Source organism: Equus przewalskii, chromosome 2, assembly GCF_037783145.1.
Source record: "Equus przewalskii isolate Varuska chromosome 2, EquPr2, whole genome shotgun sequence".
Classification (NCBI taxonomy): domain Eukaryota; kingdom Metazoa; phylum Chordata; class Mammalia; order Perissodactyla; family Equidae; genus Equus; species Equus przewalskii.
Window position 1 is genome coordinate 69,793,948 of NC_091832.1, and position 144,179 is coordinate 69,938,126.

General features: G+C 38.9%; 2 protein-coding genes across 8 annotated transcripts in view; both read right to left on the reverse strand.

Moving 5' to 3' along the window:
- Window positions 1–4,748, reverse strand: part of MSMO1 (methylsterol monooxygenase 1) — a 15,394-nt gene extending 10,646 nt beyond the window's left edge. Inside the window, exon 1 of one of the 5 annotated variants that reach the window (XM_008544111.2) lies at window positions 4,431–4,748. The gene's annotated coding sequence lies outside the window, so the exon portion shown is untranslated. Of the gene's footprint in view, window positions 1–1,821; window positions 1,868–4,222 lie in introns of those variants that run through there. The other 4 variants (XM_008544184.2, XM_008544247.2, XM_070608343.1 and 1 more) reach the window with 4 other exon arrangements.
- Window positions 4,749–8,692: 3,944 nt separating this feature from the next.
- KLHL2 (kelch like family member 2) lies at window positions 8,693–116,074 on the reverse strand. 3 transcript variants are annotated; one of them, XM_070608357.1, is made up of 15 exons: window positions 115,934–116,074; window positions 103,490–103,615; window positions 93,384–93,490; window positions 84,700–84,821; window positions 62,063–62,225; window positions 32,682–32,791; window positions 28,735–28,851; window positions 27,117–27,266; window positions 21,935–22,052; window positions 16,980–17,177; window positions 16,443–16,544; window positions 14,738–14,866; window positions 13,932–14,072; window positions 10,926–11,069; window positions 8,693–9,809 (listed from the first exon to the last, which is right to left on the reverse strand). In XM_070608357.1, exons 1-15 carry the CDS (start codon window positions 115,957–115,959, stop codon window positions 9,781–9,783), a joined length of 1,782 nt encoding a protein of 593 aa, XP_070464458.1. In that variant the 5' UTR covers window positions 115,960–116,074; the 3' UTR covers window positions 8,693–9,780. The 3 variants fall into 3 exon arrangements, with proteins under 3 accessions (XP_070464458.1, XP_070464459.1, XP_070464464.1); XM_070608358.1 differs by lacking the exon at window positions 10,926–11,069; XM_070608363.1 differs by lacking the exon at window positions 93,384–93,490 and having other exon boundaries at window positions 115,934–116,044.
- Window positions 116,075–144,179: the final 28,105 nt, after the last annotated feature.

The window sequence follows — 144,179 nt, forward strand, 5'->3', positions numbered from 1 at the left end:
CCATGCACAAGTGGTTCACAGAAAAATTAATGTGAATACTAACTAAACAAACATGACTCAAATAAGGAAATGCACCCTAAAGAGAAAATCTTTTAAGTTTCATAGTGCCCGGTACCCAGGAATGATAAGGGGAACAATCTGCGGCAACAGGCATCACTGTACATTGTTGATGGGGAAATTAATATACCTTTGAGGAAAAAGTCAGTATCTATCACAATTCAAAATGAATACACCCTTTGACTCAGCAATTTTCTCACTCAAGTGTACAGACAGGCACACTAGGACAGAAGGATGCATTGCTAATAATCGCAAAAACAGAGAGGAAAAAGAAAAACAAAACATAAATAAGTCCATCAACAAGAAGTGAGTTAAATCAATTCTGTTAACTCCTTCCAGAGACAATTCTACAGCCACTTAAAGATCGAGGAAGATGTACACCCTACGTAGAAAGATGGCTAAGCTACAGTGTTAAGTGAAACAGCAAGTTGCAGAATAATATGGATAAGAGCCACACCTACATTTTTGTGAAAAGGTTATGCATTTTTTTTTCTTTAAAGATTGGCACCTGAGCTAACAACTGTCGCCAATCTGTTTTTTTTCTTTTCTGCTTTTTCTCCCCAAATTCCCCCAGTACATAGTTGCACATTCTAGTTGTGGGTTCTTCTAGCTGTGGCATGTGGGACGCCTGATGAATGGCGCCATGTCCGCGCCCAGGATCCGAGATCCTGGGCGGTGGAAGCGGAGTGCTCAAACTTAACCACTTGGCCACGGGGCCGGCCCCAAGGTACGCCTTTTATCCATGCACTTTCATGCATATGCACATACAGAGACACACAAAGAAAATGTACAGGAGACCCAGGGAATGATCTAGAGCAGTGCCCTTCAGGAAAAGTGACCAAGAGGAAGTAGGGAGTGTGTGCGTCCTCACGTGCACACACAGCCGGGGGTGCTACGGAGGAGAGGAGGAAAACTTTACTTTCCATTTAGTACCTTCTTACAATTTTAATTTTTTTCACGACCATGTTTTGCTTCTGTAATAAATAAGCTTAATAGGCCACCAAATCAAAAAATAGAGAAACTTATGAAGATTGTTACTTGCCTAAAAATGTTCAGTGCTGTTTCTAATTTATGAACGATGATGGACCACTCTAAAAACAAATACTTTAAGCCTCAGAAGTGCTCTCAATAGTGCTTAAAATGCTCCAGTCTGCTCCTCCACTCCCAAACTGACCTTATCCCATTCCTCTTAGAGGATGTCGGGAAGCTTAGCCAACTTCCACAGGTCTCTGAATTCATTTTGCATCCTTACTCTTTTGTCCTCATTCTCAAATGACTTACACCATGGAGACTATAGTGTGACATCCTGGGCCCTCCCAACCTCAAAATTTCCCTTTGTTTATTCACCCTCTCCTTTGAGACTGACCAGTCTTGTGTTCTTACCTACCTCATCAAGAACTTGTCCGTCACTTAACCCTTTCTCATCTTTTGAATTTCCCTCTTCACTGAGGTCATTCCCTCAAGTTTAAAAACATACTCAAGTCCTCCTTTCTTGAGAAAAGCTTTCCCAACCTTTATCGCCTCTCCCCCAAGCCACTGTCCCATTTCTTGCTTTGCGCTAACCAACGTCTCTCTCAAAGGAGGTCAACATAAAGCCTCCCACTGCTTGATTCTGACTCACACAACACACTCAACTACTTGTAATCTAGTTTCACACTCACATCAAGATGCCCTCAATGATATTCTAAATTGGAAAATAAAAGTTGTTGCAATCCTCATGAGGTTCATTGCCAAATTCAACAATGTTTAACCAGTACCACTTACTAGCTGTGTGACCTTGAGCAAGTCACATCACCTCTCTGATCATCTGCAAAACTGTAAAAAAACAACAACAGTAACTAGATAGTGAGAATCTTTTCACAATGTATACGTGCATCAAATCATCACAATGTACACTTTAAATATCCTACAATTTTGTCAATTATACCTCACTGAAGCTGAAAAAAAAGAATAACAATAGTTCTAATGAGTCCAAGAAATAATCTTGTGAAGTCCTTACCATAGGATCTGACAAATAGCAGCCACAAGAAGCTAACAATTACTGAGCACTTTCCATATGCCAGGAACTGAGTTGTAAGAGGGCTACAGGCTCTCTCTATTAGACTTTAATCCTTACCACACCCTCGGGAGGTAAGGACTTTTATTATCCCCATTTTATAAATGAAAAACCGAGGTTTAAAAAGATTAAGCAACTTTCCCAAATTATAAAAATGCTATGTGGGGGAGCCTGTGCTCTCATCCATTATGTTATGCTATCTAATTAATAAAGCACACAATAAATATTACAGCGAGAGGGGAATAATTCGTCCAGTTTACCCAAGCCTCCTGAAAGAGTGATCCATACAGGCTGTCTGTGTTCACGTTTCCCATTTACTCTCCAGCAGCTAGCCTGCTTTCTAGTCTCATCACCACACTGAATTTACTTGCTAAAATCACTAAGGGTCTCTCCTAACTGCCAAATCCAATGAGCCTTCTTTGGAGTTTATTTAACAATCAGGAAGATTTGACACTTCTCTCCTCAAAATACTCTCCTTCCTTGGTTCTTGGGATTCACATGTTACACTAAGATTTAATTTGTGCAGTGATGTGCAGCACTGTGCCAGCTGCTGCTCTCACCTCCGACTTCACAAAATGTAAAATCTAGGAAGGAACATGAAGAAGGCACCGGACTATCAGAAAGGTATGTGAGCAGAAACATCAAGACCTGGATTTACAGAATGCCATGAGCACAGAGGTCCAGGAAAGAGTTCCTACAGAAAGATATCATCGAAACTGAGATGCAGAGCACAAGGGGGAGGAGACCAAATTAAGAGAGTAAAGCAGGGTGGGGCAGGGGGATACAGAGATGGTTTGGGCGGAAGGAACATCAGATCCAAAGATTCAAGCAGGAGATGAGAAAGAAGACTCGAGAATTGAGGCTGGGAAGTTTCCCATGATGTTTTCCTTACTCCTTTCTGGCTAGTCTAGATTACCTTGGGTGATCTTAACTACTTCCTGTTTTTAAAATCTGCTGATATTATCCGCAAGCTCTATTTCTAGCCCTCTCCCCTAAACTCCAGATTCTGATGATCCCTAAGTGTACTCGCCATCTCGGATCAGACAGCTCAGAGGCAGGTCCAGTCCAACACCTCCCAAGATTCAGCAACTGCTCCCTGCACCCAAATACTTTCCCTCCGTTAATCCCTAGCTTGGGGAACTGCACCATCACCTACTTCGACATCTCAGACAGAAGAAGGTTCTAAGTCCCTCCCATCGCTACTGCCTGGGTGAAGTCTTCCAACTCTACTCAATTTAGAGACACTTGGATTAATTAATGTTCAGGAGTTTACTCTCCACACATAAGGGAGGAGAATGGATACATTGCCACCAACCGAACAAAAGCACAAAACAGGAATTAAAAAGCAGAGAGGAGGGGAAATAAAGAGCGATTTTTTTTCTCCTTTTCTCATCCTTAGGCAACTTGATTGACGGGAAGCCTGCTCTAGATAGAGCAGAAAGACGACATCCCCAGAAAAAAGAAATGTAGTTATTTATGGATTTTCTGAGAAATCCTAAAGTTCAGCTGTCTAAGTACTGTCAGCCAGTGTGGGCCCTTGGGCCCCTTACCTTAGTTAAGCCCGGATCACACTGGGTCCCTCATTTGCTGGAGATGCCAGGTCTCCAAGCGTGCCCTTCTTAAACCCTATCTCTACGACACAAGGCCAGAATCTATTTAAAAAGCAGAGTTAACTCTCCTCTTAAAAGCCCCGAAGTTCAGGGGCGTGCCTCCCCTACGGATAAAGACCAAGGCCTTCAGTGATGCACAACAGGCCCTGCCAGGCCTCTCCCTTCTTCCTCTCTCACATTCTCGCCATCCTACACTTCATATTCTTACAAAATCTGACCTCTCATTCCTCCTGCGGCTTCATTTCTCTCTGCCCACAGAAACAGCATTCCACAGCCAGCAATGTCCTATCCAACTCCTATTCATCCTTCAGTAACCTCCTCTAAGACGCCCTTCCCAACCTCACTACGTAGTCTCACCGCACATACACAACAGATCTTATGCCCCAGTTGTGCTTCTGTTTTTGTAAAACTTGCATCACTCTATCACACTTTGCTGTAACTGTCTTCTAACACGTCTTGTCTCCCGATGACAGTAAACTCTTAAAGGTAAGAAACATGCCTCAGCCCAGTTCCATCACTTAAGGATTGCACACGCTTTTCACCCGTTTCTCCCTCCACCGCCGCCCTCACATCGGGTACCGGGGCCCTCGTCCGGCTCTGAGCGCTCATCCACGCCCGACTCCACTCCCCTCAACCTTGCGGGGCATTGGTCCCGAGCCCTCCGCCGCCGCTTCCTCGCCCGCGAGGCTCCCTTCCGGCCCCCTCACCTGGACGATGGCGCCGGGACTGCGGGCAAAGGGATGCAGCCTCGGAACCTGCCTCTCCCAGGTCGTGGGTGGGGCCCAGGGAGCGAGGCTGCCTCCTCCTGCCGTTATTGGCTTGAGAGGGCTCCCCGCCCCGCCTCCTCGGCGCTGTGATTGGCCCTTGCGGTTGCCGGCATCGTGTGACTCGTGCGTACGAATCCCAGGCCGTGCCAACCATTGGCTCCGCGGATGGAGTGAGGATAGTGAGACCGCGGCTTCCAGCCAGTGGCCAGCGCCGCCGCGCTCCCGGAGGCGGGGAAGCGCGAGGGCGCGTGACGGCGTGTCGGCGTGACGGAGCTGCTCGGCCGGCCGCTACGTGCAGGAGCGACGAGTTGCCTTGGCAACTGGTGTGCCTGCGGACTTCAGCCTGCGCCGTCCGAGAGGGTACCAGGACACCGTCACCGCGACCTGGTTTAAGACGTGAAGTGTGTAGCAGCCATATTGCCAAAACCCGGGGAGAGACTAGTATAAATGAGTTTAAAACTCTGTTTAGACTGTTTTGTGTTTACAGATAGCCCCGCCTTCCTCTGGTCTACCCTGTATTTAGATCTTTCGTCCTTGTTTCCCCAGCCCAAGTATCCTTTAATAAACCTCTACATATGGAAGATGGAGCATTTCATACGCAGTGTAGCCCCTGCGACAATCCAGAGTTAGTTACCATTATCCCCATTTTGCAGATGCAAAAACTCAAGGCTCAGAAACGTTTAGAAAATCATTTGACATAATGGATGGCAGATGGCTACTCCCCAGGGGTGTTAAGGCCTTGGCTGAGAGAAGGCTCCGGTGTTGGAATCCTGGGCGACACAGTGAGCGCCAGGGCACGGGGACAGAGGGTTGACACGCTTGGCACTTTGTAACCCTTGTAACAGCTCTAGCCTTAGCCATGCCTCGACACTGAAATGCTGTGTGCCAGGGTGTCAAATTATGTACAGATGGTGTAATAACATACGAATGTAAGCTTTCACTTAAGTGCCTTGTAAAAATTTGCACAAGGGCACCATTTGGGTTGGCTAAAGGCACTTTCTATACAAGTTTGAGAACAGGATGCTGTTGTTTCTCTCGTGGGTGTGCTCAAACTGGCTCCTCTGCCGGAAATACTCAGCCGCCTTCTTTCCTACCCATCAGTTCAGATGCCTCTGCTTGAGGACGTCCCCTGTGAGGTCCAGTGACCGCTACTCACTCTCCTAGCTGTTCCATGTGTCTGACACCCACATTTTTTGTAAAGTATCATAACAGGTCACATCAAATGAGAAGAAATGGGATCTGTCCCTTTGGTGGTCAGAATCAGAGCCCTGTTTTTAGGAGGTCTCTGCAGGAAGGGGAGTGGTGTCCTGAAGAGCATGCTGTGGAGCACCGTCCGGGTCCTCTTCTTCAGGACTTACCCAGGCGTTCAGCTGCTGAGTGTTGGCGGAGAGAACCACCTCTCCTCAGGGCACACCCCCGTTTCCGTGGTGCAACCTGAATCCAGTGACTGGTTGATGCAGGAGTGTAAAGGACCAGCCCCTTGCTCCAACTTAGGACTTCTTTGCTTGGCCAGCCCAGCTCCAGAGCTCCCCCTCCAACTGGCTGAGGTTGTGGGTGTGACTGCACTGCAGCCCACTTTTCCCTCTGCCCAAACCCACTGCCCTCTGTCAAGTAGTGTTAAGAGCATGCACTGTGGGGTCAGACTTACCAGGCTTTGTCACTTATTAGCAGTGCGCTCTTGGATAAGTTACTTCTCAAAGTCTTATGCGGTACCTCTGTAAAACTGGTATTGTAATAATACCTGTATCTCAGAGTTTCTTATGATGATTAAATGAGGGTATCAAATGAGGAGATCATGTATGTAGGGCCCTTTGCACAACATCTAGAACACAGAAGTGCTCAGTAAATGTTATTATTTCTGACTTAGAAGCCTACTACAATAGATATATTTTCTAAATCACAGCAGCTATATGTATGTGGAGGGGTCAAATTATTATTTTAAGTCTTGGAGATTGAGAGCTGAAAGGAAACAGATATGGCAGCTCCTCACTTGTTTCCTACAGTGAAGAAACAGGAGGTTCAGAGAACGGCAACAAGAGCAGTAATTTACTGAGGGCCCTGTTTTTTGAAGCACATTAACATACATTATTTCTTTCAAACACCACAACAAACTTGTAAGTGACATAGGCACTACTGTTGCAATTTCAGAGAAGAAAAAGTAAGGGTCAGAGGTTAAGGACTGTGTTTAAAGTCAGAGCTAGCAACCGAGAAAGGGGAATGCAAACTCAGGGCTGTCTGATTCCGATGCCTATGGGCTTTCCAGTGTACATTACACTGCTTTTTTTGTTCGAGTGGTGAAGCCAGGGTTAGAACCCCAGAATCTTTGATTCAAAATGTGGTTCCACTCTCCCATGTAGACTCCTCTCCAAAATGAGACACTGGCAGCCATCCAAGTGAGTCCAAAGCGATTTGCTCAAGACCAAACTGACACAAGAGTCAGGCTTATTTAGCACATTGCTATGTAATGTTATGCTGCCCTTGTACCTAATAAAATGAAATCATAAATACCTGGGTCCTCATGCAATCTATAAGGCATGATAATAAATACCAAGAATCATACGCCAGAGTCCACAAGGAACGGGAAGGGAACTGAAGTCTTCAGGCAGTACACAGACCAGCTACCTTAACGCTAGTTGTCACTGCTTTCAGCCAAGCAGGCAGCAGACTTGCCTCACAATGCAGTCACGTGGATCTAGCCTTGAACTCTGCTCAAACCTGGTGCTTTTTCCTTAGCAGGATTTCTAAGACACCTCTCTGTCTTAACTTCTGACCTTTTTTGTACAGTAATAGAACAAGCTGGGAATGCTTTTATATGCCTTAAAAAGAGAATAAAACCCAGGATGTTTCAAACTGGAAAGATAAAGGCTGGCATGGGGAGGGGGGTTTATTCAAAGCCTCTGAAATCAGAGTTATGAATCCAGCTACTGACAAACCTTGGCAAACTATTTTATCATACAGCTATTAAGGCTTCAAAGAAAAAGTAAAGACAAAGAGGTATTTGACATGCTAAGTAGTTAAGATTTTGTTACCCTAATGGATTTTAAGAAAAGCTTAAAAAATCTTTAGATAAATTATTAACTGGTAGATTCACGGAGAGTTTCATGGAACATTAGTGTTTGAAAGTGCTCAGGAAAGATAATGACACACATTTTTCTTGGTGTCACTGTCAGAAACAGCTGGCAGTGCTCCAAGTTCATTAGACCTTCAACATGATTGTTGACAATGGATGTGTCTGGAGCCCACTAATGCAGAAATTCATCTTTTCATAAGGTGAGCATAGGCTTTTTTTCTGATTAAATTCTTTATATTTCCACTTATAATAGAAAGTTCAACTAAGTATTAAAGATGGCTCTCTGTTTAAATGTGAATACTATTAACTAAATAGAAATTCTATCATAGGTATATTCTTTCCTCTTGATTATTGACTGTTCTGGCAACAGTTCATACTAACCTTTTAAATTCTTCTCCTGAGGAATAGCAACCATAACCTGCCACCTCCTGCACTTCCCTCTTTCCTGTCTAGCACCTCAGCTGTCCACCCCAGCCCTCCATTTCCATTTCCTCAACTCATTTTATTTGGTATCAAAAGCACAATTTATTTCTCAGATGCTTTAGAGTAGATATTTTTTCTTTGACTTTCTTTTTTGTTTTATCTTGATCTTGTGTCCTGCCCATATTAGGGACAGAGGAATATAAAAACGTTAAATTTCTGGGCGGGCCCAGTGGCACAGCGGTTAAGCTCGCACGTTCCGATTCGGCAGCCCGGGGTTTCTCGGTTCGGATCCCAGGTGAGGACATGGCACCGCTTGGCAATAAGCCATGCTGTGGTAGGCATCCCACATATAAAGTAGAGGAAGATGGGCACGGATGTCAGCTCAGGGCCGGTCTTCCTCAGCAAAAAGAGGAGGATTGGCAGCAGATGTTAGCTCAGGGCTAATCTTTCTCAAAAAAAAAGTTAAATTTCACCACTCCTTGGCAGATTTCCTTGACGGCTGAGCTAACTTCTTCTTGGAGAACAATTTCCAGTGACTTCAGTTATTGACTGAACAGACTTGCCTTATAGGTTACTTTGGCAACAAATTAAAAACATTGATTTGTGAAGTTAGAAAAAGCAAATTTTGCAAGAGAACAGAAAAACTGAATAGGCAACTTTCTTAATATCAAATTAAATATATAAAAAATCAAGGACAAGGTGAAACAAATAATATACAAACTTTTATTCAAAGATAATTCAAGAAAGACATGTTTTGGTCATTTTTAAAGTAAGATTAATTGAAGATCTCAGAAAAACTGTATCTGATCAACGCACATAGCTACCCACAGAAAATTCTCTCTTCTGTTAATAGCAGCTAAATTTATACACACAGAAAAAATTCTTAAGACCATGCAAATTCAGTTGAATTCCATACATTCATTATAATTCATCAAAACCTGCATTAATATTCATGCCAAAGTGTTACTTTAAGAAAAAAATTAAAAATACACACCAAAACATGACCAAGATTAAACCAAAGGAAATAATAAATAAGCATAATTTATATTTTATTTAAAAAAGTTTGGCATCACACATATTCAAGTGTGTTACACCATGTTCATTCCTCAGAAGTGGCATTTTAAAGTGTTAAGCATTGTTAAATATCAAAAAATACAACTCTGTTTTACAATGTAGTACTGGCATAATTCAAAGTACTGTGCCAATTATAAATAGTATAATCAAGTTTCAAACATCTTTTCAAACATATTTAAAGGAAAGCATATAGACACACATTTATATGCACACAATTTATTATACTCATGTAATCAAAGATATTTTATAAAAGCAAACAGTTTTAACCCTCAACTAGTTTGAATACTTACATAGATTTTAATACCTGTTCAAAGATTTTCAGTTCATGTGTATACAGATTTTCAGAAGGAATAAAGATAAAACTGAATTTTACAAGAACACATATTACTTTATCCTCCTTCACAAAATAATCCAGTCATTCAAGGTTGATAAGAACTAGTCTTTATGAAAACAACCGTTGGCTAAAGACTACAGAGTCAGTACTGCAGTCCAGGCTTCTTATTAAAATTCAGTCAGCTGCTGCTCATTGCAGAGAAAGCCTACACAGTGCTTCTACCAAAAAATAATCTTCAGTATCTGAGGCCAAAAAGGCAGACGATCGTATCTTCTGCTGAGACGTAAAGTGCAGCTACAAGTGGAGAAGTGCTAGGTTCTCAGTCACTTCAGAAATACTTGTGGAAGCCTGTTTCTCATGTATAAACACGTCGGAAACGTCCTTCAGGCTCATAACGGTTTATCAATAACTGTGACCCCTGAGCAAAGAAATGAAGAAATAAAACAGACGTCACAGGCAGCATTCTGAAAATACTGAATTCTTTCTTACTCAAGCAACAGGGGCTGAACCACATCATGATTTATGACGTTTCAAAATCTCTCTCTCAAACTTTAGCACTACTATCATTTTAATGTAAATGATAGGGAAATCTCTGTTTAGTTATGGACCAAAACTACATCAGACTACATAATGCAGACTAGTCTTTTGCTCTTTGTAGTTACAATTAAGGGAAAATAATTTTTCTCAGGAAATACCAAAATCCACTTAATATTCAAAAAGACACAAAGAAACTTTTGAGAGTGATGGATATATTCATTATTTGGTGAGTGTACACTTTAAATATATGCTATTTATTCTATGTCAGTTATATCTCAATGAAGCTGTTAAAAAAATTCACCTAATTTTGAGTCATGTTTTTCTGGGATCCTACTGTATATAATTCTTCTATTAGGAGTTGTTTAGGATAATACATAAACAACAGTGATGGCTAACTAGTATAAACTTTTTTCTCCACTATTGGATCAATACTAGAATGTTAATGAAAATTCTAATATTTAAAACAATATAAATATCATCAGAATAATTAACATACAACATAGATTTGAAGACTCATTATATTTATTAAAGAGTATTACCATTTCTTTTACTAAGAGAATGGACCAACAGTGATTATTTTAGAATTCAACCAGTGCTATGCTTCAGTAAGAAGAACTGCTCCACGGCCTCACTGGAACGCTATCGCATGCAGCCGTGCCAGGGCAGACGTGGAGGGGTCCGAGTTCTTGGTATCTGAGTAATTAAAGCCTTGCCACTTGGTGAACTTCACTCCACTGCATACAAATTTTGACCATATTAAATTTTATTATACAATTCTGCATTGGAAAGATTTGGGATTCTGAATACAAATGACTATAGAATGATCAAAGAATACTAGTGCTTTATTTCAGAATGTACATGTTCAATATTAATTATTTTAAGAATAAGAAAACATACTTTGAGAAAAGACTTTCTTCTCATAACAGAACATTCTTAATATAAAAATCATAATGACGTAATCTTTTTTTATTATAATAGAAAATTAGACAATTATTACCTGCATAACTTCTCCCTGTGCTCATACAAGATGACACAACTGTCCATTTATCAGTTGTTGGGTTATAATATTCTACTGATGCCAAGTTACAGGAACCATCATCCCCTCCAACTACATATAACAGACCATTAACTGCACAAACTCCTTAAAAAAAGTTGGCAGAAAGAAAACAATTATTTAAAAACTTTGGATGAATATGAATATCCCTATCCAGAGATGCTTATTTCCTTGAAAGGAAGCAAAAAGAAAAGATGGTAAACACGGAAAGAATTCCTTTTATATGTGAGAGTCTAATAGCACTTCTAAGCTCCTACTCACATCATTTATGCAGTAGTTGCTTTATAGATGCATGATTTCATTTAATCTTCATAGTAACCTTTCTTTATAGATTGGAAACTATTTTAATCCTCATTTTACTTAAAAAAAAAGAAAAAGAAAAAAGAAAAAGGTCAAAGAAGTTAGTAACTTTCCCAAAGTCAGTTTCTTAGGCAATCCTAAGGAAAAATATATATTAGTAGAAGGTAAAAATGATTCTGAATTTTAATTATTATACAGAATAGTTACTTCTTTTTTGTCCTTTAAAAGAGGAGAACATGAGCCAGCCCTGATAGCCTAGTGGTTAAAGTTTGGTGCTCTCGGCACTTTGGTGGCCCGGGTTTGGTTCCCAGTCACGGAATGACACCACTCATCAGTCAGTTGCCACGTTATGGCGGGGGCTCACAGAGAAGACCTAGAAGGACTCAGAACTATGATATACAACTATGCACTGGGGCTTTGGGGAGGAAAAAAACAAGAAAGACTGGCAACAGATGTTAGCTCAGGGTGAATCTTTCCCAGCAAAAAAGAAAAAATGAGGGGGAGAACAATATTATTTATTTCATTGTTAGAAAAACTCATGTTTTCTTGCAAAAATTCAAAACATCTAGAAAAAAACAAAGAAAAAAGATCACCTCTAATCCTCTATCACTGAGAATAATGACAATTAAAATTCTGATCTCGGAGCCAGCCCAGCGGCATAGCGGTTAAGTTCGCACAGTCTGCTTGGCAGCCCAGGATTCACCGGTTTGGATCCCGGGTGTGGACCTAAAGCACCGCTCATCAAGCCACGCTGTGGGAGGTGTCCCACATAAAAAATAGTGAAAGATGGGCACAGATGTTAGCTCAGGGCCAATCTTCCTCAGGCAAAAGAGGAAAATTGGCAATGGATGTTAGCTCTGGGCTAATCTTCCTCATCCTCACACACAAAAAAATTCTGATCTCTACTCTTGCTGACTTTTTTCTATGCATACATACTCAGACACTTCTTTTTTCAACCCTGAAGTAGCTTGTACTACACATGCTACATGATAACTCACCCACTCCCACCAAACAATATACCCGGGACATTTCCCCAAGTTAATAAACATAGATCCACATGATTCTTAACGGCTGAATAGTATTCCATGTATGATAATACCATAATTTGTCTTTTACTGATGGATATTTATTTTCAGTTCTTTTGCTCTTATCAATGATGTTGAAATGAACGAGGATCCCCCTTGCATACTTTTTCACATACTTTTGCAAATATTTTAATATAAATTTTTAGAAATAAAATTGCTGAGTTAAAAGGTAAATATGTCTTAAAAGCTCTTTATTTCAGCTTAAGTTTTTAAGGCATATTTATTTCAGGGCTATTATAAATTGGTACCAGAGAGCATCAAAGAATCCAGAAGGATACAGCCCACACAGTGATTTCTGCAGTTTTGTAGATAGTTTTACTAACATAATTAACAGATGCTTGCACATTTTTAACATAACAAAATAATGAGCCCAAATTTCTATATAGCACTCAAAAGTGCACTAGGCAAGAGTATCTTCTGTGCAAACGGAGTGGATCTTCTCTACTTACATTCAACTGTGTCACTATTCTAGCCTCTTCAAGGAAGGAAACTCACACTTTTTACAGCAGTTCAAATACTTGAAAAGCAAAAGCCAAATATAGCTGCCACACAAGCTCCCCAAAGCTGCTGCTGGTATAAGTATGCAGATCTCAATTCTAGTCCATTGACAGATGCCAAAAGACTGTATGGAGACAGAATGCCCCCCAGCTGCCCGCAATGACTCTGCTATCACGGAAGGGATAAGTAAGGGGCTTATGTTTTCCTAAAAAGCTTTTTCAGGTCTCCTAGGGGTTCACAGATTAGAGGGCATCCCACTGCAGAGAAGGAGGCCAGTCCCCATATCCATTTGATATATATTAGATATACATTCAAAAGACTTCAACTCTATTAATCCACTGATCCACTTAAAATTCCTGTAAGGCAGGTGGGAGCCAAATCACTTTGCCAAAAGGACAAATTCGCCTGCAGTGTTTCATGATTCTAGTCCATTCAGTTTAATTCATCACAATCAGACACATATTGAGAACCTATTACAGATATGCTACGTATTATACGACTGCTCATAATCTAATTCAGATTTACTCCATTTTTCCTCCACTCTTGATATCACTTATTATAAGTTATAATATAACTTATCATACTTATGAAAAATTTTGAAATCTGACATTTAAGTTGCTTGCTATTTCAACTTTATATGGATCCTGCCTCTCTTCATTTAAAATTAAACAAATATCCTCCTCTCCTGGCCAGTATAATCCTTTCTTCTCAATTTAGGTGCCTGGATGACATCTTAGGAATATAAAAAATGTTTGTGGTAAGCATAAATGAATTCAAGCATCAAATAAAGAGGGCTCTTCCCCTAATTTAGTCTCTACATTCATCACCAAAAAGGTAGCCACTAGTAGAAATTATAACTTAACTGAAGTGTCACGATAATCTGCTATGTTCCACACACTATGGTAAGCACTGACTATATAGGATTATTACCTAAGTTTCTGCCTTTAAAGAGTTAGTCTATTAGGTAACCCAGATCGGTAAAAGAACAATGGAAATACACAGTGATACCAGTAATACTTTAAGGACAATTCAATATAAATTTCATAATCATAAACTAGACAGATACCTGCATTTCTTCTGCACATGTTCATATCTGCAACCTGTCTCCATGCATTGGTGGTGGGGTCATACACTTCAACACTTTTTCGTACTAAAGGGCCATCATGACCCCCTACAGCATACAATAAGTTGTTTAACACACCAACACCTAGAAAACACAAAGACCAAACTATAGTAGAGTAAAAGGGACGAGAAATTTATAACATACTAAGGTTTTATTCAAATGACTTGTAACAAATAATTGTTTCAAAAGTAGGGTCAATATTAAAGCATACAACCTAAGAAATGGAAATGAATAGAAAGAACTATTATTCTAAAAAAAGAGGCATGTGTTATATTTCAAATATATTCAACTTAAAAAAAGAGAGGTCAAATAGGAAAAAAGTAACATGTAGTTGAAACACAGAGAGGGAAGTCTTTTAACATAATCCTTTTGAAAATAACTTTCATGATAAAAGCAAATCAGTATTAAAGCACAAAATTTCTAAGAAACGGACATGAAGAGATTTCATTATTAAGCAAGTTTTCCAATTAGCACTAAAAACAAAAAATTAAATGAATGTCAAATACTATAAATAATTAAATGAAAGAGAGAAGCAGCCTTTAATATGGCACTTAGCAATTAAATTTTTCAAAATGAAATTTAAGTGCAGCCAACTACCACTACATGCATAATTCAAAAGATATGTGTCATTAAAATCAGTGTATAACATATTTTCTGATAATTTAAAGAGATGCCAATGAGTCATTTCACTTGTTTAATTCTTTTGCATTGTTTTCATGCTTCAATTGCTAAATGAGGTTCCTATTCACCTGCTCCACTCCGTCTGGTGCTCATTTCTGCTATATAGGTCCACTCGTTTGCTGTAGCATTATAGCACTCTACTGTGCTAAGACACTGACGTGAAGCTCCATCATAACCTCCTACAGCATAGAGCAGACCTAAACACAAATCACAAAGAAAGCCAAATTCAACAAAAGCTATTTTTTTAAGTCAGAAAATTTTATATTTTCTTCTATGGTAGCAGAGTTTCCCTTTCAAGTGTTATTGATTTTTATGAACTGTTAAGATCTTGCCTAATGGTGACAGATGGTGTTATCAAATCACATTAGAAGATCTGAAGGGCGTATACAATGATATTAAGTTAACATTTACATCAAGAACCTGACTGATAGAACAGAAAATACACTCTTTATATGTTTGGGTAACACTGTTTGGCAAGTGAACAATATCCTGGAAAACAGAATTAAATATCAAGTTATGTTAGTAAATTGAAAAAGAAAAGTTAAATCAAGAATTAGTACCAACACACAATGGAATATTATTTGGCAATAAAAAGAAATGAAATACTAGTAAATGCTACAGCATGGATGAACCTTGAAAATATTATGCTAAGTCAAAGAAGCCAATCACAAAGGACCACATACTGGATGATTTCATTAATAGGAAATGCCCAGAGGTGGAAAATTTAAATAGACACACAAAGTAGAGTAGTGGTTGCTGAGGGCTAGGGAGGATGGGGTGACAGCTAAAAGGGAATAGGGCTGCTCCTTGGGGTAATAAAAATGTTCTAAAGTGAATTGTGGTGATGGATGTTCATTGAACTGTACACTTCAAATGGATGAAATGTATGTTATATGAATTATATCTCAATAAAGCTGTTTAAAAAAAAGTTAGTGCAGAGAATTATATGCACAGTGGTGGAGGGGTGGGAACTCCCCCAATTTTCCCAAACAAATAAAAAAAAAAAAATCACACCAAAAAATAAAACTTATAGCTTTTCTTAGGCTCTGTTGGGGGACGAAGTAGGATAAAAATAAGTAACTGTGGCAACTCATCTCTTAAATGTTAAACAGCCCTTCTCCAGATATAAAATCTTGCATATATGCCATGTGATTTGTTCCTGAAACAACTGTATTAAGATCAGATAACAGTTTTATACAGGTTACAGAGAGAGAGAGAGAGAGAGAAAGGAGGAAAGGACAGAGGGGAAAAAAGGAGGGGGAGGGGGAGAGGGACAGGGTGGGAGAGCAAGGGCCTTATATAGGTTACTTTATACAGACAAGCTAATTTTAAAAAGAGGATAATTAAAATTTCACAGTAACTACTACTTCCCCTTTTTAAATAATCATTTGCTTGTCTATTTAGCAAACTGGGGGCCGGGCCCGTGACTGAGTGGTTAAGTTTGTGCGCTGCACTTCCAAACCGCTTCGGTTTGCCGATTCAGATCCCCGGCGTGGACATGGCACTGCACATCAGGCCACGCTGAGGCGGCGTCCCACATGCCACAACTAGAAAGACCTACAACTAAAATATACAACTATGTACTGGGGGGACTTGGGAAGAAAAAGCAGGAAAAAAAAAAGACTGGCAACAGTTGTTAGCTCAGGTGCCAATCTTTATTAAAAAACAAAACAAAACAAACCTGGTGTCTAGATTACTGGAATAACCGCTCCTAACAATCAAGAAGCTGTAGGTACCTGGAAACGTTGACCTGAAAGAACTGTCAGCACCTACCTCCAACAACGCCGACACCCACACTGCTCCTCCTCGTGTTCATTGGAGCCACGTGAAACCACTCATTAGACTTTATGTTATATGCTTCCACAGATGATAAACCTGTAATAAAACACAATGCTCTTCATTTCTCCCTCCAGAAAAAATTTAGGTAACTGTTCTTTTATATATATATTATTAGGGAAAAATACTTCAGGTATGTTAAATTGGGCTAAAATTAAGAGGAAATGATGGAATGTAAACATATCAATTACATGATAAACAGAAATAGGTTCTTTGCCAGAGGGCTCCTGCCCAAGCTACTGACATTTATTAGCTTTTTAAACTTGGTAAGATGTCTGATACTGATGCATAAGAAAGAAATGTACTTAGCACTCTTACATAATATAAAGGAATTCTTGATGGAATTTTTTAACTTATCTTTATAATTCCTGTTAAAACACTCAAATATTTCCTCATTTTGCCACAATTTGCTCCATAAATGTCACTGCTATGTTAATTCTAACAGCAATGTAGAAAAGACGAAAGGGAAATTACCTGTACTCCCATCAAAGCCTCCTACAGCATATAACAATCCGTTTAATACAGCAGCCCCCAAAGTGCTTCTCCGGTCTCGCATGTTAGCAACACTGGTCCACTGATCCTTCACGGGGTCATAGGAATCTACCGTGCGGACTCTTAAGGAGCCATTAAAGCCACCAACAGCAAAAACAAGCCCAGCCATGTAGACCATTCCTGCAAAAAATAAAGCAGGTGATGAATATGCGACCAAACTACCACCATCTAAAGACTGCTTTCCTATATGTCTATAGCTGTTGTCAGAATATGTTACTCTTAGGAGAATCCTGACTGAATAGGTCCTAAGAAATGCTATGCATTAGCAAGAATATATAACAACTACATTGTCCTCCTTTCTAAGATTATTAAAAAATGCAACAGAGGCTGGCCTGGAGGCATAGTGGTTAAGTTCACATGCTCTGCTTTGGTGGCCCAGGGTTCACAGGTTCAGATGCCAGGTGTGGACCTACACAGTGCTCATCAAGCCATGCTGTGGCAGCATCCCACATAGAGGATGACTGGCACAGATGTTAGCTCAGGGACAATCTTCCTCAAGCAAAAAGAGGAATATTGGCAACAGATGTTAGCTCAGGGCCAATCTTCCTCACCAAAATAAAAATGCAAGGGCATAGGCTGAGGTACTACTTTGACTCTTGGTTTTTTCAAACACTTATTTACAGACTTGAATAATAAGCCAATATTTTTTAACTACTTGAACCTGTATACATCTCCTGTGGCTTTCAATTTTGGATCTTCTACTCCATAGGTTTATACTTAATTTGCATAATGTGCTCCCAGTTGATCATGTTAGTGGGCTAACCCAGGGGTTGGTAAATTATAGCCGGCAAGCTATTTGTATAGAATCCATGAGCTAAGAATGGTCTTTACATTTTTAAACGGTTGAAAAACAATCAAAAGGAAAAGAATATTTCGTGACACATAAAAAAATTACATGAAATTCAAATTTCAGCATCCATAAATAAAGTTTTGTTGGAACAGGGGCCCCCCCATTCATTTATGTAGTGTCCATGGCTGCTTTCGCACCATAGTGGCACTTGAGTAGTTATGACAGAGACCATATGACCCACAAGGCTTAAAATACTTACTCTCTTGCCCTTTAAGAAAAAGTGTGCTGACCCCAAGAGATATGTTAGGGAATCCCTGGACAGAGAAACTGGATTGCTAGACTCTGGGTTTCAAACACCTTTCCACTTTTCTCAGCTTTTTGACGCTGTTGTCCTGATCTGAGAAGCTCCTCTCGCCATCCACTCTGCTTTCTTCAAGCCTCAAGCCCCAGTGAGAGTTGCACACTCTCTAGGAGGTGCTCCCTGAACAGCTTCAGCCCGAGGGGATTACCTCCAGATCCTGAACCCCTGTAGTAAATAACATCTATTTTAAGGTTCATAAATCTCACGTAGTCTAGTCTGCAATATCATTGCTTTAAACTGTTCAAATTCTTGGTTGTTCTTAAATTCTGTAATGTTTATGTCACTGCCCCAGCTTGAGGGCAAGGCACTGTGCCTCTCAGTTCGCTGAATCCCAGGAGGGAGAACAGCAACCCCCAGCTCAAGTGTTTGACTAGTGCAGCGTTTCACATGACGTCACCAGGCGAGGAGTGCACCACTACCCTCTCTATTGTCTCACCCTCTGATGCCTTATTCCCTCAGCCCCCAAAATATATATAGCTGTGCAGTCCTTCATATGGCATCAAGACTCTTTACAGTTCCAGTGAAGCTGCCCGTGCTGGCAGCTCCCCGTTAGGGAAAGGAATGACTTTTCAGTCCCTGGTTCAATCAGGAAAGGAATACTCAAGCTACGAGCTAGTAAATCCAGCGTGCCTGAGGACAGCCAAGAGCAATGGACAATTTAAGGAGGCAGAGAACTAGCAAATGATTAAGGGTAACCATTAGATTTCCTGAGCACCCCTGACAGCAGGAAATGTGGTAGATTTCTTGGTAGGGCCTGGGGGCCAGTGAGCAGTGACAGAGTAGGAAGCATATTTCAGCATGAAAATGTCCTGTATCCAAAATCATAAGTAACACTGGGGAATGCTCACTGGGAATTTGGGTCATTACAATGTTCATTTTCTTTTCTTTACAAACAAAACAAAAATCCATTATCTTGTAATCTTGTAGTGACAGTATATTATGCTTACCAAGTATTAGGGTATTTCAGGAGACAAGGAAGAAAAAAAAAAATGAATCAATCTATGATCAATGATCAGTCTATGAGGTGAGTTTGCCCCACTCTGGGTGGAGATGGGGTTGAACTAAAAGAACTGATAAGTTACAGGGAAGTTATCAGTAACTGATAAGTTACAGGGAACCAAAGCACCCGGAAGTCTGAGTAGTTTGCCTAAGATTACACAGTTAAAGGGCATCAGCTCCAATCTGAAGGGGGTGGGGGATGAGGGCACAATGCAGGTAAAATTTACTCACGAACAGTATACTCTGGAATGGACCCAGTCTAGTGACTTATGGTGCAATGTAAAGGAAACTACTAGGAATCAGATACGAACTAAAAAACCAGCTATAAATATCATGGAAGATTTCATTTCTAACAATAACAATAAAGATAAAATACCTAAGAATAAACTTGCCAAGACACATACAGAACCATACAAAGAAAATGTTAAAAATCTACCGAAGGACAGAAAATAAGACATGAGTCCCACCTCTAGTCCTATAACTAGTCCCATCACGTATGAAAACATATTATAAGCGCAGTAATTAAAACTGTTCTGTTTTGATGCATGAGGCAAGACAAATCAATGGAACAGAAAACAAAACTTGAATAAAACCAGGTGAACACAGAAACTTAGTATATGATAAAGGCAGCATTTCAAATGAGTGGAGACAGGTAGATTTAGTTGATAAAAGATGTTGGGACAACTGGCTGGTCATTAAAAAAACAAAACCCACGTTTTACTTCTCATATCAAAAGAAAGTCCAAATGTTTTTGATACGAATATAAAAAATAAAACTGTACAAGGACTAGAAAAATTCATATTTTTAAAACGCAATTTTGTTATAAGGGTGAGACCTGGCAGACTCCACCCTAATCAAGTGATCAAGGTTAACATAACCAGAAATAATCATAATAGCCTCAATCTAATCATAAGAAAACACCAAACCTCAAATTCAGAAACATTCTTCAAAATACCTGACCAAGTACTCTTCAAAAGAATCAAGGGCATGAAAGACAAGGAAAGACAAAGGAACTGTCACAGATCAGAAGAGGCTAACAAAATATGACAACGAAATGCAGTGTGAGACCCTGAAACAGAATAAAGACATTAACGGAAAAACTGGTAAAATATGCATGAAATCTGTAATTTAGTTAATGGTAATACACTAATTCTAATTTTCTTTTCCTTTTTTCTCCCAAAGCCCCCCAGGTACATAGTTGTGTATTTTTAGTTGTGGGTCCTTCTAGTTGTGGCATGTGGGACACCACCTCAGCATGGCTTGATGAGCGGTGCCATGTCCATGCCCAGGATCCGAACTGGCGAAACCCTGGGCCACCGAAGCAGAGCACGCAAACTTAACCACTCGGCCCGCCGGCCCCAAATTTCTTAGTTTTGATAATTGTAGCACAGTTATGTAGGATGTTAATCTTAGGGAAAGAATATATCAGAACTCGTACTATCTTTGCAACTCTTCTGTAAGTGTAACATTATTTCAACATAAAAACTTTTTAAAAAACATACGTATGTGCATACACACATACAAATAATTTTGGAGTAAGGCTTTTCTACATAAGAAACAAATTCTTAAGTCAAAAAATAAAATTCTGATATACAGAACTTCATAAAAAGGTAAAATTTTCACATGGCAAAAATAACACAAGTAAAATCAAAAGATAAAAGATTAATACAAATAAATATTCACACCACATTATGACAGACAAAAAGACTACTTTCCTTAACATATATCTATCAAATCAATAAAACACTGTAATAAAAAATGGCAAAAATCATGAAGCAACAATTCACAAAGATGTCTGACTTTCTTCATAATAAAAGAAGTACAAAAGTAAGATGAGATAACACTTTTCACCTACCAGACTGGCAAAACCCAATCTGGTTACAAAGTGCTGTCGGGAATGTACGGAAACTGGTACCTTCATATTTTACTGTTAGTGAAAGTAATAACAGGTGTATCCCCTTAGGATACCCTTTGAATCAATAATTCTAGTTCCAGACTTTCATCTCACTAAAATATATTAGTATATATATCTGTACACAATGGTGTATGTACAAGAAATTCATTGTAGCATTGTTTAAAACATAATATTAAAAACTAGTTAAAATTATACTACATTCAGACCTCCCCCAAAAATATCAGACAGCTCTTAAAAAATGAAGTAACTCTATGCTGATATGTAACAATCTCCAAGATGTATTGTTACGGCACTACTGTGATAGAAATGTTCCATTGCACGTAGAACTCATTTTGCTAAGGGAGCTATGAATTATGGATTCAAGTTTGAGTCCCAGGCAGAATCCTCAGAGTCTGCACCTGCCTTTTCTGATTGCAAATAAGGTCTGTTTCAACAAATGTTTGTAAAACGGATGCCTGGAAGAACGCAACTTCAGCTTATAGCTAAGTCAGGACTCTCCTAGAAGTAAAGGTCCCAACTTAAAGAGTTCTTTCTCAACACTTCTGCAAAGGTAACAAAGAAAATATCCAGCAAATCGCTAGCTACTCCACCTTCTACTAGAGAATCCGAAAGATACCTAAAGATGAAGACAGAGTAGGTAGCCCCATCAATGTCTTGTGAGTTTATGAGATTCCTGAATCATTATTTAACCACATAGCTATTTTAATCAAAGCTTTTCCAATAAAGATTCTTCTAACTAATAAAATAAGACCTGAGAGAGAAGCTCCCAATGATCCAGCAACAAGCAACTGACAATACAGCATCATGCTTACCTGCTCTGCATCTCCTGGAAGGCAATTCTGCTACTTGGTGCCAACGCTCCTCTTTAAAGTCATAGCATTCCACACTTCGGATAGCCTTCGGTGCCTGGCCTCCAACCACCACCATCAACTGGAAGGGCAGAAATGTAAGCAGTTGAACAAACAACTATTGCAGTCAGGGATTTAAAATGTCTTACAAAGACATTGATGTGAAGAGTGTTAGGATGAAGATGGGAGGGTGAATTGGGGAAACAACCACCTAATCAACATTTAATAAACATCAACAAAGGGGGCACACGTTAGAACTACAATTCTATTATCTAGCACATTTAGTCCAAAATAAGGATTTCAGAAACTAAAATAAGTTTCTGATCCTTCAAGCAAAAGCAGTATTTAAGCCAAAAAACAGCAGGCAGTCAGCACTGGCAAGGCTGCAGTATGTCAAGGGCTTGCTATAAACTGGATCCTGGCTCTGTAATGACCAGGGACTGGATCTCCACAATCTAGGAGAGCAGACAGAAGTGAAATTTATGTTAGTGGGGAGGTGAGGTGAAAAGGACAGAAAGGTATTAAAAGAACGATGGAAGAAGAGGAAAAAAAATCCTATTGAAAAAGGAGGAGTAATTGAATTGCTGTTCACAAGAAAGCACAGATTCCTGGATCTCAAGTAAAGAGACCTCCCTTGATGCCCCACAAATAAAACAACCTAATAGGACAGATAATGGAGATACTAGAAATCATAATGAATAAATGCACAATAGTCTAGTGCGGAGAATAAATGAGGTCTACAAATTTCTTCAACTCAACTCAATCTGACAATTATTTACTAAGTGTCTATCATCTGTATTTATCCAGAACTGTGCTAGGTGTTACACATAAGAAATATAAGACAAGGTCTCTACCCCCCAAGAGCTTATAGATCTCACTAAAGAGAAAAGACTCGTGAAGTAATTCAAGAACAATACACAATTACATATGACCAAAAAGCTATATGATTAGTGTAGACATTAACTGCTACTGCTGATCAGAAAATGGAACATTGCCATAATTTAGTGAAAGCTCCCTGGAGGGGGTGGAACCTTGAGAGAGAGATGGAATTTAGCAGTCAATGTGTTTATCTTTTCCTGAGTACAAACAGGCAGTCTTTAGCGACAGTGAAAACACACCCATCAATCAGAAGAACATAAAAGTTAACAATGTCATGTATGGAAAATGGTAAAGAATGGCAAGGTCCTTGGGGAAAACATGAGATGATGATAGAATAACAGGTGTTCAAAGGAAAGAAAAAATCAAAACAGAAGATGGAATGACTCACAAACAGAAAAACGGGAGGTTTGCAACCTTGACTGAGTAACGACCTACCTGTACTTGGAACTATCGAAAGATGAGTACACACAAAGAAAGCATGATTGTGAATCAGAGCAAACCAAGTTTCCAACAAGAAGTCTATTTTAGTAATTTATTAACTGGAGAGTAGAAGTAACTTTAAAGGTCGTAAAAAGAAGACTGAACATAGACCGTTGATGATTTTATTTCAGATCTGCTATTCTTCTAGTGTTAAACGCAAATAAAGAAAAGGAAGAACAAACAAAGAAAATATGCAATACCCTCCTCTCCTATCACCAAAGGAAAACAAAGGGGCTGGGGGCAAGGTTGTAAAACCACAGAGGTGGAATAGACAGTAAGATCAACCCTGTATTTAGGGATTTATATAGGATCTATCTGTGTTTAAACTTCTAAACTCTGCTTGGCAGTTAGACAACACTTGAAAGGGCTTGCTTGGTTAACATCTCTGATGAAGATCAATTAAAAAAAAACAACTCTGAAGGGAATACTTTTCAAAAAATCGTCAAGAAACAAGACTGGTTTATTAGATTTCATGATTTCCATGCAATAGTTCACTTTTGCACATCAAAATGAGGATGGAGGGAAAACATGCCACTGAGCACAGAGAATGGTAGGAATAGCTGTCCTTTACTCACCCAAGAGAAGTAAAACAGGGTGAGGATTTGGGACTCCAGGAATCAGAGATAACGAGGACAAGAAAGAATGTTTGATGGGAAGACAAGGGATATTTGGATGAGATCGAGAGACTGTGCTACTATCGTGAAAAGAGGTGCTCTTGACTCTCACACCCCAGTTATTTGTAAAAGACACCTGACCTCATTTGAGAAACATCATTCTAATTATTATCATTCTAATGGAAAGGAACAGAAAACTGGGAAGACCTTTTGAATGGAAAAGTTAAATGTGACACATTTAAGGAAGGCAAAGGGTAGGAGTTAAACTAATTCAAGTGACCATCCTGAAATGTAGGTCAACTAAACTTTGTTCTTTCATTTTCTTCACTTTTAAAATATTAGTTAAAAAACTGCCTCCTGAAAAGTCAAGTTTTATAATTTTCCAATTGGAAATCTCAATAGATAGCCTGGGTAAAATATAGAAAAATATATACACAGAAATAATATGACAGCACTTGTAAAAATACAGATTCCAAAGAGAAAAAGAAGCTAACAATAGAGTACAGGAGCAAAATATACATAGCATTATGATGTCCAAATCCAAAAGCGCCTTGCACAATCCCAACTGTTTACTGAAGATGCAAAACTAATGTTTGAGTTATAAAAAGAATCATACATGCAAATTGGTATGAGTCCACAGAATCAGAGCCTGATATAAAAAGTACTAAGTCACTGTCTTGGTAGAAATGTTATCAAAACCTTACAGTACTCTCCTCAGCACTACTACCACATTTTGTCTGATTTGACTTATCATTCCTTTGAAAAAACACATCATTACCATGAAATATGTAAGCATGAAAAATTTATCTTTGCCTCATTCTTGCCTACAGACCTAGAATTAATCTTGACTATAACCACTCTAAAATGACAAATAGTGCTGTTGAAAGAGCATCCAACACAAGCACCTTTTCAAAAATATGTGCAGATAGATAAACTTTGAGAAAGGATCATGCAAACACAAAGTCAAAGCAACAGTGTGGCTCACTGCGGTCTGCCATGTGTGCTGCCTCTCCTCCCTAGCCTCCTAGATAGAGCAGAAGAAAGAACCTTCATGGATCAGCATGCACATCACAAAAGAAAGGCTAAAGAATTTAGAAATCCAAAACTATAAGAAAGTTGGAAGGGCCATTCCAAAGCCACAATCAGAGAAGCCCAGAAACAATGTCAACTGAACAGATGATCACAACTCTACAAAAGAAAATAAAATACTTGACAGGATTTTACCAATAACTCCAAAGAAGGTTTTCAAAAGTGACACGTTTATTCCAGAAATTAGAAGAGAATTCGTTTTCACTCTAAAGGTCTCTGCAACAGAGCTAAAGATGCCAGAAGAGGGAATACACAGGTTAAGAAGAGATCTTTTACAAAGATGAAATGTCTAAAAAGTATTAAAGATAAAACTATCTAGAAGGAAGTTAGAAAGACTAGCATAAAAGAAATGCAGTTTAAATGAGCTAAGACTATGAACCCTTTTTATAAATCTATTTTTTTGTAAGAACAAAAACCGACACCAAATAATATGGACAAATATGAAGTAATGAAGACTTATAAAGATGGCTACTTATAAAAGCAGGTAAAAGGGTATTTGGAAAATGTAAACATTTATAAAATCAGCAGACCCAGATGGCATGCATACTAAGGTGTTAAGGGAACTAGCTAATGTACTTACTGAGCCACTTACAATTATTTTTGAAAAATCTTGGAGAACTGAGGAGAGATCAGAAAATTTAAAAAAGGCAAATACCAATTTTCAAAACAGGATAGGAAGTGAATGCCTTGTAAATATCTTTTAAGTGATAATAATTCTCAATAAAAATTTAGAATATTTTGAGAAAAGCATTCGAACTTCTAGAAGCCAACAAAATGATGAGTAACACGCAGAGAGATGTTAAAAAAAATCATGCCAAATTTGAATCTGTCTGATCCTGAATCTCATTGGACATTATATGCCAAATTACTTATTTTTGGCTTAGATAATAAGCATAATCATATGGACTGAAATTTTCTACTAATGGATAATGTCAGTGAGTGGGTATTTCTTATGAAGTGTCACCAGGAAGAGTGTTGAGGTCCATTCTAAATTAAAATATTTACTAATGATCTAGAAAAACAGGAGTAAATAGCACACTGGCAAAATCCACAGTTAGTTCTAAATTGAGAACTGTTGTTAACACTGGGCAAAACGGAAAAACAATACCAATATAGATTTGAAGCAATTAAAAATGTAGATTCCAAAAATAAAACTTGAAAAGACACTAAGTAAAAGCATTAAAATGAAAAAATTGAAAAGACATAATTTAACGGAAAGGATAGAGTAATAACTAAAGACGACATAAGAGAACAATGGATAACAGATTAATTCTTATTTCTTAATCCATCATTGCCCCAAACACACACAAGAGCTAAAAATAAATGAGCAAATAAAGGCATTTTATTATGGATCATTCTGATCAGACCATACACAAAATGGTGCTTAAAGTGTTGGTCTTTTAATACCATAAAGAAGCAAATGGAGCAGAAAGGCACTACAAACAGAGGGACAGAAATGAGGGGTTATTCCATAAGAAAAATTAAAATAAGTAAAACATGAATGGCTTCAACTAAAAAGTCAAAGATAGAAAATGAACTTTCACACAGGAAAATATGAACACTGGAGATCTGGGAAGACATATGGGAAATCTACACTGAAATGGCTACAGACGATGTGTGGGTGAACCACCAAATAGTGTTCAACAGGGCAGAGGGAGGAAATGAACTGAACAAGCTCTTTACCATCCTTAGTTCTAATATGTAATTCTGTGAAACTACTCAGTTTTCAGTTATTATCTAAACACGTAGCTCACACAGAAATCTTTCCACCTAGTCTGACTTTCTTTTCTACCATAACTAGAGCTAATAAAGCTCAGAAGGGACAAAAACCAGTTGCCTTCTGTTTCAGAAGAGTGACATCATGCAGTTTATAAAGATTAAACGAACCAAACGATCCCCACCCTCCAGAGACAAAATCAATACAGAAGCTAAATTACATACACTACAATGAATTCCTAGGCACATTTTCTGTTGCAGGGAAACTAAAACAATAAAGCACGGAAATTCATATGAGTAAAAATATTAACGGCCTCACTAAAGGCCTTTCAGATGAGGTAATAACAAGTATGAACAATAGATCCTACTTTGGGAAGGTTCATTGGTGTCCTCAGTCGGGTCCGGACACTCTTCATTAATACACGCTGCTCTGTTGGCAGCAAATGATACTTCATAGCTTCAATGAGGTAATCTTTGCAAGCACTGCTGTTCTTGACCAATGCTTCCTCTTCAACCCTCTGGAAGAAGAAACCAGACACACCCCATGAGGGGACAACTATTTCATTATAAAACTGACAAAGAAACAGAAGTAAAGAAGAGGCAAAAAAAACAGTAACTATCCTCTTTCCGTCTGAAAGTTACAGAGGAAAGTTTGTAAATATCACTAAGAGAAAAACAAATGAAATCAAAAAATGCTCAAGTATCTGGTCTGCAGAGAAAAACATACAGAAGTAATAAAGAGAACTGCAATGAAAATTACATATGTCAATGTCAGCAATAGAATAATCCTTAGGCAATATTATATTCACCTATTTCTTATCTTTAAACATCAAGCCAAATAGTAAGAAAACCAAGAAAAAAATTTTAGATGATGAGTCCTTCAGGTGGGGCAGGCAATACTGATAAATTAAAGATCTTTTTCAAACACAAGGCGGCAAATATCCAGAAAAGGGACTCCAAATACCTTGTAAAATGTGCCTACAGCACAAATAAGTCTTGTCCATGCTATCCCTGACCTCAAATGCAGGACAAGATTTTTCTGTTCATTTTCTTAACAGAAGAGTACCAAATATTACACAGATCACAACAAATAATGAGGCTTTGAAAAATCCTAAAATGCTCAAATCTAATCTCTTAATAAAGAAATGTTTCCTTAGATGGTTTCAATTATAAAAATGTTGAAATGGGGGTTGGCCTGGTGGCATAGTGGTTACGTTTGCGTGCTCCACTTCAACAGCCCAGGGTTTGTGGGTTCAGATCCCTGGTGCAGACCTACACACTGCTCATCAAGTCATGCTGTGGCAGCATCTCGTGTCCAAAACAGAGGAAGACTGGCACAGGCGTTAGCTCAGGGACAATCTTCCTCAAGGAAAAAGAGGAAGATTGGCAAGAGATACTCAGGGCCAACCTTCCTCAACATAAATAAATAAATACATTGAAATGTTCCTAGTAGGATGCTAATAATAAAAAAAGTAAATTTAAAATTGTTCAGAGACTACTAAAGATCAATTAGTTCCTATTTATTTCAAATAACCTGGTTTCCATGAGCTTAGAAATAAAGATAGAAACCAAATGCATGCCACTGTGAAATTATGAAATAAAATGAAACAGTGTTTAGATGGGATGTCGAAATTCCATTTCTGCAGGGCAATCCAAAGAGTCTATGAAAATGAAAGCAAAGATGCAGAGCAGTGACGCAGAGCCCCAGGTGCATTTACTCACATGGACTTACATGACCACAAGTACCGCCTCAATAAGCTCTAGTACCTACCTACCCAAATCAGAAAGAGGAGGAAGCAAATTTCTAAGAATGGGGAGTGGACTGAGAGAGAGCAGCTGCCAAGGACTGTAGGTGCGTCTACCGCCCTCTGTCCTGCACCCCATGGATCTGTGTTTTGTAGCTCTCATCACTTCGTACTGATCCACATGCCTCCAGCCTAGTGACACAGTGCTCCATGCACTCATGTGTTCTGCATGTGCTCTTACCTGAACTAAATATTCCCGAGGAAGCAAAGGTAACCGGACATGTTCCATTAGCCGAGCCATAAATTCTTGCCTTATATCCTTGTCATGGTTCACCCAAGCTATTACTGCTTCAAATACCTTACAGGAAATATGGGGAAATGAAAAATAAGGAATGAGTTATGTACCAAGGGATCTAAATAAAATATGATAAGACTATATTTCATACACCACTCTTGCTAAGACACCTAAGTTTAACCCATGGCTCAAAGTTTTTCAAAATCTTGACTTGCGATGTACTTAAAAAGCCCTTCATGCTATTTTTTTTTTCTTTTTTCCCATCTGGTATTTGGTAAGTACTTTTCTCCCAGCTTTACTGAGATACAATTGACAGATAACATTGTGTAAGTTTAAGGTGTTGATTTGATATATTTACATATTGCAAAATGATTACCATCGTTATCTTTGGCTACCACCTCCATCAGGTCACATAATTACCCTTTCTTTTTTGTGGTGAGAACATTTAGGATATACTCTCTTAGCTACTTTCAAGTACACAATACAGTATTGTTAACTTGTTGTACATGATCCCCAGAACTTACTTGTCTCACAACTGCAAGTTTGCACACTTTGACCAACATACCCCATTTCCCCCACCCCCCCAACCCCTTGTAACTACCACTCCACTCTGTTATTGTGAGTTTGGCTTATTTAGATTCCATATATAATTGATATTATACAGTATTTATCTTTCTTTGTCTGACATTTCACTTAGCATAATGTCCTTAAGCTCCATCTATGTTGTCACAAAGGGCAGTATTTCCTTCTTTTTCATGGTTGAGTAATATTCCATTGTATAAATATACCACATCTTTATCCATTCATTCATCCACTGACAGCCACTAGGTTGTTTCCAAATCTTGGCTGTTATGACTAATGCTGCAATGAACATGGGAGTACAGATATCTCTATGAGATCCTGTTTTCATTTCTTTAGATATATACCCAGAAGTGGGATTGCTGGATCATATGGTAGTTCTACTTTTAATTTCATAAGTACTTTTCATTTGGTATTTATTAAACATTTTACCAAGTACATTATCTAATCTTTTTGAACTTGAGTGGTAGCTGTGACAATCTGATGATATATGATCTAATTTACTCTTGATAACCTTTCCAAATCAAACTTGGTTCTACTTACCTAGATTTAAGTATCAAGTCCATTTGGAATAAAGCACCCAAAATAATAAAACAAAGTGATATTCTGGGATGAAAATCATGTACCCTTACAAACAATTCATTCTTGGCTTTTTCTTTTGGTTTACAAGCAAATGCTGGATCATATGTTTCTAAATCAAGGGTCCATAGAATAAATTAACTCTCTTTTTTCACAATAGTAGAATATATTAAAATGTAATATTTTGAATTTTTTAAAAAACGAAATAATAAGGGCATTACAACTTACAATATGTACATACCTATCAGAAAGCTAATGTGAAGACTGTATTTGACTACATAATATCCTTCCAGACTCATGAATACATAACCCAATAATTTTTAAAGAGTTTGCAGAAAACGTTTGATGATATGTAAATACATTATTGGAAGCAAAAAGTAGGTTATTCTGATGCAGGAATAGAGCAAGAAACTAAAAATAATCTACATTATAATTAACACGTCTCTTTAATTCATTCTGTCAACCAGTATTTACCAAGTACCTCTATGTGCCAGGTGCTAGAGATAAAAAGGATCCTTATTGACAGATCAATTCTATCTAATATTTTTCAGCTCTATCTTCTCTTGTCCCCTGCATCTACCATCTTACATCAGCTCCTGTTGCTCACTGGGTGACTTCAACATCCTCCTATCTGACCCTCATCACACTTTCGTCCATGCTACATACCACCGTGACTGCCAGTCTCCAAAGATGGTCCCCTAATTAACCACATCTCCCAGTATGCACACCTTCTGAAGTAACCTCCCACAGGGAATCTAAGCTGGCCCTGTGTAACCAACAGAATGTGGTGGATGTAGTGCTGTGTGACTTCTGAAGCTGGGTCATACAAAGCCTTTCAGCTTTCACTCTGGTCTCTTAAAATGTTCATTTGAGGGAAGCCAGATGTCATGTAAGAAGTCTTATTACTTGAGATCACCATGCTATGAGAAACCCAAGCTAGCCACAGAGAGGAAGAGGAAAGGAGGATGGGGAAGAGGGAAGAGGAAGAAAGAGATACGAACCAAGACCCAGCCCAGGGGCCAGACAAGAGAGTGAGTGAGCCATCTTGGATATTCCAGACACAGAAGATGCCATGTCCAGAAGGACTGAAGCATCAGATACGTGGCTCCAGCAGAACCATACCAGCTATCTCCAGCCACTCCAGCTACCCTAGCTGAAGCCCCAAAGATTGTAGAGCAGAGACAAGCTGTCCCTATATGGCCTGCAAGAATTCTGCCCCCAGAACTGTGAGCACAATAAAATGGTTATTATTTTATGTCACTACATTTTGGGGTGGCCTGTTAGGCAGGAGAAAACCAGAGTAGCCTTCATGACATTTCTAAAATGCAGATATTATCATGGCATTCTTCCACCATTTAAAATTCTTTAGAGGCTCTTTTATCACTAGGACAAAGTGAATTTTCTGTAATATAGCTGAGATATTTTATTATGTCATCTTCCTATCTTATCCCCTACCACTCAGCCAAACATATTCTAAACTCTAATCATACTGAACGAACTGAATGCTATTATTTTTTCACTGCTCTTTACATTTGTGTATTCTGTCCCTCTACCTGGAATGCCCTTCCCATTCCCACTCACCACTATTTCCCTGGCAAACTTCATACTCATTTTTAAAAACTTGGGTCACATATCTGAGCTGAGCTGAACTGAACTCCCATCCCCATCCCATCCCAGGAAAGATTAAACGCTCCTACAGTACCCTTAATAGCTTTCTGTCTTCATTTATTACAATCCCGCTGGTTGTCCTGCTAGTATATGAGTAAAGAATTCTATTTTGTTAATCTTCTCATATCTAGGACTCCACGGCAGTGTCTGGTACATGGTAGGCACTCAATACATGTCTATTAAACACGAATAGTAATGCCTTCCTCTCTATATTTCAAGAGTGCTACGATTGTATATCTCACAGCCACTTTTCATGTATTTTTTCATATGGTAGATATTAGTGTAAATGTGTCTTTTTACTCTTAGGTGGAATGAATATCCTTGGGGAATAGACTGGGAGTTTAAACAACTTTAAATGCAAAGCACACAAAGGAAAAACTCAAGTTTTACTTCCTCAAAATGCAGCGTGTTCACGAGCTTTTGTGCCCTGATTCCCATGAGCTACAAAACCTACCCAAAGGAAAACACACTAAGAGAAGATTCTCCCTCCAACTACATGAAAAGGGTAGGTGGCTGACAAGGGCAACCCAAGATGTGGAGAGACAGAAGGCTACAACCAGCTGCAGCACTCACAGTGCGCTGGGAGGGAGGGAGGAAGCATTGGCAGGGGTGGGGTGTAAGCAGCAGGGGACCAACCTAAAAGAAGAGGACAATCAAGGATGTTCAGTCTGGAACCAGCTACACGTTGCCACCCTGGCTGACTTCTTTCAATTCACACGATGATGAAAATACTTTGGTTTGAAAAATATTGCATTGAGATTACAATTCTTATAGGCATCTAGCTGTGGCAAGAAACCCAGTTCCCAAAGGCACTTGTTTCAGACAGTTTAATGTGTATAAGCTCTTGCTGTGGGGATTAAGTACAAAACTCTAATGTCTAACAATTTAGGGGACCTCCTAAGGAGTGAAAAAACAGTAAGTTACATAAACAATCAATAAGTCAATAAAACAATCAAAGATCACTGCTTATCACTACACATATGGGGTCACAAAGTTACAAACCAAAGTGAAATAAAAAAGGAAAAATACAACATCACTATACACTGGGAAAAGAAAAATACACTTACCTTCTCTTCTGAGGAAATGGTAAGTTTGTCGCTTGAGATTAAGCTGCACACTTGTTCAATGCCGAGGTTGAGAAATTCTTCACTAAGTACGACATCTGCAAAATGTTGCTCTGTTTGGAGGTTAAAAAGAAAATCCATTAATACCAACTGCTGCCGAGACCAGCTAGGCAGCCAGCTGACGGGGCGGACGGAATGAATATACAGAACACGTCTATATAATAGACACAACACCCTCTATATTATTTAATGGCACAAGGGACCATCAGCCTCTAGGACTGAGGTGACATCCCTCTGATCGCCACGTATTTATTTGCAAGCCAAGAAGTACAAGCATAGCAGGAATTCATGCCAGCAGGAATATGCAAGTCAAAGCTCAGCAGTTCTAGTCTTCTCCCCTTCAATGTACCCTGGTCCTACACAAGGCCATTCTCTGAGGGAGTATCCTGGGAACAATCTGGCAAGTTATGTAGACGGCGTTCCGTTCCTGCAAGGGCCCAGCGTTTTTAAGCCCCTTGCCTTCATGTTTGATAAGATACTACCTTCCGGCCTTTGATTCCAAAGCACAAACAATCGAACACAGTAATTTATGAGAATCAGCAAGTTGCATATTTCTCAGTCACCCATTTTGTAATTTGTTCTTGCTAAGCTTAAAGTCTTGCAATAATGTTGCTATGCTCTCCTGCAACAACCAACATTCCATTATCATAGTTTCAAACTGCTTAAAAAAGAAGGGGTTTTTTGGAAGCTAACCTAAGAATGAGAAAACCAACTGTACTTCTCAAGGCAAGAACTAACAAGACAAACCCAAACAAACTCACCTGGGGAAGAGGTCTGCACCTGAGTGCAAAGCACAAACACAGGCTGCCTCACTGTACATTCAGTTGAATCCCGTCTGTTTTACGTGGTGGTATTTTAGAGTTAAGCATCTATTCTTTACATGGTGATAAGACTACTGGCATTTAAATTTGTAAAACCTTTTGATTACATAAATCAGATAAATTACACGGTGTTATATAGTCACACACTTGAATGTATTATGTAAAACATGACAGGGCTCCAGAACATAATGGAGTAAGGAGGGAGACTCGCTTTATTTGAAAATGAAAGACTAAACTAAATAAACAGATCTTAAAGGCTGGTCAGTCTGAATATACGACTATCATTAAAAAAAACACAATTGGTTTATGATATAGATAGTTCTGAATTCTATGTAAGAAGTTTATTTGAGGATCAAATTACACAATTTTATGAGCTTAATCCCCCCTTCCAGAAACTAGTAAAATTAGTAATTCTTAAAATGCTAAAAAAAATTTTTGATTTCACAAATATACTCACTCCATCAAAGGGGGGAAAAGCTATTAGTATAATCAATGACTTTAGAACTTAAAAAAAAATTTAATCATTTACAAAGTAATCTTTCCTACAAATCCAGCTCTTGTTTATAAAGTGTGAGCTCACAAGGAAATACGGTGCTTTGGGCTCTGGAGTCAGACATACTGGGCTTTGTCATGTGCTAGCCTGTAAAACCTTGGGGAAGTTATGTAATTTCTCTAAGCCTTGGTCTCCTCATCTGTAAAAGGCGAATAATAAAAACACTTCACCTAATAAACTGTTTGTGAGGATTAAATAAACTAATGGTTTATAAAGCACCTAGAACTGTGTGTGGTAGAGAGTAAGGAGTAAATAATTTAGCTTTTACTGTATTGTGATCCCTAAGTTCTAAAGTAAAAATTTGCCAGGAAATCTAGGCATTTCCTAGGTCTTTAACCATATGTATATAGTTAAATTAAATTAACCACATATATATGTTTGTGTGTGTGAGGAAGATTACATCTGTGCCAGTCTTCCTCTATTTTGTATGTGGGATGCCTCCACAGCATGAGTGATGAGTGGAGTAGGTCTGCACCCCAGATCCGAACCTGCAAACCTAGGCCACCAAAGCAGAGTGCACAGAACTTTAACCGTTCAGCCATGGGGCCGGCCCCTACAATTAATCACATTTTAGCAGCATTTTTTTTTAAAGGTTTTCCTAAGGTGAAATAAAGGATTCATTTCAAATATGTTTCAACATAACATACAAAAGAATAGTTGGCTTGCCTTTCACAAATACTTGAAAAATAAAATCTGCATTTACATAAGCCCTAAGAATAACTATTCACTTCACAAAAGGTTCATCACAAGATGACTTTAAAAATAATAAGCAGCTCTAGGATAATTATAAATGATTAGATTTACAAAAATCCCACTGACACACAATTTTTTGAAACTCAAAGTGTTGGTCAAGGAATGTATTACACTGAAATAAATATGAAAATGAGGATAAAAATGAAAAATAATTAAAAGGACAAAAAAATCAATGGAACATAACAGAGAGCCCCAAAATAGACCCACACAAACAGAGTCAACTGATCTCTAACAAAGGAACAAAGACAACTCAATAGAGAAAGGATAGCCTTTTCCATAAACGGTGTTGGAACAACTGAACACCCACGTGCAAAAAGTGAATCTAGACACACACCTTATACCCTTCACAGAAATTAACTCAAAATGTACCATAGACTTAAATGTAAAATGCAAAACTCCTAAAAGACAACATAGGAGAAAAATCTAGGTGACCTTAGGGTTGGTGAAGACTAAGACAGAACACCAAAAGCATGATCCACGAAAGAAAAAACTGATAAATTGGACTTCATTAAAATTACAAAGTTCTGCTCTGGAGAAGACCCTTTTAAGAAATGAAAAGATAAGCCACAGAGTAGGAGAAAATCTTTGCAAAACACATCTAATAAAGGACTGGTAGCCAAAAAAGTTCAACAATAAGAAAATAAACAACCCACTCTAAAAATGGGCAAAAGCTCTGAACAGCCACCTCACCAAAGAAGATATATAGATGGCAAACAAGCATATGAAAAGATGCTCGACAACATACATCATTAGGGAACCACATATTAAAACATCAATGAGATACCACTACATACATATTAGAATGGCTAAAATCCAAAACAATGACAACATCAAATGCTAACAAGGATGTAGAGCAACAGGAATGCTTATTCATTACTGGTGGGAAGACAGCTGGGTAGTTTCTTCCACAACTAAACATACTCTTACCATATGATTCACCAATCACTCTCTTTGGTATTTATGCAAATTTCTATGTCCACATAAAAACCTGCACATGACTATTAAAATAACATGCTAAAGTATTTAATAATGTGTAAAATGCTTATATTATAATGTTCAGTAAATAAAAAAGCAAGATAAAAATTGTGCATGTAATTTGGCTTCAGCTGTGTAAAAAATGAATTGGAAGAAACTGGAAAGGTATATTTCAAAATGTTAACAGTGATTATCTGTAATCTGCAACATTTTCATCTTCGTAATTTTAGTATTCTCCAAATTTTCTATACTGATCTTGAATTAACTTTAGAATCAGAAAAAAGAGGAGGGTTCCAGGTCATATTGCCTACAGAATAAACTCCAGTCTTCACAGAATGGCTTCCAAGGCTTTGCCAAAATGTGGCCCGCAATGCAGTCTTGTTCTTCACTACAGCTCCCAAACATTCTCCGTTCCGCTCCACTACCTAGCCACCATGTTCTCAACACTGTCCACTTTTATGGTTCTGTGCTCCTGTTTATCAAGTCTGTTCTCTCCTATCCCAAAGCAGGACATTATGACGCTGAAGAGCTAGGTTCCTTAAACGGTAATACAGAGATAGAGGCGAATGCTCAAAATTCTCTCTTAAGATTAGCTAAGAAAGAAAAATTCTACGTGTCTTTCCAATCCATAGTGAATATTATTGGTAGCAATAATAAACACAGAACTGGCTAAAATAACTCACTGGCTAAAATGATACACGATAAAGATTGCTCTTGACTACAAATTGCCACAAAAATTAAGAATTCTTAACAGAATTTGGATATGCAAAATCTGATCCTGAAAAATTGGACTTTATAAAAATAATAGCTACTATACAGATTATGGCAGATTAATACAAATTAGGATATATATTATAATCTTTACACTTGTTTTATAACTCACGTTCATTGTAAAACATGCACAGAAGAGAATAAACACCAAGGAAAAAAATTTGTAAAATAAAAATTGAAGTGAAAAATAATAGAAATAGTTCAATTGCCTGAAATAATGCCTGGCACATAGCAGACGCTCAACAGATATTCGTTAAATGAAAGAACGAACTCTTCTCTATAGAAAATTCTCCAGGGAATTAATTAGATTAGCTTAGTGGAGTTTTCTCAGAAAATGTTTTTTTTAACAGCTTTATTATTCATATACTATACAATTCACCCATTTAAAATGTACAATTTGGGGCTGGCCCCATGGCCGAGCGGTTAAGTTCGCATGCTCCGCTGCAGGCGGCCCAGTGTTTCGTTGGTTCGAATCCTGGGCGCGGACATGGCACTGCTTGTCAAGCCACGCTGAGGCAGTATCCCACATGCCACAACTAGAAGGACCCACAACGAAGAATATACAACTATGTACTGGGGGGCTTTGGGAGAAAAAGGAAAAAAAATAAAAAATCTTTTAAAAAAATGTACAATTCAATGGCTTTTAGTATATTCAGAATATGAAACCACCACCACAATCACTCTTGGGACATTTTCACCACCTCCAAAAGAAAGCTCATACTCCATTAGTAGTCATTCCCCATTTCCCACCACGCCCCCAGCCCTAGGCAACCAGTAATCTACTTTCTGTCTCTATAGATTTTGCCTATTCTGGACATGTCTTTCACATAAAATGAATCATACAATGTGTGGTCTCTTGTGACTGCCATCTTTTACTTAGCATGATGTTTTCAAGTTTCATTATGTTGTAGCATACTTCATTTCTTTTTATCGCCTAATAATATTCCACTGTACAGATATCCTACATTTTACTTATCCATCCATCAGCTGACAGATATTGGCTTGTTTCTACTCCTTGACTATTATGAATAATGCTGCTATGAAAATTCAGGTACAAATTTTTGTGTTGACATGTTTTCATTGCTTTTGGGTATATCAGTGAACTGCCAGATCATGTGGTAACTGTTTAACATCTGAGGACTTGCCAGTCTGATTTTCAAAGTGGTTACACTAGAAAATGCTTTCTTGATGAAGATACGGTATTAACATATTACTTTTTTAAATGGTTTTTAATAATAAACACAAGGCAAAATGTTTAAAAAAAAAACACCCCTGAACATATGGGGCCAGCCTGGTGGCGCAGTGGTTAAGTTTGCATGCTTTGCTTCATTGGCCCAGGGTTTCACCAGTTCGAATCCCAGGCGCAGACATGGCACTGCTTGTCAAGCCACGCTGAGGCAGCATCCCACATGCCACAACTAGAAGAACCCACAACTAAAAATACACAGCTATGTACTGGGGAGCTTTGGGAGAAAAAGGAAAAAATAAAATCTTTTTTAAAAAAAAAACCCTGCACATAAATATTTAAAGCAGTTTTATTTATAACCGCCAAAACTTTGAAGCAACTAAGATGTCCTTCAACAGGTGAAAGGATAAACAAACTGTGCTACAACATTCAATGGAACAGTACTCAGTAATAAAAAGAAATGAGCTATCAAGCCATGAAAAGACATGAAGGAATCTTAAATACATATTATTACGTGAAAGATGACAATCTGAAAAGCATACATACTGCAGAATTCCAACTATACAACATTCTGGAAAAGGTAAAACTAGAGACAGTTGAATGATTAGTAGTTACCAGGGGTTTGCTGGGGGAAGGGAGATGAGAAAGATGAATAGGTACTACACAGGGGATTTTTAGGGCAGTGAAACTATTTTGCAAATAGTAAATATAGACTTTGGGTTTCTGGCTGCGCAAGTAAGGAGCTTGGAAGTCACCACTCTGTTCTAACAAATAAAAAGTTGAATACACTGAAAAATCAACAGCTCTTTTAGAATCCATAAGAGAGGTAAGGACACAGGGCAAACCACTGCCCTCAAGACTGGGGACACCAATAGGCGAATACAGGGAGTAGTGGCTTACCGGAACAGGGACTCAGGAGCAGAAACTACAGGGAGAACCAGTGCTGGGGTAGAAAAACCTGAACTGTAATTGGCAAGTTGCTGGAGGCTTAGTGTAGACAACTCTTGAGAGTTAAAAACTCCGGTGGGGGCTGGCCCTGTGGCCTAGTGGTTAAGTTCGGCACACTCTGCTTTGACAGCCCAGGTTCAAGGGTTCAGATCCCAGGCACGGACCTACACCACTCTTCAGGGGGGATGCTGTGGTGGTGACCCACATACAAAATAGAGGAAGGTTGGTACAGATATTAGCTCCAGGAGAACCTTCCTCAAGCAAAAAGAGGAAGATTGACAACAGATGTTAGCTCAGAGCAAATCTTCCTCAGAAAACAAACAAAACTCCAGGGGGACCCCCACAATATTTCAGAATTTACCTTCAGGAGCTAGTTCTACCAGGTTTCCACAGTAAATATCGGAGAAAATTCCCCTTGGGCTTTTGGAGGGGAAATGGAACAACTGAAATACCCAGAGTACTCTGTTCTTAACAAGGCCTGCCCTCAGGAGAAACTAGTTAACCAGAGCCTAACCTGCTGGGGTATTATCAGAGCCTAACTTACCCGAGGAAGGGAAATAACCAACTCCAGCCCACTTTTGCCATCCTGCCCCACCTAAGGAAGGAGAAAAACCTGGGAACTACTCACGAAGTTCTCAGTCCAGAGGCACAGACTCACTAATAAAGTAAAACCTAATCGTAGGACTAGAGAATGCTTCCCCTCCCATCACATCTCTCTACCACATTACTAAAAGCCTATTTACAACAGTTCCTTTCACTGGGTACATCATGTCCGGCTATCAAGAAAAAATTACACGGTATTCCAAAAGGCAAAAAACACAATTTGAAGTGACAGAGCAAGCATCAGAAGCAGACACGGCAGAGATGCTAGAATTACCAGACTAGGAATTTAAAACACAATTTAAACAACTATGATTAATATGTTAAGGACTCTAATGAATAGAGGTGACAGCATGCAAGAACAGATGAGCAATGTGAGCAGAGAGATGGAAATCCTAAGAAAGAACCAAAAAAAATAAATAAATAAAATGCTAGGATCAAAAACACTGTAACAGAATGAAGAATGTCTTTGATAAGCTTATTAGTAAACAGGACACGGCTGAGGAAAGAATCTTTGCACTTAAGGATAACGGTGAATACGTGTCATTATATGTTTGCCAAAACCCACAGAAAGTACAACACAGAGCGAACCTGAAAATACACTATGGACTTTTTAGTCAACAATGTATCAATATTGGCTTGTTTACCGTAACACATGAACCACACTAATGCAAAATGTTAATAACAGGGGAAACAGAGAGGAGGTTGAATTTGTACTTCCTGCTCAATTTTTCTAAAATACCTACAATTGCTCTAACAAAGTTTATTAGTTAAGAAAGAATGCATTAACAAAGAAGAACATGAATGACAAATTTGTAATGAAATATGTCACTGATCAAAAGTCAAACTGGCAATTGAAAAAATACAAACTAAAGATTAAACTTAAACATGCACTTTTAAGGAATATCTAGTCCTTATGGTACAATATTACTTCACAATACAACTTCAAAATCTAGTACGAATTTTTTAATAGGGTTAAGATTTTAAGAAACCATCATGATTAATTACAAAAGTCCTCTCTGTATCTGAAATATGATCCGACTATTTCCTGACCTCACAAGCAGTTTACACAAAAAAGTTATTTCAAAAATTTTTTATACATAAGGAAAAACTTTTTGTCAGTGGTTGGGATTTGCTTTTTAAAGAGTGGACATAAGAAAAGCATAAAGAGATTCTTTACATAAAAGTTCCAAAATATTGAGAAATAAATTCATTTTAATGAAAATTTTGCAAACAGCTTATAAATTTTAAAATATGTATGTGTAGCAACTTGGAAATTCAAATAGGAAATATACAGTAACTACTGAACAAAAGAGAAGCTAATATAAACCTCTTTTTTCTAGTCATAAAAAAATTTCACCTCCAAATATATGTCTATAACGATTTTACACTAAGCTTCTGTGAATTTTAAATCTGAATCAAAGTAAGAGACTGCTGGCCTTCTTCTTCTTATACTTTTCATTTAGGGGAAAACCTCTCCAGTGGGAACCAACATAACGCAGAGAACATAAATTTTCTATGTTGTGACTACACAAATTATTCTAGCCTCTGCTTCAGAGTTCAAAGAAACGGACTTGCAAAAAAAAACAAAAAAAAACCAGTGATTTTTTTAATATCAGAAATTACATAAACTTAGACTAAGGGCATTAGTAAACTCTGTCCAAAGACAAGTCTGGAATCTCAATTCACTGTGCACTCTTTACTAGTGTATCAAAGGAGGTTAAGAGGACATGGAAAATAGTCGGCTCTTACAACTGTATTGCTAAAACCAGCACAGCCGGTACTCAAACAAATGAACCCCAGCCCCCGCACCAAGTACAAAAAAAACTGGTCAAAGGAAAAGTAAAGAAAGAAGAAATGGTCAAAAAAACTTTCCTTGTCGACCTACACATATTTTTAAATAGTTCCAACTCTCACATACGCTCTACTTGCTACGAGGACACCTCTCCTCCTTAGTAAAATCTTTCAGTCTCTAACGTTTACACCTTCATATTCAGGTTTCTTTGGGAAGGGCGTGGGGAATATGTGACGCATCACTACATATGCAGGGCAGTATTTGGCAACACCGGGAGTAAATCAGTTTACTTTGGGGCCTGCCTTTCCTCTATTTATACTAACTGCCTGATTCTTCAAAAGTTCTGCTGTACCTCTAGGCAATCTAACAGGATTGTTGCCTGTAACACACTCCCCACAGGGAAACAGATGCACCAGATGACTGGCTGAGTCACTGTAAGGCACTCTAAGGCACACGATATTTTGAACTTCTTTGGCTACACAAGTTTGTCTTATGAATAATATTTGACTTAACATCACCTAACAGGAGCATTTATCAATCTGTCCACTCAAACTGAAGATTCTACACACTTACCTACAAGAACTCACACAATTTGTAAGGCTTGATTCCATCCCACAAACCAGCACGGCTCATGGATATTAGGGCCACCATTCCTGGCCCAACTCTCACTCACTGTTTCCAGAACGGCTTGTAACCTGATGCGCCAACCACTTTCTGATGCCAGTGTTTGCAGTTCCCTTTGTTTCTGAGCAACCTTTGCTTGCTCTGCATGATTCTATCAACCTTAACACTTTAACCAACTCACTTGGTATCAAACTAAAAATGCTAAAAATAGTATCCAAACCTATTACAGTATTTTAAAGCAGCATCTATTATTTCTTTTCTTGTAACCCTTGTGCTATAAGGAAAAAAAAAAGACTTAGGGAAAACGGTTGGGTGATTTAAGCTTCTGGTAAACATTACTGGGAATAGGGAAGTGAGCTAATTATTACCAGTTAATGAAATTTGTTGGTTTTTTTTTTTTGAGGAAGATTAGCCCTGAACTAACATCTGCCACCAATCTTCCTCTTTTTTGCCAAGGAAGACTGGCCCTGAGCTAACATCCATGCCCATCTTCCTCTACTTTATATGTGGGATGCCTGCCACAGCATGGCTCGACAAGCAGCACCTGGGATTCAAACTGGCAAACCCTGGGCCACCAAAGCAGAATGTGCGAACTTAACCACTGCACCACCGAGCCGGCCCAATGAAATATTTTTAATGAATGGCCAAGAGAAAAATACATCACATCTACATAATATATGAATAAACCCTTCTCTAAATGACATTATAGTATACTTTAATCTACTACCTTCACAATGGTCATTCTCAAACTTTATGCTGAATATGACAGTTCCACTGTTGCCATCAAACCATCCTGATTTTGATTTGGGGCTAGAATGGAACCACTGTGAGAAATACAGAGTAATGTTCCAAAATGGATAAGATTCATTATCAAAAGGAGTAATTACACATTTGTGTACATGTACACACCCACATGCACAGACACACGCATACAGTCATCCCTCAGCATCCACAGGGGGATTACTTCCAGGACCCTCCTATTCCCAAATCCACAGATGCTCAAGTCCCTTATAAAAAAATGGCATATTTGCATATAACCTAGGCACATCCTCCCATATACTTTAAATCATCTCTAGATTACTTACGATACCCAAGACAATATAAATGCTATGTAGATAGTTGTTATGCTATATTGTTTAGGGAATAATGACAAGAAAAAAGTCTCTACATGTTCAGAAGAGGGACAACCACCATAGGCCTTTCCCTCTGCGGCTGGTGGAACCTATGGATGTGGAACCTACAGTTAGTGGAACCTGAAGATGCGGGTGGCCGACTGTATCTAAATGAGTCCATGGCCACACATTACCTCCATCTAGTTTTACGCCTCAGAATGCTCTGGGGTAAGAAGAACGGAAAGTGCTTTGCTTTAAAGCACCTATAACTAATTCTCTTACACTAAAATAAAGAAGATCTTGTCATCTGAATGGGAAAAAGCTTAATTCTGTATTTGGTGGCAGAAAAAAATTATGTAAGGACAAAAGGAGCTTTACAAAGTTGTTATGGGAACATATAAAATCCAAACCATATATATAAAAGAAATTTCTTGGCCATCTCAGAAGGAACAGCTTTGGGTGAGAGGAGATCACAAGTTTTAGTCAATTTATGTGAGACACTTACCATCAGGCAAACCACTTCTCCAATACATTTAAAAAATACATGCCATGGCCTCCTAACAATGCTTTTATGTGAATCAATCAGTGAGTAAAATCTTGGGTCTGTTTTCAAAAACATTAAAATAACATGAACCTGGCATGACGAAGAGTAGCAATTCTCAATTTTAAGATTCCTATACACATCCTCAAATTTCTAGGTACCCAAAAGCAACTGAAAACACGTTTGTATAGAAACTGGTTCATAGGAATTCTGTAGAAAGAAAGACAAGAAGGTTAGTGCTGCCCATCTGTTATTTCATATGTTCTTGATACAAATCACTATTTGTCTCTCTGATGCTTAGTTCCTGCTGTTAAATGTTCTAATAACACTACTACTACTAATAAAAATTATATGATATAGGGGCTGGCCCCGTGGCCGAGTGGTTGGGTTCACGTGCTCCGCTGCAGGCGGCCCAGTGTTTTGTTGGTTCGAATCCTGGGCGCGGACATGGCACCGCTCATCAAGCCACGCTGAGGCAGCGTCCCACATACCACAACTAGAAGGACCCACAACGAAGAATATACAACTATGTACTGGGGGGTTTTGGGGAGAAAAAGGAAAAAATAAAATCTTTAAAAAAAAAAAAATTATATGATATAAACATTTCTTCCCTGCCTCAAGCCACAAAACAATGAAGACCAAAGTTGAACACAAAACAAAACAAAATCCTACTATAACATGGTGTACTATTTCATCCTGCTGGTAAGAGTAAAAATTAGTACAGAGAGCAATATTGAAATCTCATCCTATAAATACACTTGACCACTTATGAAATGGCACATTTCATGCAGCATTGTTTTTAATAACTGCAAAAGAGAGTTTAACAGCAGGCATTGGTTAAAAATGGTACAACCACACAATGGAATATTCTGCAGCTGTGGAAAAAAAAAAAAAAAAAAGAATGAAGAAGCTCATGATATGAAAAGAGCTTCAGGAAATATTGCAAATTTAAGGAACAAAAGGCAAAGAACAGAGAGTATAAAGCATGCTGGCTACCTTTTGTGTAAGAAAGGAAAGATAAGACTACAGATTCATGTATACTGGAAAGCTACAGAAGGAACCACAGTCACACATTGCTTAACGATGGGAATACAGTCTGGGAAATGCATTGTTAGGTGATTCTACCGTTGTAGGAACATCACAGAGCATACTTATACTAACCTAAATTATATAACCTACACACATAGGCTATATGGTACTAATCTTATGGAATCACTGTCATATATGCAGTCCACCATTGACTGAAACGTCGTTATATAGCACATGACACAATAAAAACAGTTACCTATAGAGGGCATTAAAGGGAAGTAGGACAGACGTGGAAACAAACTTTTTCAATGGACAGCTTTGTACATTGTTTGTTACATAAACCATGTGAATAGATTAGCCTCCCTCACCAAAAAAACACAACACAAAAAACAAAACCCAGAAACTAATAGCAGTGATTACTTTTAGGGAGGGCAGAAATGAGGGACAAGAGTGAAGGAGAGATTTTTTTCAATGTATACCTTTCAAACAGTTTTAAACCTTTGTGTATATGATCAAACGATCTTGCACAAGGATGCTAAGACCAGTCGAAAGGGAAACGACAGTCTCTTCAAAAATTAGTGTTGGGAAAACTGGAAGAATGAAGGTAGGCTCTAATCTTACACAATATAAAAAAATTAATTCAAAACGCATTAAAGACCTAAACCTAAGAACCAAAACTATAAAACTCCTAGAAGAACACATAGGGGAAAAGCTTCATGACATTGGTTTTGGCAATTTTTTCTTAGATATGACACCAAAAGGACAGGCAACAAAAGCAAAAGTAGACAAACGGGACTACATCCAACAAAAAATTTTGTACATCAAAGGACACAATCAACAGAATGAAAAGGCAATTTATGTAATAGGAGAAAATATTTGCAAATCATGTATCTGATAAGGGGGTAATATCAAGAATATAAAAGTAAGTCCTAGAACTCAATAGCAAAAAACCCAAACAATCCAATTAAAAAATAGGCAGAGGAGAGAAAGACGAACTCTGTATGACTCCACTCATAGGTGGAAGTTAACATATAGACAAGGAGAACTGATCGGTGGTTACCAGGGGAAAGGGGGGTGGGGGAGGGCACAAAGGGTGAAGTGGTGTGCCCACAACATGACTAACAATAATGCACAATTGAAATTTCACAAGGTTGTAAACTATCATAATCTTAATTAAAAAAAAATGGGGAGAGGAACTGAACAGACATTTTTCCAAAGAAGACAAACATATGGCCACCAAGCATATGAAAAGATACTCAACACTGCTCATTATCAGAGAAATTCAAATGAAAACCACAGTGAGATATCACCTGACATCCACTAGAATGGCTATTACCACAAAGGCAAGAGATCCTTGCTGGCAAGGAAGTAGAGAAAAGGCAACTCTTGTGCACTGTTGGTAGGAATGTAAATCCACCATATAGCCACTATGGAAAACAGCATGAAGTTCCCCCCAAAATTATAAATAGAACTACTATATGATCCAGCAACCCCACTTTTGGGTATACCTCTGAAGGCAATGAAATCACTATCTTGAAGAGATCTCTGCACTCCTGAGTTCACTGAAGCATTATTCACAAAAGCCAAGATATGGAAACAATCTAAGTACCCATCATCGGATGAACAGATAAAGATGATGTGGAAAAATATATAGTAAATATGTACACACACTCAATGGAATATTATCTAGCAATGCGAAGGAAATCTTGCCATTTGTGACAACACAGATGCACCATGAGGGCATTATGCTAAGTGAAATAAGCAAGACAGAGGAAGACGAATACTATGCAATATAACTTATAGGTGGAATCTAAAAGAGCTGAACTCACAGAAACAGAGTAGAGTGGTGGTTACCAGGGCTTAGGGGGTGAGGGAAATGGGATATGTTGGTCAAAGGGTACAAACTTTCTGGGGATCTAATGTACAGCATGTACATGGGGATTATCATTAACCATACTGTATTTATAGTTGAAAGTTGCTAAGAGGGTAGATCTTAAATATTCTCACTGGTGATAAGGAAGTAATGGTAATTATGTTTTGCTATTGAATTGTATAAATTATATATTTTGAATATTAACCCCTTATTAGAAATACAATTTGCAAATGTTTTCTCCCATTTCATAGGATGCCTTTTCATTTCGTTGACAGCTTCTTTTGTTGCGTACGAGCTTTTTAGTTTTATGTAGTTCCACTTATTAATTTTTGCTTCCGTTGCTTTTGCTTTTGGGATCATATCTGAAAAACCACTACCAAGATCAATGTCAAGGAGCTTGCCATCTATGTTTTCTTTCAGGAGTTTTACAGTTCAGGGTCTTATGTTTAAGTCTTTAATCCATTCGAGTTAATTTTTGTGAGTGTTGTGAGAAACGGGTCCAATTTCATTCTTCTGCATGTGGTTATCCAGTTTTTCCAACAACATTTACTGAAGAGACTATACCTTTCCATACTGAATATTCTTGGCTCCCTTGTCAAATATTAGTTAACCATATTCGCAGGGGGTTATTTCTGGGCTCTCAATTCTGTTTCATTTGTTTATATGTCTATTTTTATGTCTGTACCATCCTGTTTTCCTTACTAGAGCTTTCTAGTATAGTTTGAAATCAGAAAGTGTGATGCCTACAGCTTTGTTCTTTCTCAGGATTACTTTGGCTATTTGGGGTCTTTTGTGGTTCCACACAAATTTTAGGATTTTAAAATTTGTGTGAAAAATACCATTGGAATTTTGATAGGAATTGTATTGACTATATAGATGGCTTTGGGTAGTATGGACATTTTAACAATATTACTTGTGGTTTTTTCCATTTGTGTTTTTTTTCAATTTCATCGAAGTCATAGTTTTCAGCGTACACGTCTTTTATCTCCTTGGTTAAATTTTTTCCTAAGTATCTTACCATTTTTCATGCTATTGTGAATGGGAGTGCTTTATTTCTTTTTCAGATAATTCACTGCTGATGTATAGAAACTCAACTGATCTGTGTTGATTTTGTATCCCCTTTACAGAATTTGCTGATCAGTTCTAATAGTTTTTTTGGTGGAGTCTTTAGATTTTCTATACGTAAGATCATACCATCACAAGCAAAGATAATTTTACTTCTTCTTTCCCAATTGGATGCCTTTTATTTCTTTCTCGACTGACTGCTCTGGCTAAGACATCCAGTACTATGTTGAATAGGAGTGCTGAGAGTGGGCACCCTTGTCTTGTTTCTGATTTTAGAGGAAAAGCTTAGACATTTCCCTGCTGAATATGATGTTAACTGTGGGCTTGTCATATACGGCCTTTATTACATTAAGGTATGTTCCTTCTATACCCAATTTGTTGAGAATTTTTATCATGAAAGGATGCTGTATTTTGTCAAATGCTTTTTTGCATCTATTGAGATATGACTTTTATCTTTCATTCTACTAATGTGGTGTACCACATTTATTGATTTGCAGATGTTGAACCATCCTTGAATCCTACAGATAAATCTCACTTGATCATGGTGTATCATCCTTTTAATGTGCTGTTGAATTTAGTTTGCCAATATTTTGTTGAGAACGTTTGCATCTATATTCATCAGAGATTTCAGCCTTAGTTTTCTTTTCTTGTAATGTTCCTATCTGGCTTTGGTATGAGGGTAATGCTGGCCTCACAAAATGAGTTTGGGAGTATTCCCTCCTCTTCTATTTTTTGGAAGAGTTTGAGAAGGATTAGTGTTAATTCTTTAAATGTTCGACAGAATTCACAAGTGAAGCCCTACGGTCCTTTGTCTTTGTTGGAAGGTTTTTTATTACTGATTTAATCTCCTTATTTATTATTAGTCTGTCCAGATTTTATATTTCTTCATGATTCAGTCTTGGTAGGTTTGTATGTTTCTAGAAATTTATCCATTTCATCTAGGTTATGTTGGCATACAAGTGTTCATGGTAGGCTGTTATGGTCCCTTGTATTTCTGTGGTATGAAGTGCAATGCCTCCTCTTTCATTACTGATTTTATTTACCAGAATATTCTTTTTTTCTTAGTCTAGCTAAAGGTTTGCCAATTTTCTCTTTAGAAAAAAAAAACAGCTCTTAGTTTCATTGACTTTTTCTAGTGTTTTTCTGGTTTCCATTTCATTTACTTTTGCTCTGATCTTTGTTACTTCCTTCGTTCAGGTAACTAGGCTTAGTTTGTTCTTTTTCTATATCCTTGAGGTGTAAAGTTAGGTTGTTTGTTTGAGATCTTTTTCTTAATGTATGCATTTATCACTGTAAACGTCACTCTTAGAACTGCTTTTGCAGCATTCCATAGATTGTGGTATGGTATGTTTCTGTTTTCATTTGTTGCAAGATATTTTATTTCCTTTTTGATTTCTTCTTTGACTCATTGGTTATTCAGGTGTACTGTTTCATTTCCACTGGAATTTTGTGAATTTTCCAGTTTCCTCCCATTAGTGATTTCTAGTTTCATAGCATTGGGGTCAGAAACGGTACTTGGTATGATTTCAATCTTCTTAAATTTTCTAAAAATTGTTTTATGACCTATTATTTGATCTATCCTGAAGGATGTTCCATGTGCACTTAAAAAGAATGTGTATTCTGCTGCTGTTGGATAGAATGTTCTATATATGTCTGTTAAGTCCATTTGGTCTAAAGTATAGTTCAAGTCCAACGTTTCCTTGCTGATTTTCTGTCTGGAAAATTGCCGAAGGTGGGTTACTGAAGTCCCCTACTACTGTTTTATTGTTGTCTATTTCTCCCTCTAGATCTGTCAGTATTTCTTAACATATTTAGGTGCTCCAATGTTGGGTGCATATATATTTATGATTGTTATATCTTCTTGATGAATTGGTCTCTTTCTCATTACATAATGACCTTCTTTATCTTTAATTACATTTTTGGCTAACATTTATTTTGTCTGATATAAGTATAGACACCCCTGCTCTTTTTTGATTTGCACTTGCAAGGAATATTTTTCTCCATTCCTTCACTTTGAGGGTATGTGTATCCTTAAAGCTGAAGTGAGTCTCTTGTAGGCAGCATGGAGCCGAACTGATCATATAGCACTCTAGTTTTTTTAATCCATCCAGCTACCCTACACCTTTTTATTGGAAAACTCAATCCATTTACATTTAGAGTATTAATGATAGGTAAGAACTTACTAATGCCATCTTATTCATTGTCTTCTGGCTGTTCTGTAGTTCCCTTGTTCCTCTCTTGCTGCCTTCCTTTGTGAATTGCTGATTTTCCATAATGGTATACTTTAATTCCCCTCTCATTTTTCTTTTGTGAATCTACTGTAGGTTTTTATCTTGTGGTTACCATGAAGTTTACATAAAACATCTTAATAGATATAACGGTCTATTTCATGCTGATAACCTAACTTCAATTGCACAGAAAAACTTCACCCTTTCACTCTCGCCACATTTGATGGTTTTTGATGTCACAATTTACCTCTTTTTATACTGTGAATTCACTAACAAATTATTGTAGCTATATTTTTAATATTCTTGTCCTTTAATCTTATACTAGAGTTAACACACCACCCTATTACAGTATTAGAGTATTCTTAAGTTAATTATATACTCACCTTTACCAGTGTCTTGTATTATTTTCATCTCTTTTCATGTTACTAATTAGCATCCTTTCATTTCAGCATTTCTTATAAGGCAGGTCTAGTAATAATGATTTCTTCGGTTTTTGTTTGTCTGGGAAAGTCTTTATCTCTTCTTCATTTCTGAAGGACAGCTTTCCCAGGTAAAGTATTCTTGGTTGACAGTATTTTTCTTTCAGCATTTTGAATATATCACCCCACTCTCTCCTGGCCTAGAAAGTTTCTGCTGAGAAATATGCTGACAGTTTTATGCGGCTTCCCTTACAAGCTTTTGTTCTTGCTGCTTTTAAGATGATCTATTTGGAGGCCAGCCCCGTGGCCGAGTGGTTAAGTTTGCATGCTCTCCTTCAGCAGCCCAGGGTTCGGATCCTGGGCACGGACATGGCACTGCTCACTAGGTTATGTTGAGGCGGTGTCACACATGCCACAACTAGAAGGACCCAGAAGTAAAATATACAACTATGTACTGGGGGGATTTGGGGAGAAAAAAAAAAAGCAGGGGAAAAAAAAGAAGATTGGCAACAGTTGTTAGCTCAGGTGTCAATCTTTATTAAAAAAAAAGATCTATTTGTCTTTGATTATTGACTTTTATTATAATGCATCTTGGAGAGGATTTAAGCTGATTTTGTTTGGTGACCTATAAAGCTTCATGAACGTGAATATGCAAATCTTTCCCTAGATTTGGGTAGTTCTCAGCCGTTATTTCTTTAAACAAGCTCTCTGCCTCCCTTCTCCTTCTTGAAGTCCAATGATTCACACATTGGTTCTTCTGATGGTATCTCTGAGATTACATAGTCTTTCTTCACTCTTTTTCATTCCTTTTCCTTGTTCTCTGACTAGATAGTTTCAAAGTTCCTGTATTCAGTCTCACTGATTCTTTCTTCTGCTTGATCAAGTCTGATATTGATGATCTCTATTGCATTTTTCATTTCATTCACTGAACTCTTCAGCTCCAGAATTTCTGTTTGGTTCTTGTTTATGATTTCTCTTTGTTAAACTTCTTATTTTACTCATGTATTGTTTTCCTGATTTCACTGAATTGTCTTTCTCTGTTTTCTTGTAGTTCATCAAGTTTCCTTAAAACAGCTACTTGGAATTCTTTGTCAGGTAAATCATAGATCTCTGTCTTTGGGTTCAGTTACTGGAAGATTATGGTGACCTTTTGGTGGCGTCATGTTACTTTGATTTTTCATGTTTCTTCGAGCTGTGTGTTGCTGTCTTCACATCTGAAGTAGTAGTCACCTCCTCCAGTTTTTACTGCCCTTTGAGGCTTTTTCAGACCTTCTATGGATACACTTGCTCCATGATTTTCTTCCCTTTTGTGGCAGAATTCTTAAGCTTGTATGCCTTCTCTCAATCCTGCAATGCACCAAACTGAGTGCTGACAGCCTCTCTTTTGTTTTCTGACAGGTGGTGCTACCAGTGAAGTTTGTGGTCTCTACCTGACCCACAGATTCAAGCCTGCTTTCTGCACGTGCTCATTTGCCATCTTTCAAAGCTCACTCTCACTGCTTCCTCCGGAAGCACACACACACAGAGCTAGCCAGAGTTGGGGTAGGGTAGGCATGGAAGGACTTGGGGTGCCCATGGGTTAGTTGAGGGCATCCACAGGTGGGGCTTTCCCAGTGACTTGTGGGCAAGCTTCTTGATGGAATTCACTATGCAGTTAGTAAGATCTGTGTCCCTTTAAGGTCCTCTGAGAGTTCTACATGCTGCTTTCCCAGACTCTTCCTGCCCCCAAGACATGGAGCTCTTGATTTAGTACTCTGGATGGGGCCAGAGAGAAATGAGTCTCTTTGGCAGCATCCACACAGCTGGGGAAGCTGGTTGCTCACTCACATGCTCTCTCTTTCCCCTGTAAGAGGAATCACAGGCTGAGGAAGATCTCTCTGGGCCCTATGCTATGCCGCCTTTGGGGAGAGGCAATGCAGGTAAAGTCTAACTGTTCCTCTTACCCACTCCAACATGGCCAAACTCGTATTTTTTTTCCTCTAATGAAGTATTGGATCTTATCCTCTAGAAACCTGGACTTTCACAAAGGATCTCTCTTCCAAGCATGATTGTCTAGGTCAGTGTTCTCCAGAGTCTCCCAGACTGCAGTGAAGAGGGGCTGGAACTGGCTCATGGGTCACTTCAAGGTTCAAAGCTGGGACTGAGGTCAGTCTGCCTACTAGCCAATGCATGGATGGCCAAAGTTCCTTCTGGGTCCCTTGGCCTATGGTGCTGGATCCCACAGCTCTCACAAAGGCATTGTTGTTCACAGACGGATGTGGAATATTTATTGGTGGCAGAGAGGGGACAAAAATGAGGGATATCTTATGTCACCATGATCAAAAACAATGTTTTTAACCATGTGAAAACATTAGTGGTTAAAATTTTTAAAACAAAGAAAAAATAAAATATCTGCCAAACTGGGCCAACCAGTTTCCTTCACCAATGAGAAAGAAAAATGTTGCTATAGAAAGTCAATGCAGGGGCCGGCTCCGTGGCCGAGTGGTTAAGTTCGCGCACTCCACTGCGGCAGCCCAGGGTTCACGTTGAGGCGGCATCCCACATCCCACAACTAGAAGGACCTGCAACTAACATATACAACTATGTGCAGGGGGGGTGTGGGGAGATAAAGCAGGAAAAAAAAAAAAAAGATTGGCAACAGTTGTTAGCCCAGGTGCCAATCTTTAAAAAAAAAAAAAGAAAGTCAATGCATTTTATTGTCTTGACTTCAGTGGACAAATATCTGCTATTTTAAAAAAGAAAAGACCAACAGTTTACCCACCTCCATCCCTCCACCTCCCCATCGTGGGCCACTGCTTTACTTGCTGGCCTTTACACCAAACTTCTTCAGGGTAGATCTTAATATTGAAGCTTCTGCATTCAATGCACACTCACATCTTTGTCTGTTATAACATTGCCTCTAGCTCACCTTTCCCCTGAAATTGTTCTTTGGAAGTCCTTTTCTTAGGATTAGTATTTCTCAATCCCTGGACAGTGTTTAACTCTGATGACACACCCTCCTAGACTGGATTCTATAATACATTTTTCTATCTTTCTGACCACTAAGTTTGTCTCCTTCAGCTCCCTAAAACTAGGGATTACCTATGGTCCTGCCTGTCCTGAGCCTCCTTTTCTTCTTCTGCTTGTTTTCCCTTAACAATCTCATCCACATTCATGTGTCCTCAGTTATCTTCAACTATGACCCCAGTGTGGTTGTTCCTAAAGCCAACCTCTCTCCCAAACCCCAATATTTGAATCTCCAGCTGTCTATCAGTCTCCCTACGACCTGTTTAACAGTCATGGCTTTTTTGAACAGACAGATCCACCCCACACCAAGCAGCCAACAACACATACAAGCAGTCCTGTACAACCCTCACATTGTTCACTGTCTTAGGCCACTTACCTTGGCCTGTTTTGAGCTCTATGGTCTGATTTTGTTCATCATTGTGCATCTTTCCATTGATGGCTTTGCTTCACTCCTTGGGTTGATGCTTGACAAAGATTCTCTGGCTGTGTCTGCTGATTATCTCCTTAAAATAAATCAAGCTCTTCCTCTGGCCAAGCTATATTTGGCTATTGTTAATCATCTTGTCCAGTATGAGAATCCCTAAATTGATACTGCACTTCACTGCTGGTTCTCCCCTGAGCAATCAAGACTAAGACCAATCTACACTTCAAACAGTGTCAGTGCTTTCCTCCAGACACCTGCTTGACCTCCTGTGTTCCTTTTGTGTCTTAATGGCTCTACTATCCATACTGATTTCAAGGCTACATGAAGTCTGAGTAACAGCTGATTCTTCACTCTTTCCCTCTTTTTTTATTGTGGTAAAAACATACAACACAAAATTCACCATCTTAACTATTTTTAAATATACTGTTCAGGAGTGTTAAGTATACTTCATTGTTGGGACATAGAGCTCCAGAACTTTTTCATCTTGCAAATGTGAAACTCTAGATACATTAAATAACTCCCCCCCTTTTTTTTTTAATTTCCTCCATCCCTTCCTCTCTTTAATAACTTCCTAAAATAAACTGTTTCACAAATCCCATTGATTCCTTCTCAGTAATTCCATAGGAAATCATAAGATTTAGTGATATAAGGGATTTGAAAGGTCACCGGACACAACTTTATCATATGTAAGAGTAACCTCTAAAATATTCATATCCAGTAGATATCTGGCTGCAGTTGCACACATCAACAGACAGCAAGGCAGTCCCATCATTCTTGAACACTTACTATAAGTGGAAGTTCCTCTTTATGTCACACTAAAATCTCTCTCCCTCTTATTTTGCAACATTGATGCTACTTCTGCCCACCACAGAACAAGATTAATCTCTCTCTCTCTCATGATCCTTCAACCATCTACAGAGGGCATTATGTTCTCCCAAGTTTTCCTACTACAGTGTAGAAACTAAGTCTTTCAACCACTCCTTGTACAACGTGTTTTGAGGTTTTCATCATTATCATGGCTCTGAATTCAGGGCTTCAGTTCATCAGACTCTCTCAAAGCATGTAACCTGAAAAAGAACTCAATTTCATAGATATGGTCTGACCAGGGCAGAACAGAATGAGATAATCACCTTACAACTTTCTAGACACAATTACATTATTGATTGCTATTAAATACACTATAAACTAAAACCATACATCTTTGGATTGGTTTGGCTAATAAGAGCCTAATATTTGTCATAAAGCCAAGATGAGAAATTCTTCCTTCTCACTAAATGTTTATTCAGCTTACTGTACCTCATTAAGGTATAGTAAAAATTAGCAGCTATGGCACCCTGGCAATATATATGCACACACTAAAACGTACCACCTGTAGGGGAGGAAGACAATTCCTCTACCCACTCTAGGTCCTTCTGGCTGGTCTATGATTAAACTGACATGAGACAGAAGAACAAGAGAAAATCAAATAAAACTTTATAACATGTATACATGGGAGAAACCCAGGAAAACTGAGCAACTCACCAGAATGGCTGAGGTTATCACCTTAAATGACACCTTCACTTAAAGACAAAGGAGAATGTTGGGGGTGGAGGGAGTCAGTTATGGGAGATTACCAGAAAAAGCTCAGTAAACTGAGAGCAAGGTTATTACACAAATTTAAGGCCTTGCCTTCTGTAGTGATAAGAGTTTCTAAAGATAATGTGATCCCCCTCTTCCTGGTACAGAGACAGAGACACCTTTACAAATGGAGATTTCCCTTACAAATGTAAATGTCTCTTTCAAAGGGTAACTTCTACTTGGCTTTCAGAGTTTCTCCCGTGTGCAATTTCTTAAAAGTAACCAGCCCAAAATAATCCGCATGCAAAGAGACACATCTTGAGGTGGCCAATTCTGATCCCCCACACTACTAAGCATTTACCTAGAATGTAATGCTAAAGGGCAGAGCATCTCAGAGTTTAGTCTCTTTCCTCTACTCATATCCAGGGTCAGTTCCCATATCCACAATCTTGCTTCAGTCACCTCCTCTCTCTCTCTATTTCTCTAATTCTCACTCTGCTACCAACCTCAACTACTCTTTCCAATCCTTTCACTCACATACTGACAGATTATTCTGTTTATAGCACAGAGCTTTCATTGTGACACTAGTAATTTGCCTTTACTAGTTTACCACTGCCACTGAGTGAAGCCAGTCTAGTTACACTGACATTCAATAATCAGTTCCTTCTCTCTGAATAAATCCCATAACTGCAATAGGGGATAATTCCTGTTATCAGAGACTATGCCATGAATATGCAATATACATTAAACACATATATTTTACACACATAATATACAGACACATTCTTGCTTATATATAAAGATTCTCTTCACTCTCCAGAGTAGTTGAACTTTCCTGTTTGCTTCCTTCCTGCAAATAAAATAATCTTATCAAGGAATGAAAGACAATCCCTAGAATTTGTCACACCAGGTCAATAGGGTTTATCAGCTCAGGTCCTCATCCCAAATTAAGTCCAATGAAATCAATAAGAGACGTCCAAAGTTTTGTTTGTTCTGCTTTGAACACTATGATAAGGTACAAAGTACCCTCTACATTTGATTTCTAAACACCAAGCACCTTTGTGATCACAACTGAATGCTAGGAAGGGTTTCTGTAATTCTTCTATATTCTATCTAGTGCAGAATCCCGTCTGAGAAGTGAGTGTAAGTACATGAGTAACAACAGTATTTTAGATCCATGAACAGCTCCTCCATGAGAGACAAAGTGTTTTTGGGAAAATCAAAATATCTCTAGTCTTCATTTTTCTAATTAATAAAATGAAAGAGTTAGACTAGATACTGCTAAGGTTCCCTGCAAGTGCTAACACTCTACAATTCTTTGATTTTGAATACTATTAGTCTATAGGAAAAAATAAATTCACATCTATATCTCTAGCAGTTCCATTAACATAGACAGTTTTGGTGAAACCTGAAAACAGCTAACTCATCTCAGCTAGAAAAACTGTCAACAAAGCAGAACAGAGATTGCATTTAGTTTACTAGGGCATAAATGAGGACCATAATGAGTGCAAGAATATAAAAATGATTAATTCTTTTAAGAAGTGTCATTTATGGTGGCATGAATTCAATCAGGAAGTGCTATACATAAATGCTTTCACAGTTCTCCAAAGGAAGATTCTTCTGTATCTGTAAATTAACATTGCAATAGACCCTTAAATAATCAGCATCCATTCTTTAGTAGGCATATCACACAGTCAAGGCTAGTAATACCATTATTAAAACCACTCTCTCAACACAAGTTTCTTTCAAGAGGACAGCTTTCAAAATCATGGGCTTGTTTTAACAGATGTTTACCCCAAGCAGTGATTCCTAGCCTAAATTATAGAAGGGTGGGCAAATGATTGAAGTAAATTGATTGCAGAAGAAAATGTTACGGAAACTGCTTTTATAGAGAATAAACCATAATCTGGATATAGGAAATTTGGGTATGAGTTGACTATTATTGCCTATAAACTCCTTGTAAGCAGGGGTTAAATTGTATCGAGCCTTTTATCACCTTCAGCAGTTTGGGCAATGCCAGGTACATAAAGAGAGTAGCTTTGAAATGACTGACCACTGAGTCTAAGCTAAGTAGCCAACAGATGGCTAGGAGAACCAGGACCAGACAGTACAGATTTATGAAGAAATACAAGAGCACAAAGGTTGAGACCTTAGAGTTCCAAATACCAACAAGGTCCAACATGCACTAGAATTGTGTTCTAAGGTAGCAAGTAGGTTTATGGAAGAAAGATGGTGGTCACTACAAACAGAATCTCAAGGGGAGCCAAGAGTTACAGATTTTGAAATTGCTGATGGCAGAAGAAACAAAGTATAGATGGAAAAGACAATCTAGGCATCCAAGACAGAAGTATGCATGGAGGCCAAGACAGAAAATGGGCTGCAGAGAGAATGCTGCAGACCGAGAGCCAGCCTATGCAGAACTGAGGATGGCAACAGTGACAGAAAAATAGTCTAGAAGTGGTACCTTTCTATCCATGTTTCCAGCGAGTCAGGGGGAGTGGCCCCTTAAAAAAGTTTTCCCCCAAGGGGTCTGGCCCCGTGGCCGAGTGGTTAAGTTCGCGCGCTCCGCTGCAGGCGGCCCAGTGTTTCCTTGGTTCGAATCCTGGGCGCGGACATGGCACTGCTCATCAAACCACGCTGAGGCAGCGTCCCACATGCCACAACTAGAAGGACCCACAACGAAGAATATACAAGTATGTACCGGGAGGCTTTGGGGAGAAAAAGGAAAAAATAAAATCTTTAAAAAAAGAAAAAAAAGTTTTCCCCCAAGATGAGGTTTTGGGGAAATGTAAAGTTTCATGTAAGTCAAACGGAGAGAGGATACACACGAAAACAGCTGGGCATATAAAAAAGTTTGACCACCGTACAAGCATAGTGGATGGGCTAAAAGCAGGGTAGTGTGGGCAGCCTGGATAGGTCTAGGATGTACTGACAGATAACAGGGTCAAGAGCAAGAAGAGAACAGGAAATAGACTGAAAGCATGTCAGTGTCTGGAGAGGAGGACCCCTTCACAGGTAGTCCTGTTACTGAGGAATGCTGAGTATATACCAACCCCACAATTTCAGCAAACGCTGGCTTCCAACGATACTGGAAATTTCCCCAAAACTTAGAACTGATATTAAGAATCTTCTCAATTTTTAGTGTGGTGAGTGGTAAGATGCAGGAATGACTAAGAAACTGAGACTATTGTTTCCCTTAAATTTGTTTGAAATTCTTGCAATTTAACCACTGGTAACTCTTGGTTTTCAACAAGGAAGACTAAATAAAATTCATATTTCAAGTTGTAATTAAAATCTAACTTCGAAAAGAATCCTTTGCCAGCAGTATTAAAATGCATTTAAACTGATAAGTTCAAGTTTTTATCTATATATTTTTAGCCTGGTGAAAATGCTGAAAACAAAGGTCTTAATGATTTGGGAAAAGGTTAAAATATAGACAATACTCAAAACATGAGAAGTAAGAGTCCAAAAACTAGCATTCTCCAAACAAGTTCGTACACTTGGAGTTACGTGTGAAAAATTTCACTTTCAGGTATGAAGCAAAAAATAGTTTCATAGAACTTTGTAGCTAAGAAAATAATCATTCAAGAGCATAATAAAGACTGACTACACTCCAGAACACCATGCCTCAACACTCAAGTCATTTAACCCAGCTGGTCTGGTCCCCCTCAGTTGTCACTGATTTGAAGCTGTTCACTACATGCCCTGGAGAAGCAGCGGGGGCCAGTATGGCAGGCTGTGACTGCCAGCACCATGCTGCTGTAGCCACAAGAACACATCAGGATGAGCAGCATGGATTCCACGTGCCCCCTTGCTCAGACGTTCTACCCTCCCCACTTGGTTTCTCACAACTTTACTTTCTCTAAAGATGTTGATATTATGAAAAATAAGCATGAGTTCACAGAAGAGATTTCCATGGAATACCTTAATTCTCTCATTATACCTATACAATTTAATTATAATGAATAGTAGAGAGCTCATTTCCAACCTGCGAGAGAAAGGAATGAAGCAGATCTTATGTCTAGACTCTCTGGTGAGTTTTCAAAGGATAAGGAGTGCTCTAGTCTCTTAAGTGCAGTCGTACCTTGGATCAGAAAGCAGCCTGAGGTTATGCAAGCCTGCTTTCCTTTCCCATCCTTTCTCTCCCTCAGCTCCTTTCTCCTCCCTTTTTCCCATGTATGTATGTATGCATACATGTGTGTATTAACTCTTCTATTACTATTTATTTCTTCCTTTCCTTCTTTCTTGTCTAGATAGGCCTGTCACAGGCCCCACATAGCCCACTGCCCATGTCAGGGAAAAGAAAAAGTAAGATATTAATTCTCTCTATTGCCACTGTCCCCCTTTACTCTCCCAGATCTTTTCAGATGCTGTATAATTTAAACTTGAAAGTAATTTAGGAGTTTGGGTAGATTTTTCTGGACACATAAAGTGCTTGAATTATAAAAAGAGAGAAAGAAGGGAGGGAGGGAGGAAGGGAGGGAAAGAGGGACTAGAATGCAATTATTTGTTTTATGGCAGAAAAAGAAAGCTATAGATGTCTTCCCGCATAGACTCCTCACCTCTCGACCTCCTATTTGCTTAAGATAAAAACAATCAGATATTTTCACTATGACGAACAATTTTTTTTTAGTATCACACTGGATTATTTATCTAAGAAAGCTTCTGCAACTAGTTATCAATACACCAAAGATATGGAAATACCTTCATTATATGAGGTTGGTCACTGTAATTTTACTGGTTCAAAATTATAAGGGTGAAACATAGATAAAGTACTATGACAGAACTGCTTCAAAATATTACAAGAGGATACAAAACTTCATCAAGCTGTAAATTTATGATTTGTGCACTCTTCTATGTATATAAATTTCATTAAAAAATTTACATATAAAAAATAATAAAGAGGAGGGAGAAGTCAAGAGGGTCTAGTTGAAACAAGATTATCCATGAGCTGACGACTCAAAGTTGGATGATGAGCATTATTCTATTTTTGTATGTGTTCAATTTTTCATAATAAAAGATGTAAAATGTTACTTAAAAACTTAAGAAACTCAAGTAAATAAAAGATTGCATCGTACAAAAGCAGTACATCCTTTAAAGACTAGATTTTGATTTTAAAATACAGTAAATTAAAAATGAAGAACTAATTTTTCTTTAAAATTTTGCTGAAAGTAACAGTAATTTTTCCATGAAAAATTCTTGGCATAATTATGAAAACAGACTCTACAAACTAAGATACAGAGGTGTTCTAATTCTGGTGAAAAACTGTCCATATTTTGTAGTATACTACAATAAATTTAAGATTTTAAGAGGAAAAAATAATAAAATCTAATTACTTCCTAAAAACACAGTAAATGAGTTGGTTCTGATATGAATAAAGCTAAGAGTTCTAGTATCTCATGTGAACTACGCATGAACAACTTTTGCATTAAGCCTGCCTTATTCATTCTCTTTCCAGCCCCTCTCCCTATCTCTTAAGAGTCAGTAACATTTGTCAAGTACTATGGAGACAACTAGTGACCCAAGAAAGATTTGTTAAATAGTGATTGTATCATGAAGAAAAAACTATCAGAAAATATACAAGCCTCCTTAGTTTTCCTAATATAAATCACTTATAACAGGCACATCATGGCTAGCAGTTAATGGATCTTATAGATTTGGAAGGAATATCTTCTATTTAGCTGAAGAACAGAATTCGTTGCACTGGAACACATCAATGAGTCCAAATTTGTCTTTGGTTTTTCCTAAAATGCCTCACCTTCCTCAAAAGGACTATGTAAATATCATTACATATTGTAGGCATTCCCCAACTTACAGAAAGCTTGTGTTCTACAAGTTCATCCATAAATAAGCTTTCTGGAACTCAGATCACATTTTCCCACTGAAACAATTTTATAAAGGATAGTTAGGCCAATCAGGCCACCCCACAGAAATCTATGAAGCTGAAATTTACTGGACCTATTATGTTTTACTGCAGCGTTGTGGGTTGTTTTTTTTTCAACCAGCCACCTTGTACCATTATTTCTTTGATAAATTCCATAGAGATTCTAGGAGCACTTTTCCTCCTTAATGCTCACACACACACACACACCCCCCTTACCCAGGTCTATGAGCCACAATGTCCCTTACTCATCATCGTAAGCACAGTGGAGCAGAGTTTAGATGAAGGGCTCTTGCATTTGAAGGCTGGAGGAAAATGGGGTTCTAGAGCTTATTAAGGGGCAGTGCTTATGGCAGGTTCTACAGTAACTGTTCCTATTGGGTCTCACAGATATAGGGCAGAAACAGTGCATTATAACTTCCACCAGGTTTATCTTCCAGAAAGATAGTATAAAAAAATTAGAAACTTCCTAATAGTCACTTTTAATCTGTATTTTTCAAATGTTTATAATCTCAGAGCAAAATAAATTATAGGTTACTTTTGTGTACTTTACCTACATCCAACGCTATAACAAGAAACTCTCCTCCCCAGGGTCCTAAACAGCAACCAAAGCGATGGCTTCCTTGACAACATTAACAGGCCCTCCCTGCTCCACAGGGAGAGAATGCCAGCAGAAGGTGCTAAAACCATTGTCTCAGGAAAGGGCTGCCTAAATTTGGGATCTACTTTTCTACTCCACCCAAAGGCATCTAAATTTCATTGCTTTGAAGATTTTTAAGCCAGAAGATTGTTTTCACTGACGAAAGAATAGAATATAAAAAGCCACAAAGATAAAATGACTTAATTTCATATGCAAACACTTTCTCATATACCAATTAACTGGACAATTTGAAAGAAAAATACATAGGAATCCAATACTTGCATAAAATTAGCTATTCTGTTATTTAGACCCAATATCAATTTATAGTTGTTTTAAGTTTAGTATTTTATAAGCATGCTTTAATCACGCAGTGCTACCATTATAAGATTGTAAACATATCTTTAATAAAGTCCAGATTCAGAAACATGACATGATTTTCCAGAAATCACTACAGAATCACAGCAGAACTCAAGAGTTCCAGATTCCTCCCTGTTCAAACTCAGCTGAGGTCTATTCCACTCACCTGCATAGATGTTGGCCTTGTTTAGGAGGTCGGTGCATGCGTGCATATCAGCGAAAGCCCGAATTCCTAAGCAGTTGACAGGGTGAAGCTGAGATTCCAAAAATTCACAGCAAGTCTTCTTCACATCCTGTAACTGTAAGAGACCAGCTGCTGGGAGAAGTACCTGCAATACACAAATAGGCAGGTTAGGCAACTGGCTGGAAAAAAACACTGTTACTACTGACTGGCCTACATAGAGCACAAGAGGTCCAGCCACAGCTTACGATCCTTATCCAGACCCAAACATTCCACAGAAAAGTAATATAAGAATTATTTGCAAAAAGGGTAACGCCTCCTCATATTCTCCATAATCTCTATAGAATCTTTCAAAGGTCTCTTCTTGATCACGAGAATGCAAGAGATATTAGATCATATTAGATTAATGTTCTTTTTAAAAGCATAAATAAAAAGTTCCCTTGAATTTTAAGAACAAAAGTTATTAGGATGCTAGGGGGTGCTATGGTTCAGTGAAAATGGTTTTATTCCTTTAGTTCAAGCAATCATGAGCTTCGATGATTTGTGGGGAAGGGTGAGCACAGAGTAATATGTACCACAACAAAGCCTCATTTTGTTCTTCCACTGTCTCAATAACACAACAAACTGCTTTCCTTAGGGGGTAGAACAATTTTAAATTCAGCAGTCTGTGGCTATAAGCAGTTTCTCTAAAATGTAATATACATGCTAAAAAGAAAAACAAAAGGTAATTGCCTAATAACCTCTAATAACTTTTTAGGTAATATTTTTATTTTAATAACTCCAAGAGATTTTGCATTAATTATAGGTTATTCTATGGAATTTGACCAGTATCTTCACCATAAATACCACATACAACACAACTGCTTTTCAAATCGGTAAATAATGGAAACATTTTTCCTTGTACGTGCATTAGTACAATGATATGTTAAGGACCATATTTCAAATTAAGGAGGAAAACTTGATTAAAAAAGGTCTCAAACATCTGCTGTTCTTTTATAAAAGCCAAAAAAAAACCCCTCAACTATTAGAACAATGGTCAATTTTAGAAAAGATCACATTAGCATTAAAAAAATAAATAAAACCTAAGTTCCTTCAGGAATTAACTTTCATATATGCCAAGCTGAAGCCCAAAGAGAAAAAAAAAAGAAAGAGTAATTTTAAGTCTCTTTTACAGTTTTCTCAAATATCTGTAATAAGCCCTAAATGTGAAAGAGAAGGAACATTCATGTCTTTGTGTAACACAAGCTACTCTATTTTCTTAAAGGAACCACAGAATCTGTAACTCTCAGATGTAAAGGTTGTGTGTGTGCGTGCTCGCATGTACATAATCAAATGGTCACAAATGAAGGACCAAGAGGATAACTTTTTGTGTTTTAGTTCAACTCCACCAACTAATATTAGTTTTCTCTGAAAACATGGAAATGGTATCTAGAAATAATGCCTTTTCCTTCTGAATTTAAGAAAAATAAGCTGCAAATAATGCTGTTTGTAGCCACACCTTTTGTATAATATGGATAGTGTTTCATTACGTTAAGAGAATGAACCTCCATGGAAGGCTTTAGTTGTTGATAATTTGCAAATTGGAGGTTTTTCTACATTGCCATAATTGTGCTCTAAAGTAACGTAAAATACATTCCAAGATGCTTAACAGTGCAGCCATTTAATTCAGCAAATATACATAATTAAGAAAGTGGTCTTCAGTGTAAGATTCAATCTCTGTGAAATCTGCACAAAGAGTAATGATCACCCACCTAATCAACATTTTTCCAGAGACAACATAGTATAGTACAGTAGTATTCAAATTGGTAAAAGAGAAAGATAGGGATCCTTGGGGGGAAAACGTGGCTGAGCAGAAACAGGCTCACTCATGTCCTGGTGCTGGGAGTGTATACTGGTTCAACTCCACGAAGAGCAATCTATTTCAACCAAAATTACAAATGCACATACCCTCTGACCCAGCAATTTAACCTACAGATACACTAACATGCACAAAATCTCACATGTAAAAGACTAGAGCATTACTGTGGGTAACAACAGAAGCTAGAAAAAAAGCCTAAATGTTTAACATAAGGAGATTGGTTAAATATTTATAAGCATCCATTCAATGGAATACTCTACAGTCATTCAAAACAATGAAGGAATTATAGGAACGGGACAATTTCTAAGATATATTCTTAATAGAAAAAATCAGTGACTGGGTCATACTATGCTAACATAAACATATACACCCACACTGGTGTACACATCCATCTAAAAAACCAACTACAGCAGGCTTTTTAAAATTTTATTTTTCCTTCATTGATTTCAACTTCATCACTACCAAGTCCAGACCTATCTTGTCAGGAGATTGAAATTCATAAAATTGTAGAATCTCAGATTTGGAAAGCACATAACAAGTCATGCAGGCCAGGGATATAAGAGTTATTTCAATTGTAGGCCACGTGGCCAGAAATTCACATATAATTTTTTATTGATGGAATGATGAGTCAAGTGGTTCCAAGCTTGGCAAACATATATTAAATACAGCTTAAATGTGAGTCAAATGTATAAAACGAATTTATTCATATTTTCCTTTTGTCAGTAAATCCTTGAAAAATGCCTCGGTTTTACAATTTTACTAGGACTAAACTTCAATAGCTTGTAATTATGTAATTAACTACATACAGCTTCAAAAACAACTAATAATTGGCCCAGGTTTACTGACATGACTGGGGACCATCAGTCATTCATGGTGAAAACCCGAAAGCAGATAGGGCCACACCAATCTGCTAGATTCTTTTGCATATTAGTTAGATAGTCAGTTAAAACAAAACAAAATAAAAAATGCTCAAATTTCAGATGAACCATATCCCACAATCAGAACCACTCAAACAGCCAGCAGCCTATGAGCTGGATGGCTTGGGATCAAATCAAATCAAACTTCCTAATTTGTCTGATGAAGAAACCAAATTCTAGAAAGGCCAAAAGACTTGACACCAAGTCAGACAGCTGGTCAGTGGAAAGCTAGGGACATAATCGAATTCACCAACTCTTCGGTCTATTGTTCTTTCTACTACCTTAAGCCCCATCTCTAAGTGCAGAATGGGGTGTTTGTCTAATTTCTAAAACTCCAACACTGTTCTTTTCAACAGGAGTAAGAAAGACAACAATCACTTCAACAGTGCATTCCTGTAGTTGATGTCATTTATTGAGTAATTACCATGTCAGGCACTGTGCTAAGCTCCTGGCAGGCAATGATATCTCATTATCCTTTTTATACACAAGCGAATACAGGGGCTAGAGGAGATGAGTAACTTGCTCAAGGTCACACACCTGGCATGGGACAGGTCGAGTTTGCTATGAACACAACTCTAACCAAAGTGGGTATAATGCTTTTAAATAGCACACAGATAAACATTCTCATGTTAATAGTTAGGAATATGTTTTTAACGTTAACCTCTATTTATTTCAATAATACAAAATCTTTAAGTAGATTTATTTAAGCAAAAATTGAGTCAATGTAGAGAAAAACATGAAATATTTCATAGAATCAGCAGTACAGAATATAGCAAAGTCATAAAGGTGGCTCATAAATTACTGAACTTCAGAAAACCCTGATTTGGGAGATCAGATTTAGTATTCTAATCTTTCAATATCTAATCAATCAGATATCATTCTGATTCCTGTGGTTTTTACAGATCACTGAAAAGGAAGAATGTGCTTTAATCTGGCGCTATCACAATCTCATGGCTTATTGTCTACGAAGTGGATAAACTATTGGTAACAAATGTGGGAAACACCTAGCAATGTAAAGAGACAGTTTCTTAATTCGTCATTTAGGTCACAAAAATATCTTGGGCATTGTAATTAAGAAGTCTGAAGAATAAATTTATGTCTTTAAAATTAATTTTTCTAAGTTCTCTAGAGCAGCTGAATGGTGCTGCTTCTTATATGAAGTGGAATTATGTTGACACAATAAACCCCCAGCCACATTTCCATTTGCTTCATTTTCCACATGCTTCACCAGTAGTATCCCTGCGATTGATGAAAATAACCCCAAGGCACTCTAAGATCCCGAAGCGTGTTCCAAAACATCAAAGAAAAAGCAATTATATTTGCTACATATTCTGAATGTTAATGATATATTCTAAGAATCCAAAAGTGATTAATTCCTATATAGTGAGGGAGGGCCACATTCCAAAAGCTAAAACATCTCTCCCGGGCATTTCTAGAAAGCCCTAAGAAAAAACGTAAAGGAGGCAATCTGTCTCGAGGTCTCACCTCTCCTTTCTGCAGCCTCCTCCCTCCTGTTTCTCCTTTAGCTCTACTCCATCAACCCCGAGCTTCTCCACTTGGACCCTGGTGTTCTCAGCATGGTCTCCGTCCCTTTCAGGCCACTACTACCAGCATCACTTCATTTCATTTGTTCATCACACAGTTAGAACTGATTTTACGGATCTGCTCCCATGTTTACTATCTCTCTCCCCACAGAAGAATATTGGCTCCATGACAGTAGGGTCACATCTGTTTTACCCCGTTGTATCCTCAGGTACTAGAAGAATATCTAGGGGCCTAATAAATGAATCAACCTGAATGTAAATTAATTTGTTACTCTCGTGGGTATATATATTTTAAAAGAGATACAATTTTTAATGAATTTTGACCCAGAAATACAAACTCTTTTTTTAGAATGTATCTGCACGGAATACTTGTGGTTCTACTGCAAACCACTCAGCCCCACCTCTTGCTCAAGCCGCCACGGCAGCATCTAGGTCCAAGCTGGCTTTGGTCACTTTTGTGAAACTGTAACTTAACAGTGCCTAGCCCCAACCCCTACCATACCTCTCTCTGGCTTCCTACCCTGGAAACGCACTCACACCTGCACAATCTGGAAGTGCAGGGGAAATGACACTTGTGGGGCCACCCCTGACCAATGGAGAATGGTCCAAAGGAAGATGATGGATAAATACTTCACCATTTTGTTCCCTAAACAGATAGCTCTAAGACACATTTCATAAGGCTCCTCAAAAGGTCCTGGTGAGAATTACCATGTCATATTTAGCTGTGGCCAGACGTATACCACATTTTGAATTGGTTTTCCCTCCTTGCCAGTTCATTCCCCATTCACTCATTGTTGCCCCCTTGGATCACTTTCCAAATAAACTAACTGCACAAAAGCCTTGCTTTCAGGGGAACCACAGGCTATTTTATTACACATGGGACAAACTATGAATGTGAATATACTTAGTTATAAGAATATCAATTATAGTGCTGCTTATAATATCAAAAATTGAAAAGAACTTAAATGTCCAATAACAAGAGACAGATGCAGTAAATTCTATATTATCAACAAAATTAAGTACTTTGTAAGTATCAAAAGAGATATAATAGACAAATATTTAAGGACTCAGACAAGTGTTCCTAATATATTTAGTATAAAATGCTAATTTCTAGTTGGGAAAACTGGACAGCCACATGCAAAAGAATGAAGGTAGACCATCATCTCATGCCATACACAATGGATCAAAGACTTGAAGCTAAGTCCTGAAACCATAAACCTCCTGGAAGATAACATACGTAGTACACTCTTTGACATTGAACTTAAAAGATCTTTTCGAATACCATGTCTTCTCAGACAAGGGAAACAGAAGAAAAACAAGTGGGAGTTCATCAGACTAAAGAGCTTCTGCAAGGCAAAAGAAACCAGGATCAAAACAAAAAGATAACCCACCAATTGGGAGAAAATTTTTGCAAATCATATATCCTATAAGGGATTTAATCTCCATAATATATAAGGAACTCACACAACTGAACAACAAAAAAACAAACAACCCAATCAAAAAATGGGCAGAGGAGATGAACAGACATTTTTCCAAAGAAGATAAACAGATGGCCAATAAACACATGAAAAGATGTTTAACATCACTAATCATCAGGGAAATGCAATCAAAACTACACTAAGACACCACCTTACACCTGTTAAAGTGGCTATAATTACTAAGACTAAAAATAACAAATGTTGGAGAGGGTGTGGAGAAAAGAGAACCCTTATACACTGCTGGTGGGAATCAAACTGGTGCAGCCACTATGGAAAACAGTATGGAGATTCCTGAAAAAACTAAAACTAGAACTACCATATGACCCAGCTATCCCACTACTGGTATCTACCCAACAACTTGAAATCAACAACCCAAAATAACATATGCACCCCTATGTTCATCGCAGCACTATTTACAATAGCCAAGACATGGAAACGATCCAAGTGCCCATCAACTGACGACTGGATAAAGATGTGTGTGTGTGTGTGTGTGTGTGTGTGTGTGTGTGTGTAGAATGGAGTACTACTCAGCCATAAAAAAGACAAAATAATCCCATTTGCAACAACATGGATGGACCTGGAGGGAATTATGCTAAGTGAAATAAGCCAGACTGAGAAAGACAAACACCAGATGATTTCACTCATATATGGAATACGAACAAACACATGGACAAAGAAAACAGTTCAGTGGTTACCAGGGGAAGAGGGGTGGGAGGTGGGCACAGGGGGTGAAGGGGAGCACTCATGTAGTGACAGACAAGAAATAATGTACAACTGAAATTTCACAATGATGTAAGCTATTATGAACTCAAATTAAAAAAAGCTAATTCGAAATATATACTACAATCCCCTTTTTCGTAAACACATACACATAAAAAGAGACAGTACTAGAGGAGTGTACTACAATTGTTAACAGGGATTATTTCTGGTTAGTGGTAGTATGAAGGTTTTCTATTTACTTCTTTTTATTTGTATTTTCTAAATTTTCAATAATGACTATGCAGCATTTAAATAGTCACATATTGTTTAAAATAAAGTCAGGGAGAAGCAAGTAAAGGAATCCCTTTCTGGATCTCTAGAATTCCAGCCAAGATAGCAATGGGTAAGGGAAGCTATTTACTTAGTGACTATCACCCACCACTCACCAGAGACCACCTCAGTTTGGCCTGTCCTCTGAGTACCACGAATCTTAAAGGCCTCTGATAATCAAGCTAGCGTTTTGTAGAACATTAAGTAGGCTCTACGTGTTACTCTTGTTCACGTGAATAGCAGTATCTTGAAATGTTTGGAGAAATACCAAGTAAAAGAACATGGCCAGCTGATTAAACAAACTTAACTTCAAATGCTATCATTTTGTTAAATAGAAAAAAAATACTTCCATCTAGATATGCTGATTTCCAACATATGGAAACACATAAAAGCGTAAATATACTGTGGAGACGTTTTCTGCTATGAACAAAGAAGTTGGGGGAAAGCTACCACTGACTAGCGAAGACAAGGAGAACACTAGACATGGAAGATGCCCGAGCCAAACAATTAGCACCCATATGACACTCTTACACCAGCTGCACATTTTAAAGTAAGATGGTTTCATCCTACTGCACGTTGTTTGACAAGCCAAATTACACATAAGACATTTTGCTTAGACAAGTACACTCCTTCTGCTTGGGTATTAGGATCTGTAGTTTATTTTCAGCTTGGGCATTTACTCCACAGGAGGAAATAATTTATGTAGTAAGTCTTTTAAATGCCAAGCCACTAGCAGTGTGGAGTTTACTGGGTTTTTTTAGTGAGGAAGACCGGCCCTGAGCTAACATCTGAGCCAATCTTCCTCTATCTTTTCTACGTGGGATGCTGCCACAGCATGGCTTGATGAGCAGTGTGTAGGTCTACGGCCCAGGATCCGAATACACAAACCCCAGGCCGCCAAAGCAGAGTGCACAAAACTTAACCACTACACCACTGGGCCAGCCCCTAACAGTATGTTTATTAGAAGAAACTACCAAGGGGTCTGATTACTCCATATATAAGATTTCCAGATGTCTATGAAAGCACGCAAACATAAAACTCCAACCTCAGTCACTTACTTTACAGTAAGTGCACTGCTAAAAAGCAGATTTGTATTCATTTCTCAGCCATTTTATATTCAAAGCAGAAGCACTTGTTTATTTAAAATGCAAGGGCCTTGTGTGCCAGGAATGACATGAAACAAACAAGCAAACAACTGTTCAAAGGGCATGGGCAGAAGGAAGAAATTATCCCCAAACTTAAAGAAGCTGTACGCTGTTGGACTAAAGAAAGTCTCATTATGAAATATAACCTATAAATTTCATTAACATATATCTTCCAAAATCTGTATTTAGTGCCCAATGTATAAATAAGTCATGTTCCACAAGTTTATTTTATTCAATTGATTGCTTGATACTCTGCACATTTACGCAAACACTATTAAATTATGCTATTATTAAATTATTACACATAATATTACTACTTGACTGCCATGAACTGAGGAGGTACTGGGTACAGGAAAGGAGGAAGAAGAAAGCTTCCTTCCTCTTTCTGGGATGTAGACCTGGTCCAGTGCAGAGTTTTGAAATAGGAAATATCTGTCCTTGGCAGCCTGCCACCTCATTCACACTTCTCCATCTCAAAGCCCTGGGCCTCGGCCACCGGGAGCCAGCCCTGTGCTCTGTGGACCCAGCTATGATTTTCCACCCAGGTCTGCCTTTCCTGATTGCTAAGTGTTTCATCCTCTAAATACACCTATTCGACCTCCCTCCTCCCAACACACCCCTACCCAAGCTCCATCCTCAGGACAGCTACTGCAGCAGGGTCAAAAGGAAAGCCATCTTATTATTAATTCACATTAATGGTTAATAACGCAAGACCTTCCAAGACAGATCCTTCCAGAGGTATTTAAAGTTTTAAGAGACACTGACTCTTAAGCAGAATTTATCTGTAATTGATGTCATTTCCAGTGGTATAATAAACCAAGTGAAAAAGCAAAGGTACTATGGAAGAAAAAATCTGGGGCCAATGTGGCTGTCTGAGGCAGGCTGAAAGCCACCTCTCCTATAATATTGTCCCTGTTACAGCTATTTCTTCCATTATTTTTAACCCAAGGTTTCCCTAAAGTCTCCAACTTATTCAAGAGTGGCTCAAGTGTATAATGAAGAAGCATCTACCTTGTAGAGTTGTTGAAAAAATTAAGTAAGTTGGTCAACCATTCAACATAGTGCCTGGCACATGACCAGACTAGTACATTAGCTCTAATTCAACACTTTTTTTCTTGGATTGAACTGAACATTCAACCCCATGACAACGGAATGCCAGGATTTCCTCTCTCCCTCACAAGATGACGTTCTATGCTGGATCCTTCACAATAAGCATAAGGTTGCTTCCTTTTTCAATCAAATATTCCAAAAGTAACAGATATAATCAGGGGCAATTTGGGAAAGAACAAACACCACATACAAAAATGGGAAATATATTTGATACTTCACTTGTTGCCAAATATAAATTAATGAGAGCACACTTTATGACTATTGATATAATTTTTTTTTTAACAACATTCAGCTCAAGGTATAGTAAGCCTTGGCCCCTAACATATATTTGCTGTCACTGTAAACTAGGCAACTCTCTTAGAAAGCAAATAGGCAGCATTCATCAAAAGCTACCAAAAAACATAAATTTTAAAGCCTTTGACTCTGGAAGTATGTTTCTCGGAATCTACCCTGAGAAAACGGTTTAAAAAGTGGAATAGGCTACATGAATTTTACTTTACTATTACTTATAAGAGTAGGGAAAAAACAGAAACCACTAAAGATTGAACAATATGGCAACAATTAAGTAAATTATGTTAAGCCCACATGATGAAAAATTATAATCAATGACAATGAAGACTAATAATGGTTTTTTAAAAAATTAATATTTCTAAAATATTTGCAATAACATACAATCGTACTATAAAATTAAATGGACACACAGCTTTAACCTATAATCATATTAGAAAAACTTAACAGACATCAAGTTCCTTTTATCTCAAAAAACTCTGAAAGTAAGATAATACTGACAGAGACAGAAAGAACAAACAACTGAACATTTCCACATGATTTATTTTTTCTAACACATAGTGGACATAAAGAAAGAAAGTGGTCCACTGGTCTTCTTAATGACAGCTTGGCTCCCTGCCCTTGCATCCATCAGTTCCTAGCTGGCAGCACTGGATGTGGATCTAATCCTGTCTTTAATCAGAGAGAATGTCTGGGCCTTAACTAAGCAGCTCAATCCAGTTGACCCTACGCCAATGCTGATATGACCTTGGGCAGTGTGATCCTCTGTTCCCCAGACCCAGTTCCAGTCCACTCTCCCTTTGCTGCCACTAACTAAGGCCCTTCTCCTAGCGAGCATAAGTAACCTGGCCCTACTTTGCTGTGTACTGATCAGTTCTCCCAGAGGCTGAAATCCTACCCCTGGTCCCTGCCCAGAAGATGTAGAGTGCTTGTTCCCTTGCTCCTCTCCTCCTGTCCCACTCCTGCCAGGATCTCCTGCCTGGCAGGATCAGCTTCATCAAACAGGGCCTGCCTATCCTATGAGTGTTCCTTTATTATTCACTTAACAAATATTTACTGAGCATCTAATGACTACCAATCACCAGTCTAGGTTCTAGGGATAGGGAATGAACAAAATGGACAAATACACCAGTGACCCTAGAGCCTAGCTTCTAAGAGGCAGCACTCCTATTTAGGAGGTTCATGTACAGTTCCCATCATCCCAGCACTCCTGCCCTTCCAAGTGGTCTTTGGATCTCAAAGTCTAAAGTCCACAGGCACTGAAGGACTCAGGAGCTATAGATATTAATCCCCAATCTGTCACCAAGTTCCTACAAAGCCTCAGGGGGCAGAACAGAGTTAGTATGAAAAAACTGGAGAGTGGAAACCATACCAGAGGTTCTAGAGTCAGAAAATTCTGGCCTTGAATCCTGGATATGCTCCATGCTAGCTGTGTGACCCTAGAAAATCACTTAGCCTCTTTCATAAAAAACAACCCTCTGTCCAGGATGTTATGAAAACTAAATGAGGTCAGCACTTAGCAAAGTGACTGAAACACGGAAGGTAGGCAGGCCTTTCTTCCCAAATGAATATTTTATTCTATTTCTACTATCATTTATCAGACCTAATCCACCCTAATCTCTTCTCGTTTAGTCCTCCCTCTTGAAAGGCACCACGATCAAAAAACATGACTGCTGGTCTCTCGACTAACTGAACATGCATTTTACTCCTATAGATCAAAACTGCCTTCTGCATCTCCTTTAGATCCTCCAGGATTCTTCCTTTCCACAACCTCAGAATTTCATAAATAACTAAAGAACAGACTAACAGACTATCACTGACCCTGCATCCACCTTCCAAAAACAGAATTTAAACTAGTTCCATCAGGCTGGTGAGATTGAGGCATCAACCTACTGTCTAAAGAAGAAAACTGGGACGAACAAGTACCTTCGTAGGCCTCAAAAATATTTTTTTTAAATTAAAATATAAGCAAGCAAGTTTAAGGTGCCAAGATTATCAGTTAACTCAAACAACAGAGCTAAGATGTGAGTCTCTTAATATAAGGGACTAATGACAGTGCTGGCTTTGCAAAGGTGCTGCATGGATATATTCACAACTGTGGATGATAATCACCAAATCAACTGATACATACAATTGTCAAAATAATTTATCTTCATTGTCTCCTTTTTGTAGCAGTCATTCCCTAGACCAGGGGAAGTCATCCAAACAGCTCCCCAGGGACTGCATTACTTTATTACATACAACTCCCTCCTCTTCCTCTCCTCTCTCCTGTTCTTCTATGCCACCTCCTTCTTCATCTTCTTTCTAAATTGGGGTATATTATTCAGAGGCCCCCATAGACTACCAAGTTTATTTCAGTGGAGTTTTTTCAAAGCTGAACAGGCTCCAAACAATTTTTTTAAGATTTTTTTTGTTTTCTTAAAAATAATGCTAAATCAAAACACACAGACAGACATACACACACACATACATAGATTCTCACACATGTAACACCCTCTTATTGCTTGGACAAATAGCTCTTTTCCAGTTGCATGTTATTTTTCACCAAAAATTATTCTATATTCTCTACACCCAACTCTGTCTGTAATATGCATACACTATCTCCCAACTTTGTTTCTCAAAGTCTAGGCTTGACATGTGAAAGAAAGATTATAAAATCAAATTATTGATGGAAAATAAAAAGTGAGAAAATACATGATAGGAAAGCACAGGTTAAACAAAATAATAATAAAATAAAATCACATTTAATAGGCAATAAGTAACTTCATCCATCTTACTCATAGCCTCTCCCTGATCCCAATTAGAGCTTAATTACAGAATATGTGCTGTTCTCAATGATCCTTATCAAAGTGCTTTAAAGTCTTACTCATAACAGCCAAAAACTTTAAACACGTGGCCATCAACATGCTGAACTGCAGTAAATCTACACAATGGAGTACGCAGCAATAAAGTCTATTGATGTGAAGTTCAACAACAGGCAAAACTCACCTATTTAACAGAAATCGTTATCAGTTGTTGCCTGGAGTAAGGGGTGAGGGATTTATTAGGAAGAGGCTTGAAGTTATAAATGCTCGATTTCTCGCTTTGGGTGTGGGTTCATGGGTGTATGCACTTGTTACAACTCAGCAAATAGAACAATTAACATCTATGGTATGTAAATTATACTCCATCAGGAAAAAAACAATGAGTGCTTTAAGCCTACACTAAGAGATTAACCAGAGGTCAGTGGAAGGCATTTATAAATTATCAAACAAATTTTTTAAATGGAAAATAATCCTATTTGATAGAATCCAAAATAAGAAAGTAACCCCCCCAAAAATCAAATCTATTTACATGACCAAATTTCTACAGTAGTATTCAAAAAGTTAAAATAGCAGCTTGTGAATACATGTCAGTGATATAGCTATACTCAATTTCCACTAGAAATAAAGTTTTCATAAATTGTATATCCTGCGGAAAGGCACAAGCACACTTAAACCAGACGATCAGAAGCACATAAATTTTACTAAACCGACAATGGGATTAAGACATCAAGGTCCAGCTTATCTCAAACCAAATATGCCAGAACCACAGGTAATTTAACAACTCTATACTCTCATCACCTGAACTGGTTTGGAGAGAGAGACCCTTAACACTAGCAACAAGCCTGATGCAAACGTGCTACCCCCCAACACAGGCTCCAGACCTCAACAACAGGAGGCAAAGATGGAAGATCACGAAAAAAATCCACCTAATACGAACTTTGATTTATATCCGACTTCTCTCATCCCTGCTTAAATCACCACAACCTTGCTTATAAGATGCTAAGTCATAAGAGGACAATGTTATTTTCTATTCATTGAGATAAATGCCTTTTATGTACCACATGAAGCTACTTAAAACATGAATCACGGGGCTGGCCCCGTGGCCGAGTGCTTAAGTTGGCGCATTCCGCTGCAGGCGGCCCAGTGTTCCGTTGGTTCGAAACCTGGGCGCAGACATGGCACTGCTCATCAAACCACGCTGAGGCAGCGTCCCACATGCCACAACTAGAAAGACCCACAACGAAGAATATACAACTATGCAGCTTTGGGGAGAAAAAGGAAAAAAATAAAATCTTAAAAAAAAAAGAACATGAATCGCAAAATGACAACCATGTGGACATCTTCGAAGATCATATATTTTAATAATATAAAGCCACAACAAGCAACATAATTACCAATGCTTCTGGAGTACCTACCTTTTCTCCAAACAGGAACTTAAAAAACCACTTCAAGTGTGATGTTCATCTAGTTTTATAAGACGTCCTTATAATAAAGCTTCTAGATTTTCTCAAACTAGCTGACTTCACCGGCTGCTTCCATACTAAATTTTAAATAAACTTTTCATCTGTTCTACGCTTTTAACTTATATAGAGTAAAACATAATTTAACTGGCATGATTGGAAAATGGATGTTCTAGTTGATCAAATATTTTGATTAAAATTATGAGGCTTACCAAGTTCAAGCTTAAAATATAAAATACAATCAACATAAAAACTCAATTGCAATCAATTTAAAATTTTATAGTAATTATTAATATAAAGGAAATTCATCATTTTGTGCCTCTGGATAATGATAAACTAAAATTATCACTATTCTGGTAAAGTGATAAAATACTAGGGTTAAGAGATTTCTAGATTTTAGAATGTCAGATAAATTCACTCCAATGATAGGATTTCCCATTGCTATACCACAAACACCACTAATCCAAAAGGTTTGAGTCAAGGCATTTTAATGTATTTTTTTAAGTTTTAACCTGCATTTTCCAAGCACATCACATGCCAAACCCTTTTAGTCAGAAGGGACTTACTCTCTGCCTCATAAGAGAAATAGAACATGAATGGAAAAACAATAAGCCTTCCACAGACTCTGCTGGGACAAATATCACTTTCCCTCCAGCCACCACGTGTCAAACCAGTGGAAAAGGACGATTATAAATCAAAGATATAAAACAGTACTGTAATCACCCAAGAGTGCAATCTCCACACCAACCCAAACACACAAGACTTGTTGGTTGTTGGGTGGAGAGAAATCTATAGCAAATTAAGAATTTTTGTTTTTGGTCACAAATATATATCCTGATTCATAATATAAAGAGTGAGGGCAAAGTTCCATGAACCACTTTTTACCCAGGGATCACAAACAATCTCAATGAGGTCATCGTCGTCTTCCTCACACCTCAAGTCTTCCTATACGGCCCCATTTCCTATTTCTGCCTAATACTCATAGGGCACTTTAATACTTTTACGAGCTTTACCTGGTATATTTTACAGCATTTCTATGAGGTGTCAAAGCATTATTAGCCTCAATTAATAGCTGGAAAACAGACAGCAAGGTTAATGTCTTCTCAAGGCCATTCTTCAAGTCAATTCAAGATTTGAGCTCCGAATTCTAGTATGATAATTAGCCAGAGTCTACTGGGCCATGAGGTTTTCTAGCAGAGGGCCAATCTCAGGGCTCATTATTTTCTGAGATGCTCAACAGTAATTTAAATATGCAGCGTTATACTCAAATAATTTTATTCTAAAATGCTGCTAAAAACGTTTACAAAACTGCTCAGTAGATGTTTTTGTTCACCTTGAAGAAGAGCCTTCTACTCAACTTCTTTGGTACTTGGGCGATTTCTAAATGTATGGTTGAGAATGGAAAATGGTCGTTCCATCAAGATAACTAAAAGGCAGATCTGGAACATGACCGTAACTAAGCTTAAAACATAATCAAGTATATAGTTATAGTCTTTGACAGAGAAATTTCTTTTTATTTTTAAAGATTAGCACCTGAGCTAACATCTGTTGCCAATCTTCTTGGTTTTTTCTCCTTCTCCCCAAGGCCCCCCAGTACATAGTTATATATTCTAGTTGTAGGTCCTCCTGGCTCTGCTTTGTGGGATGCCACCTCAGCATGGTTTGATGAGTGGTGCTAGGTCCGCGCCCAGGATCCGAACCAGCGAAACCCTGGGTGGCCAAAGCGGAGTGCAGCAACTTAACCACTCAGCCACGGGGCTGGCACCCAGAGGAATTACTTTTAATATAAGGTGCAAAATGGTCCCATGCTATTTCATTTCTATATGGAGATAGATGAGAATTCAAAATACTCAGGCCCCCTGTCCTCTAGTTGAGAGGCCTGGCCTCAGTGAGCCACTGCGGCTCATAGAGTTTGTCACATCCTCAACTGCTTGAAGGCAGAAAAAGACAACTACCAGATTATAAGATGTTCAGAAATGGGTTATCTGAAGAGCAATTATTTGTCAGAGTTTTTCTGGGTACCACACAGGATAGAGACATTGGATCTGATGGCACTCAACCAATATTCTGGTCACTAGAATATTATGTTTTGTAGTAGGATGATAGTTCATTAGGGGCCTCCCTTATCCACTTGAAGTAAACCCCCTTCTCCGTAATTCCATGCTCACCAAACGATCCTGATTACTAATTCTACCACATAGGTACCTTGATCCTGGGAATGATGCACACTGGATAATGTACACACATATAGAGTCACTAGAAACACCTATTACCCTGTAAAGGTAATAGGCTGTGAAGGCACTGAGGACAGAGGCTTTGCCCGTCTTGCTTAATATTGCATTGTCAATGGCTGTAACATTGCCTGGCATATAATAGATGCTCCATAAATTTTTAATGAACTATTATTGAAAATTGGAATTCATCAGGATCAATACTAGCAGTGGAAAAACGAGAAAGCTCAATACCTTAGAAGTAGGAAGGGGAAAGAGGAAGCCACGTATAAAAAGCAATAAAATGGTTATTAATCCTTACCTGACCTAGCTTGGTCCAGCTGCAGATCTCAAAAGCTGCAGATCTTCAAGTTCAGTCCAATTCAGTCCTACACTAATCCTGACCAAGACTGCAAAGTTCATTAGCAGTTTAATCAGTCTTTATGTGCTGTCATTAATCTTGCTGCCCTAAATGTGGTGTGTTCCCTGAAGTATCCTCATGAGTACCAAGCCACAGGTGAGCCCTAAAGCCCCACGGATTGGGCGTGGCCCCAGATCCTGGATTTGCTGTCCAGTCCCTAATGGGAATATGGACTCTGCATGATCCCACACTTACTTGGCTGTGGCCATTACAACTGCCTAGACCTTACCAAGTCTCTTCCCAGACAAGCTAAAACATAGGAGCTGTAGACTTGAATCACTGTTCACTCAAACAAGCTCTTCCTAGACCAAAGACACTGGTCATCAATCTAAGAGCAGGCACCATCACCACCATCACGATCACCACCACCACCACACGAGACTCCTGCTGCCATGCCCCCTCCAGCACCTCATTCAGACCTGAAGTTGCCACTCATCCCTGAACATTTAAATTTGGACTACCAGCTACCCTCAGTTTTAAAAATATTTACTGAGTGCTTGCTCTCCCAGATCAGTGCCCCTATTCCTGGCCCCACTGATTTATGGCTCAAGCCTCAATTCCAACCTGGCTTTCAGTGAAGTCCCAGCATGTCTCACTTCCACATAAACCAGTTATCTACTGCCTCATGTTCCACCAGCTGTTATATAAGAAGAACTACCCCATGTTACACACAAGAAAATGAGACTCAGAGAAGTTAAGAGATTTGGACAAGGTCACATGGTATTTAAATAGCAAAGCCAAGATTCAAATCCAGTCTAAGTCTATACTCTATTGCGCTTTGTTCCTTGTTCATTTTTTGTAGCATCAGACCTACCCCAGGACCGAGAACTTAGCAGATACTCCATCAATGTCTGTTGAACTAACAGAGTGTCTTCAATATCCACTTAAAAAATAAATATCCATCTAATGGGAATCTTATTTCAATGTTTATCTACACAACGCAGAAATATACACAGCAAAAGCACTCGGTACCAACTCCTGCTTAACCTACTCACCTAATTAACCAACTCTACTTATGCCCAACCTCTGTAAAGTGTACCATCTAATATCCTTGCACACTTCTGCCCTGCCAGCTGAGTTAAATTTTATCAACTCATACATGTTGAATTTGCTCCCAAATCTGTTTATGACACTTGCATATGTTACTGAAATTACATAATTTAAATAAATATGTGTACTCCAATGAAATGTGAGTATAAAAAGAGAGCTGTCTCTATGAAAACTAAGTTGATTGCTTTAGATTGACTTGATCAATGCGTTACTGCAAAAAGAAATTTTTTTATCACATTAGACGTGGGAGGAATGAAAGAGAAATTGTATAATTTGAAGATGACTTTGCATTGAGATTTCTCTTCAAGTGTCTCAGTTCTTGCTGCACTTCAAAAACAACTGGAAAATTAGAATTGATGCATCGTTATGGTGTGGTACGTGCAAGAAAGAGTACGTGGCTTTCCGAGTAGCTGACCATACTTAGTTTTACAACAAAAGATTGGCATACAATTGCATAGTTATATGTTTTAGGTTAAAATAAAATATTTAGGGTATACATGTACTCTTTTTTAATGGTTTCTCCATTTTAATAGCTTTTTTTTTTTTTTTTTAAGGAAGATTAGCCCTGAGCTAACTGCTGCCAATCCTCCTCTTTTTGATGAGGAAGCCTGGCCCTAAGCTTATATCCGTGCCCATCTTCCCCTACTTTATATGTGGGATGCCTACCACAGCATGGCTTGCGAAGCGGTGCCATGTCCACACCCAGGATCGAACCAGTGAACCCCGGGGCCGCCAAAGCGGAATGTGTGCACTTAACCGCTGCACCACCGGGCCGGCCCCATAATAGCATTTTTTTTGACTAAGTGGTCAACCATATCAAATAGGCCTCCCACCGTGGAAGCCCGTCCCTATGATGCACTCCTTTTAGGAAGGCCTCATGGGTAAAATGCTACACAACAGTATACTGCTAGTACTTCACGTCTAAAATAAACAAAAACAACCCGCCCTACACCATCAATAAAATGGACACACTATACTGAATTTTCTATTGTACTGAGATTGCATTAAACACTCTGTTGTGTTTATTACCAAGAATTAATTTTAAATGTCTCTTGAAAAACTCTCATTTAAATTCTGTTCCTTTTCTAAAAGGACGAGATTTTCTCTCTCAAATAACTTCAATTTACGCAACATGTAAGTTTCATGAACTATTTAAAACCCATCCACTCAAAATTATCAGACGCTTCTTAAATTCTCCCCAAATAGTAAAAGTCCTAATGTAGACAGAATCTGTGGATGATATTAACTTGGGAATAAGAGCATTTACTTATACTGGCACTGTCTATTAACATGCTTATCTTTGTTTTTCATACTTACATCGAGTGAAAAACTCTTACCTACTTTTAGTTAGCCAAAACAAATACCAAAAGCTAAGAAGTCAAAATGTACGTAACAAAACCACAAATCTAGCAATGAGTGAACGTTCTGAAATATTCAAGATCCTTTAGGATTCTCCAAAAACGTTAATCAACCCATCAAATGAAGAGGAGTACACTTTCAATAATTTTTGGATAATGAAAAAAATACTTTTTGGTTATAAAGATAATTTTACTTTCAAATTTATAAACTCTCTTTTTAAGTAACACTAGTTAATGACAAATTAATAGTTGTTGTGTGATGTTTGCTTACTTAACCTTCCTGAGCTTTCTCATTTGCAAAATGGAGTAACACCTATCTAATATGGTGGTGAGTATCAAATGAGACATGTAAAATGCCTAGCACATAGCTGAAAATAAACCCATGTGAAAACTCTACATATATACATAAAGCCAAGTATTCTTAATTGTGAGGGAGAGATAAAGTACATGAATTCTCTGAAAGTGTATGAAAAACATGCATACATGCTTATATGTACTTTAGTTGGGAAAGGTTCTACAGTTTTTCATCAGATTCTCAAAGGAGACCACGACCCCAGAAAAGTTTAAAGACATACTTTATGGTAGCTTTTGGCCTTATTTTCTGTTTCCAGATTTATAAAGTTTATAAAATTTGATTTGAAACTCTAAACACAAGTCAAATTTAACTTACTCAACAGGAACAACAAAAAAGTTCAATTAAAAGCACGGTGAAGGTAAGATATGTATTCTCCTTTTATTTCTCTTTAAAAAATATATATAAATTGATAAGGCTCAAATTATTCCCCAACCTTGCTACAAATAAAAACAAATATCCAAACTCACAACTAAAGTTTAAAAACTTAAACAAAAAAAAAACACTAAAAAAATAAATCAATAAATCAGGGAAACCTTCCACAGCCAAAAATTAAAGCCCTATTACTTGTGTAATACAGTAGCAACTGCTCCTCCTTCGGAGTTAATTTTTCAAATTACCTCATTCCCTCATTCTGATCCAAAGTTAACAACCTTCCCTTCAAATAGCTATTACATATTTCTTAAATTTATGTATTAAGAAGACTGCATGGTATCACAGAAGGGACCCTAAACTAGGAATCAAGGAAACCAGGCTTATGGTCCTGTTCTTTCACCATCTGACTCTAAGACAGCTGGACCTCAACCTTCTATGGCACTATGATTCTACATAAAAACATGCAATCCCAAAGAAAAGACTAAGACGCCTGCTATCCTAAAATTGTACTTTATTACTAAAACAGAAACTGACAAAAGGGAGGTGCACCTGACAAGAGATTTGACTTGATTTGATTTCTAGATCTAATAAGAAAATATACCTACAACATTTGAATTACAGAAAGTTCTGTCCCCAGAGTCAGCACTCTCAATGCAGACAGACTCAGAGCAGGGCTTCCAGTTGGGACCATTTAAAACTTCAGTTTAGGGGCCGGCCCGGTGGTGCAGCAGTTAAGTTAGCACATTCCGCTTCTCAGCGGCCTGGGGTTCGCTGGTTCAGAACCCGCGAGCAGGCATGGCACCGCTTGGCAATAAGCCATGCTGTGGTAGGCATCCCACACATAAAGTAGAGGAAGATGGGCATGGATGTTAGCTCAGGGCCAGTCTTCCTCAGCAAAAAGAGAAGGATTGGGAGTAGTTAGCTCAGGGTTAATCTTCCTCAAAAAAAAAAAAAAACTTTAGCTTAACATTAATAAGAAGACTACATACCTCTACCATACTGTTCCTTTCCTTAAGGTAAACAGCACTTACAAGAAAGATTTAACAAAGAATAGGCAGACAAAAATACACAAAATAGAGGAAAGGGCAGTTTGGTGTATCTTGATAGATAAATCCTTATTTTGTATTTCATTGAAAAATACTTGTATGGAAAAGGTAGCTTATTTCAATCGATTTTATTTCCAAATCACCTTTTCTAAAACAAGGATTTTTCAATGGAACATAAAATAAGGCTTTACATACCAAGATATTCCTTTATTAAAGAGACATCCCTCTTCCAAAAACACTATACCAAAGTTAAGCATTTAATAAGTCTGCCAAACACAACTCTTTGAATGCATTCCTCTAAGAGCTGAGCAAAATACACAAAAGGCAAATGAGCATGGCAAGAGGTTTTATGAAAGGCTGTAATGACTAATATTTCAGGACTGGAACGTGATCGTTATTAAAGGAAATATGAGAGGCATTCTCTCAGTTCCTCATAGGCGAATGTGTCCACCACAAGAACCAGTGCAAACAACACTCAGTGCTGAATTCACACAGTCTGGTCTCTTAGGCCTAAATCATCTTTTGCAATTTTCCCCATCTGACACATGGCGTGTATCAAAGAAAACAATCAGTAATTCACTTGCTGAAGATCAGATATAGGGCAAAATGAGGCCCATTTGCCTCAAATGAATAAAACAAAGGAGCAAAAAGAAACCCAAGATACAGTCTTGTTGAAAACAATGCCCCAGAATCCAGCAAATAGCCCGACTGCACAGAAAAGACCAGAGTGAGATGACATGTCAGTACTGTTATCTCATGACATGTACCAAACACTGTCTTCCATGTTAAAAAAAATGTTCACCTAGCATCTGATTCACACCTTTATACACAATTTCCATATCAACTAAGGTTTTTCAAACGCCTTATCTCATAAACGGGACTTCCAAGCAAAGATTACTGAGGCCATCTGGGAAAGATCGCCAGGAGGCCTTATCACTGCCAATATTTCAGATTTAATAATGGCATGTCTTAAGTTAAAATGCAAAGACTTCAGTCTCCAAATTCAAATATTTTGTATCATATTTCAAGTAATTACCAGGGACAAAAGATTGAACCCATAATTTCCTACTTGGGTGCAAGCAGAATTTAGATACTATTTCTTAAGAAGTTAATCCTAACTCTTTCTGTTGTCCTCAAAACACAGTTTACCTTTTGGAAGGAGTACAAATAAATACAAACTTTTAGATGGCAATTTGGCATATCTATCAAAAATTAAAACATGCATGTATCCTTTGATCCACAAAGGACATTTTAAAGAATCTACCCCATAAAATTTTTGGATGCAAATATAAAAATGCTCGTTCACTGCAACACTTTTGTAAAGGTGAAAAATCACATGTGCTGACTAACGTAAGAGATACCACACAAAAGAATGAGCTGGATCCATATGCACTGACATGTAAAGAACTTCAAGACACCTTGTTCAGTGAGAAAAGCAAATTGCAGAACAACAGGTATAGTAAAAATATATTACGTCATGAAAACTGTGTGTGTGTGTGTGTGTGTGTGTGTGTGTGTGCGCGTGTGTGTAACTGCATAGAAGATGGTCTGAAAAGAGTCACATCAAACAGATAGCAGAGGATACCCTCTGGGGAAGGAGAGTGGATCAAACGAGTGTGGGATGGGGTGGGCAGAAAGGGAAGGGCAGTTTTAAAGAGGGACTTTCACTTTCTACTCCATATACTGTCCATCTGTACCATTTAAACATTTACATCATACATACAAAACATTTGTTCTTTATACAAAGTAAGGAAGAAGTAATGTCAAATTTTAGCTAAACTCCAGAATCACTTAGAGAGGATGCTGAAACAGTAAAAGAAGTAAAGGCTCTTGGCAGTCAAAAACATCCTTTGTAGACTTCAGCCTTCAAGAGAATAAAGAAAAATGTGGGCAGCATCAATCAGTAGTTATAAATGAATATGACAGTGTTTTCAGAAAAGAACAAGCAACATTCACAGAACTAAAGGATTTGTATCTTAGAACTTTAAGAATATAAAAGATACTGAAATCAGAAACATTATTAAAAAGATATAATCATTCCAAATGTCTCTTGGAAATGCAGTTTTAACAATGAATTCTAGCACTTTGGTACAAAATGTATACTGTGTGGGTATGCTTTTTTGAGTTGAAAAACTGACATGTATAACGAGCTAAATGGTATGAGTGTTTGCTCTTACCTGTACATTTTCTTCTGTAACCTGAATTTCTGCAGTGTAAACATAATCAATTAGCATCCTCAGGGTCCAGCCGTCTACCTCTTTTATTCGAACTCTCTTTGCTCGGCTCTCACTCATCTCACCTAAAACACAAAGAAGAAAGAGTGACGCTGCAGCAAGACACTGCTGAGGAAATACCAACGCCAAGACAGACTGATCACTTTTCTTGCCACTCACTCTATTCAGTAGGCAAATGATCGCCACTTTTTGCAGGTCTGAAACATTCTCCTACCTCCCCTAAAAGCTTACCTGAGCAAACCATAAAACGAACTTTTGTTACCCCTTAGACCTGAAAATCACATCAACAATGAACATGCCACATGTCCAACTGCATTAACTACAATACCTGTGGCATTACAGGTTCAGTGTCCAACGCTGTCCATGCTCTTTTTGGGGGTCCATGCTTTTGAGAAGTTTGTTTCCTTTGGGGATTTCTACTCCTGATTAAATAGTCAAAATGTTACCCCTTCTCACTAAGAACAATGAGCACTTGCTGCAAAGGCCCCATCTGATTAGCAGCATTCATTCAACAAGCACATCAGTGCCTGCCATGGACAGGTGTGGCCTGCGCTGGACACAGAGGCTCTGCCCTCAGGGGGAGGACATGATCCTCTTTCAAGCAAAAATTAGAACACAAGTTACCCAAGATGCTGAGGGAATGCAAGACAAAAGAGGGATCAAAAAGAATTAGGCAAAGACAAAGGCTTGAACAGTGATCTTCTAGCCCAGTTCCATTGCTATTTGTCATCCGCTCCTGTTTGTCAGCCCCGGGAACTTCATGCTCCAGTCATTTCCATACCAGCATTTACTACTAAACCCAGATACTCTTCCACATCACTGCCTGCTAAAAAGTGGTACGAGACTTCCCTTCTAATACCCATTGAACCAGTGAAGCATTCAGGAATCACAAATAAGATCCTCTCTTGTAGAAAGAAACAGGGAAGCAGAAAAGAGAAGGGATGGCCCCTAAACCAAGGAGATGTGGGGAAAGCCAGAAGTAGGTTTGAGCACTCACATGTGGACAACAGAAAATGACCCAAGATATAGCGAGACATAAGCAATCAAATGGTGGGAAAAGAAAACTTCAATGAAAAACAACAAGAGTCTAAAAATAATGTTGAACACGATGAGACACCTTAGGAAAAAGGTTTGGTCCTGGAATTCATTAGGTGTTAGAGATAAAAGCATCAGCATGAAGAACAATGCTGCCACCCCTCACCTTTACCTTAATCCAGCATCTCCTGTTAGAATAACAACACAATGACCTCAAGATGTCTTGAAAGTTAATTTCTTTTTCAGAAGAAGTGAACTGTCAGCAATTGTAAACTATCAGAAAAGCCTATGGGAATCTATAATTACACAAATATCCTTTGCAAACACAAACCTTGGGAGGAGAGAAATACTAATAGCGATGTACATTTAACTGCATGCTTCCCTGGAGATGATCTCTGACAAGACCTCAGAAAGAAGCTCTTTTCCCTTTAAGAGCTAAAATTGCTCAAAAACTACCCTGCTACTTCCCAGGGGGGAAAACATCCATCAGAACTACAAGGGAAGAGAGATAGTTAATAAGAAAGAGGTATTACATACGCCTATGTAGCAGGAAGACAGGACTGAGTTACACGTCTGCTGCCTTAGCACGTTTTTCTCCTCCCCTTAAAGGAGATGGGAAAAATGGAGGGCCAAGGAACATGGAAATATAATTCTCTATCTGCAAATAAGGCACCTCCCTCTATCCTACTGTCTTCCTGCAGCTTGTAGACAGATGGAATCTGTATCATCGGGAATTCTTCTGTGCCCAAAGTGAAGCACTTGGACTTGGACTTTAGACAAAGGCCACACCTAATTCCTCTACAGGGACCCTGTGATGTGCGAAGCCCTGCAGGGTCTGGGGCCACACAAGCATAAAGCCATGAACTTAGTTCTCAAGGACTGAATTCACCCTTTAGGACTTAGGCAAGACTTAGCTTAGACAAATACCAGTCTGACTTTGATTTACATATATGACTGAAAAATAATTAGTCCTCTGCCAAGCAGTTTTTAATATTATAGTTTTTAAGGTATTGCTGCTATAAGAGACACTTTGCTAATTCATATATTCTTTATGTGTCTTTTTTTTTTTTTGAGGAAGATTAGCCCTGAGCTAATATCCACGGCCAATCCTCCTCTTTTTGCTGAGGAAGCCTGGCCCTGAGCTAACATCTGTGACCATCTCCCTCCATTTTATATGTGGGACACCTGCCACAGAACGGCTTGACAAGCTGTGCATAGGTCCGTGCCCAGGATCCGAACCAGCGCAACTCCAGGCCACCAAAGCGAAGCATGCAAACTTAACCACTATGACACTGGGCTGGCCTCTCCTTATGTGTCATTTTTAATATTAACTACACCTCTCCCCAAAAATTGTATCTAGCTACTTTCAACAAATCCAATCTCTATCATATACTGCTTTAGAAACGTTTTAATCTTTATTTTTCATATTAATTTACAAAAGCAGTAACAAAAACAAATAGGTTGCCACAGATTGCAGTAATAGTTGAAAAATTCCAAAAACTACCTAAGAAACAAAACACATACTAAAGACAGATGTAAAGTTATTTAGATCTAATTCTAGTTTTTACATATTACCTTAGTTATGGCCCTTTACTGTGTTTATAGATGAAATCCTTAATCAGTATGGTTTTATGAGATTTATTTTTGATAATGCATTTTTAAAAGATATCCAATGATACTGTACAGAGTGTATCTTGTATCATTTTTAACTTCCCATAGTCTCTCTCCGGATGAGAGTATTTTGTTTCTGTGTTTTGATCATGCAGAACTCTAAAGCTATACTAGGATATTCACACAAACATCATCACTAAAAACTTGAGAGTCGTCTTTGACTCTCTCCTCTTCCTTATGCACCCATCTCATCATTCACTAAAACCTGCAAAATTAACCCAGATAGATCTCAAATCAACCCCCTCACCTCCTCTCCATCCTTTCTGCCACTGTGCCAGTGGGGCTCCCATCATCTCTTGCAAACACCACCACAGCAACCTCCTAACTCTTTCCCTATCTCTAGGACGGACTCCATGGCACTCAAAAGCCTTCAGCTGCTCCTGGTCCAGGCATGCAAGCCCCTTCCATGTCCTGCCCCTGCTTCGCTATCCAACCTCCTCTCTCTCTCTCACTTCTAGTCTTAAAACACATCAATAAGGAACTTTTTGTAGTTTTCCCACACACACCAAGCAATTTCCTACTTTGATGCCTTTGTTGGGCTTTGTCCTCTTTGTCTCCCCAAGCCCTCATTCCCCAGGCTAACCCACACCATGAAAAATCTACACATACTTCAAGACTCAGCTGGAACCTCTCCAGGCAGCCTTACCTGTTGGTGACCCAAGGCTGGGTTAGGCTCTCATCCTGGGTACGCTTGGGTACGTCCTGCAAATCCATCCTGTCATAATAATCCCTAGTTCTCCCCACCTGGATTCTTGAGCTCCCTGGGAGAAGAGATGATGTCTTTCTTACCTCTGTTTCCCACCATGCCCCACATATGGTAGATACCCAATAAATATTTGTTGGATGAATGAATGACTAGAAGAATGAAAAGTAAAACAAGAGCCAATTTAAAATGCAGCACCTTTACTTAACATAATTAATAACACTTAAATTAGTCCTGAATGTGGGTATTCCAGCTAAGAAGGATCTTCGTCAACAAACATTTATTGAACATCCACCAAACACTGCAAGCCAAGCTAAGTACTTTCAGTAATGAACACTGCACCATGTCTACTTTTTGTTGAGAAAAGAAATGAATTATTCCTAATTGTAAAAGCTTACAGACATATGTATACATAGAAACATTTCCATCTCAAGGACCTTTAGTCAGCACCCAGCACAAACTGGTGACTTTATCTACTCTGAAGTTCTAAAAAGTAAATAGGCTTAAAAGGGCAAACCCTAAGATCCATTTCAATTAAAAAATCCTATGATTCTAATTTGTTATTGTTTAGCATATAAAAATATGAGGGAAAAAACATAAAAGTATAATACAGAAGCTTTTACTATGCTGAAATCCTAAGAAGCGAATGACAAATTTACAACTTCATTTATTAAATAAATTTTATTCCATTACTCCACTTGACATGACTCCGTATGACAAGTTCCACTTATTATCTACTCTAATCATTATTGCCCTTTTGTTCCTTATTAGTCTTGGGTTCAAAGAAGCTACCGACACCCAGGTATTTTCCTTCTAGCAAGAGGAGCCAGATGCCCCTGCCAGCCACTCTCTATGGTGGTCATGATACATAACTGCCCAATTCTACAACTAATCTAAGGCTAATGTGGTAACTGCTTTCCCCTGCCAGTTTTGGTCTAGTCTGAGTAACTTCTGGAAAGGGTCTCCTGGCTCCTAAAAGAGAGAAAAAAAGAAAGATGTCCACTCTGGTGGGCGTCTTGCGTTCACGGGAGGAAGGAACCTTAGGATAAAATTTTTATTGAGGACAGCAGGAGGAGAGACAGAAGGAAGCAGATCCCTAATGAAATTCTCAAGCTGCAGATCTGATCATGCATGCTGCCCAGCCTACTTTCCAGTAATGAGAGAATACATTTGCTTACTATTTAAATCAGTTTAAGTGGAGTTTTCTTTTCTGTGAAGACTAAAACATTCTTAGGTTCTTTATGCACAACACCCTATTTAATTTTCTTCACAGCAGTCAGTAATATCAGAAATCATCTTTTCTTTACGTTTACTCTGTCTGACCTTTCCTCTTTTCCTCAATGAGAATCCTAAGAACAGAGACTTGCCTGTCTTGTTCATCTCTATGGTCTCCAAAGCCTAAGATAATGCCTAGTACACAGATGATGCTCAATAAATATTCCTTGATGAATGAAAGCATGACTCTTAGACAAATATAACCAAACAACTTTTAAAAAATCTCCCTTCTTAATCATTCAAATAATAATTGATCTTTTGCTATTCTAATTTGCCTTACTGAATCATGTCTAATACGACAAAAGAAATTATAAAAAAAAGATACAAATAAAAATTCAATATTTCCCACTAGATTTGATGCCTGTGGCATCAAACAAGTCTCAAATGTATTTGTAAGAGAAACAGCTTTCTAAATGCCACATTTGTAACAAACAAGTAACTTAGAAACACAAGAACCCACTTTGATATATTCTTTCTTAAGTAACAGTTAAACAACCCCGCCTTGCTCTAAACAGGCCCACACCTCACAAAGTAAGAACTTGTGACTATTACAGAACTGCTTTTCACCTTCCTGCTTTACCCAAATACTTGGAACTATGATGAGTAACAATTCTCTTTTAGGTGATACAATTTGAATGAAAAATTCACCTACAGTTTATGGTAGATTAAAAACAAGGGGGAAAAAAGCACATCTGCATACTCCTCATTTCCTAAGAGGTGAGTCACAGAAAACAAAAGAAGAGTAGGGTAACGCCCTGTGACACCACAAGCACTTCTGATCATCCACTGAACACAAGAAGATAAATAGACAACAGTGTAGGAGGGGACGGAAGCAGGCAAAGGTCTACCTGTTGGCCTCACTATATTTTTTATAATAGAGTTTAACAGGGCTTCAAACCAAGAAAACAGATAAACACTAGACTCATATTCTAGCAAATCTTAAATGAATGTATGTACACTAAACCACCTACACCAATTTCCGTATCTTCCTTCCCTCATCTCTGCCAAAATGTTGACTATTCAGCGGACTCAAAATAAGAAGACATACAAAGATTGCCAGAAAGGTAAATAGCTATTGCTGAAGAACCATAAAAGGCTAGCCTAATAAGCATATGAAAAGATGCTCAACAACATTAGTCATTAGGGAAGTGCAAATTAAAACTACAAGAGATGCCATTTCACACCCATTAGAATGACTACAATTGAAAAAAAAAAAAGAGAGCAACAACTTGACAAGATGTGGAGAAATAGGAAACCTCATACATCGCTGATAGGAATGTAAAATGATGCAGACACTTTGGAAAACAGCATAGCAGTTTTTTATAAAGTTAATTATAAATTTACCACAGCAATGACCCAGCAATTCCACTTCTACATATCTACCCCCATGAGAAATGAAGACATCTGTCCACACAAAGAACTGCACAGGAATGTTCGCAGCAGCAGTATTCCTACTACTCCAACATTAGAAAAAACCCCAAATGTCCATCAACTAGTGAATGGATAGTCAAAATGAGGCATATTCATACAACAGAATCTATTTAGCAATAAAAAGGAACAAACTGATGATACATACCATGACACGGATGAATCTCAAAAACGTTATGTGGGAATAAAAATGTTCTAAAATTGATTTATGGTAATGGCACTCAGTAAATTTACAAATTATTGAACCCTACACTTGAAATGGGTAAATTTTATGTAAAATATGCTTCAATAGAGTTGTAAAAAAACACAACGGAGGTACTCAATTCACATTTTATATGTGCCAGAAATTAACATAGTATCCCTACTTTGCATCTACGTTAGCACACAGAAATCTAAAATTTGACCAAGTACTCTCAGGCAAACACAGGTTGAACTGTAAGACGTACCCACCCACCAGTTAACTGAGATACACTAGAAATACTCATAGAATCAAAATGTCTTCAGGGCCTCATTCCCACCATTAGGCAAAGCTCACATATTCATAAATTGCCTGTCAGCTAAAACATGAAAAGTTGAGAACCATTAGACAAAAAAAAAAAAGAGGGAAACTGAAATGTAGTTTAGATTACAAAGGAAACAGAAGAAAGACAAAAATATAATAAGATCTCCCGTCTCTAGCATCCATGTCTCTGGATGTCTAAGGCTTAGGGAGTTGGGAGACTCTACGTATTGCCTTTTGAGGGGAAACGAAACTAACCTTGATCTTGTAGTTTTATGTTAATCCCTTTATTTTTGTAACTGTGGAAAATATTTTTTAAAAAGTCTAGTCTAAGACTTTCTCAATCTTTTATTCTTACAGAATACAGAGCAAAGGCATTTAGGAAAAGTAAAAAATAACACTGATGGAGACCATGCTTCTTACTGCCAACATTAACTGAGCATTTTCTATGTATCAAGTAAAGTGCTAAGAAATTCACACATATATGATCTCATTTAATCTTTATAAAAATCCTAGGAAGTAATATGATCGTGCCCATTTTCCAGAAAGGGAAACTGATGAAGCCCAGACTGATAAAGTTACTGATGACCCCAAAGGTCCAGTAATTCCAACAAGTAAGTGGCAATAGCAGTGTCATCTGAAGGAAGGCCACTTACAGGAGACAACACTTTACTAGGGAATTCCTAAATAAGGCCAACACATCCCAGACTGAACCCTCCTCTTACAAGCCTAGAGATTCTGTTCAGGAAAGTGTCCACGAGTAATAAATAAGACATAAACCAAGAGACTGAAGTGAACCCCAGACATAAAAATTTGACTAGTCCCCCTTCAATAGTACTGACTTTTAAAATCAGCCTCAGGTAAAGGTCCCCTCCAAAATCACTTCCCCAACTTGGCTCACAGCCCCTCTGCTATCCTTCTCACATTCCTGATTATTTAACTCAGTTCAGGAACAGCAAGACCACAATAGGCTGAGAAAGTGAGGTGGCCTCTAGACTCCTCTCCCCAGAATACCAAGCCCATTCTCTCCACAAGGCCTTCTGCGCTCGTCTTCATCTGTGAAAACCTTTATATCCATTAGGTCTCAGGAAACGTGAGACTGCCTCCTCTCAATGCTGCCCGTCACAGTCCTCATCATCGGTATCACTGCACTGGGCACACAGATCTTCCATACACTGTACGTATTTAAAGTGTGCACATCTCACCTCCCTAGGGACTCCATAAGCTATTGGGTGAGAAGCTTATTTACACTGTTTTTGCATTCCTTGAAGCATCTAGTAAAATGTTAGGAAATACTTAATAGTTTCTAAAGTATGAATAGCTTTGTATTTGTGCTTTTTTGTACAACTACATTTGTATTTATATGTATTTTCTTTGCCCTACCAATACTCTAAGATTATAAGCTCACTGTTGAAACAGATAATAACTTCATTTCTTCATACAGTACTATATGCTTAAATTTTTTTTTTTTAAAGAATGAGGTTAAAGACTTCAAGTGTGACAGGCACAAATTACTTTTTTTCCAGAAGTACTAAACTCATTCTACATATTTTTACACTTGCCTAAGTACGTACATTATTTTCTTATATTCCCAAATCAAAGGACATTAAATAAACCTCTCTTTGATCACTGTAAACACTGGATGAAGTAAATGTGAAAATCATTTGAAAAAATGTAAAATACAGTAAAAGTACTTTTCTTTTGCCAAATAATAAAATGCCAAAAGCTGTTATAAATGGCAAGAAAGTAAACTAAGCTAATATATGTAAATATGAATGTAAAGGGGGAAAACTAAGCATAAAATTCCAACTATGTGTATGCAATGTACACACCCACACAACATAATTACATCAAAAACCAAAGATGAGGAGGAATTTGGAACAAAGCTAGAGGATTTTCTTCCATTTTGATGCTTAATTTCATAAAAGTAAAATGTTAATAAGAAAAGAAAATATGGAAAGACAAGTCCAGATCTGTATACATTTAAAAAACATCCATAACTAAAATATTTCATACCTGTAAACATGGCATGAAAATAAGGACTACAGGCGGCCAGCACCACTCTATGAGCAGAGATTTCCATGTCTTCAGCCACAATCGTGACATCACACAGCAAATTTTGACTGTTTACAAAGCAGAGAAAAAATTTTAATGATACCAATAATAAATGTACTAAACATCCTATACAAAAATATTACAGTAAAAGCCCACTTTTCTGAAATTGAGACTTACTAATATAGTTATGACAAAGGCCCAACATGCCGTGGGCCCTCACTCAAATTCTTGCCTTTGTTTAACAGAGAAATATTTCCAAACTCGATTACTGATTTCTCAACTGATAGGAAATTACTGGCAGCAAACCATCAATGGAACTGTATAATGGGAAGTAGTTTGAATGAAGAACAGCATCAGCAGAAGTGGCAGATGGCAGTCTGACATTGAGAGAAAGACAAAATAAAACATATGTAGGAACCTAAATTGGGTCAGAGTATCCAAAAAACAGATATTTAACATGACCCTGGGTCATCAAGCAAAGGTAAAATTATATTCAATTACCCCTGCTGCTTAAAAGGCAATTGGGCATCTGAAACTTAATCAGATCATTTTACCAATGCAAAATATCTCATTCCTCAAGGCCAAAAACTATTACCACATATAAAATTTAAAAAGCATTTTGTTACCTTAAAACAAACCATTATTCAGCAAACATAATTATACCTTAAATTCTAAAATATCCACTTCATTCAAAAACATGTGGTGAACACTTTTTACATGCTATATAAGCTGCTAGATGAGACACTCCAACTAAATAAGAATGTCACAGAATATCTTCTTGGCAAAGAAGGTTGCTGATACTTATTCCAAAACAAGCAAGACTCCAACTCTAAAACCGAGCTTACTGGTAGTCATGTCATTAATGACTAAAATAGGTATGGTGAAACCAAGTCCTTTCCACACCTCAAATATCCGAGAACTGAATTTATGTGCACAGTGTACACAAGTCAGAACAGGCTTCCCATTTCCTACAAGGGTGGCCTGCCTGCTTCTGCAATTTTCTAGCAGCTTACAAGCAACATTTTCCCATGAGTTTAACCAAGTCCTTGAAGTTTTCCACTTTTCCGCACTGCTTACAAACTGTTTCTGTGGAGTTCACAGCAAAACTTTTGAAGATCCAACTGGCATCTATTTTCCCTCCAGTCTAGGAGAAACAGTGAGAAAAAGGAGTACGACAGCACTGGTGACAATGGCATCCCAGGGCCTCGCTGCGGTGAGCCTGTTATGCCCTTTAGATGGAAGCATGGCTCATGGGTAGTGCCGATTTAATGGCTCACGATGCTGTGTGAGACACCAGGCAGGTCCCACATTAGAATCATAAAAGGTGGCACAATGTCACTTATTTGTGATTCCTCCAAATCAGTGTGGAAAACTGACAGAGTCTACTGCCTGCTCTGAGAATATATAACCACTCTGCAATTCTATGAATTCCATGGGTTCCCAAATCATCAGGGTAGGAAAAGTCAGTGGGGTTTTCAGGAGGGGACTATGCAAGAGCTTTACCTGCATGTATTATCTCCTTTAGACCCCAGCACAATCTCATGAGGTGTTATTAAGATCTTTACCCCCCAAATGTATATAGCTAGGGAAGCCAAGGCTAAGGATGAATAACCAGCCTAGAGCCCCCACTAATGGCAATGCCAGGATTCAAATCCATGGAGTCCAGCTCCAGAGCCTCTTAACTACTACACAAAACCACCTAAAGCTGTGTGGTTTTAAGACTCATTAAGGCTTGAATAAAATAGGGAATAGAAAGTATAAATTATAAATAACACCAATTTATTATCTGACAAACTATATAATAGAAACTATTTTTAAAGTTCTATATATAGTTTATAAAAGGCCCAATTTTAGTGGGTATTTAGCACTAGCTCTACAAGAATATTTAGAAAAATCAAATTCAACCAAACCCTTCAAGATCATCTCCGTCCTTAAAGAGACTAGAGGAAAGGAATAACAACGCAAAGATTGCAGGATACAATGTAAAGATGCTATGGGAATAGGGCATCCAAATCACACTGGGAGTCAGAACAGGCTTCCTGCAGCTGCTGACCTGAAGCTGAGTTCTAAAAACAAGGAGGCATTAGCTGGATGGAGAAGGGGCACGAGAACTCCACACAGAGAGAACACTACGTGCTGTTGCGTGGAGGCTGAAGCTGCAAAGCACAATGAGGAGCTGTGGAACAAGAAGAGCAGTGAGAGAGAGGGATGAGAGAGAGGGAGAGAGAGAGAAGGGCATGAGCGAAGGAGAGGAGGGAGGTGGGACAGGGGTCAGCAGAGCTGCTGACAGTCTCTCCAGAATAGGGCCATCCGGGTTTTCCTCCTGTGACCAGAGAACCTGGACACAGTCAAACGTGAGTCAAGTGCATCCTTATGCCTATCTTCCTGTTGTCAGTAATCCTTCTTAGTGCTCTAGTTTCAAAATGGAACTTAAGTGGAATTACACTTGAATACCTCAAAATCACGTAATTAATTATCTTCAGCTTCAATTACAATTACTCATTGATCCAAACGTTCTAGCATAACACCTGCTGGTTGTCACTGACATAATTAGCTCAGCTTTACTGGCTTATTAGTTGATTAGTTAACTAATAAGTTAAAAACAGCACAAACTAGTATGCAGCCACACCTTGGGTTGGATCACATGTAGTCTATGGGCCACATTACAAATCAAGGACATATTTAGCTTTAATGTTCAATTTTTTATCTTTCTGTCTCCAGCAAGAATATATTTTAAAACAGCACTCAAGGACTAGAGGAAGCCGACCAGCCTTCTTTTCTTTCAGCCAGCATGTGTCTACTGAGTCTGGCCCTTCCCTCTTTCCAAATATGCAAGCTCACAAGAGGCTGGATGACTTTTGGGTGAAGAGGAGAAGGTTACAAATGAAAAGCCTGGCAATAAAAATAAGAGAGACTTGTTTTAGCAGCTCATACCCAGAGTCTACACGGTGAGTTTCTGAGTTTATGCTCCTATTATTTGAAATCTAATAAGGCAATGGTCTGTAGAAGGAAAGGGATTCCAGAATAAGGAGATAAAGAAAGTTGCCATTTAGCAAAATTTGCATTTATTCATTCATTCATGAAATACCTAGAGTGGCTACTGTGTGCCAAGCACTACGTCATTTACCACAATAAAGAAGATAATGTCTGTGATAGTAAGGAGTTTACAGTCGAGTGGGAGAAACAGACAAGCTAACAGGTAATTACAAAATGAATCTATGACTATTTTGATGGGGCAGGTGAGGGGTGTTTGAGAACAACACACAAGAGAGGCCAAGACCAACCTTATGGAAGTTTTGGAAAGGAGGTCGCTTCCAACCTCAAATCTGGAAAACAGGAGTCACACAGGCCTTATGTAAAACTCAGCGGCACAGGAAGAGGAAAAGCACTCCATCCCCTAAATGAACCAGCATCATGAACACTGGTCCTTCTCTGGTAAAAAACTGCTCTGAAAACCAAGGGAACATGCCTGACCACATCAAGATACCCTTTGGTCTTCCAATATAAAATGAATGAATTCCTAAGACTAGAAAAACCTATCACTACTGTGTACATATCTTCTTAAAGTAAAATGTGCCATCAGGCTCTGAGATACCAAAAATAATTAGTAGTCACACGAAACACAAATTTACTTTCTAGTGGGAGTGGGCATGGTGGGGAGATTACATGGCATCTGCCCACCTTTCTTCCTCAGGTGCCAGGGAAAATCTGGAGGCACTTCCTGCCACAGGGAGAGGAATCGGAGTAACAGCCAAGGTGCCAGGCTGGTGAGAGGAGCTGTTAGCCAGAGTTCACGGGGCAAACACAAACAACAGCCTAGGAATGTGCCCAGAGTCATCTTTGGAACAGCACCAGGTGTCAGGACAAAGAAACAAAGACAGACATAAAAGAAACGAGGCAAGAGGTCAGAAGCCAAGGAAATCAAAAACTGGACGGGAAGTAGAGGGTGAGCCAGACGTGGTGTTGCTGTTCACTGAGTATGAGCTACCTGGCATGCAGGCAGGTGGGGTAGGGAGATGAGATATTTTCAAGGTGAAAGGCTTCCTGATTGCTGACTTAAATTAGTCATATTTAACTAAATTTAATATAACTGACAATGCCATTTAACAAACAAGGCAGATGCCACCTGGCTAAAATGTCAGTAATCTTGAAGAACAACAGAACTCCGTGACAAGTGTCACTGCTGTCTTCCTTCTTAAGACCATGATGGCTTGAATTTGAATTTCTGTGGCAGTTATGCACAGGGAAAACCTACATGTTGGGTTTAATAAGATTCACCACCACAATAAGAGTCCTGAAAAACAGCACAGTCTACTCAACAGATTTGCACCCGCTGAGATTTTCAAAGAGGAAGTAGGAAGCGGTGACAGTCAACTTAGAAAGTCATAGGAGAACCTACTACAGTGATTTAGAAACTGCTTTAAACTAGTAAAGGGTCCCGGAAAGAGAATCTACCATTCTTTCCAGATAGAATTGAGATAGCAGAATGACAGTGAAAAATGACAAAACAGAGCCACAAGAAGACATGGGGGAAGGCATGTTTCTGAAAGCGTATCTGTAGGGAAGGGAATGTGTCTAGATTCAAGGACTTGCAAGAACACTTGGTCACAGTTGAGAGGAGAAGATGAAAAGAATAATTAGAAATACAGTGAAAGAAGATATTAGGGCCAGGGAAGGGTGGTGGGGAGGGGGCAGGGTAGAGAGATGAGGAAGTTAAAGGATTTCAGAGGGGACACAGTACTGCATAGGTGAGTTTCTGAACACGAGGGTGAAAAGCTTGACTACCTGGTAAAAAATGGAGAATTGATACAAAGGAAACTTCTCCATTAAAAGTTTTTTTTAAAAAAAACCTGGTAAAATAAATCACCAGGTAGATACTCTCAGCTATAATAATTTAAAAGAAATACACCAAAGTCAGATTTTCTGATCTGAGAGGGACTACTGAAGGCAAACTGTGAAGCATTGTGGTGTCTCACACAGGGGAGGTATTCAGAAATGTGGCGAAAGAGAAGAAACCAAAGTTGGTTAGTCATTTACCACCATCCATTCGTCACATCTTTTGAAATGTTTAATGATTCTACCCATGCTCAATAAACACCACTTAAAAAGAGATCCATCACAAATGCTTAAGGAACACTGTAGAAGATTACCAGTTAAATTGAGACTGTAAGCTTCAAAATCGCTCTTAAATTTTCTAAATAAAACAGTCAGCTTGATTTGGGGGCTCTTCCCAATTGCTCTGTCCTTCAAGGAATGTTTTATATTCAACTCTAGTGCAACATGAAAGCAAATGAACCTGACAATGGTTTATTATAGAAAAATATATATACTAGACACATTAGAGCAACAAGAAAATTCACATCCTATGTAATTTCCTAAAAATCTCTTTTAAAAGCAGGGATATAAAGCTATGAAGAGACAGGCAGATTCACTTAAGAGTGTTGTTTAATTCACTTGCCATCTAAGCAACAAAGTACAAATAAAAGAAGAGCTACAACTCAAATGTTTCACAGAGGCACAACAGATAATGTAATCTTAGTGGTGAACCAGGTCCACAAAGTCTAAAAGTCCTGGGGGGAACATACCATAAGCACTCCTTTGAGAGAGAGCCGCAGGCTCTTCTGTTTAAATTACCTTCTGGAATGTAAGAACTGCTCTTACAGCTGAATGATTAAATATTTACGACTTTTGGATGATATATAGGTGAACATCTAAATTGCTTCATATGACTTATCCCTGCTGAAAACTTTCAACTCCTAAATATAACTTAAGGCTCAAAATGATCTTCCTTCTAAACAAATAAGAGGTTAGTCCCCACTAACACTCATTGAAATTTTTAAAGCTCAAGTACAGCCTTAACCCATATTCTAGAAAATAGAAGTTTTGGGTTTCTTTTTTTAACTTAAAGGCAAAATGCTACCTTTTGATAGTTCCTTTTTTGGTCATCTCAAAAAGCTCACAGTCTAATGTTTTCAATAATACTGCGTCTGGAATTTACTCTGCTTCTTCATCTCCTCCAGAAACCCAATACAGTGTGCTGCACATAACAAGCACTCGGTTTGATTTTGAATATGTCAGTGTTTTGAAAAACCCTCCCCCCTCCAACCCAGGCTTGGGAAGTTTAAACAGAGATGTGTTGCTGTACTCGACCTGTCCTTTTACTACACTGCCAGGTTGTTCCTCTGACATCATTAATCTTACAATGCTGCTCCTTTTCTCAAAAGCCTTCGCTGACTCCCACTGCCCACAGGATTAAGTCCAACTTCACCGTGTTATTTAAACCTGCCACAATTCTGTCCTTCTCTCACTTCCTAACCTTTCTCTACACACTCCCCAGCATGAACTCTTTTTTTTTTAAATTGAGGTAACATTGGTTTATAACGTTATATAAATTTTAGGTGTACATCATTGTCTTTCGACTTCTGTATAGACTGAATCGTGTTCATCACCAAAAGTCTAGTTGCCACCTGTCACCTTACACATGTGCCCCTTTACCCCTTTCGCTCTCCCCTCATGAACTCTTGATTTACTTTATCCAACAGGTTATGTTTATCCCCTCCCTAGTTTGTGCAATTATCCAGAACAGGAACGGCCTCTCCCCTCCCATCCTTCGTATGAATCCTACTGCGTGCACCCCGTCAGGCCCAGCTGAAACCACCTCCATGGACAGTTGTGGCTTTCTCCTGTGGGAATCCTCTTCAGTACCCACATTTTGCACACAACCTTCCACCAGCTCATCCTCTTGTCTGTTCATCTCCTGCAGCAGTCTAGACCCCCAAAGGGCACAGGCCAAGTCTGATACTGCTTTTGGCTCCCACACAGCCTTTTGGGCACACTGGCTGATTTCAAAGGAGAACCAGGTGCTTACAAATGCTTGTTTAATACATTGCTTAGAAGTGACTACAGGGTTTTTAAACCAAATAATTTTAAGTTATTCAAGCTCATACTGGGCTGGGACATAGAGCTATATCTTCGCCTCCTGTTTAAAAAAAATCAAAAAACTATTTTAAGAAAACTTCACACTCTTTTTCTGTAAACTGTATTAATTCTGTAACAAACCTTACAAAACTCCTGACTTCCCACTCCCACACCTTACACCAACTATAACTGGAAGAAAAGTGACTTTTACTCCTGAAATCTCACTTCCATTAGCCGAAGGTTCATAAACACACTCTCTACATACGGCTGTTAATCTACCAATTAGAGGTGACAGCCCAAGAGCAGAGGGGCGAGAACAGGGAAGTTCTCCTTTCCCAGAAGTCAGGAAACCACTCTCAGCTGCCTTTTCCTGGCAGCAGGAAGTTGACGCAAGGACAGGAAATAAACGATTTTCAGCTATACGAGGAGTAGGTCACTTCAGAGATTTTTTTTTTTAAGAATTATTCAAATTGGCTATAAGGGGTAAGAGAGAAGGGAATGACATTAAAAACAAAGAAAAAGGCTCTGATGAATCCCAAAGAGAGTTCACTTTTAAAAACACTATCAGTTAGTGACGTCATTAAAACATCCTGGTTATAGACCCGGCAGCCAACACTCTCTGGCTATTCAAAGGTTATTCTTTGTTCTGAAAATCAGCATCAACTGCCAGCCTGGTGACACACAGCTCCTGAAATGGTGCAACACAAAGACCAAGAAGGTACTATTTCACAGCTATACAGTTCACACCCGAAATGGGACAAACAGGTGAATGAAGGCCAGAGCTAAATGATCCTAGGACGAGGCAAGGACACCACATGACACGCAGCAGGTAAGCAGGAAAAAAATCTCAGAGGCTCAGAGAAGGTCAGAGCGGCAATGAACCTCAGATACTCCATCCCTCCATCTCCCTCATTTTATAGTTAAGACTCAAAGAAGTAAAACAGTTGGCCCAAGGCCAAAGAGTCTGTCCCCAAACCTAGGTCATTTACCTCAGGGGAAGGAGCACGAGACATTACCTTCCCTGCAGTTCAGTGAGTCCCGTCTGGGTCAGGAGAGACCCACTCACACAACCCCAGTGGAAGGCCAACTGCTATGACACCCCACAGGAGTGGGGGGAGGACATGTGAAGAGGTGTATTAAAAGTCAGCCTTTCTAGACTTTTCAAAGAAAAAGAAAAGCCATTAAGGATCTCAGTCTTAAAATAACCAGACTGTTTTTCTTATTTTTCTTTCCGTTCCACTTAGTAACCACTGGATTTTACACTCTAATAACTACTGTTGCAACAGGATTAAAAAACTGAAACAACACGGCCAGATCTGCTGGATTATCTCACTACATATTCTCCCGAAAACTAAATGAAAACCCACTTATTGAAAATGTTGTCAGAGCAGGACTAGGAAGTAAATCAAACCTCCATTATTGAGTTTAACTTTCTCTTGCCCCTCTCCAAGCCACTCTCCATCCAGCACCCCACACTGTGTTCTTTTCAAAATGCAAATCTGATCATGTCACAACCCTGCTTAAAACTCTCCCATGGCTTCCTCCCATTACAACTCCTGACAAAGACCAAAATGCTGGCCCCCATCTGCCCACTCGGCCTCCTCTCTTGCCATGAGCCCCTAGCCATCTTCGATACAGCTATCCACCAGTTCCTTCAATGAGGCCAGCTCCCTCCACCACAAGACTGGGCACTGCCATTCCCTATGCCCGGGACACTGTTTCCTAATCTCTCCCACTGCCACCCTGACTTCATTTCCTTACCTCTATTCTGCTTTCAGGTCTCAGCAATTACTCCTACCTTGAAAAGGAAGCCTTCCCTGACCACTGTCATCCACTTTCATAGCACCAGGCAGCCCTCCACTGGAGCACTTACTACCATTAAAATTTACAGTAAAGGGGCCAGCCCCGGGGCCAAGTGGTTATGTTTGCACGCTCCACTTCGGCGGTCCAGGGTTTCACCGGTTCAAATCCTAAGCGTGGACATGGCACCACTCATCAGGCTATGCTGAGGCAGCATCCCACATGCCACAATTGGAAGGACCGACAACTAAAAACACACAACTATGTACTAGGGGGCTTTGGGGAGATAAAGGAAAAATAAAATCTTTAAAAAAAAATTTACAGTAAATTATGCGTGTGATTCCTGAAGTCAACCATAAGCCCATGTCTGTTTTTGCTCACCACTGTCTCTCCAGTAACCAGCAGATAAATATTTATTGAATCTTTAAGTAAAGAAGAAATAAACAAACAAAGGACCTGAAGGGTGGGCCTTTAGGAAGACATTACCAAAGAGGTTAAGGGAAAGTTCAAGTCACTTCCTTCTTCTTAGTTCAAGCTTTTAAATATATGAGAGGAGTTTCACAAAGGAAACTACGGGGGAAAAATAGATGTCCTTCACAAAGTGCAAAGAAAACAAAACCAAGACTGTTAATACATACATTAGTCTTTTAATTTTTTTAAAAAAGCTACTCATTCTTCCATTACTTTTAAAGTCACTCTTTTCACTGCAGTGACTCTTAACACACTTGAGAATTACCTCAGCACTGGGAGGGTTGCTACTCCTGAGAAATACTACCACTACCACTACCACCACTACCACCACCACCACCACCACCAAAGACAGTTACATTTTTCTCTAAAAGTTTTTTAGCCATATTCTTTGCAATGATATGTTAAATACCCTAGACCAGTACTGTACAATAAAAATATACTGCAGGTCACAACTTTCTATTAATCACGGTAAAAAAATAAAAAGAAAGAAGTGAAATTAATTTCAATATATTGTCTATTTAACCCAAAATATCCAATATATTATCATTTCGAAATGTAACCAATATTTTTAAAACAATAAAATACATTCTTTTTTTGTACTGTCTTAGAAATCCATTATGTATTTTCTACTTAGAGAACACCTCAATTCAGACTAGCCACATGTGGCTAGTGGCTACCATACTGAACAGAGCAGCCTTATACCATTCACTCTTCTGACAAATTACGTGCTCTCTTCCTCTTTTAAAAAACTTGCAGAAAAAGCTTTGGATGTTCTCTGAATCAAACGAAGCAACAACGAGGGGCAGGGAATATATTCACTATAAACAACTGATAAAGGGAAAAGACCCACGGTTACATGTATATTAACGTAATGATACCTTCTTAATTCGTTCATGACTTTAAAAGCTTTCTTCATATGCCAAGGATTCACTGTCACAGGGCAGTGTTTTTCAATATTATCATCTTTTGAATCGAGAGGCTTCTGATGACCCTGCTTTGTGCATCTGTACATAAAAGAACAAAAAACAGAAAAAGACCTTATTAACGATAATTTAGTACAAGCTTACCAAGCTACAAGAGATGCAATGAATGTTGCCCAACCCCACTCATTGAAAGGAAGTCTCACAGTATATCCCAGCGTAAAATTAAGATACAATTCAGAACAGTTTCTGATGGCCACTATGATTTTAACAAAAAACTGAGTAATTACCTCCCTGGGATCAAAGTTAGGCCAAAGATGAGCAAAGAAAATTCAGTAAAAGTGGTCAGCAGATACCTCCAAATGAAAAAGCTGAGAAATGATCTCTGACAGAAATTAACCTGCTTTTACAATCTCCTGTAGTCATACATTATTTACAAACCAAGACAGGAACAGGATCATATTTTACACAACTTTCAGAAACTTAGAATCTGATGCAAATTTTGCTGAAACCCATATATTTGGACTGACTCTAACAAGAGATCAATCATGTTAGCTAATATTCATTGACTATTTACTATATAGCAGCCACTAAACTAAGGAGTTGACTTTCAATATTTGCTTAATCTTCACAACTGTTCTGTGAGCTGACTAATTATTATTATCCCCATTTAACAGATGAAAAGACTGAGGCAGAAAAAAATTGGGTAACTTGGTAAATGGTAGAGCTTGGTAACAGTGAAGCCAGTCTGACTCTCGAGCTCATTCTTTTCACTAATGCCTAACACCACTGCCTAAATTAAGCAATGAACATTTAATTTCCTATTTAAATTTATAATTTTTAAGAGTATAAGGCTATATTATATATATTGCTGTATGAATTAGTCTTTTGAGACTTGGGAGCCAAAAAATTAACAAAAACAGGGTACTATGTGGGAGAGGGGATTAACTGCTAATAGACATGAGGGAACTTTTTAAGGAGATGGTTGCACAACTGGAAATTTACTAACACTCACTGAATTGTACAACTATAACAGGTGAATTTTATGGCACGTAAATTATTCCTCAATAAAGCTATTAAAAAAATCGGGAAACCAAATGAAGCCTAAAAAAATCATACTTGTACATACATCTCACAAAAAACAGGCAAACATCATTAGCTACTGCTGCACTTCTCATCACACCTCTTCCTTTCCTGACCCGCTTCTGAAAGGATGATTTATTTTTAAAATAATATACTTTGTTAATTCATTCGGTAAAGATTTTTTGAGTGCCAACTATGTACCAAGCACTGTTCTAGGCATTTGGGATACATCAATGAACAAACAAAGATCCATGTCCTCACAGAGCTTGGAGTCTAGCGGGGAGGGAGAGAGAGGAGGCAACATACACCACAAATCAGTAAAGTAAGTGGCACATTAGAAAATGATAAGACCTATGGAAAAAAGCAGAAGGGCAGGGTAAAGAGAGTCAGGAGTATGGAGTGATGTAATCTGCAGTATTAAACAAGGCAATCGGGGCAGGCCAAATAGAGAACTGAGATTTGAACCAGGACTAGGAGGTGAGGGAAGATCCAGATGGAAGGAACAGCCAGAGCAAAGGCCAGTATGTGCCTGGTGTTAACTGTGAGACCAGGGCTCGGGGGAGCGCCAATCATGCAGGGCCTTTGGCTTTACCCTGAGTGAAATGGGAGGCAGAGCAGAAGAGTACACAATCCAACTTAGGTTTTCAAAGGATCCCTTTGGCTGCTGGTTGAGAACAGTCTATGTGGGTCAAAGATGAAAGGAGGGAAACCATCTAGGTGAGTAATGCAGCAGGAGAAGCCAGTGGCCCAGGGCAGGGTAGTAGCAGTAGAGGTTGGAGCAGTGATGAAAAGTGGCTGGGTTCTGGATTTTTTTTTTTAAAGACTGACCGTGGAGCTAACATCTGTTACCAATCTGCTTTTTTCCTCCTTCTTCTCCCCAAAGCCCCCCAGTACATAGTTGTATATTCTACTTGTAGGTCCTTCTGGCTCTACTATGTGGGACTCCACCTCAGCATGGCTTGATGAGTGGTGCTAGGTCCATGCCCAGGATCCGAACCAGCAAAACCCTCAGCCACCGAAGCGGAGCACATGAACTCAACCACTCAGCCATGGGGCTAGCCCCTGGATATTTTTTAAAGGTAGTGCCAATAAGATTCGTTGACAATACAAGTGGCGTACCAAAGAAAGTCAGAATCACTCCAGGTTTTTTGGCCTGAGCAACTGAAAGGATTGAGTTTCCGTTCATTGAGATGGGGAAGGCTGCAAGTGGAACTGGTTTGGGGGTAGGAAGATCAAAAGCTCAGTTTTTATACACATTAGTTTTAAGATACTAGACATCCAAGTGAAAGTGTCAAATTGGCAGATGAATATTGGAGTCTAGAGTTTGAGAGAAAAATCTACATAGAAATGCAGGAACCACTAATTACACAGACAGTACATGAAACTCAGACACTTGAACATTAAGGTAACCTCCTATCCTTGCTCATTCTCTTACGCCCGATTCAACACTAGTTGAGGCATCTGATTCTTCGAGGGCTTGCCTACTAGACTAGAAGTGGACGTCAGTCCTGCTTTCCCACCACTTGAAAGTTAATAAAGGGGCCCTACAAATGAATTAGCACAAGACACTGCCTCCAGCAGCCTCTTCTGTGTGTGTGTGTGTGTGTGTGTGTGTGTGTAGAGGAATGAGTTACACCTGGCCTAAGAAAAAAAGCTAGTATGTCTAGGGGCCAAAAGATGAAAGGACATCCAGATCTGGTGGAGGAGACTGGGGAAACACTTTATAGTATAAGACACATTCTCATAATGCCATTTCCCACCATCCTTTCATAAAGAAACCAGTAGGAAAAGGGAGAAATTACATAGATATATGCAATATATGCAAACTTTCTCACCATATGACACTGAATGTCCACACATATGGCAAGTTAATAATATTTATATCTGCTTCTGGTTTAATAACTTAGAGTTTACAACAGAGGGAAAACATAATATTGAGGATTGGCAAAACTATTTAGAAGGCTTTCCAATACTCAAAACGGAAGCGAAAGCAACTATGCCATAGAATGAACATCATTAAGAGTCCAGAGTGTTTATATGTACTTCAGAAATCAGGAATTAAAACTTCCTGCATGAGAGAATTAACTTTAAGACAGTTATCAGACAACAATCAATGTCTATATTGGTGTTTTCTTAGAGCTACTTTCAGCTTCTGCTTTTTCTAGTGTACTCTTGAAACTCTGCAAAGAAAAGCCTTTATTTGAAGGCTTAAAGGAATAAGTAAGAAATAACATTGGATTATTTTAAGTGTTCTCTGCACTAAGAGCCACTTACAAATACAGTACCCTGCCACACATGTCCACATTTTCTACTGACGTCCTTTCCATAATTTTCCATTTCCTATATGGTTTAGTGCTGGATGGTCTCTCAATCAGAAGCAGAACTGAGTAACAGAAAATGACACATCGCGTCCACAACTATAGGTGTGGAAAATGAACACACACTAGGAAGCAGCTAAGCGAGAGGTAAAGGTTTACCCTTTGAGTTATACGAGTAAGTGCAGAGTTACACCTTCTCCCTGCTTCCCTTCTGAAGCAAAGAGCTGGCCTTTTCCGGAAAAGCTCCTCATTCTGAGAACTGTCTTCTTTAAAATATCTGGAGGAGATACTTCCTCAAAGTTCTTTCACTTTTAAGTCTTTCCCCAACTCTACACTCCATAACCGGTCTTAAAATTATCCAATAGCCTATTGTTACAAAACATACTCTAGAATAGTTGAGGTTTCCAAGGGTTTGGATCCCAGTACACGACTATGTTTTATAATAGATAATCCTAAAGCCTTCCTTCAATGGCTGACTCTTCTGCAAATTCCCAGCTGTGGACAAGGTCGGTTTCTCAGACTAGGTAACTTTCGAACTCTGCCTAAGAACACACGACTGACGATAAGTGAATTCTCAGTGGAGGAAGCAAAGAGTCTAACAAGGGCTGTCTCCATCAAATAGTCGAGATTCCATAACCGGGCAAAGCTTTAAACCTACTGCAAAAATCTTGAGGCCATCTCAGAAATGAGGTACAATTTCTTTAGACGTATATGATTTGCTTGGGAACAGTGATTTCCAACAGAGAGGAGAGAGAGATCAGAATGACCCAAGCAATTTTTCCAAACTACACATAGCCATCCCTCTTCACGTGAGTATTAAGGCAAGCCCTTTTTATAGGACTAGGTATATCAGAATGACAGCAGCTCCAGGAGTAGGGGTGAAAGGCAGCTATTTATAATTTTAAAAATAAAGGGTGATGTAACATGCCCCACCACCCACTTACCTCCCACCCCAGGGCAATCATCTCAAATCGAGAACAAACACTTTAAAAAATATGAGCTGCTTATGTTTTGGGTTTTCAGGTGGAAACAATGCTATAATCCATGTGAATGATGCAGCTGCAAAATTTAACAGGGAACCAGACATTTTCACATTCAGGACACAAATATGTAACCCCTGGGTGGCCACCATCTCTGTTCTCCCCTCTGCCTGTTCACCTCAAAAGTTGCAAGACTTCCCCTGCTTGCAATGAGTCACCCACCATTACTCACAAATTTCTGCCAAGTTCACGTCAGCAGCTGTTGTTTTCAAAGTCACCATCCATGCCATACTGCTCTGAAGTTTCTCTATTGCTTTATAACATCTATTCTATTTTCTCTGCTGTCTTCCTAGCTAAACTTGCATTCAGAAGCTGGTGATTATACTAACATTGCTCCCATATACAAGTCCAGGATAGTAGAAGTAGAGATCCAACCAGAACTAATATTTTAACCAATATTTGTTATGTCACTCTGCAGTTTCACAACAAAATGCTCTCATAGCCTTCATCTCACCCAAATAACCACCATATTACTTAGAGGTTATAAAAGTAGAGGGCTTTCTCCATCGAAAACATGTTTTGGTTTGTGGTGAAGTTGTGGTTTCAGTCTTTGCAACTAGCTAAAGGCAGAGACGTACTCTGCAAATTTTCTTCAAGTGTTTGGAATTTAAACTCTTTTTAGGTACAGTGCCAGTAGACCAACTGTAATCTATGAACATATGGTCGTTATTACCAAATAAATATAGCTTAAAAAAATGTTAACGTCCGCCCTATAGACATGTAAGAACTTGGATCATACCTTCAGTATGTAGACCTTTAGAAGTGAATATGAAGCAGCCTGGGAGATTAACAACCTCCTATCCAGTCAAAGAACAGACACCTTACATACAACACCATAATAAGGCCACCGAATACATTAGTACAGTCTATATATTGCTAAAAGTTATGTTTCCGATTTCCCAGAGCTAGAAAGGAAATGTCTAGAAAAACTGGAATGCCCAATTTTACTAAAGTGGATTAGCAGTGAAAAAGCAGAGCACTGAACCTACTGGAGGACAGACGGAGGAATCACATACCACCCCCACGCCCTCTCTCCCCCAGGCCTCGGTTGCGGTTGCGTGGCTTTCTGTCAAGTGCGTGGGGAAGCACTGGCAGGAGGAGGTGGTTGGGATGTCTGAGGTGGAGAGGGTGATGGAAGCTGGAGTCTAATTGCTCTCTGATAGTAGAACAATAGAGCTGTAAAAAGCTCCACTTCAGTTCAACTTAGCTGCTCTCCCTCTTCCCCTCCCACCTACATGACAAACAGCACAATCAAGCACTTTTTGTCCCTGACAGTGACTATTAACCAGGAAAGGGACCAGGGTAAAAGCATGTCTTATGCAAGATCAATCTTATTTTAAAGAATATGCTATAAACAATTAACAAAGACTGTCAGAGTGGGATATCTGTGAGGTGCTAACATAGGGCGAAGGAGGTCGATGATCCATTCCAGACACTTCCATGTCTTTTATCAATCATTTTTCTGAGCTTTCTTTTGCCACTTTTCCTAGCTACTAAGAGAGGGCAGCAATATGACCTCACAGAATACATAGGTGAAGAGGCGGACTAAAAGGTGAAGAGAGAATACCTAGAGTTCAATAGGAGAAAAAATTCAGTTGATTGGGCTACCTTTTCTAACACTTGAGTGAAAGGGCACCGGAAAAGGACCAGAATCAGGAGGAAGACACGAACTGAAGTCCTGCCTATGTCAAATACTAACAAAGTGACCTTGGATTGGTCACTTGGCTTCTCCGGGCTTCACACTGTTTACTTAGAAAATTAGTTTTTGTTATTCCACAAATAAGACTAATATGAAATGTAACATGAAAGTCAAAGACAATAACACTTCACCTTCTTGCCTCAGGGAGCGGACAGGCAGTAAACACTATATGATTGTAAATACAGAGTTAAGAAGAAAAATGTTGAGCTTAGGAGCTAAACTGAATATGGCAATATATTTTTAGAGATTTTATTGGCCTTCCTCATTTTTAATTGCAACATTCAATTAAAAGTTATTAGCAATACTCCAGACAACCATCGCTGTTAATAAATCAAGTAGGTAAGCACTGACTGGATGCCCGATGTTGCATATCCACACTGAGCAGGTGAGGGATATAAAGGAGGCTGAACACAGGAGCCTTCTCCAGTTACTATCTAACCGAGGAAGCACATCTGAAACCACTGGGGAGTGGCCCAAGTCAGTACACAGGTGCAAGATTCCGGGGGATGGATTATAAATACTACAGGAATGCAAAGAGGAGCTGGAATGAGTTGGAGTAAATAGGGAAGACTGTGAAGGAGATGGGGCTCCAACTGGGCCTTGGAGGAATTCCAAGTTGTTTTAACTGGGGGCAGGATAGGAAAAGGCTAGAGACTCCTGGCCTGTGATAAGGCAATTTACCCTAGGAGGTTAAAGCACATAATGATTTTGAACATTAAGATAAGACCAAAATGCTGGAGGGCTGTGACTACCTGGCTGAGATATCTGGTTTTATTAAGTCATTTGACCTGACTCTAAGATATTGGGGCTGTTGGGGTGGATCAAAAAACTGGGTGGACTAAAAGATGAAGAGAGAATACATAGAGTTAAATAGGAGCAAAAATTCAGGTATCAAGTGATGAATTCTGTTCATTAGAAAAGCAGCCATCAGGGGCCAGCCCCGTGGCACAGCGGGTTAAGTTCACACAATCTGCCTTGGCAGCCCAGGGTTCACCAGTTGGGATCCCAGGTGTGGACCTCAGCACTGCTTATCCACCCATGCTGTGGCAGGTGGCCCACATATAAAGTAGAGGAAGATGGGCACAGATGTTAGCTGAGGGCCAATCTTCCTCAGCAAAAAGAGGAGTATTGGCAGCAGATGTTAGCGCAGGGCTAATCTTCCTCAAAAGAAAAAGAAAAAGAGCAACAGTCAGAATGGACACTTGAAACCAAGACTCTACAGTTCCTGGGAGCTGATAAGATGTGGAGATGACAAAAGAGAGTGAAATCAAAGACCACCCCAAGACTCTGGGTATCCGAGACAGGAAGAATGATTACTCTACCGAATAAGTGGAGATGTTATAAAGGGAAATCCATTAGAGAACAAAGATCAAGAGCTCAGTTTTAGACATGTTGGATCTGAGGTCTGAGCTGGGAGTAAATGTTCTGTACGAAGCTCCAAATTCAAGACTGAAGCACAGATCTAGAGCCCAGGCTTAAGCCACAGATGGAGCCACAATTTAGCAATTAATAGTTGATTGAAAAGAAGAATTGCCCAAGGCCTGCATCTGTGAGGGACAGCTTCTGCCAAAGAACAGTCATAGAAGCCGTGTAAGACAAAAAAGCGATCAACAGAGATAAGAATCCCAGTTTCTCCCCTACTTGATAAGCTTGGGGAAAGTAATTGAACCTCTGAAAAAAAGATAATAATAACAGAGTTACACTATAAGGTAGGTTGTTGACAAGATTAAATGAGATAAAGTAAATCACATTTAACAACCTAAAAACTAGAGGCGGAAACCAAGAAAAAGTAGTGTTGTGGAAAGCAACAGACTTTTTCAAGGAAGGATCACTGAAAAGAACTGGTCAAAAAAAACACTTTAGCAATTGCCAAAAATCTGAAATATAAGACAGAGAAGTATACTGACCCACACACTACAGTAACTGTATTATATATTTGTTTACTATCAGTTTCAACCATAAGGAAAAGGCCTTTGTTTTGTTTTCTGAGATATCCCCAAAGCCTGATCATAGTAGGCACCCAGTAAATACGAATAAAAAATCCTGAACTCCTTATTATAGACAGTAAATACATTTGGAATTTGGCAGAATTCTATAGAAGAGCATCTGAAGAGCAATTTTCATTCTCTGTAGCATCGTGAAAAAACCTTCCGCATGATCTTAAGAAGTTCACTTGTTTTCATACACACTCCTGGTGCAGTTCCATAAGAGCCACAGATGAGTAAATTTACACTCCCCACGAAAGCACACTTACTAACATTTATTGAATGCCTACTGTGTGCATTAGACAATGTAAATTAGAAACGAGGTTGGGGCTATTCGGTGGGAAAGGGAGGAGCAATTTCCCAGCATCAGAAAACTTTAAGACTACTTCATAAATGCTGCCTGTTTCCAGAATCCTGGAATCCTATTTCCAGATCAGGAAATCAGGCACTCCACGAGTTCCCAAACGCACCTCAAAATTTTCGTTATATATGACATTTCCTTCAATACACAGTGATCCATATGTCATTGTTCAACACTACCTTGTGGGCCATTATTGCTCCTAAATACTTAAACATCTTTATCACTGAGGAGATTCAGCTATGATCTGAGAGATGCCCAATTTACATCTATAACTACTTAACACAAAAACAAAAATGCATTTCAATAGGCTATAAAAGATAAATGAATATTGGGGTAACGCATGGCAAAGTTCCAAATTCATAGTAATTGACTCTTAGAACAATAAAGGTCATCTGGTCCAGCGGATCACAAATGTCAGGCTTCAATAAACTTTTTACTGGTCTGTGACAAAATGAGGACAACGTAGTAAGTTTTCATAAAACTAAATTAATTCCATTTAAGGACTAACCTTTAGTCTGAGATTATGTCCTTCTTTGTATTTGGGAAGGGACACTAAAATGGGCTTTCTTTTACAAAAAGATGGTGACAGTTGATGAATATTTTATCAATATTTTTGTTTTACTTGGCAAAACAACCAATTCTATGTTGGACTTCAATTTTTTTTAATTTTACAGGTCAGTGAAATCCAAAAATCTGAGAATCTCTGCTGTAATCTGACCAGTCTTGTGCTTCCTGAATCCCTCAGAACACGGTCAACAAGATGTTTGTCTGCCTCTGCTTGAACAACTCCGATGACAAGAGTGTCCAGCTATGCGGAATCATCAACTGAAAAACGATATGGCTGTTTCTGAGGCAACTTTGCTTAGTTTTGTGAAGGAAAAGCAAAAAAAGTAAAGCCTGTATCGAGAAAGCCAACTTGTGAAAATAAGAAAATGAAGGCCAGGAAAACTGCTCAGGGAGGGGTGGTCAAACAGGTGTACTTTATCCCATACCTCATAGTCTTCCCTCAATAATTATGAAAATCCTTTACAAAAATAACTATAAAAGCTAGAATGTGTAAAACATTCCCACCGTCAAGACTGATCAGTTTACACACCTCAGTTTACTGCCTGAAATTTCCTTACTAATCTACATCTAATTCTTAGTTGCACACCTTGCAGGTTCATTCGGAGGCAAATGTCCCACGGCACTTGTCACCCAGACCTCAAAAGGCAAGAGAATCTAAATGCCACATATAGGAAGCAAAAACCAATAAAGCAGAGATATGAAGCCCAATGACAATCAATATGAGAATCAAAAAGGATGAGGAGAACATGGAGGCAAGGAGGGGAGAGCACAAGAGATGAAAACCTAATTTCAAGGAGCCCATTCAAAGGAACTGGGGAGCCGGGCACCGTCGTCTCCATCCCTCCAAGACAATATGCTAATAGGCTGAAGGGCAGAAGGTGGGATTTGGGAACAAAGTAAAACTGGTGTTAAAAGAGAAGCACATGCAAGAGCACCAAACACAGTGCCAAGCAGAGACGGGCATTCAAATATTTGCAGAATTAATGAATAAACGCACACTCACACAAACAGGATCTGAGGCCCTGCTTCCAACTACATCATCAAAGGCACTTTAAGGCCACATCAAACATCTTTCTCTGCCTTAAAGCCCAGGCTAAAAATCTAGCCTTATGAAAAGCTGAGCCCTCCCAATAATTTCCCCTGACCTCCGTCCTACCCCAGCTCTAGCCCAGTGAGGCCCAATAAAGCTCCTTCCCAAAGACACTACCTGCATTTCTCAAATCCGGCTCCCAAGATTCAGGGAGGAAGGAAAACCCAAGTTATGGGAGTGGAGGCAAACAGGCCAAGGGCTGGGAACGAAAACTATTTCTGATCTACAGAAAGCTAAGTAACACTCTAACGAGCTCTGGAATAAGGGTTAATCCCAGACAGACTAAATGAAAATAAAACCAATTAGTATTTATTATTAAATGAACAGAAACAATGAAAAAGTCTCACCAACTTTAGCCACCCACGATTAAAAGAAGTTTTAACAATTCTCTCATCCCTGCTGGCATTTCAAGCTTTCCAGTACATCTCAGCCTGTCATTGTTTTAGCCTTATTGATGGAGTCTCAATATCAGAGAACTGTACCAGACACCAAAATGATGATTAGTTGATCTGAGATTCAGTTTATCAATATTTGCACGCACACATCTATTTCATTTTTAATTATTTCTATTTAAATCATTTTCTATTTCTCCCCTCCCTCCCTCCAGAGGCTGCTTTTCCACACCCTTTTTTTCACCTGCATTCTAAGATCTCCTTGTTCTTTCCTTTGGTGCCCTCTGCTCCCAAAGTAAAAAGAGAATGCAGAGAACTCATAAAAAGGGAGCAGGTTTACTAAAGATAAGACGCCTACATGGTATATTTTATACACTATGTGTTGTCTACATACAGGTAGCATTTCCTGCGTTCAGTGCCTCTGAGCCTAGACAGAACTCATGTGCTGTGCTGTGCTCACACTGCTGATGCTAACAATCCACCATCATGTTTCCTAGGGATTCAGGAGCCTTCCCGAACCTGCTGACGAACAGGACCAGACTACAAACCCCTCAAAGCCACGGGGATCAGGAAACTGAGCCCTTGCTTCTACCAGCCCAGGAGGGTCAATTCCAGAGTCTTATCTTCTACTCCTTAGAGCCCCGTGACCTGTTCCACTCAAGCTAAAAATTCTGTAAGGCACTTTTAGAAAATGTAATTCCAGGATTCTATTAGCTCTCCTAAAAGGACTCAACATCAAAAAATTATTCAGCTCAAGCCAAAGAGCCATATTTTGGCTGGAATTCTGCCAAATAACCACAAGAGGCTGGCGGTGCGGTGCAACTGCCATGGAGTGAAGCTGCCCAGATCCAAGTGAAAAACGATAAGGCTCCATGAATAAGCTCTGGAGAAAAGAAAGGTACACCGTTCTTCTGAATGAGGTTTGTTCACGGTTTGAAAAGTCAGATTCAATGGGCTCTTGTTCCTTCATAAAGGTTAACCTGAGGTAAGCCCATCAAAATCGAAATTGTCAAAACACCTGGGGATTTATAGTCCACTTTGACCAAATATTAAAAAAATACATATATTGTACTGAGTCGTGCAAATCTTCAATGATCTTCCACAACACTGTTCAGCTGTTATTATTTCTGGAAAGTAATTCTGTTGCAGTTGATTCTGAACGTATGTGGGTACCAAGGAAAAAGCCACCTGTGCCTGGCAGGTCGCTACACTCCTAATTTGCCCAGGGTACCAAGGAAACAGAAGATGCTCTGATTTCTGGATACAATTTTCTGCAGTGCCAGGTAAAAGAGGTCACATGCCCTGAACAGCCGCCGCTCATTTAGAGTGATGTAAAAGCTGCTCAGAAATTAATTTTGATAGAAATTCGGAGAAGCAAGCCACCTAAGATCAATTCGTTTAGACAACCGGCGTCTGGTACTTTCCACCTGCTTTTTTTTTTTTTTTTCCAACGGACTCCCGTGCATCCCATCTCCATCCCTTCGAAAGAGGTGGGCGAGCTGGGCACCAGCAGCCCATGCATTTCAGAGAGGTATACACAGGACAGCCAGAGTCCCAAAGTACAGCCCCATCCCGAATCTTCTATTCGCCCGGGATTGGGGAGACCCTTCCCTGGAAACCCTGGGCAGCGTTTGAAGTCGCTGCCTGGCCGGGCTGAGTTGCCGTCCGCGGCCGCCTCAGGACTGCGGGAACGGCGCCTCGTCACGCCCCGCACCTCCCGCCGCCCCCGGCGTCCGCTCCCCGGCGGCTCGGGCGTCCTCCGCCGCGGCCACCGGGCGCCGTCCCCGAGCAGCGCCCACGGCCGGCGACGAGCGCCGCAGCGGCGCGCTGACCCGCAGCGCCCCAGCCCGCCCGCCCGCTCACTCACGCGGGAGGCAGCGACGGCGTCTCCATTGTGGCTCCTCTCGGGCTTCAGAACGCAGGCACCGACCGCCGCCGCCAGCACCATTCCAGCCGCGGGCGCCGGCACTGCCCGCCCGCCCAGCCGCGTCCCATCCGCCCCGGAGGGGGCGCCGCGCTCGCCTCACCGCGCGCCACCACCTGCGGCGGCGGCCCCCGCGGCCATGGCCCGCTCGGCGGGCGCGCTCCGTGTGCCTGCGCGGCTCCCGCGCTCGCCCGAGTGCGGGGCGGCGGCGACGGCGGCGGCGGGACGGGCGGGCGCGCGGGCTCGGCCACTTCCGGGTTCGCCCCGGCCGGCGCCGACGCTGTGACGGGACGGCGATGCGGCCTCCCGCGGCGGCCGGGACCCCTCCCTCGGCGCCTCCCCTTCCTCCTGCTGCCGGGGCCGCCGCTGCTGCTGCTGCTGCTGCTGCTGCTGCTGCTGGAGGCGGGCGGACGGGCGGGCGCCAGCCGGGAGCGGGGCGGGCGGGCCCAGACGCGGGGCGGGACGGGGGCGCCGGCCGCCCACGGCGGGCTCCGGGGGTCCCCCGGGCGGGGGAGATAGAAAACGGGAAGAGGTGTTGTCTGTGCCGGGAAAGGGCGCCCGAAAGCGCGGCGTAACAGCGCTCGTGTTCGCTGACTGCTCTGCTTCACGGGCGGGTTCACATTATTCTCATTTGATTTGCGCCTATACCCAGGGAGATGGGAAGGGTAGGCAGAACCGAGCTCTCCCTTTACAAACGGTGAAACTGAGGCAAGAACCTGGGCCTCCTTCCTCACTATGTGATCAGTTTGGTGGACTCTTAGTGAGCACCTTCTAGGCAAGGTTTTGGTACTAGGAGAGGAGAGAGAGCAAAACCAGGTCTCTGCTTTCGGAGCTGTCTCTCTAGACGGGCTCAGAAACTAGAAAAGAACGATGCCTGCAACGAAGAAAATCAGGGTGAGGCGATGGGATGCTGCTGTTTTAGGAGCGGTCAGCCAAGGCCTTTCAAATGATATCATTTAAACGGAGGTGGAATAAAATGAATCTTGAGTAAAGCAGAGAGTACTCAGGGCAAGGAAACAGTCGTACAGAGACTCTTAGGCAAAATCTTGCCTGGTTTGTTGAGGAACGGGAAGGAGAACAGTTAGGCTGGTGGTTCTCCAGTATGCCCACTGGACAGCAGTAGCATCTGGGAATTTGTTAGAAATGCGAATTCTCCAGGCCTGCTTCAGATCCACGGAATCAGAAATTCTGGGGGTAGAGCCTGGCAGTCTGCTAGAGGAAGCCCTCTAGATGCTGATGCGTGCTGAGGTTTGAGAACCTCTGGTGTAGCTAAAGCAGAGTGAGGACAGGAGACGAAGGAGATGGTGTGGGGGGAGTAGTGACAGATCACATAGGCCATAATTATAGGTCATCATAAAGGATTTGGCTTTTACTGAGAAGATAAGCAACTGGAAAGTTCTGAGCAGCTTGATCAGATAATTAAAAGGAAGGCTTTACTGGGATTTGTTTTAAAATACTCCACCAAAAAAGGGGAGTGTAGGGAATAGAAGAAAGAAGTTGGGTAAAATGTTGTTTCTGATGCTGAGTGATAGGTGCATGCCGGTGGTCATCATTTATGTTTATTTATGTGTATGTTTTAAAAGGTTAAAAAATTATTATTTTTTTACAGATGACTGGTTGCTATATGAGCAATATATGAAGGGAAGCAAGAGAGCCAGCAAGGAGATTAGCCTAGCTGGGATGAAAACTAAGGATGGCCTGGACTAAAGTCAGAGTGATAGAGAGAATTGGTCAGATTCTGATTCTATTTAGAAGATAAAGCACGCAGGAATTGCTGATCAGTTTAGTATAAGAGAAGGAGCAGAGTCAAAGATGATCCCAAGGGTTTTGGTCTGGGCTCTTAGGAGAGTGGAGTTGCCGTTTGCTGAGACTGGGGAGATAGAAAAGAAACAGTTTGCTGGGGAAGGGGAGTATTTGTAATCTCTGATTTAGATGTGGTAAGTTTGAGGTGTCTGTTAAACATCCTTGTGAAGAAAGGTGTAGACAGTTAGCTATATGTATCTGGAGTGGACGTAAATGTGGAGGTTGTCAGCATACACATGGTATTTAAAGTCATGGGACTGGCTGAGATCAACTACATAATGTAGCTAAAGAAAAGAAGAGGACCAAGAAGAGAGCCTTGAGGCGCTCCAACATTAAGACAGTAAGATGAAGAGGATTCAACAAAAGAGACAGAGAAGGAGCAGCCAGTGAAGTAGAAGGAGCAGGAGAAGTGTCTTGGTAGCCTAGTGAAGTATTCTGGGAAAAGGCAGTAACTTAGTATGCCTTACCATGAGCTAACCTCTCTACAGCCTGTGGCATTATTGATTCACCATGCGTAGGACATATATGATGAGTTATTTCTCAAGTGTTAGTGATGGATTTGTTCAGATCCATGATAAAACTTTCTACTTTATAAAGTCATAAGAACTAGATGAAATAGTCTATGTAAAGCATAAAGCACTAAGTGTATAATGGAAACACTCAATAAATGTTAATTGCCACTATTATTTCTACACATATCTGTGACCATCAGTCATACTTGTCTCAGCTCGGAATTGAGGTTAAGTGCTAGACCCAGGAGATACACACTAACTTAGGTTTGAGCAAACCTTTGGCCTGACTTCCTTGTTCTGCCTGCCATCTGAGTGAGCAGGGCTGTTTGGTCAGCCGTTTTAGGAGCTCTTTTGGAAAAAAACAAGAAACTCTTCTATTGCTTTTATAACTTTGCACCCAAAATAGTGTAATATGTACAAGTAAATACTAGAAAATCAGGATGTGTCAATCTGACAAGTTGGCAGGCAACTCCAAACCATAGTCCCTTTCACATCCTCCCCTGGAATCATTGTACGTGTTACAGTTCTCTGCTTCTTAAGGGATCCAGGTTATCCAGCTAAATGTCTACTCAAACCTTTTCTTTTGCACACCCATCCCTAAATTTGTAGGCTTTACAAGTGGACTGAGAAAGAGTACTTTTTTACTCATATCCTGCTCAACCTTGCTGAGAGTTCAATGTCAGCCCACAGCTCTAGTATCCTAGTGTAGTGGCCACCAGGTAGATTTGAAGACAGTCTGTGTTCCTAATGCAAGTCTCTGCCTTGGCCCCCATTCCCTGCAGAGAAGAGGAAGAGCTGAACCCAAAACTCAGACCCTAAAATCACGAGTAGGCTCAGATTTAACTAAGCATCACACTGAGCCTTTGTTGTTTTCTGAAAGGACAGTGATGGGACCCTTGGCTTTCAGACATAAGCAGACCTGCCTAAAATCAGTAGCAGTTTACGTGGCCAAAGTTTCCATTTTCATCTTTGTGTGGGCCAAGTAGCTTCACAAAACTGGTCCTCAGCCAGATGCAGCCTCAACTCTTAACCCTGTCTCACCGTTCACGAGAAAAGTAAACAAAAATGCTTGATGGACACAAATCTACCACTACTGTGGGGCAAAACCTTTTAATATGTCTTCCTTCATATGTCAGTTTCACTGTTTTCTCAAGTAATGTTCACAAACGATTAGGAGTACCTGCTCAAGGCCCCCAAGGACTTCTTGTTTCCATTTCCCTTGGCATAGGAACTGACTGAACGTGCAGAGGTGTTTGGCCTCTCCCTGCCTAGATTATTAACTCCTCCCATCTACTGATTATTCTTTAGATGAGCTCTTCACTCCCCACAGAAGAATGAGATCCTACAAAAGTCTATCCATTTGTTATACTGTTGAAATAGAAAAATTCCTTAACCATGTTAGTAACCATAACCTAAAGCTAACGTAAGTGATCAGAATATATCACTTGTAATGGAGATGGGACCACGCAGAGGAAGAAGTCCGTGACAGTCACTGGTGGCAAAAATTACTTAGATTGAGTTGAAATCAGATGTTGCAGTAGAACTAGACATGACGTGGCAGGCGCAAACACATCACATGGTGAGGATCTGGGAACCCAGAATTGCTCATGTAAAGAAAAGACTTAATTTCAGCAAAGAATGTAAAACCATAAGATTCTGTTTTTGTAATTCCTTCCAGTGTAAAGACAGCAAGTATGAAAAGCATCCCTCATTCAAAAATAGGGTACTAAAGAACACGGAGACCTAAAAAGTCTTATTTTCTATCCTAAAGAGTTAGTCTAAAATGCATTACTTGAGTTGTTTTTCTAATTTTAGGTTAGGGTTTTTGCTTTTATTCTTTTGATTTGGAAGCAGCTTAGTGTACATAATATATTATGAAACATCTCAAAGTATTCTTGTGAGACTTTGCTATTGAGCAAATGGATTTGTCGATACATAAAGGTATTTATTACAGGCTTCGTGGTGTTAAATGGGGTGATGTGGGTCTTCTGCTCCAGGCCAATAGAAAATCTCTAATTGAAGAAATCCTTCATTTCTGAGTCCAGTTTACTCTACAAATGCTTGCTTTCTCGTTTTCATAGTCTTTAACATACCAACCTTACTTCCAGCACAGCACACCTGCCCATTATCCTGTATCAGAGGTTCCTGGAGAAATGAATGTAAATTGTTTGCTGCAAAGTTTAATTGGAAATCTGTTGGAATTGGTACAGGAAGTATCCAAAAATAGGCCTCACACTAATGTGAATATCAGGTAAGCAGTTTCTCTGTGCTTTTTTAAGCAAAGGAAATTTACTTAATTTATTTTTACTTGTATATGGTTATATGGTTATCTATTTATGTAGTCTGGTGATGTAATACCTCATTATAGAATTATCTAGGACTAAACATCTTCCTACATAGTCAGCAATGCTGGAGAGAAGAAAAAGGAAGCAAAAATTCTTGATAAACTATGCAAAGCATTGTTAGCTTGTTGTCATTCATGTCAAGTTATGCACATGCACACACGCACAAATTTCTATCCACAGCTTCTATTGGTCCATGATAGCTGACTGTTAACAGTATGGACCCTAAGCAAAACTGTGAAATAAGTTTGATTTTAGCAGTCTCGTTTTCCCTATTCTGTTCTCTTTTTTCCTTTTGGCATCAATACATCCGTCACCTCTGACCTTCACCATCTGCACGTCTCCAGTGTCCTCTCTTCATCCCTAATTAAACTTAGAAATTATCTACTATCAGTTCACAGAGTGCTTAGTAGATTACACTTTACTATAAAGAGGTAACTTCATATTGGTATTATTTTAGCCAAATAATATCTACATACTCTATCCCCTATTCTCCTTCCTCCTAGAATGCATTCCAGTGCCTTCTATATTATTTTAATCACAACATTTTTGACGACAATGTGTGATGTTAAAAGTGTGTCTTTTTCATTAATCGAGGTATCACTGTAAAACACTCTGAAAGGAATGCTTTAATAAAGGACAATGGTGATAGAGGAGATGAAAAATATTCTGCTTAAACTAGACCTTTTGAGACCAAACCTCTGGGAGTTTGTATTATTTGTTCAAATTGTTCACATGGTAATAAGAAAAGATAAGTCTTGAATTTCCACATAAATCCTAAAATTTGAGCTCAGCCCAAGTCTTGGAATTATTTTTGCAAGTAAGGATCCTTTGCCAAGAAATTCTTTCTAGTTCTTAATCTGGTACTAGTCAGCTTCTGGATGCAAGGAAGCATGTTTAATGCAGGATATAAGTGGTTAGTCAATTCCTGAGGCATCCATATTTCCTCATTTTCCTTGTTAAGATCTTGGTAGTAATCCAACCCAAGAAATAGAATTGAATCCAGGCTGCATATGTATGAGAACTATTCTTCATTGAACTAAAAATGAACCTAAGCTGCCATTTTGAAGTCTTTGTTAAAAGCCAACTAAAATTAAATCATAAGAAAAATATTCTTAGTCATATTTTCTGAGGCAAACTGATGCAAGCCAATCTTAGTTGTATTATACTTAGGTATTGTATCAGCTTTTTTCTATGCCAGATAAAGAAAATATTGACCTCTCTATTTTAAGTTGCAACTACCCCTTGCACCCGCAAAACTCCCTAAACCCCTTTTCTGATTTATTTTTCCCCAAAGCACTTACCACAATTTGACAAACTATGTGCTTTACTTATTTCAATTATTGTCTATCTTCTCCCATGGAATGTAACCTCCAACAAGGCATGGATTTTAGTTTGTTTGGTCACTGCCATATCCCCAAGACTTGGAAAAGTTCCAGCATATAGTATGCATGCAAGAAATACTGTTGAATGAACAAACTGGTGTGGTTTGTTGTATATACCAGCCAAAACATTTACCTCCAGGAACATACATTCTAACTCAAATTCATGCAATGTGCATTTTAATAGCTATATATTAATTTTTATTCTTTTTACCATTGAAAGCATAAAATCAATGCTCCCAGAAATAAAGAAGGCACAGAGAAACTTTCTTTGATTTCAGTCAATCAGCCAACATTTATTGAATACCTTCTTTGGTGAATACGCTGTGATGGTTGAGGAGTTGAGGGGTAGAAATGATAAAGAGCTTAAGGCAAAAATTCTACCTTTAAGAAGCCTATAATTGGGGCTGGCCCCGTGGCCAATTGGTTAAGTTCATGTGCTCCGCTGCAGGCGGCCCAGTGTTTCGTTGGTTCGAATCCTGGGCGCGGACATGTTACTGCTCATCAAACCACGCTGAGGCAACGTCCCACATGCCACAACTAGAAGGACCCACAACGAAGAATATACAACTATGTACCAGGGGGCTTTGGGGAGAAAAAGGAAAAAAATAAAATCTTTAAAAAAAAAAAAAGAGAAGTCTATAATTAACTCCAGACATAAGAAATACATCCAATGTACTAAATTGAATTAATTAAACAAAAATACCAGCAACAAAGTCTTCACAAATAAGATGAATACTGACTTAAGCGCTTAAGAAAGAGAAAGGCACATAGTGGGAAAAGAGAGTATGTTTAGTGGACAATAAATGGGGGTTTTAGACAAATGATTCCAAGATTGGGGTGATAAGGAATAAAGCCAAGATAATGTTAAGGTCGGATTCTAGGGATCCTTGAATGGATTTTAGGCTTTCTATGAAGTAAGCAGACAAGTATTGGAGGAGTGTGTCTGTGTGTGTGTGTGTTTGGCCAGGCAGCAGAATAAACTCAACGGTAAGTCTTGTGATCTGGCATCGGTGCGCAAAATTAATGACAGGAGAGACTGGAAGCAGGAAGATTAGTTGGGAAACCATTACAAGAGTTCATGTGTGAGATGATGAAACTTGAAGTCATGTAGTGTGCTATAAATGAAAAGGAGAGGCCAAATGGCAAAGATGGAATAAGCACGACTTGATGACTAATTTGATGTGGGGGCAAGAAAGATGAAGTGTTAAATATCCCAAGGTTTAGAACCTGAGAATAGGGTGATAGAATTGATAAAAAGAAGAAAGTCATGTGGGATAGATGATGATGTGTGTGGTTTTAGGCCTGCAGAGTTTGCAGTCATAGCAAGATATCCAAGTAAAATGTCCAGCAGGAAGTTGTAGAGAAGCCAGGATGAACACACTTGGTACAAAGATAGAATCACTCATAAAGTTCTTGGCTGCTGAAGAAACTGGTCATGCAACTTTCTGTGGCACTCCTGCACGTTCTCCACATTTCTCTCTGCATAGGTGGGCATTCCAGTGATGCTTTCTTAATTTTAAGTTTTAAAATTAGGCAAATAATACATGATTACATTCTTGTAGTGAAGATTCAAATCATAAATGATTTGAATGAGTACCCACTGACCTCTCCCTCAGCCCCCTCGCAGAGATAACACGTTAATGGTTTTATGTGTGTCCTTCCAAACATTTTTCTATGCAGTGGCACACATATGTGGTACATATAGAAATACGTGGGTTTGTATATATTTGTCTCATATATGTTTGTTTTACATAAGTAGACTCATGCTGTATGGTACCATCAGCCCATTAGCAGCTGCTAATTTGCCTTACTGCCAATTTGCTGTAGCCATGGGGAACCCAGGCAGGGAGAGCTCAGCTGCCAGTGCCAATATATCCAGGATTTTAACTGATGTGAATTTCAGGGAAGATTTTGAACACCAGAGGATTGGCTGATGCATTAGATTAAATAGTACCCTGCCAGATGGATATTCCATTGCATCTTAGTACCACAGACAATTTTTCCCTCCCTTCTCACCAAAACACACACAGTCTTGGAAATCTTATTTTTCCTCTAATCCGTAGGGAGCAAGTTTCAAAGTCACTACTTCTCTGGTAAAAATTAGTTTTTTAAAAATTGGATTTATATTACCAGAAATCCTTAGTATCTCTAGATTCTCTATTTCTGTTTTTCATATCTTTTGTTCCAATCGCTACTTTTTCTCTCTATCATTTTCATTCCAGTTACCTCATCTAAGAAGAAGGCTTTCTCTTTAAAATTCAGGGTATGAGGAAGATTGGGAAGAGCTGAGTTATGGTGCTTATCCGTTCATTGTATGTTGGTCAAAAGCTACTGAAATTTTATTCTTTTGTATTTCAGTTCCTAGTTAAAACCTTCCTAAAACTATAGTAATTACAAGCCTACTTGTAATGATTTACTTTAAAGCATGTTTAAATATTGCAGCACCATGAATTTTATTTAGCACAAACCATTTTTAAAGTTCTGACTGTGGGAAGCTATATATGTTCATAATTACAGTTTATTTGAATGTGTAGTATTTTTGGCACAATGAAGTACCATACTTTGGGGGAGAGGAATGAAAATAATTTATGTATTTTTAAGTGAACTAAAGTTTTTTGTTAATGTTCAGTGTCTAGGGTAATTTTAAAATTCATTGTTTCTATTTTATATCATAAGCTATGAATAAAAATATCTTTATACAATGGAATCTCACTAATGTGGTTTTCAAAATCTATGTCATGTGGCCACCACTAACTACTTGGGTAACTGTGGTGATTCAATTATCTTTGAGAGATTTTTCTCTTGTGTTGAATTCTATACAATGTAATTTTCACAAGTAAGTAGAGATGTCTTTCAAAGGATCCCGCTTAAAATTATATTTCATCAATAACTAATTATAATTCATGTTTTTAGAAAGTATGGCTGAAGCCACTTTGGAAACTCTTCCAGTCCTTTCCTACCTGATTTCATAGGGGAATATGATCAATTCTAAAGGCATTCAGGAAATATTTCAGAACTTTCTCCAGTAACTCATTCCACACTTTTACAGTCCTTTTCAAGATTGAGTACCTAGCACTGTGTTTACCTTGGAGACATATTCAAAAAATAACCTGCCTGGGAACAGCTCGCCCACCATGAGGAAATGAGATATGCATACCTAAAATTATAGGGGAATATGATTCATGAGTGAAAAGATAGTTTGGGGGTGGGGTTATCTCAGAAACACTTTCTGGAAAAGGTATAATTTGATCTGGGCTTTGGGTGACATATAGGATTTAGATTAGTAGAGAAGAAAAGGGAGCAGGTTCCCCATATAGCAAAGGAAAAAAACAAATGGTGGACCTGGAAGAAATTATAGGTCTGCCCTAACTGGAATTCAAAGTAGTGGGTGAAATGGGACAGATAAGATAAGGTGTTTTCCTAGGGGACCACCAAAATCTGGGTGAGGGGTGGTTTGAAATTGATTTGATAAGCTAGAAGATTGAGGCTTTTTAACAAAGGAATAAATATGCGAGCATCTCTTTAGTGAGATTTTTCTGGCTGAAGTGGACAAATCTAGTTGGGAGTTGGGAGGTTTTAGAAAAAAGGACATTGATTAAGAAGACCTTACGCGTGCATCGAAAGTTTTAAAAAATAGATGCATCCTGTGACACAATTCCACTTCTAGGAATTTATCCTAAAGAAGTAATCATTGAGGTACATAATGAGTCAGCTATTGGAATATTTAATGCAATATATTTATGTAACAATAAATTGGAAGCTCAAATTGACCAATAGGTGACTGAGCAAATATTATTATAATACCACCCTATAGTGGAATATTATGGGACCTTTAAAATTGATACATTATAAGACTATTTAATGTCATAAAAAGATGACATATTGTTAAAGGGAAGTTACAAAATACTGTGTATAGTATGACCCTATGTATGTATGAGGGAAAAAATTGTGTGTGTGTGTGTGTGCATCTCTGTGTGTAAATTGTCAAGTAGAGCAAATATGACACATTTTGATTGTGTAGAAAATATAATTTTTGTCTTCCATTGTCCTTTTAAACATGTATTCATTGTTGTTCCTGCCCTAAGACGATGTATGGAATAAGCCCAACACTCTCAGGTAACAAGAAGTCCTTCAGCCAATTCTAGTCCTAAAAAGCCACAGCTCAGTCTTAAGTATTAGTCAGAATTCCACACTTTGTGTTAATTTTCCTTCCCTCTCCAATCTTTGACTACTTCAGTCTGAAATCTTGTGGGGGAAAAGTTGGAGAGGGGGTGAGATCCCTCTGCAGTAGTCTTTAGACTTGCGATGGCTAATCATGACATTTGAATTCTAGAAAAAACTCTCCATCTCAAACTGGTAGATTAACCAGTCCAAGTTTTCATTACCTCATGTGAAAAATGGAACCAATAATACTTGGCCTACCTACATCTTAGATGTATTATGAACATCAAATTATATAATAGAAGCAGAATTATTTTGCAGAGTTAAAAAGTGTTTTAGCAGTGTGTATTAAATACAATCCCTAGACTAGGGATCCAAAATCCAAATGCCTACAGGAGGCCAGGAAGATAACCTAAAAGACTAAATCAAGCCAGGTGTAAGATGATAAATAGCAACTGCCCACTGACCTTAATGTTGGGGAAGCAATACATAGTGGTAGGGAAGGTGGCGACTAGAGATGGAGAGCTCATGCCCAGTTGGGGGGAGCAGCATCTCCTCAGATCTGAGCTGCTTGTGCCGTATAGAAATACAGGCCATGTTGATAGATCCTCTGATATTTCAAGGGAAGCCAGAAATTCTGATTTTTATGTGAAATCTAATTTTCCAATGTTAACAACTGATTTAAATATCAAACACCACGAAGACCAACAGTGTGTGAGTTGAACTAATAATGAATAAAGGCTAGATTCAGTCCCCAGGACATCATAATTCTGCACTAGACTATAAACAACTTGAAGGCAGAGACCTTGACTTTTATCTCTGTAGTCTCAGGCTCTCACACAATGTCTGACACGTTTGGTGCTTAATAAATGCTGGTAAAATGATGGATGCGTGCTGCTAAATTGAAAGTGTTTCTGCTGGTGAAGACATCAAACAACTCAACACTGCTTTTGTGTAAGGGTTCTTGATATACACAGTATAATTGTAACAATCCTTTTATTTTTCCCAACCAGTCAAAGTAGAGTAAGGGGAAAAAGGAGAAGAAAGCTAAAAGAATAGTCACAAAATAAGAGACTAATGTGAGCAAAGAGATAAGTTAAATAAATAAAATCATACGATGTTTAGTTATTCCTGGTTCTCTCCTTTATCTGCTTAAATGGATCTGATTGAAGTGGGTGGGTTTAGGTAACTGAAAAGACAGGCGAGAAGAAGAGCAGCACCTAACTTAGGAGATGGGGGTGCGGTAAGGGACAGCAGGAAGTCAGAGAAGACTTCCTCAGGATGTGATGTTATTAATCTCAACAAGTGATTTAGTTCAAGTATCTATTGAACGTTTACTATGGAATATATTGATGCGGGGTCGGTGAGCCGAGGAGTCGAAAGAAAGATTTCTTAGACTCTCAAGATCTGGCAGTAGTGCTCTTTTATTTAGAGAATAGAATAGCATGGGGACAGAACCCATGGGCAGTCAGAGCTTCTGCTGCCGCCGCTTCTGCTGCCCCTGCTGGCATGGGGACAGGGCCCATGGGCAGGCAGAGCTGGTGCGTGGGGACAGGACCCACGGGCGGTCAGAGCTCCTGCTGCCCTGAGTTGAGGGTTAGGGCTAATTTTATAAGGCATGGGTACGTGACTTATTTTTACCGGAAAAAAAAAGAAAAGATGATGTAAAAAGTCATTAAATGATTTCAGTGCAGATGGGGTCTGGTTATTGTGCGGTCATATAACTTTAGATATGAATCTGGCCATATAGATCGGCATGCAGGTGAGGATGCCCTGGGCTTCTCTCCCTGGGGCAGTCCTAATTCATACCATAAAAAAAGCCCACTGGGTCATATAGTTTGGCATGTAGGCCAGGTCACCTTGGGCTTCTCTAGCTGGGGCAGCCTTAATCCACATCATATATCAGCGAACAAAACAAAGACCTCCAACTCTCATGGAACTTATATTTTAGTGGGGAGACAGACAATACATGTAATAAATTAGAAAATTATATAGTATGTTAGAAGGTGTGATGGTCAGCTTTATGTGCCAAACTACTAGGCTGTAGCCCGTAGTTTTTCAATCAAACACTGATCTAGGTGTTGCTATAAAGGTTACCCTAGATAATCTAGGTGGGCCTAATTCAGTCAGTTGAAAGACCTTAAGAGTAGAACGGAAGCTCTCTAAAGAACAGGAAATTCTGCCTGTGCACTGCAGCTTTAGCTCCTGTGGGAAAGTTCTGGCCTGCCCTCCCTGACAGCCTGCCCTCCCTGACAGCCTGCCCTCTGGATTTTGGACATGCATGGCTAGCCTCTACAGGTGCATAAAGCCAGTTTCTTGCAATATATATATTGCGATGCCAGACGCTTTTCTAAATACTTTCCAGGTACTATATAAAAATTCATTTGTCTTTGTATCAGGTAACTATTGATACGTAACAAACCACCCCAAACTTTAATGACTCAATCACCATTTATTTGCCAAAGATTCTATGCATTGGTATTTTGGGTTTAGCTGGGAAAGTTCATTCGGCTCCATGTAGTGTCAGCTGGAATCACTTATGTGTTTGCAATCACTTGGCAAGTTAGCCAGGCTGGCTAGTCCTGAATAGCCTCATGCACATGTTTAGTAGTTGACTGGGTGGGGGAGGGTCGAAGAGGGGGTAGCCTTCTCATCACCAGCAGGCCAGCCCAGTCTTCTTCAGGTAGTGGCTGTATTCAAAAAAGCAGCAAGCAAGACAGTGCAAAAATTCAATGTGCAAGCACTTATCAAACCTCAGCTTCTGCCTTTGGCCAAAGCAGGCCACACAGTCAAGCCCAAAATCAATGTGGGAGGGACTTCACGGGGGCATCGGTTCAGGGAGGCGTGATTTATTGTTTGCCATTACTTCAACAGTCCACCACAGTCTTTATTAAAACCCTGCGAGGTAGGTACTGTTAATGTCCCCATTTTTTTAGATGAGGAAATTGAAGCCCAGGGAGGTATTGAGTAACCCATACCTAGTATGAGGCAAGGCCAAGATTTAAACCAAGTCTGACTCCAGAGATTGTGCTCTTGACCACTAAGCTCTACATGAGGAAAAGCCATAGGAGTGAGACCAGAGGACTGAGCGAGGGCAGACCATGATGGGCCTTCAACACTGTCAGGGTCCCATCCTCCAGGTCAGTGCAGACCGCACTGGCAGTAGGTGGAGAACTTGTGGGTTGGCATTCCTGGAAAAAGAAGAGAGAAAGGCTTTTACCAAGAAATGGAGTCAGAGTCATAGGCGGGGAGCAAAGGAACCCTGAACCAAACTGCAGAAGGCAGGGGGAGGCATAAATAGATGTCAGCATCTAGCAGTCAACCCTGAAGAATTTCAAGAGAGTGGAGTGAAAACAATGTGTTCTACACATTGCGTGGACAAACTAGAAGTTAATTTTGTATCTTTGGGGTAAGGTACCCCTAAAAAATGATATCTACTTTTGTAACAATTTGTCTGGAATCATGTTCATCATAGCAGAAATAAAATTCAGTCTTACTCCTTTTTTGTGAGGGTGCGGGTGTATGTAAAAACCGGGAATAGTGGATGTGCTGAAATAACAGGGAGCAGCTCTGAGCAGCCTCTGAGTGTATTTATAGATATCAAGCACACGAAACACGCCCACATCATACACCCTCTCCCCAGGAATCCAGGATGTATGAAGAATAGTACAAGGTGTACATTTGGCAGTCTGTACCACACACAGGGCGTGCTAGGCATAATAATAAAGCCTTTATAGTACCTGACCAGCGTTTTATCAAAACTGTAAAACGAATGATTGGAAGGCTTGGAGACAGAATTGTTTTGAATGTAAGATTTTTCTTTTTTCAAACATTGGCACTGACATCATCTGTCTGAATCTCTCAAGGTCAAGACATATCTCAAGGTCAAGACATAGCCTCTGGTGAATGGATTGAGAATAGGATGGCAAAAGGTTGGAACTCATCCTTTTTACTCCATACAGTTCTCTACTCTCATTTTTAACTGTAAAATATATTGCTTTTATGATCACAAACACTTAATTTTTTAAAAAAGTAATAGGCTCTCAAGACAGAGCTCTCTGGCTCTGTCAGTGTGAGACACAAAGGGGACTAAGGGGTGAACAGGAGGGACAGGTACTTTGGTCAGAGGGGCCCTCCCCCTGTGTCCCATGCCCTGAAGATTTGGGAGTGAAATTGTTAAACTCTAGGACCAATTCCAACCAATAAAGTTTCTAGGCATGAAAAATAGGGGCTCTGGTGGCCTTTTGATTTGTCATCTTTAGAGGCAATGGAGACCTACCTCGTTTATTAGAAAAGTCCTCACTTTTTCACTCACCAGAAAAAAAAGGGAAAAAAATTACTGAGACTCAAGCTTAGAACAGAGAGTACAAAAGATTGAGGGCATCTGCTTTCCTGTCACCAATTTAGTGAAGTGCAAAGAACAGAAAAGATTGGCAGAGACTCAGAAATGCTAAATATGAGAGAGAACATAGGCACATGTCTGCCTTTTCTATACGAAGGATGCCTCCAAGTTTTCAATGCAGCAAACAGTTGCTGAGTGCCTGCTCTGTGCTGCTGAGTGCTACAGGGAATTCACTGGTAAATGAAACACAGCTTCTGCCCTCAAGGAGCTGATGGCTTAACCATCACCTTTGTCTTCCAGGACTTTGCAGCAACTAAAACACACTTTCCCTATTTCTTGGAATTGGATCCGCTTATTGATTTTATTTTGTTTTGGTCTATCACTCTTTCTACCACTAGTTTCTCCAGATATTTGATGGGTGGTGGACTTTATTTTTCACTTCAAGTCTCTCACATTTGATTTCCTGGGAGAAGAAAAGACAGATTAACAATATGTTATCTGTTGGGATGTTTTCAATGACTCACTCCTCGACGTTTCTAAATTCACAAGAGCCCACTGACAGGAGAAAACATCTCTTTCTCAGAGCTGTTAATTCCTCCTTTAGTTATAAGCCAGCTTTTCTCTTTTAACACAATTTCATAGTGAGTTTTCTTTTAGCATAATAATAGCAAAAATTATAAAGCCATTCTTTCTTACTTTTAAATTATCAGTTAGTTACCATACATCTGACTGCTTTGTCTGGCTCTGTGACACCTAGCAACATCACACTAACAGGTTTCAGTTGCATCTCTCACTGTCAGGCGGTCACTCAACTGGGAAATAGAAAAGCTGAAGTCGTCTACTTTCTGGTCTACCACAGGTCCCTAGAATTTCCTTTTTTTTTCTCTCTCTCTCTCCATCTTTTTGAATCATAGCAGGGAGCTAATTGAATTCTCTGAGGGGAGACCTTAAATAATCTTGTGCCTGCAATTCATAGGAACAGAGAGAAATGAAACAAGTAGAATTTATGAAGGTCATTTATTGAAAAGAAGGAAGAGGGATGAGGCCAGGGCACGTTTCACTTTTTTCTTGTTCTATTCCCTCCAGGAAGAGAACACTCTGTGTAGAACGCCCTTCCCAGCCTGCACGTACATCAGCGGCGCCCTTGAGGGCGAGCCTCTCTCTCTTCAACCTCAAGGAGGCCTTTGCTGAGAAGCAGCTCAGGACATGGAAAGAATAGTAAGCTAGGACAAAAAAACGCAACACCCGCACAAAACTGTTGTTCTTTGAAATCCAGACGGAGTTCAGGAATCTGTAGAAATTCAGAGGTGAAAGAGACTGCTTTTAGTAAGGAAAAACAAGGAGGGGTAACAGAAGGGTGGCTCTGAGTTGAGCCTTGAAGGATGAGTAGGATTTTCTTGGCAGAGATGATGGATGGGGAAGGATAATAACCTGCCTCTGCCATGGCATGAATTTGTAACTCGGTCTCCCTGGGATCCAATGTCTTCCTGTCTAAAATGAGGATTTGAGGATCTGGAAAGTTTCCCCCTGACTTGTTTCTTGTCCTAGCATGCAATTCCGATTCCAGTTGAACTTTGGCTAATATTTGCCTGGATGTTGACCAAGATCTTTCCCACTCACCTTCTCTTTTATGCTACTTTTTGTCTTTCTCCATTTCCTCCTATTTATCCTCTTTAAGTTAATAATAAAATGATCACAGCTTATCTAAGTGTATTTGTCAGCCATTGCCATGATTATGCTGTGTATAAACCGCTCCACAGTTCAGTGACTTATGGCATTAATTCTCAGGCTCACGGTTTTCTGGGGTACCTGCTCCAGCCTGAACTTTGCTGGGCAGTTCTGTTTCACCCTCCAACCTTAATAGCCTCAACTTTGTTCTCAAAGAATGTTTTTGATCCTTACCTTTGTCTACAACATCTTCCAACACATTGCTTAATTGGAGAAAGATACAGATAAATATTCATTACCTAAATCAACACAAAACCCACAAAGTTTTCCAGAATCTTGTTTAATGTTGAAATGAATGTTCTAGAAATAGCTAAAATCAAACCATAAGGAACTGCTGTCTGGACCATTTTCTACAAGATTTATACACATGACACAATTACCATTCTTGTGTGGTAAAAGTAATGATGAGGATTCCAGTAATATCTCATTAAATAAACCTAGTATTTAAGAAGATGGGATAATTCTAGTGTGGCAAGATCACGACCTTTGTACTTTTTCTGAGAAAGTGTTTACTGAGTAAATTATTAATGGAAAAAAATCCAGAGGGAACTATTAGCCTTCCTCAGGAAGTCCTCTTGAGCACTCTTGAAATTCTGCAGCGGCATTTATTTGCATGTGAATGATGAACAGATTAAAAATTATTTTTATCTGTTTCTTAAAACAGGTCCAAAAGAAGCTCTCCTTGGGAGTTTTGTGGGAATTAGCCCGTATTCCTGGAGAGCTTTAAAATACAAACTTGTAGATCTCAAAAGAACTTTCTAAATCAGACTTTAATTCACTTGAGTCTTCCAGATAATTGTTCTGAATTAGAATTTTCACTGTGTTAAGCAATTTTACCCACCTACTGACAACTTTTAACTAAGCACTTTAAGAAGGATAGCAAATGGGGAATTATTTGGATATTTTAACGCAGGTAGTCAACCCAGACAAACCTCATTGCATGGTGACCTAACTGTATCACTCTGTGACACACTGGGACCCAGCTGTACCTCGCTACCTGAAAAGAAAGGTCATGAGAAACATAAAAAGATATGAGCATTATCCTTCTAGAAGTTACTCTGCTCATATCTTAAGTCTTGCTCCGTTGGATACAGGTGGAATGTCCCTGTTTGTTCTCCTGGGAGAACATTCTGGGAATGTATTTCTCTAACAGCTCACTGTATATTATTGTGCAGTGATGCTATTTGCCTCCAAATCATGTATGCTTTTGATTACTCTTTGTAATTCCAGTTTCTGGAAGCAATAGACTTGTTACCTTAAAATGTTAAATCCCCATGCCTTAGAGTGAACAGTATTTTTATTTTATTACTGTACATTCAATTTTATGACGATTTATTGTTAGTGATCCTATGTTTCTTTATAAACTTAAAAATCAAATAAATTTTTCATAACTTTGTCTCCTTCCCCTTCTTCCCAAGCTCGCTCACTCTCTCTCTCTTTTATTCTTGTTTGTTTCTTATTACCAAATCTTCCTTTTTTTACTTTCCCAATCACCTTTAGTCCCAATCAACAACTTTAACCTTCTGGAATTGCCACTTGGCAAGGGTTATGTTTATCTATTTCAGTTCTGAAATGCTGTGCCAAAGATTTCAACTGAACTCGGCCATTAATCAAGCTAATCAAGTCACAGATTAAGCTTTCCAGATTCACAGCTTGCTCATGAACCAGACGAGTATGAGAGGGGGAGGAAACTGGAACACTCTGGGTACTGCATGATCCTCCCCGTCCCTCTGTCACCTCTTCTACCAAGAAAATTTTCTTAAGCTCCCTACTAAATGACCAGCTCTTTTTAACTATCGTTCCTTTACAATAATTTTCAGTATTTATTGGTGCATTTCAAGCTTTTTTAACCTAAACACCTAATTTTTTCCAAAGTTTGACCTCTGTAGTTTTATTACAAAAATCAGAGTGTTTCCCTCAACATATGAAATTATAATATTGAATTCTTTTCCACTTACATACACCTAGAGATTCTCATCCATCCCTGAGTGAGGAGTGGCAGGGGCTGGGGTTGACTCTGTATACACTCTCCCACATGGCCCTCTTTGAGAAGTACTGGTCCAACAGTACTGTTCCTTAGAGCTTGGTTAGTATACCTGCCAAAATTGAAAAAGAAATTCTAGAGAGTAAGTCATTATTGTTGTAGATATTCCAAATTGCATTAAACTAAGAGTTAGGGCTATAAATAGTGAATTAATTTGTCCCTGGGGAATATGTCCAGGTTTCTGTGAAGTTCTACAGTGGGTACTGAACCTTGCAATGATGACTTTCGATTTTGTAACTAATAAAAACTAGCAGCCCACAATAATCTTTGTGTTTCTAATCGTGCTAAAGGGAACTTAAAGAGTTTTTTGACTAGTCTAAACAAGTTTTCTGTTTTCAATCCTTTTCCCAGAGACATGGTTCTGCATTTCAGTTGTATACTAAATTAACTTTTGCACATTCCTGAAAAAATGAGATCCAGAAGTTAGTGATTCACTAATGGATGAGGCTGAACAACACTGGAACAGTGTGGTAAGCGTGCCTTCTGTCAACATTTCTCTGACCTTGGGAACTTCAGTGTCTTTAAAACAGGTTTTGTTTTTGTTTTTTTTTACCTTCCGTGGCAAGACACTAAGGTAGAATTTGTCTATGAATGTGAAACGTTGAAAATATTCAGCTTAACATGTGCTTTTTCATTTTGTAGGACTTTTAGTTGTTAATATGCAATGAGGATATCTATAGCATTTTTTTCCTTTTTCCTAAAAATGCTTTATCAGTATTATCTCATTAACCCTTACTGCCCCCATGTGGAGTAAAACAATGTTCTCTCTCTCTTTTTTAAAATTGGGCTGACCCAATCTTCTAGAAATAAAGAAGTTTATCTAAACAGTGTAACAGTGCTGCAACTGGAAACAGAATTCAAGACAGCAGTCTAAAATTTCTCAATCAACTTGTAGTAGAATATAAAATTTGATTCAACATATATGATGTCAAGGAAGTTTATTTAAGACAAAATTTTCTTTAAAGGATGCCTGTTGGCATCGTTATATGAAGAAAATAACTTCTAACTAAGTATATGTGAACATTTATAAGAAATACAAAGCATACATTTATTGCCTCCAATATTATGGAGATCTTGCCTAATAGTTGCTAGTGTTCAGAAATGCTTCAGGTCACGGAGGGGAAGAGTAAATCTATTTCTAAATCTATTCCATTCTCTCTGGAACATAATACCCTCTTGAAATATATTTGATAGTTCAATTACCAATCCTTGTTTCTTTGCCAGAAATATGTTTCTGGCAATGGGGTGCAATGTACTTGGCCCTGCCTTTATAGTATTTTTTGGCTTCTAACTGCAAATGTAAGTTTCCTTCATGGGCATCATCAATGATGCTTTACAGTGATGCCTTTCCTGGCCTTGTGAGATATCATTTTTATATATTTTATGACGGGAATATATGCAAATTTAAGAGATTTAAGTTTCTGACCAATGAATGTCACTTTTGAGTATAAATGTAGTATTTTGGTGTTAAAGCATTTGAGGGGATACATAGACTCTATGTGAACTCTTTGAGGCCACATTATTGGGTATGGAATTATCTGACTTTATGTGAACTACCTTGTTTCTAGTGTAGTAAATACCTCCCAATATCTCCTCTAGCCACTGAGCTTTCTCACATTTTTCTTTAGGGCCGAGGGTGTTTTAGGGGCGAGACGCCCTTGACATCATTGCCATTCCCTATCTGTGCCAGACTGCTAATACATGCATTGCCATGCTGAGAGGAGCTGCATTTAGGTCAATGTATTAAAACTAGCTTACTGTTTTTAAAATATGGTATATGCTCATTGTAAAGAAAATTCTAACATGATAGAAAAGTACAAAAAAGAAAATAAAAGTGTACCTAAATCTCATGATCAGAGAAAAGGTCTGACAGTGTGGTGGACATCCTCCAGACGTTTCTCTATGCATATCTACACATTTGTAGATGAATGCAATTTTACATAAATGAAATCATGCTTTACACATTATTCTGAAACATACTCCTTTTCAGTCAATTATTGATCCCACACACCTTTCCATACCCATCAATACAGAGCTACTTTCTAGATTTACAGGCCGCAGTGTATCTTATTGAATCCATGTATCATGATTTACTTAATTACCCAGGCAGTTTCTGAATTTCTGCTGTTATAAAGAAATCTACAATGAACATCCTTTGATCACATCTCTTCTCACTTATTTATTTCTTTTAGATAAATTCCTATATGTGGGGTTTTGGGTCATTTTTATGCATATTACCAAACCGTTCTCTAGAAATATTGTACCAATTTACATTCACACCAATAGGACATAAAAAGTACTGTATCCATTTCCTGAAACCATCTCCAACTCTGAATGTTATTAACCTTTATAATATTGATCAATTGCACCAAAAGATGATAATTTGTTGATATACTATTTGGCTAATCTTTGTTTTCTAATAAGGTTAAACATCTATTCTTATTGGCCATTTGAATTTCTTCTTTTTGTAAATTTCTTGTTTATATTCTTTTGTTGTCTTTCTTTTGTTTTTTCCCCCTACGTATGTATAATTTTTTTGATTTTTAGCCCTTTCTTATGCATCATGTTGCAAAACCTTTTTCCAGCTTGTCATCTCTCTTTCTTCCTTCCTTATAGTGTGAGTTGTAAGTTTGTTTGTTGTTTTTTGTTTCTTTTTTGCTGAGGAAGATTCTCCCTGAGCTAACAGCAATTGCCAGTCTTCCTCTATTTTGTATGTGAGCTGCCACCACTGCATGGCCACTGACAGAAAGTGGTGTAGGTCTGTGCCCAGGAACCAAACCTGGGCTGCCAAAGCAGAGCACAACATACTTAACCACGAGGCCACTGGGGCTGGCCTGTGAGTTTGTTTTTTGTTCACTTGTTTGTAACCCAAAAGTTTTAAAAGTCAAATTATCAATCTTATCCTTTTTGGTTCCTGAATTTAGTGACATAATTTGAAAAGCCCTGCCATATCCAAAAGGGAAAATATTTCTCCATTTTTTTTTTCTTCTAGTATTTCCAACATTTCATGTGTCACACTTACATCTAGATCCATCTAGGAAGTATTTACATGTAAGGAGTTGAAATCTTGATCTGTTTTGTTTTTTCCAGGTGACTGATCTGCTGTCCCAAACCCTTAATCTTTTTTTTTAACCACTTATTTGAAATGCTGCCTTTATCATATAAATTAATATGTATAAGTATATCCAGCATAGTGATTAAAGCATTGTATTTGGGGTCAGACAGACCTCAATAAAGTTTTCTTCATTTAGCACTTCTTGTCAAGGTTTTCTTATGTAATTTACATTTTTGTTGCTACTGAAATTGATGTTACCTGCCAATATGTTTTATAAGTAGGTATTTTTTGTATATAAGCCAACTAAATTTTGTATATATAGTGTAAAATCACCCACAAAAATGATAACTTTGCTGCCTCCTTTCCAGCTCTTACCTGACTCCTTGGCTTAGTATATTACTGGCACCCCTATTTTACTTCAGACTTTAACGAGTTAAGGAAATATTCATCGAATTCTACTTTCCTAAGTGTTTTCATTGGAAATGGATGTTAAATTTTTTAAAATGCATTTTCGGCATCAATCAGGATAATCATATGGTTTTTCTGTCTTAACTTATTAATATGGTGAATTATATTAATAGTTTTTAAAGCTATAAGCTATGTTTGCATTTCTGGAATAAATCCTACTTGGTCATGGAGTATCAGTCTTTAATGTACTTCTGGATTCTGTTCAAGATATGCAAGATTATTTTTGCATTTGTAATTTGATTGTAAACAACATTTTAACAGTCTCACCATTTTTTTGGTCCTACTTCAAGTAGTAATTTCGAAGTCTATTAATTTAAAATATTATATTTTTTTATAAAATAGAACTACTCTCACATGTAAATTCACCTCTAGAGAGTGAAACAGTATATATGAATTTGTTTAAACAATAGTTTAATTAAATTAAAATTTTAAAGTCAGGTATATACCCAAGAAAATTGAAGCAAATGGCCACAAAAAAATGTGTAGACAAATGTCTACAGTATGATTCATAATAGCCAAAAAGTGGAAACAACCCAAATGTCCACCAATTGATGACTGGATAAACAAAATGTGGTATATCCATACAATGGAATATTACTCAGCAATAAAAAGGAATGAAGTACTGATACATGGTACAACACAGATGAAAATCTTAAAAATGTTATGTTATCCCATCAAAAATAAAATATCAGCCTAAAAAGAATGTTATGTTAAATGAAAGAAGCCTGTCATAAAAGGCAACATATTGTATGACTCCATGTATATGAAATGTCCAGAATAGGCAGATCCACAGAGACAGAATGTAAATTAGTGGTTACCAGGGACGGCCAGGAGTGGGGAATGGGTAGCCACTACTAATGGTATGAGGTTTCTTTTTAGGATGATGAAAACGTTCTGAAATTAGATAGTGGAGATAGTTGCACAACTCTGTGACTATACTAAATATCACTGAACTGTACACTTTAAAAGGCTGAATTTCATTGTATATGAATTATATCTCAATAAAATTGTTATTTATATATATATAAATGAATTACATGAGGGAAAAAGTATTGAAGTCAAAGATGGGAAGCAATTATTTACTCTTTTTTTTTCTCTTTCCAAAGGCTAACCTAGCAATTTTGAAAACCTCTATTAAAAACTGAAGCTTTGCTGCAAGAGGAACAAAGAACACCCTGAATCTCTTGACTAACACAGACTGAGAAATTTATGAGGCTCCAAATCACCAACCATACATATGTACTAATGAACAATAGTTTAATTTTTCTGGCCTATAAAATTTTGCCAACAAAGGACTTTACATTTTAGAAGATATAAATTTAGAACACATTTGCATAAATCCAGCTGACTTTCCGTGTCTTTCGGCTCTTGCTACAAAGGTAATGACAAATCTGTTGGGAGTGGGTTGGCGGGTGGAAGGGTATGTAGGAAGGATCTACAGAGGGTAGAAAAGAGTCAGGAGTGTAGGAGAATAGTGATGTGTTTGTCAGAAAAGGGCCCTCTGATCCATAAACTTTTTCTCCAGGCTTTAGCCCCTCCTTGGGAAGACTACAGTCCCTGCTGTCAGACCCCAGAACCATCCTGAGGCAGTTGGTCCTCACTACAATCCTTGAAAGCCCACATCAACTCATGCAAGTCAACAATCAGGACCCAAGCCATCCTTTTGTTGTTGTTGTTGTCTGAAGGGTCATGTTGCTTCATGCAATCAGTCAGAGTCTGGTCTAGGGATCTTTTAGGAAAATGTAATCAAATCTGTGTTTAATACTTAATTCCCAATTCAGTAGGGTGTGTTAACGAACACTGAGTAATTTGGAAATTATAGTACTAGAGGGTGCACTAGCACTGATTTTAATTCTCACACAGGAAAAATTCTACCTCTGTGTTTGCCCTCACCTGCAATCACTGAGATGCAGCCAGATGTCATCGCGAGACTTGGATTGAATTTTTGAAATAGCATTTTAAAGCGTTGTATTATCTAATAGTTGTTAGGGCTGGGTATCTATGGTATAAGTATGCTTTGGGAAACAAATAACACACGGAAAATGTGTTACTAGTAGTAGTAGAATAATAATTATATAGGACTACATATATCCTTGTCCAATATATTTGGAATCTATTATATAAACAAAAAAGAGGGATAGGATTCCTGGTAATCAATCAAAAAGGGATAGCTGGAGCATTTATTGTGGTAACAAGTATCCCAGAGGGGGAAAATGTTATAAAATACATCTTCAAGGATGAAAATGTCACAAATTATTCACTATTCATGGGAAAAAATGTTAAGATTTTTCCTATATGATGATGAATTTGTACTGACCTATTATCACTTTCTTGCCAAGATTTTCTCATAAGGGAAATATTTGTGTGACAGATGTGACAGCTGAACTATCATACCTCATTAGCCAGAAGTGGGTCACGTGGACACCCCCACATGGAGGAGATTATCTGGGGAGATCACAGCTGTGGTTCGGGTTGTGTCAGCCAACCAACAATGTCAGCTCCACCATCCCTTCCCTCACACTTTCCTAACCTCACTGAACTCCATGAAGCTCAGTGATAGGGAGAAGTGCAGAGATAGTTGGTGGCTCATATAAAAGGAAGAGTGCCCGTTTCACGAACTACCTAATAATCAGTTTTTACTTATAAAAGCTTAACGGTTTGAAGAATAATGTTAAGGATTTATACCTGATTTCAAGACTTTCTGTAATGCTACAGTAATCAAGAGAGTGTGGTATTAAAGTAAGGAGAGACATATGAATATAGATTAATGGAACAGAATAGAAAGTCTAGAAATAGATCCACACATATATATGGTTAAGTGATTACCAACAAAGATGTCAGGGCCAATTAGTTGAGAAAGAATGGTCTTTTCAAGAAACATCACTGGAACAATAGGACTTCTATATATACAGAAAAAAAAGGAACCATCACACTATAAGCAAATATTAACTTGAATTCATGTCAAAGCTAAAACTTCTAGAAGAAAACATGGGAGAAAATCCTTATGATCTTGGATTAGGCAAGGTTACAGCATAAACCATAAAAGAAAAAAATTGATAAACTGGACCTCATTGTAATTAAACACTTTTGAGCTTTAAAGACAAAATTAAGAAAATATAAAGGCAATACAAAGGAATTCTGAGTTTCCTTTCTTACTGGTGACCTGTAGGCCATGATCTGAAGAGGTTGTAGGATTAAAGAAGCACTCATGCACTCTGGATGGATGGGAGGTAAACTCATGCACTTTCTGAAGAACAATCTGGCAGCGCTTATTCAAATTAAGTACATGTATAATCTGCACCCCAGCAGTCTGTCTCCTGGGTATATACCCCAAAGACGTTCTCACAGGTCCATGCAGGGGCATGTATAACTACTTTCATTGCAGTACTGATGGTGGAGGTGGTTGCAGGCAATCTGAGTATCTGCTGCAGGGGAAAGAAATCAGCAAACTAAAGTGGATGCATAAATTGAAGTATCTTAGTTAGAAGCAAAGGACCAGACATATGCATAACAATATGGATTGTCCCAACAACCAGTGCTGACTAAAAAGAGTAAGAAACACAATGAGATATATTACACATACCACTATGTAAGTGAAAAATACATGCATATGTAGGGGATCAGAATCGGCCATCCCAAAATGTACCTCTTTGCCTTGACTATTTTTAAGAACAAAAGACTCTGAAAGAAACTTTGACCTTCCCCCTAATTGCCTAAAGGAATTTAAGATAAAAGCCCTGGGGCTGGTCCCGTGGCTGAGTGGTTGGGTTAACGCTTTGGAGTCCCAGGGTTTCACCGGTTCAGATCCAGGGCGCAGACCCAGTGCCATTCATTGGGCCATGCTGAGGTGGTGTGCCACATGCCCCAACTAGAAGGACCCACAACTAAAAATATACAGCTATGTACCAGGGGGCTTTGGGGAGAAGAAGTAAAAATTAAAAAAAAAAAAAAGCCCCATCCCCAGGACAGGCCATCACCACAGATATCTCCCCATATCAGTAGACTGGGAGGACCCTTGCTAAGCCCATTCTTTTTTTTTTTTTTAAGTACACCATGTGGGATGGTGTTCTTCTTTTTTTCCCCTAAAGATGGGCACCTGAGCTAACATCTCTTGCTAATTTTCTTTTTCTTCTTCTTCTTCTTCTCCCCAAAGCCCTCCAGTACATAGTTGTATATTCTAGTTGTAAGTCCTTCTGGTTGTGCTATGTGGGACACTTCCTCAGCATAGCTTGATGAGCAGTGCCATGTCCATGCCCAGGATCTAAACAGGTGAAACCCTGGGCTGCCAAAGCAGAGCATGAGAACTTAACCACTCAGCCACAGGGCCAGCCCCAGCTAAGCCCATTCTTATCAAAGTTCTGTCTACCACGCATTTGCTTTTCCATCTCCATGTGAATTGCCTTCCTCCCCTTTGAAGCCCCAAACCACTACCCCCAACATCCTCCTTTGTCTTTAGCTGAAGATGATATTTATGGTGGCAGCTTTGGCCATTCTGGCGGGTTGCTCAGTTTTCCTGGGTTTCTCCCATGTATACATGTTATAAAGCTTTGTTTGATTTGTCTCCTGTTATTCTGTCTCTTGTCAATTGAATTCTTAGGCCAGCCAGAAGGACCTAGAGTGGGAGGAGGATTTGTCTTCCTCCCTACACATGCAAAACACGTGATCTCATACAAATGAAAAGACATACCTTAAACATATTAGAAAGGTTGCGGGAATGGTGGGGGGTAATAGGTGTGGAAAATCAGGATAAAGGGGTGTTAAAAAGAAAACCATACCCAAAATGGAGGCATTCATGCTAGAGCCCCTGCTACCAAACCTAGATTTAATGCCTGATCTCATTGCACTTTCAACTTCTCCCAGAAATGTAATCTTAATTGATCAGTCTGGAATTTTCTGGTCAAGCACCAGTCAGGTAATCTCCCAGGTGGGCCCTCTCCATCCACCAGAGGAAGAAGAGATAATCTGCATAATAAAATCTATGCCAGTTCCCTTCCCCCCAAAAAGAAGATGTCCTGGTCCAAAATAACTCTGTCTTTTCTTTTGCTAATAGCTCCCTTGCCCCACTCTTCTTCCTATGAACACCTTACATTTTGTACAAACCCGTGGAGTGCTCTTCTAGTTGCTAGATAGGATGCTGCCCGATTCATGAATCGCCTAAAAAAACCAATTAGATCTTCAAATTTACTCGGTTGAATTTTGTTTTTTTTAACAGGGGAATAAATAAAACAAGGACAGGGAGAATGAAATGAAATAGTGTATATGGAAAGCAGATTGTGAATAGGGGAGGAAAAATAGTTTTCCCTCTACCCTTCTAGGTTCTTGGCTGAAGCCCCTGTAATAAAAAGACACATAAACTGGGAAAAAGAAATTTAATTACATATGTACATCCAGGAGCCCCACAAAGATGTGAGACTCGAAGAAGTGACCAAAGCAGAAAGTTTTTATACCTTTTAGACAAAGAAACAATAAATTTGTAAAAAATTGACAAGACAAAGGGGTATGGGTTAGGCGTAGTAAAATGGTGAAGAAGTAACAAGGTTTGTTCATACAGTCTTCTTGGCCCTAAATTCCATGTCTCTGGTGATGAGGATGCCTTCTCCCCTCCTGGTACAGGGAGAGTACGTTTCACATAGATTTATCTTCTGCTTTCAGGGGAGAAGGGCAAAGCAGGGGTGGCCTCAGAGGGACTTCCTGCTTCTGCTGTTTTCTCAAACTCCTTGAGCTTGAGATATTTAATATGCCAAGGTGCCATATTATGGGGTAGCATGTCCTGAACCCCATCAATACTTACTTGGCACAGAATAAGCAACTCAATAAATGTTAGTTTTCCTTCCTTCCTACATTGTTTTGTGCTCACTGAGGCACAAAATTAGTAATTGGGGATGGGAGAAAATTGAAAATCTCAAACATGTGGTAGAGGTGCAAATAAAGACAAACACCACATTGGAGAATAATTTGCCAATTCTTAGTAAAGTTGAAAATGTGCACACTCTGTATAACCCTTCCATTTCACCTCTACATAGAATATCCTAAAGAAATTCTTGCACATGTGCATCAGAGGATGTGTTCAAGGATATTGCTTGTCATGGTGCAAAACTGGAGACATCTCAGATGTTCATTAGCACCTAAATGGATCAGTTTTGAGGTTGTGGTGTAAGGAACATTTGGTCTTTTATCCCTGGTTCCAGGCACAGAGCTCCTAACACCCTTGGAATTTCAGGGTACAGAATCTTTTTTTTTTTTTTGAGAAAGATTAGCCCTGAGCTAACTACTGCCAATCCTCCTCTTTTTTTTTTTTTTTTAAAGATTTTATTTTTTTCCTTTTCCCCCCAAAGCCCCCCAGTACATA

Bases quoted from the DNA above. Each gene is read 5' to 3' on its own strand.
- KLHL2 (XM_070608357.1), bottom strand. From the start codon at position 115,959: ATGGAGACGCCGTCGCTGCCTCCCGC. The intron at 62,226-84,699 runs GTAAGAGCAAAC...TGTGTATTGCAG, and splicing joins TTACAGAAGAAAATGTACAG to GTACTTCTCCCAGCAGCTGG. The intron at 16,545-16,979 runs GTAATTTCCCTT...GTTTTATTACAG, and splicing joins AGGCTTTGATGGGAGTACAG to GTTTATCATCTGTGGAAGCA.